This window comes from Lagopus muta, chromosome 1 (genome assembly GCF_023343835.1).
Source record: "Lagopus muta isolate bLagMut1 chromosome 1, bLagMut1 primary, whole genome shotgun sequence".
In the NCBI taxonomy this organism is placed as follows: Eukaryota; Metazoa; Chordata; class Aves; order Galliformes; family Phasianidae; genus Lagopus; species Lagopus muta.
Window position 1 is genome coordinate 72,651,879 of NC_064433.1, and position 144,179 is coordinate 72,796,057.

At 41.6% G+C, this 144,179-nt stretch overlaps 2 protein-coding genes across 8 annotated transcripts; both read right to left on the minus strand.

The window, feature by feature from the left end:
• Nucleotides 1-4,749: 4,749 nt before the first annotated feature.
• TIGAR (TP53 induced glycolysis regulatory phosphatase) lies at nt 4,750-22,560 on the minus strand. Its single transcript, XM_048933902.1, has 6 exons — nt 22,430-22,560; nt 16,914-16,951; nt 13,369-13,490; nt 9,159-9,236; nt 6,580-6,690; nt 4,750-6,154 (listed from the first exon to the last, which is right to left on the minus strand). The coding sequence occupies exons 1-6, from the start codon at nt 22,459-22,461 to the stop codon at nt 5,681-5,683; spliced, it is 855 nt and encodes a 284-aa protein (XP_048789859.1). The 5' UTR covers nt 22,462-22,560; the 3' UTR covers nt 4,750-5,680.
• An 8,126-nt stretch (nt 22,561-30,686) lies between these two features.
• On the minus strand, nt 30,687-70,280 carry CCND2 (cyclin D2). Of its 7 annotated transcripts, none has more exons than XM_048933892.1 (7): nt 68,942-69,190; nt 67,713-67,933; nt 66,141-66,356; nt 63,319-63,478; nt 62,093-62,149; nt 52,209-52,357; nt 30,687-35,368 (listed from the first exon to the last, which is right to left on the minus strand). In XM_048933892.1, the coding sequence occupies exons 2-7, from the start codon at nt 67,905-67,907 to the stop codon at nt 35,216-35,218; spliced, it is 930 nt and encodes a 309-aa protein (XP_048789849.1). In that variant the 5' UTR covers nt 67,908-67,933; nt 68,942-69,190; the 3' UTR covers nt 30,687-35,215. The 7 variants fall into 7 exon arrangements, with proteins under 7 accessions (XP_048789849.1, XP_048789850.1, XP_048789851.1 ...); XM_048933894.1 differs by lacking the exon at nt 30,687-35,368 and adding an exon at nt 35,375-49,372 and having other exon boundaries at nt 68,942-70,278; XM_048933895.1 differs by lacking the exon at nt 30,687-35,368 and adding an exon at nt 49,379-50,806 and having other exon boundaries at nt 68,942-70,277.
• Nucleotides 70,281-144,179: the final 73,899 nt, after the last annotated feature.

The window sequence follows — 144,179 nt, forward strand, 5'->3', positions numbered from 1 at the left end:
CGTGGGGGCGCTGTGTAAAGGATTTAAAGCAATGGTGTTACTCACAACCTACTGGCCAATAATCCATCTTGCACTTACGTGTGTTGGAATTGCATCCGTATATAGCTACCTAAGGGCACTGATGGAGACACCTATGTTTTACCTACTTGCAATGTGGTATGATTTGAATTTTGACATTTACATCCCGGAAGGAATGGCTGATTTCACAAACAACTACATCCCAGAAGGAATGGCTAATTTCACAAACAGCTACATCCCAAATGGAATAGCTAATTTTACAAACAACACGATGTTCAGACCAGTCTCCGGGTTTTCTTTTCGGTTTGTCAAACGTTTTTTGAATCCTGAATTAATAGTCATGTTGGTGTGCGTGTCATCAATTCTCCTGAATGTATTCCAATTCATTTGTAATAAGGGGAAGGAGTCTTCTCCAAAACTAGAGAATGATGACTGGCAGGGGAAATGGAGAGGTTTAGGAAAGGTCATAGAAGCATGGGGACCCGCAGTGTCATGGGATTTTACTCTTGAACACCTGTGGGATCCTGAGAAACTAAGCCAGTATTTGAATCAGGCACTATGCGGCTTACATAAATCTAGGGAGGTACAACTTATTTGGGGTTTGGCTTGTGCTTACCGTGCCCTATATAATACCATTTTGGAGAGAGAGAGTTTCCGAGCTGAGGTTCAAGCCAAAGGGGAAAATCCCCAAGTCAAATCTAATCAATCACAGGAGACACCAGTAACAATACCGGTTGCTCCTGTGGAGGGCAAGAAATGGAAACGAGTGTCTTCACGTCTTGAACGAAAAAGAGAAGAAGAGGAGAAGGAGGTGGAGGAAGATCCAGGCGAGGGGCCCTCCTCAGAACCACCACCATCGCGAAAGGCAAAAGGGAAAACTAAGAGACGTGCAGAAGAGAGTGATGAAGAGGAAGTCTCTATTACTACTCACCAGCCTCTGGTAAAATTGAACGATACAATGGATTGTTAAAAACGATGCTAAAAGCACTGGGTGGCGGAACATTTAAGCACTGGGAGAAGCATTTGGCAGAAGCCACCTGGTTGGTCAATACCAGAGGATCTATCAATCGTGATGGTCCTAACCAATCCAGTTCCCTACATACCATAGAGGGAGATAAAGTCCCCGTTGTACATGTAAAGAACATGTTAGGAAAGGCAGTTTGGGTTCTTCCAGCTTCTGGAAAGGGCAAACCTCTCCATGGTACAGTTTTTGCCCAGGGACCAGGATGCACTTGGTGGGTAATGCAAAAGAATGGGGATGTCCAGTGTGTACCACAGGGAAACTTGATGCCGGGGGAGTGCAGTTACTAACTCTATGTATATATATGTATATATATAGCCATGTGTGTGTAATGCATTGTAATCATTTTTTGTTTGTACATATGTATATATATTTTAAGCATGATGTAATCATGTAGAATAAGGGGTGGAATGTCATGGTTCTATGTTTCTTGTTTGTTTGTTTGTTTTTACTTTGGGTTTCAGTATTCCACATCAAAACATCATGTAGTGTACGGGGTATTAAAGTGTTAATGCCCAATCCCAGGTACCTATCCCTGTACATTACCGAAGTCACGGGGTCTGGCCCTTCCGGGTGGGGGGGCGCTCTCTTGCTGCCTGGCAGTGGGTGCTGGAGGGTGCTTTCCTAGCTGTTCCAAGCTTTTCAGGTTTGACTCGGTTCCAGGAACTCTCTCTCTCTCTCATCTTGTCTGATTTATTAATCTCAATTTCAATTAAATTGTATATATTGTGTTATCTTGTATTCCAATATTATAGTAAAATAAGTTTTCCTCCATAGATTGTTGCCGCTGCTCTTTTCCTCCCTTCCTTCCTCCCCATTTTTGTGGGACTGGAGTGGGGGGGGGAGGGCAGAGGCCTGACGCCCCTGTCACGGGCATAGATTGATCTGGTCAACTCTGTGACAGAGTGACTCAGCCTGGAGTTTCAGCTTCCCACACTCCCAGATAAACCTAATTCCTTACTTCCTCTGGAATGCCTATAAGTACCGATGTGGTTATTAAGGCCAGGCTAAGCAGCTCTATCCTTGGTTCTTCCTTTAAGCTTTATATTCCCTTCTTCAAATTTTTTTCTGCTTCTTCAAACTTATTTCTGCTCCCAACTGCTCCAGTAAGTCTCTTCCTAAGAGAGATTTCGGTGAATTTGGCATGTACAAGAATCTATGTATTCTCACCTGTTTTCTCAATTTGAACTTCAGTGGTTTAGAAAAATATGCCTGTTCTGGTTGACCTGTAGCGCCCCTTACCGTTAAATTTTCACTTAGTGGTATCAGAAATTCATTTAAAATCAAATAAGTACCCTTCATATCTACTAGAAACTCTATACTTCATTGCTTGTCCCCTAGCTTAACTCTAACAAAGGGTAGGGTAGATTCCCCAGGTCTCCATCATTCACTCTCCACAGTCGCTTGCATCCTAACCCAAGTGTCTCTTCTTCCTTGTCGATTTCTCTGTGGGCACTCACTCTTCCAGTGTCCCCTCTTCCTACAAATCATGCATTGGTTTCTCTCAAGAGGCTTCCCTAATGTTCTTAGCCCCGTCCCCTGTATAGCTGCTACCAACACCCTTCTCTCCTCTTCTTTTTCCCCTCCTCTCAGTTGCTAAACGCCCTCAATGCTTCTTCTAGCAAGCTTTCCAAATTTCATGCATCAAGATCCTTCATTTTTTGCAGCTTCCTTCTTATGTCCCCAGCTGACTGCCCAATAAATAATGATATGAGCTGTTGAACACCTAATTACAACCCCAGATCTAATGAAGTATGCTTTCTCATGGTGCCTCTTAATTTGTCCAGGAATTCTGAGGGAGCTTCCTTTTGTCCCTGCCTAATAGCATACAATACTGACCAGTTAACTGGTTTGGGGATTGCCCTTTCCATCCCTTTCACAACCCATTCCCTATATGTAATCAAACGATCCCTCTCTGCTCCCCTATCATGGTCCCACTCCTGCCTCATGAGACACTGGTTCTCAGAGGTGGCTTAGGCTGAAAATAAATCAATTGTGCTATGCGATTTAGGGATAGTACAAGGGAGGGTTGCTGTCCACAGCATTATCTTAATTTCACCAGTATAGTCTGAATCAATAATAGCAAGCAAAACAAAAATATGAATTCGAGCAATAGAAGCAAAAGTAATTTTGTTCCCCATAATACGCAATCGCCTACCTTTGTCCAGCGAGAGACAATCGAAGTAGCCAGGGACGATAAGACTTCTCTCAGTCTTGCACTTTCACCAGGATTGCGTCTCCTTCAGTTCATTTCTCGCTCGGGCTTCTTCCAGCCTGTTCTATGGCCCTCTGGCTTCTTTCAGCCCTTCTCTTCAGTCCAGGCTTATTGCAGCTCATTTTAAAGTTTCTTTCAGCTCTTCTCTTTGGCCACGGCTTCTTTCAACCCTCTCTTCAGCCGGGGCTTCTTGCAGCCGGTTTTAGAGCTTCTTTCAGTTCACCTCTTTTTAGGGCCTCTTAGCCCGGCGCTTTTCTCTGCCCGCTTCTGTCAGGTCTTCCTCTCTAGTCTCTGTTCGTTCTGGTGCCCCCCTGTTCTGATCCCTGTTCCGGCGCCTATCTCGCAGGGCTGCCCCGGGCTCTCTTGCTGGAAAGGCAAATGAGGTGCGGACTCCTTCGCTGGTGCAGAACAAAAGGCATTTATTGTAGGTGCTTACCACCTTTTATACCCGCGCAACACAACAGTTTTCCTGTTTACCTTTACAGATATTACCTCCCTAGATATCCTTGTACATTCATGAACTATCTCATATTGGAAAAGAGCAGCTATAAGGAAGGCTTTTGTCTGTATCTGTAAATAAATAAAAACAAAGTAGTTGACCGATCAATAATAAGATCTACCAATGCAGAAATCCTCCAATTTTAACTTGCTGATACAATTTTAAGAGAGTCCAGTCCTTCATGTTACTTAATGCCCTGCAAATTGAAAGATAAATCCTTGCTGACATGTTACTAGTATCCATATTTACACATCAGACAAACTACTTTCCTTTCCATGGACAAGTTTTCAGACACAGAAGCAGATGGCTTCCCCATAATTTATTCTGCAAACAAACCCCATTGCAAGTAAAAGCAATAGGCTGATTTCCACATTCTGGAGAATTCTGCCTTATAATATTACCTCTGATTACTACAAGGCTGAACACTTCACAATTACCCTCTACATTTTAGTATTAGTAACAGACAAACAACACAAAGAACAGAAGCAGACCCCCATTCAATGTTCACTTAAGAATCAAGAGGACTTACCTATTGAATCACTGTCACAGGACTGGAAGAAGCCAAGTACAGTCAGTATAGTCAGACTGAACAATTCTGCTGTCATTTAGTTGAGCAGCATTTAAGCATATGTACTTATCTATTCAACAAAACAACAGCAATCTCTTTTTCCTTCTCAAAATTCAAGTGTCTGCTTCAAGGCAAAGAAGCCAAATAGGGTAAAGTGCACATTAAGACAAAAAAATCTTCATTTGAATAGCTATTTTCATACAATTGCTAGCAGTTCATCCTTGATATTTTAACATTAGTGTGTTGTTTTTTTGTTTGTATGAGAATTAGAATAGCACTGATCTTCACGAATAAAAAAAGTGTAACATTTAGTTACTGAAGAATAGCCTGGAGTTTCCCAGGAAAAGCAACAACAAAAAACAGAAGCTGTGTTATCTGGGCAAGGCTTCATGGAGCATTATTAACAAGAATTATGATCTCAAAGGAAATGGAGTTATATTCAGGAGCCTTTATTTTTAAAGCTTAAAATATGCAAACGATGAAAAGGTATGCGGAGATGATAAAAAGGTTGGATAAGCTTACATAGTAACACTACAGACAATTCAGTGGGGAAGTAATGCAACACTAACAGCAGCTACAAGCAATCAATCATCAAGCAATCAAGCTTGCTTAACTCTAGGCCAAAATACTCATCTATTAAGTATATGACTGCGATTGACAACGGGATTCCAGTCAGGTACAGTTTACAGTATTGATAAAGTTACTTTTTAAAATACAGATTGGTGTTTCAATTATGTGCTCATTCTGCTTACAATCAAAAATAAATATGTTGTGTACAGCGCTCTTCAATAGAGGTCTCAACAACCCTAACATTTCTTACCAAAAACTCCTGCGAGGTAGGTATATCATCATCCCCACTTTACAAACGGAAAAGATTTGCCCAAAGTTTCACAGCTACTTAGTATCAGAGTCAAGAACACCTCACCTGGCTCTGCACCAAACTTGTTCCACTAGGCAACCCCCCTTTTTAAGTTACATTACTGCAGTCAAAAAAGTTACTTTAAAACAACATGTATATTAACATTACAATATAGCATTTTGTAATAAAACAAGAATACAGTATAGCTCATTTTTTTGGGTACCATTCCTCTCCTCCACCACTAATTCTTTCTGATGGAGGTAACCAAAATAATTATGGGCAAATAATAAGCAGCTTTTGAAAGTATGCACTGTAATAGCAAGTGCGTGGAAGACATGCAGGTGACTGGAAGAATGTTTCTCTTCATAAAGATATACATGGGAGGCATGTCTTCCATTATGCAGTACAGTGTCAATAACTCGTCAATCTCATTAATTACTATAGATATATTTTTCCAAGTGCGTATTGTAATTGAGAACTACTTCCCTCTATAAAAACTCTTAAAATATTTTTGAAGCTACACATTCAGCACCAACATCCACCAAGTGAGAATCCTGATTAAGACAAACACATATGATTTCAGGTTTTAACACCGATCTGTTTTCAAGTTTTATTATAAAGTGACTAACTCCTGTATTGGGACTGACAGAAGACAGTTGAGTCTTTGTTAAATCTGCTGGCAAAGTACACTTGAGATCTGAAACAAAATAACCAACCCAGCTCCTCATGTAGGCTCCATGACTCACCACTAAGATATTGGCATCTAATAACAATTTAGAAGTTCCATCATTATCAGAGCTAAATTCATGTACACCACAGTGATCTGTCCAAGGAAAAACTGACTCTTCTTCATGTGTTCCTGAGCTTCTGTTTGCTGCCCCATGCATCTCTTGATCTTTCTTCTCTCTGATCTGTCCCACTTCAGCAGCTAGCTGACACAGAAATTCAAAAAAATCCCTCGCACGTTCTCTTACCTACAGAGAGAAGTCAGAATAGTATGTTGTGAAGAATGTAAGAGACTCCAGGTTTCAAAAGCCTGAGATATTACTACTTCAGTCAAAAGGTTTATCACAGACAAGACTCAGAAATCAGTGCTTAAGTTACTGAATGCTGTTAAGAACTGCTCTGCACTTCAAAGACAAGGTTGAAAGCAATTGCCATCAGCCTCCTGCATACAACAGCTTCATGAAGAATCAATCTCAGAATCAATATTTTACCTCTAAAAAAATTTTCTAATGCCATTCTTCTAGCCATTGGGTCAAATGGTGTTTTTAACTTGGAAAAATAAATATTTTTTACTGGGCTAAACTTTCAGTAAGATGATCCTAAATAAGCAATAGCTGTATCTGCCCTAATGAAATGGCCTAGAAACTGGGGCCTAAATACATAAATGACATACTTCATCCAGTGTTTCTCCTCCAGAAGGTGTGAATGTAGGGCACTGCTGTCCAGCAGCCTTTGCCATAGCCTTGAGTTCTGTCAAAGGCCTTCCTTCTGCAACACCGTATTTCTGTAAGAGGCAAATTACAAAGAATTTAGCAAGATACAGCACTTCCAATGCAAACAACTCTCAAACAGACTTGTTTTCTAGATTCTCAAATATAACGTGCAAGCTTAACTACTCTTCACATTTCATCATAGTGTTGGGAGAGGAGGTGCCTTTAAATACACTTCGGACTCATATACTCTTGACACTCACTTTGACAACCCAAAATTCTTAGTATACAAAATTCAACTGAGGCTGCATTACAAGCACCTCACGAGCGGATAAACTCCATTTACTCTTCATCTGCAGAAATATTACAATAAATTCTTTCTCAAAAGAAACAAATATTTTCTCTAGAGACCTCTGTAACTTCTACAGGAGAGCAGGAATTCTATTCCCCCTTTTTTCAGGATGTACATTACTTCTATGAACAGAGTTATCAGAAAACAAAGAAGACAAAAGTGATCTTAAAAACAATACACAAATGAACTAATGGAATTAATGATTTTCAATGGCACATTCTTTCATAATTCCTCCAAACGAAACGTTTATATGAGAAACACCACAAACAACACATATATATTAACTAGTCATTATGGATCAACAGTAGTCACATTATAAATTAAGATTTATAATCTCTAATGTAGTTTAGAAGAGATTTAGTTGGATGTGTATTACCATTTCTTTATCTCGAACATATCTCCAAGGCACATCTCTTAAAAACAGCAATACAGATTAACATTTCTACCACTGAAGATTAATACTTCACTATCATTAACAGATGAAAAAAATGTATTCAAGTAGACAGCTTTGGTCCTTTCTTGGAAGGTCTGAAGCCACTGAAAAAACTATAGTTAAGAAGACTTTGACAAAAACAAGGACTTTTGCCATGGGATGCCTAAACTATATTACAACACCACATCCAGTGTGATTTACATTAGTAGTACCCAAGATCCCAAGTTTAATCCCAAGATTAAAAATTTCCAGCTAGTAGTGTCAAAATTGTATATATCGCCTGTGTGAGGTCATAAAAAGAGAAAATATGCAATTTTCTGAAAGACCTTTCTCAATTCAGTGTCCAGAACCATTGGAGACACTTAGTACTCACAACAGCAGTATAATTTAGTATGACAAATGCCACATTTCTTATTATGCATGCTGCCATTCACAAAGGTATGGCAGTAGAGGTCGAACCTCCCCATCAATATTCCATTTTATTGCTCTACTGTCAAAACCCTCAGCTGTGCACATTTCACAGACTGAGATGTTGATGACTGCGAAACAGACACATACTTATTGCTGAGACTTTTCTGATTTCTATGCTATGTACGTGCAGTTTGAGAAGAATTAAGAAAGATGTAAAGAAATAAATTCTCAGAAACTACTGAAAATTTTTAATCTTGAAGATTTTTCTGGATTTCTCGGATGAATGCAAGCCATAAGAGAATAAAGCTTTTTCAATAGAATTAATGACATATTTCTTTCAAAGAACGTAGCTTCTTTTCATGCTATTCAAACTTAATTTCAGTTATCTACAACACTGCCTTAAAACCCGTGGCCTGCAGAAACTTTAGTGGAATTTGTATATAGTGGAATTTCTATTACAGTACCAACACCAGGTAAGGAAAAAAAAGAAACAAGTTAAGATTATACCTTGTAAAACTCCGTACCACAGCCCAAAATATTTTTGAAAATACCAGGTGATTAAGCCATTAAAGAAGATTGGAAGGGATGTAACTTGCTGATTTAAGGGGGTGAACCAGAATTTGTGACAAAGGGATCACAATGGGAAATGCTGTGATCACATTCTGCTCTTTAAACACTTAGTTGCTTGCTGCTAATATGACATCCACTTCTGGTTTTGTAGCATTTCCTTATTTAAAATTCAGCTGATACTGTCAAGGCAGCATAGGAAGGGTGATTAATACTAGCAAAAAAATCCAACATCTCAATTTATCCAGATTAAAACAGTTAAAAACAGACAGGCGTTACTATTATGCCTGTAATGAAGCAAAGGAGCTAATCAGGAAAGAAGACTGTTCCATTTTGAGCAGAAAGTTTTCCATTAGTCTTCATTTAAATTGAATTAAATTAATTAATCTATTAATATAAATTCATTAATTTAATTTAATTAATTAAAAGGTAAAAACAAACAAAAAGTTAACATCAGGTTGTATTATCAGGCTAGAGAAGAGAGGCAGAGGGAACATCTTCAACTTCATACACAGGGCTAGGAAACAAAAATAATTCTCTCCACATGCAAGCCATACAGTACTTAATTCTGGCATCACAGTTACACCACTATCACTAAACTTTGGTTCTCCTTTGAAATCAGACAATTTTGAGTACCAAGTGTAAAAAATAAATTCTCAGTGACTAAAAACACATCATATAGCACTCTCCACTGCTAAATCTACCACTTACTAAATCAAGATCAGCAACAAATTGCATTTTCAATATTCAATATTTAAGCAAACTCTTATGGCACTTACTCTCTCTCGAAGTCTTGTATCACACTTGATTTCCAAACCTTTGCAGAACTTATTTTTTCCTATAATTGTGGCAGCAGTCTAAAAAGTGAATATACAGTTACATCAATTAACTGTTCTATTGTACCATGGAATGCCTGAACTATATTACAACACCACATCCAGTGTGATTTACATTAGTAGTACCTAAGATCCCAAGTACACAAGATTAAAAATTTCCAGCTAGTAGTGTCAAAATTGTATATATCACCTGTCATAAAAAGAGAAAAGATGCAATTTTCTGAAAGATCTTTCTCAATTCAATGTCCAGAACAATTGGAGACACTCAGTACCCACAACAGCAGTATGATTTATCAATGCTTGCTGAGTGTTTACAGAGCTAAGCAGTGGATGTTAGCACAGGTAGGCAGTAGCCAGTGCGTTTCATGCATCAGCAACAGCGATGTGAAAGACAAGTTAGCCATGCAGATTTTGATGAGAATGGCATGCAGGCTCTTGTTCATCACTGGAGAAAATACATAGCTAACAGGGGTGACCATGCTGAAAAACAGTGTTTCATAGCTCTGTTATTGTGCTCTTTGTATCTGTTGTAATTTATTTTTTTATATATTATATATACATATATATTATATTATATATTATTATTTATATTATATATCTTTTATTTTTTATTTTTATATATTTTATTTTATATATTTATATTATTTATATATTTTATTTTATATTTATATTTTATTTCATGGAAATAAATAGATCTTTCTGAAAGTAATGCCTTCTATGTTGTATGTGGGTTGTGCTTGCAATCAGTGCATTTCTAAAAACAGATAAGTTACTACAACTGACAAAAATACAGCATCTAACACATGAAATCAGTTTCTGGCAAGTAGCTTTTTAATACACCTAAAAAAAAAAAATAAAAAATCATAGCATCATAGAATCACCAAGGTTGGAAAAGACCTCTAAGATAATCCTGTCCAACCATCAATAGTATTTCCCACTGAATCATGTCCCTCAGTACAACATCTAAATGTTTTCTGAATACTTCCAGGGATGGTGACTCCACCATCTCCCTGGGCAGCCTGTTCCAGCACCTGACCACTCTCTTGGAGAAATATTTCCTAACATCCTATCTGAATCTCCTGTATACTACTGAAGCATTTAAAGAGGAAAAATAGTATCTGCGAACAATATACTGGCTGATAAACTTGGGGAAAAGAAAAAAAAAAAACACCACAAAAAACAGGTTATTGTATTCACTTATCATTTGATAACATTGCCAAAAAGAGACAGAAAAAGCCCAAAAGGGTTTTCTTTACTTTTAATAACAGACTGGATGTCCTGAGTTCTATGCTGTACATTTCTTTTCCAAAGAAGCATGTGATTTTGAGGATGCAAGGAGGGCTAATAAGGCTAATAAAGAAACCTGATCAAGAGGAAATTCTGATACCATTTTGTAAAAAGCATTGCTTAACATGGGCTCTAGTATGGTGGATGCTTCTGGCTGCATAGGCAGTAATGAGAACTAAAGGATGACTAACATGCTCCTGTTCTTATATGTACCACAAAATACGAAGGCAGTATGGATTCACACAGGCACTTACTAGTAATAACAGCCAGAAGTCTTTAGCAAATGTCCACATTTACTCAGACATCCAACGAACTTATTTTGAAAAGACTCCCTGGATTCTGTCAAATAATCAGCTTTGTTGTACTACTAAGATTATATGTACTATTCTACATACCACTTATGAAAGGCTTTATGCTTCAACTTTAAATTTCTGTCATACAACACTATCATAACAGACATGCTTGAATCAATTTCCTTGTATGTATGAATAGTATAGTTAATTTATGATTATATCCAGAAATTTCTCCAGAATGAAGATTTGTTCAATACCTAGAATAGACTACATTCATCTACTATGCACAAATTCATTCTGAACTGTAAATATTAAACATGAAGCCTCATGATCCATCTACTTCAATGAAAACCTGTTCTGAATACTAACTTTCTTTCACCTTTCTTACACCATCCATTCCTAAGCACTAGTCTGTTTCAGAAACATTTCTGAATTTTCACAGCATCACAGCAATAGCAGGGATAATAGCCCCATTTTATTACACATGAAAAGGACTCAAAATTTTTCTACTGTCCTTTTCAAGACCCAGCTTGTTCCACTCCTGAATCTACTTTCACTATTGCTGAGTTTTTGTCCCAGTGGCAAGATCATAACTATGAGCTCAATATTCTCCTGCAGACTTCTGCATTGCATTCTGCCAATCTTATATCTCTTCTGGAGATATGCTCTGTTCATACCAAATTCCAGTCTTTCTGATCAGTTCTTATTTTCACATTCCAGGTCTGTCAGCTCTCATCTATACTGCTAATTTCTGGAGCTAAGTCTTTGACTCCTCACTCTTGCTCTCTCAAACAGACCTCTCTGCAAAGCCACTCTCTCCATGTCCTGTACATGCTCACTTGCACATCTCTATTAGTTCCTAAAATTTCTGTCCAGCTACTATGCTTCTCTTTATATTTCCTACTTGCTTTTCTCCTGTCCTGCTCAAGCTTCAGTGTTCAGTTGCAGGCAGAAGCAGTATCCAGAGGACAGCATGCAACTCCTAGTTCCAGTGCATATCCTGACCCACAAATGATAAAGGAGACACTGCAAGACAAACTAAACTTCATCACTAACAGTGATGAACTCTCCCCCTTTTTTTAAGGCAAACTGCAAACTCCTCTCATATTTAAGCCGTGAAGTGACAGTGTAGTAAAGCACACTCTCCAGAGATCTGCAGCTGCCAAAGAATGAAGTTCCAAACAAATGGGAGCTACAGCTCTACGCATCATTGAAAAAGCTTCTACAAAGTCTGAATAGATGTTCTAAAGAATGGTAAAACATGTTCCCTTTACGCAAAGGACATTTTCTATATTAAAAGAGTGCAAATCCTTTTCAAGGAAAAGCTTTTCTCTAACTTAAGAGAAAAAAAAATTACAAAACTAACTCTCAAAAAGCTGAGCATTTCAAAAAGAACTTCCCTAAGGTGGGCACATAGCACACAATGTCTTACAAATATTAAAAACCACTATTAATATTTTAAAAAGTAATTAACACTATTCACATATTTAAAGGAAGTTACCTGTCAAGTAATCATTATTATGCAATTTAAAAATAGCTAATTATTTCACTTCTCTCCACCATTTCTAGCTTGTTTTCTGCTTATATTATGTTGCTACAAGTAGGACTGAGGTACAAAACAGATGAACAAGATAATCTAAGTTAAAAATAAAAGAGAACATAACCTAAATTTTGTTGCTCTCATTTACAACATGGCTTTATTGTTTACAACATGGCTTTACAGTCTCTTGAAGCAGCACAACTGAAGAAAAACAAAACAAAAAAAAAAGCAAGGAACCAATGCATTCAAGAATTTCTTAGTTTCAATCACATGAAGCCTTTCACATATCCTGAAATTAGAGAATCAGTAACAGGAGACAGAAAGAATGATAGGGCTTGCATTGCAAATATAATCTTCAAAGAACAGCTAGTTGATCAATGCCACTACAAACAAAACTTCTGTTCTCTTCCTTTTTTTTTTTTTTTTTTTTTTTCTCATATCTTATAACCTTGCACACAAAATTCCACCCAGTAACTGGAAGTGTTTCTTCTTTAATTTATTAAAATAGCATATCAAAGTGAGAGATATGATACTATGTTCTTTCCAAAATCTAATGTCTCTGCACATTTCATGGTACTTGTGCAGACTTTACCTCAAGACTTGATTTTTGCTTAATTCGTATGCATTCTTCTGAAAAACACAACAGCTGCAGTACATGAAACAGTACAAACTATATCCATGCCAATTTGCTTTATTCCATCAAAGCAAACAAACTGAATTTCGTCTATTACCTTTAAATCGCAATTACTCCTTTACCAAGAAGGCATATGCACATACAAAATAATGGCAAATCTATAAGAAAAACACAACATCCTGTGAATTGGCCTTCATCAGCTCTTAAATGTGCTGTATGACTGAAGTTTCCATATACACAGAGGCCTTATGAAATTCTATACAACTCAACCTTCAGTTCTAAATCCATTAAAAAAAAACTGTGCTTTCCTTCATGCTATTATTTCTGTATCAGCAATAGCAAATAAGCAGCAAAACGTGAAGCTTATAATTACATTCAGTTTACAGTAAAAGCACTTGCCTGCTTTGCTCGAAGGAGGTCACTTGAGAAGACATGAGTAAACTTTACATTACTAAGAAATAAACCAGCAGCATCGGCTTGTCTGAAACCAGTTGGAGAGAGTGGCTCATCTATTCCTTGACCTATAAAACAAAAAACAAACAAACAAAAAAAATCAACATTAAAACACACAAATTTCAAATAATTTATCAGTTTAGCAAGCAAAGTTGAGAGAATCTACTCAGGCATAATAAGAGGGCTGCTTCACAAGTAATGCCTCATATTTTGTTAAGTTGGCCCACAACATCAGAAGCAGATGTCACCGGTATGGCAGTAGAGGTTGAACCTTCCCAACAATATTCTGTTACACTTTGTTGCCTTGCAACAGACAGCAGCAGAGAAGAACAGCGTGTGATGTGGAAGCGTGTATAAAGAAAAGGCATGTAATAGAATTCTATTGTGTGGAAAAATGGTACCCACTGAGATTCATCAGTGCTTGCTGAACGTTTATGGAAACCAGAAAGAGGACGTTAACACACTGAGGTGGTGGATGGTGTGTTTCAGCAGTAGTGGGTCAGTGCACCTGTGCAGATTTTTCCGAGCACAGCATGCAGATTCTTGTTCATCGCTGGCAAAAATGCACAGTACATGGTGGTGACTATTTCAAAAAATGGAGTATTGTCATTGAGAACTTGCTCTATCAAATAGTGTTATTGTGCTCTTAGTATCTGTTATTGTTTCCATGAAAACGAGTCATTACTTTCAGACAAACCTACATAAAACACCTCTCATTCTGCAAGTGGAATGCAGTGACTATTCCTCTGGTCACGTAGTATAAAGAAAGGGAGTACAGGCTAGAAAGATAGAAGGACCATTTACTGATGATATTAATGTATATATATAAGAGAAATAGAAACATGAAAACTTAAACATGAATCAGATCTACATTTTCTAAACACAGGTAGTCATTTCAGATCACTTGTCCTTTCTAGCCTCTGCTAGGCTCCCTACTAGAGGAGTCCCAGCACTGAAAGTCTGAAAATGGTTGTTACTGCAAATAAGAAAAAGACAATACAACTGTGATACTGTTGTTGATACTAAAATACACACACGGAAAAACATGCACACCAGGAGAGGGAAGCCCTAACAAACATGATAGGCTATTTCCCCTGCATTCCCTAACTATGATAATGCCCTGAAGATGAGGAAACAAGAAGGGATTTTGTGTAATGTGGAAAGCAGCATGCTCTCTCTCTGCCAAAGACAGTTTCACAAGAATATTAGTGTTGATGTAAATACAAATTGTTGTCTGCTCTACTCCACCTTGCGTGTTGATGCTAATCCTCATGCAGTTGCACAGAAAGTATGTTGACATAACTGATCTAGCTGAAAAGTAACCCTTGCAGATATGGTTTTTAGCTAGCATAATTTATGAAATGAACTGTCCCAAATGCTCTAAGACAGTGCTGAGAGAATCAGAACTTTGGTAAGCCAACATTTCATAGAATGTCAGAACGGCTTGGGATGGAAGCAACCTCAAAGATCATCTAGTTGCAACACCTCTGGCCACAGGCACAGCTTGCCAATGGTTAGATTAGACACTAGATAACGTTGCTCAAGGATCCCTCCAGCCTGCCCTTGAACACTTTCAGAGATGGGGCATCCACAAACAAACATCCACAAACTATACTGAGAAGAGACAAACTACAGTTCTCCAAAATCTCCAGTACTCTCCATTCCAAGTGATAAGATAGAACTTTTTTCTTTCTGGACAGAGCAGACAGCAGCACTGTCTGAAATCCTTTCCTATTTGTATGTTACCATAATTCCCTTTCTACATCATTACATTATTTTACCATTTGTAGTAAATTAGTTAGCTCTCCTTATCTTAACTGGGTTGTTCCTTTTTTTTTCTCCCTGAAAAGGACAAGGGAGCATAAAAGAGGCCAGGAAGCCCCTGTCCAAACTGTGACGACGCAGTACTCATGCATCCACTTACGGGGCTTCACAAGGTCAAAGTACAGAGCAACAATCACTTCCTTTGCCCTGCTGGTCACCTGTCTTTTAATGCATCCCAGGGTACTGTTAGCCTCCCAGGCTGCAAGTACACACTGCCAATTCACATTCAGTTTTTCATCTATCAGGATCCCTAAGTCCTCCACTCAGCAGGCTGCTCTGAAAGAGTTCTTCTCCTAGCCCATACACAAATCTGGGATTGGCTGAAGCATAACGTCTCGCACTTGGCTTTGCTGAACTTCATCATAATTACATGGGCCCACCTAATGAGTTTGTCTAGGTCCCATTGGATGGTATCCCTTCCTTCTGTCATACTGACTGCCCACTAAGCTTGGTGCTGTCTGCAGCTTTGCTGAGGGTACACTTGACCTCACCATCTACATAACTGATAAGAATGTTAGAGAGAGGTCCCAAGATTGAACCCAGAGGTTCATGACTGGCCTCCACCTGGACATAGAGCTGTTGATCACAAATTTCTGTCTGTGACCATTCAACCTACTCCTCACCCACCAAACAGTCCACCCTTCAAACATCCATCTCCCCAAATTATAGATAAGGATGTGCTGCAGAACCACATCAAAAGCTTTGCTAAAGTCCAGGTAGATAACTTTTTTGAATAAAAACTGCGTTCTAGCTAGAACTGAACAATTCAAGTACATTTAAACAATCTTCACAACAGTGGTCTGGGATATCATGCCATTCTTACCTACAGATTTTTCTTATCTGATTACAGGTAAGTTATTTCTGCATTTTAGCAAAAGAACTGTGACACCCCTGTTAAAACCAGAAATGCACCACACTACACTGACATTCTGCAGAGACTGAATTAGAAACTTATCATTTTCCACAACTATCAAGCTAACATTTGGATCCATTAATAAAGGTATTTTTCTAGCCTAAAGTACACAATATTACTCTGTAACAATATGTAGGTTTGTCTGAAAGTAATACCTATTTATTTCCATGGAAATGACAACAGATACCAAGAACACAATAACACTATTTGATAGAGCAAGTTCTCAATGACAATACTCCATTTTTTGAAATAGTCACCACCATGTACTGTGCATTTTTGCCAGCGATGAACAAGAATCTGCATGCTGTGCTCGGAAAAATCTGCACAGGTGGACTGACCCACTACTGCTGAAACACACCATCCACCACCTCAGTGTGTTAATGTCCTCTTTCTGGTTTCCATAAACGTTCAGCAAGCACTGATGAATCTCAGTGGGTACCATTTTTCCACACAATAGAATTCTATTACATGCCTTTTCTTTATACACGCTTCCACATCACACGCTGTTCTTCTCTGCTGCTGTCTGTTGCAAGGCAACAAAGTGTAACAGAATATTGTTGGGAAGGTTCAACCTCTACTGCCATACCGGTGACATCTGCTTCTGATGTTGTGGGCCAACTTAACAAAATATGAGGCATTACTTGTGAAGCAGCCCTCTTATTTATCAGTTCAGTTGTTGATCATGGGATTTCTCATTTTGCAGGGAAGAATAATTTTCAATCTCACAGAAACTAATAGAACAGCTGATACTAACCTTGCAGTATCTTGTCTTTGTTGTATCTTGTTTCTCCACTGAAAAAGATTATATACAAAAAAAATTGTGACTTCATTTTCAATCATGGTTCACAAACACTGTAATACACGCCAAATGGAAAAAGTTTAAATATAAATAATGATGTACATTATAGCACAGCCTCCTTTTAGAAGGATGTATTTGAAGAGTTTAAAATAAAATCATTTCAAGTAGTCAATTCCAAACACACCATCAGTATTTACTAAGATATGGGACAAAAAAGGAAAGTAATATCTTAAATTTATCATAAATGCAGCATAATTTATCTACTAAAGTGACTTCTCCTCATTGGAGAGAGGGAAGAAGTAGGAAAACTCTGACTGGACTAGTCAGTGGGACTTCTGTGCATTAGAGGGAAGTCAACTCAAGAGATTAGCAAAGATAGTATCAGAGCAGGCAACACACCTTGAAGAAGCACAGCATAAGGCAGAGCTTCTCCACCACACCCATGACCATCTTTGTAGCCCTCCTTTGGATGCTCTCCAATAGTTTTATGTACTTTTTGTTCTGTTTTGTTCTGATTCCCAAACTGCACACAGGTGAGGCCACACCAGTAAAGCGTAAAGCAGGACAATCACTTCCTTCAACCAACTAGCAGTGCTGATGCATCCCAGCATATAGTTAGCTTTCCTGGCTGCCTGCACATACTGTTGACTCATATTCAACTTGTTGATCAAGATCCCCAGCATCTCATCCCCTAATCCGTATGCCTAGCCCAGGGTTGCCCCTTCCCAGGCACAGAATCCAGCACTTGCTCTTGTTAAACTTCGTATAGTTGGTGATTGCCTGCCCAGCTCTCTAATTGACTAAACCTCTCTGCTTCTCCATCCTCAATGGAGCCAACAGCTCCTACCAATTCAATATCGTCAGCACGCTTGCTCAAAACACCTTTTGGTCCTGCATCTGAGTTGTTTATGAAAGCTTCCTGAAGAGAACTTGCTCTGAAATGGGGATCCCCACTAGTGACTGGCTGCAAGTCAACTGTTTACTCTAACCCTTTGGACCCAAATCATCAGCCATTATGTTTTTGTTTAGCTGCATGCTGAACATCTTGTCCAGAAGGATACTGAGAGAAACAGTACTGGAAGCTTTAGTGAAAGCCAAAAAGATGGCTTTCCATCATCAACTGCCATCAACAACTTCCCAATGTCAGCTGGCTTCCCATGATCAACTACATGGATGACCCTGTCATAAAAGGAAACTTAGTTAAACAGGATGTTCCCCTCATGAACCTGTGTCAGCTGCAATCAATGACTGCACTGTCCTTCAGGCATTCTTCAATAGCTCTAGAACATTTTTCTTCATAATTTTACCAGCCACTGAAGTGAGACTGACAGGCCTATAATCATCAAGGTCTTTCTTGCCCTTCCTGAAAATTGGAATGTTTGCAGCTTCCAGTCAACTGGTACCTCTCCACATTCCCAAGACTATTGAAAAATAATTAAGGAAGTACCCAGGAATGAATCCCATCGGGCCCTGTGGACTTACATTCATTCAGGTGTAGCAGCAAATCCTGTATAAGCTCAGGGCTTTCTGGGAGTTGGCTGTTATTGCAGTCATAGTCTTTTGACTTGGGGCACTTGGGGAACTAGAACCTATCATCAGTGTTGAAGACAGAGGCAAAGAACGTCTTGGAAGTGTTTTCTTAGTCTGTGTTCCTGTTTGTAATGTGACCATTCTCACAGAATCACAGAATTGTAGGGGTTGGAAGGGACCTCCAGAGATCATCGAGTCCAACCCCCCTGCCAAAGCAGGCTCCCTACACCAGGTAGCACAGGTAGGCATCCAGGCAGGTCTTGAACGTCTCCAGAGAAGGAGACTCCACCACCTCCCTGGGCAGCCTGTTCCAGTGCTCCGATTTGGAAATTCTCACCAATATTCTTTCTGGCCCTCCTTTTGTTGCTAGCATATTTAAAAAAAAAAATCTTTTTATTTTCCCTCACAGTTTTGGCCAACTTCAACTCTGAGGTGGTACTTAAAAAATACCCTTTCAAAAGAAGTTTCCCAGGAGACCTTACTAACTAGTTCCCTGAGCAGCCTGAAATCTGCTCTCCTTGTATCAAGGGTTGAGGTTTTGGTGGCAGTTCTCCTATTACCACCAAGGATTTTAAATTTGATTATGGTCATTATGGCCAAGACAGTCACCAATTGCCATGTCAATCATGAGACCTTCTCTGTTCAGAAGCAACAGACCTAGGAGGGCAACCTTCCTCATTGGATCCCTTAGTACCTGTAGCATGAAGTTGTCATTGAGGTGTTTTAGGAATCTACTGGACCTGCCTGTATCAGCTATGCAGTGCTCCCAGTTAACATCTGGTAAGTTGAAGCCTCCCATAATGACAACAGGGGTTGATATAGGTGTCTCTCTTAGTTCCTCAAAGAATAATCAGTGTTGTCATCCTGGCTGAGGCTCTCAACTGTTTCACCACCAACTGACAGCTCCATACAGTTCGGCCCCTCTGTTAAATACAGTGCCACTTCCCTTCCTCTCCTGCTCTGCCTGTCTCTTCTAGAAAGTATGTAGTCATCCACTACAGCACAACAGTCAGAGGACTCTTCCCAGCAAGTTTCACTTACACCAATGATGTTGTAGCTCTGCAACTGAGCCCAAGGCTTATAGTTCTCCTCAGCTTGTTCTTTATGCAGTGTGCATTGGTGGAAAAACATTTCAGATTGTTTCATTGAACCAAGTAGAGCAGACTGAAGGATCTCACTAGCATGCAGCCCCTCTGATTGTGATGTGCCACCTTACAGTTTATTGCCAGCAGAGTAAGTGTACTTCAGGTGGGTTAACGGTCTCACCCCTCCAACCCTGACATGCTGCCCCTAGACTCATCTCTAGTGAGCCTGGTTTTATTCCCTTCCTCCTTTGACTCTTACTTAAAGCCCTCTCAATGTTCCTGTCGGGGTTTCATGTAATGGTTTTCTATCAGTATTCCACATCATAACATCATGCAGTGCACTGGGATTTAAAGAATAATGCTGCAGCTCCAAGGATTTTTTACATTTCCAATTTCCTGGTCTCAAAAGAGAAGCATGAACTACAACTTCCAGAAGAGCTCATTTTTCCATTTCCATTTTCCATTCAGAGGGAAATGTACAGCAGATAAAGTCATGAGACTTTCCTCTGTGCTCTCCGGCCACTTTGCCTACAGCTTTAAAGACTTTGGTTTTGGAAACTCTCCCTCTTTTACGTATTACTTTATTAGCTTCAATTTAAATCATACTGTATTATAACATATTATCTCACATTCTGCTACTACACTTAGTAAATTAAGGTGTTTTTTTTTTTTTTTTTTTTTTTTTTTTCCCTTTAGCTCATTGCTGCTGTTTTTTTCTCATTCAGGCCCATCTCCATACCTTTTCCCTTTCCTTCCCCATACCTTCCTGGGCTGTGGATCTTTGGGTCCCTTTGCCTCCTTGTCACAGAACCAGGCTGAACCATTACAGTTTCCCAACAACTCCTGGGCTAGTATCCCTTGAAACAGGTGAACTCCAAATGTCACCAGCAGGTATGGTGCTGAATAAACCACCCCATGATAAAAAACAAAACAAAATTCCTCCAATAGCACCAGCTGTTAGCCATACCTTGATTGGATGGATTTTCCTGTTCCTTTCAGTATTTTTCACTGCTACTGAAGGGACCGAGGAGACCACCTAGACTCCCACTCCTCCAACTAATTAGCCCCAGTGCCCTGAAGTACCTTCTGATAGTTCTCAGGCTTCTCCCATCAACTTCATTGCTGATAGCCTGAACTATAAAATCTGATAAATAATCGGAGTGCTTTGGAAATCAGAATATTTTGTCTTGAACATTTTAAATGATTTTTTTTTTTTTTCCAGGAGAAGAACAAGTAAAACTGCATACAGATTTAGAAGGAAAAACAAAGTCAAGCATGCTTTGTCAAGACATCTCACCTGAGTGAAATGTCAATTGCTTAAGTTTTTGCAGCACTGAGTGCCAAACATGCTGCTTGCTTTTCAAATATCTATCAGCACTGCTGGGCAAAACTCAAGATGAGCTTCAAATAGATAACCAAACACAGAAAGCAAGTACTTCTAAAGGACAACACTGCATTTTACAACACGTTTTAAACTCTTTCCAGCACACACGGCAGCAATTTAATCTTTCAAACTCTCCCCAGACTCTGGCAGCTACTTTTGGTCTGCTGAGGAAAATGCAGCAGGCAGGATAGAGTCCTTCCTGTTGGTCATCAATTAGGGGGTGGAGAAGAGCAATATTTGCTGTTTCCTAAGCAGCATAGCATACACAAGTGGAGTTTAACACATCTTCTGATGAGTTAATTAATTCCAGAGTGCCTGCTAGATCCTAGCTGAAGATCTCAAGTTTAACAAACTGTGTCAGGCCTTCATGCTTTCTAGCTGATGTAAAAGGCTGTAACTTGAACATCAAGTCTTTAGATACAGGTCTTTAAGGAAAGAGTAACTCTTAAAAGGAGGATGATTAGAGGAAAAAAAAAAAAAGTCATTGCTTCCTGCTCTAATCAAATATTAACCTGTATTATGATTAAGAGTAAAAACATGTTTAATAAAAATCTGAGAAAATTTGAGAGGCTTACTCTTGTTAACCACAGGTCTCTGGGAATATCCTGTTGAAGCTTGAAACTAACAATTCCAAAGAAGTCACCAATGCCATTTCACATAAGAAAGGTTAGACTACCAATCCTAAATGAACTCTTCACCCCAAGTGTGAAGAGTTCATCTGAGACCTTTTGGCAGGAGAAAGGGCTTATGACCAATCACCACAGAGTTCACAAACAGTGCTGACTAAATTTAGGTGTGATGCTGTACTCCTCTCAATACTGTTCTGACCCAGCTTGACTCAACAGTAAACTACAGCATACCAGACCAGATTCGTGCACGCAGTGAATGCTAATACCACCAGAGGCAAACGGCCCGTCTGGGTCAAGCGGTTCCCTGAGACACCGCAGCCAAGCAGGCACACCGGCAGAGCTCGGAGCACTGGTACCACACCTTCCTCACGAGCCAGGCACTAGCTCTGCTTTCTGGTGACACTGCTAAACTAGTGCAGCTCCACACCTTCGCAGCGTTCTAGCAGAGCGGCACTGCTGACAGCAGGCGGTTCAGCGCTGAAAGAGGGTCTCCAGCGCCCGCGCACAGCGCTTTGTCCCGGTGGGACCGTTCTTTACGTGAGGCAGCGCCGAAGAAGACAAGGGATGCCTGGCGTCCGGCCCCAACCCGGCGCGCTGCGACACCGGGCCACGCCGCCCCGTGGTCAGACAACGGCCCCAACCGGCACTCCACGGGGGAGCCCCGCCACAGGAAACGGACCGCCCGTGGGGAGAAGGGCGGAAGTCCGTTAACGTCACGGTGCGCGCTGGCACCAGCGGCGGATGGGTGAGGGTAGACAGCGCAAGGGCAAGGGAAGGGCAAGAGCGCTCGGTCGCTCCCATAGCGGAAGAACCCAAGGAGCACGGTACAGCGGCGGTACTCACTGGCGGACGACGGTCAGCCCGAAGCGAACCATGGCACAGCCACGCAGCTGGGCACAGGCCCCGCTGTCGACTCCTTCGGTCTGCGCTGCAACGCCCGCCCCGCGCCCGGCGGTGACGTCACAGGGCAGCTGCCGCCGCACCTCCCCTCAGCGGCCGGGAGCACGCGGCTCTGCCTGAACGTTGCAGGCTTCTGCGCGCCGCCGCGGTGCTAAGGTGTGCTGGGGGCATGCTGCTGCTTCTGGGAAGCAGGCAGTTTCTTTCACACACGCAAATAAAAGTAACTGTATTTTAAAAAGCCCCTCTACTTTGGCAACTGCCAGAACACTTTCTGTAGGAACATTTTTGACAGCTGAGTGCCTCCATTCCAAAAGCTCATTGCAAGGATAAGCACATGCTCAGGCAAGGAATCACCTGTCCTGCTTTCACAGTGGCCTTTTCCCACATGCTGGGATACACTGGAAGAAGTGCATGCTTTCAGTGTCAGAATATTTGGCAGAGGCTGTGGGTACCAGTGGAGGTTCACCCATTGTTTGGCAGAAGAAAGCATGCTGGGGGAGAAACTCCAGCTTATGTGGTGGTGGGTCCATCATATAATGGAGGTGTGGGCTGCACCACACCTTAGAAAAGGTGCTTAGAAAGCTCTTGGGGGCCCAGAACTGAACACAGTACTCTGATTCCTTAGAACTGAATAGAGAGGGAGAATGAGCTCCCTCCTGCTGGATGGTCCTGCTGGCCATCTGTTTTTACGCAATCCCAAGCCTTCATGCCTTTTCTGAAAAATGAGGCAGAATGTGATCTTCTTCTGATCCTATTTACCCAAATCTTTTCAGTACAGATGGAAGATTGGTGGGACTGCTGCAGATTGGAGGAAGACCAGCTTTGCTCTGCAGCCATCACCATTCTTGGATGAAGAGCAACTGGGGAGAGAAGCAGAGTGAAAAGGAAACTAAACTGAACAATCCCACTCACCTACTTACCGCCTGCAAGGAATGTCTCACACATGATGCATATCACAGTGATGTTTGGTAACTCAAGATTAAAGCTGGCATCTGAGCTACATAGAATAAATCAGCTCTGCTCCCTAGTATACTTTCTGGGCCAACTGTATCTTGGCAACCTGCAAGGTCTATAGAGAGGATGTATTCTTTAACACTGAACGATGACCTAACTGCTGGTAAAATGACAAAGTAACAGAAGAGGCAACCAAAGATAATCATTTTTCCTTCAGAAATCTGAAGTTTTATGGTTTACAGACAGTCTAATTAGCCGTAATATTAGTTGGTCAGACAGCTGAGTGTTTTGCAATAGAATTTCACAACATAGTAGAATAAATGAGTTTTGACAAATGATTCTGGGTTGCCAGAGATCTGACCTAACTTTGAAATTTTTTTAACACACACACACAAAAAGTATATAATTGAATATATACATGTATATAATTACATATATATATATATAATTGAAGGCTATAGTTTTCATTTTCTAACACCTTAAATCACCTGATAGATACTTAATACAGCAGCGGGTCTGTTTCACTTCCCTTTTATCTTTCCTTAGTACTGTGGCATAACCTGTGTCTCAGAACTGACATTTTCAGTGGGTGAAATTAGTGACATGTCTAGCCTCTGAATGATCCAATGCCAAATGACTCAGCTCTGACCTATTTCTGTTGTTTCACCATTATAAATAATTCAAGTTTTCTTTTCCATTGTTTAAACATCTTCTTTTTGTTGACATCTTCATCTTCACAGCATGTATATTTTTTACTTCTTGTTTTACCTTTCTTATTTTTTATTTTTTCCTCTTCAGTTGTTTCTCAAATCTGCTGTAGCACATCATGTCATTCTGTGATTATGGGCCTGTGTTCTAAATTGAACCAGTGAAACAAAATGTTTATAAAGCATAACTGCTAAAACAAGCAAAGTAGCTTATCAAATGAGGAATAGTATTTTGAGAAAATCATCTTAGGAAGAAAAATATTTTGTGGAGCTGTAATTTTTTTTTTTTTTTTAATGGGTAACTTAATAAATAAAAATAAAAAATAAATAAATTTCAACAGTGTTGACTATATACTTAAATCATTATCATGTGGATTGTATAACACTAACATTAGACAATATTGGCGATCCAGGGAAAGTTATCCCTCTGGAATAACAGCTTGCTACTAGAAATGCGAAACAGAAGTCATCAGCTGGGCTGTATTCTCTGTATTCCCTCTTCATTTTGGGTTCTGATCTTGCATCCTGATCTTATAAGGGCACCACCCATGCAGAAACCTCCGCTGATTTTATCCTCTTCTTTCCTACTAATCTTGCCAAGGATCTGCTGGTATGAAGAAGTTCGTGACTTGGTCAAGTCCTAGCAGAGAGACTACTGCTCTAGCCAGTTTTCAAAGTTGACAAGTTTAAGTACATGGTTGTGTAATACCTTTACAGTAACTACAGTAACCATTTATCTCCATGGAAATGCCAACCAAGAGTACAATAACAGTATTAATAGAGCTACAAAACACTACTTTTCAACATAGCTACCACCATTATCTATGCATTTTGATCAGCAGTGAACAAAAGCCTGTATGTTGCACTCACAAAAATCTGGACTAGAGGAGGTGACCAACTGCCACTGTTACCACTGCAGAAATGCACCACCCACCACCTCACTGTGCTAACATCCACTGTTCGGTTTCTGTAAACATTCAGTAAGCATCAGTGAATGTCAATGGATGCATTTCTTTCTGCATGGAGAAATTCAGTTACATTCTTTGATTTATACACAAATCCATGTTAGACGTAATAATATCAGGTTGCTCCTCTGCTGTCATCCATTACATGACAACAAAATTTAATGGAATACTGGTGGGAAGGTTCGGTCTCCACTGCTATCTCACCACCATCTGCCTCTGATGTAATGGGAGCAGCCCTCATATGTTAACTGCTTTTAGGAATGTGTTTGATTATTTTTACATGGCTTTAATTGTGATATACCAGCTGCAGGCCTGTGTGACTGTTCTGCTAAACAGAAAACCTTCAGCACTTCTTCAACAGCACTCCAGGCTAATTTGCATAGACCTTGAACTGTGGAAGCTCAGGCCATGGTTGCATGCTCTCTGTCTGATGAAAGTGTTCAGGTGAGCTCTAGGTTAAGAGATAGGTTTCAGGTAAACACTTTGCTTTCCAGAAGTCTGTTAAACCCCCATCATTTCCTCCAAGAGTAGTTGCAGCCATCAGTTACGTTACTGTCATCTAGTGGCCCTCAGGAAATATGCACCCTCAGGTTTCACAGTTCAAGTCAGGTTCCCATTTCAGTTCTGTGTGTTACTTGTGTTATATATTTAATCTTTTGCTCTGGTGCTGCTAGCTATCAAGGATAATCACATCCAAATTTTACAGATTTCTGTTGCAAATTTCTGTTTTGTAAGGCCAAGTCTTAATAACTAAACTTGGGAAAACACATAGTACTGTCAGGGCACTCCAGTACTTTGAATACCGTGTGTAAGAAGCAAACCCAGAGAAACTGAAATAGGAATCTTTTCAGTGAGGCAAAGAGGTTGACCATGAGGAAGCTGGGAAAACAGAGGGAAACTACTGTTTGGGTGTGCAGGATAACAAGTACCACATTCATTGCTTATCCTCCAGCAGATTTTGTCACAGAATCACAGAATCACAGAATTGTAGGGGTTGGAAGGGACCTCCAGGGATCATCGAGTCCAACCCCCCTGCCAAAGCAGGTTCCCTACAGTAGGTCGCAAATTGTCCTATTCACAATTCTGCTCAGCTGCTGAAAAACCTAATAATCAGAAAGGGCAATCTTTTGCTCTTCAGGTAATCTCTGATTCCAGCCAGAAAAACTACAGATCTTGCTCTAAGAAGCATTAGCAAATACTCTGAGCAACTCTAATCCCAAACATGGTCAGATGACCTTTCTCCTTCACTGGTCTGTCCTAATTCTTCAGTAGTTTTTGCATGTTACATTTTGAAAAAACTAAAATCACATCCCAGTTTATTTTTAGGGAAAAATCATTAGTAATACAGAGCTATCAGCACATCATTTCAGTAGGAGTTCAGACATTTAAGGATACATTTTCCCTTTTTTTCTTCTTATTTACTACACTGTGCATCAGCTCAATTCTGTAGTAGGCTGCAGCAGAACACAGAGCAGCTCCTCTTTGCCCTACATATTACATACACAGCTCTTAGTGAGAAGTTTCCCAGCTTTTACTTATTTTAACATCTTAATAGTTCTTAGCTTAATGTATCTGCTACCAACAGTTACCTTTCCTTAGACACTCAGCTCTGGGCAGGCAGTAGCCACAGTGCACCTGAAGCCCATACTGAGCTGTAACCTGACATTCTTCTTGGCATGTGCCTATAGTAAGATCTCACCAGTTTTCACCATTTCCCCCTGGCCAGTAGTGACAGTAAGAACACTTGCCCTTCACTCTGTAAAAATGTTGTGTACTTGTGCCCTTGCAGCTGCACATAGATGAAATGTAAATTCTCTCTGAAGATACTTTAAAATATATGATATTAAGAAACATTAAAATTTTGTGTGGGGGGGGGGATTATTTCTTTTAGTATTTCAAGGAGGTGCAGAATAAGCATGGTACAGCCAGCTTTCTCCAAAAAATGTAAAGGGACCACCAAGAATTTTTTAGAAGAAACTTTCATCTAACTGGAAGAAATGTGCTGTGGAAGTATGAGAGCCTAGTCTGTTTCCCTTAGTGCTAGTGGTCTGGCTGTGATGTGCAAAGTAGTACAGAGAAGGCTTTAATATAATGGTCTAAGTATTAAATGTGGAGGTTGGTGGCCCTGCATGTGGCAGGGGGGATTCATGATTCTTCAGGTCCCTTCCAACCCTGGCCATTCTGTGATTCTGTGATAATTTCTCTAGAAACTACTCTGTATTTATGGCTGCAAGTGACTGTAAACATGCAAACTATCAGCAAGTCAGATGCATAAACAAGACTATACTCTATCCTAACCTGTTTCTTCTCTATGCATGTTCTATCTTTCTATCTAGATTGTCATTGACAAAAGATGTAGTTCACAACTCTCAGAACTTAGATCCTAATGTTTTCTATTGAAAAAAATGACTTGGTGAGACTTACCAGAGATTCTAATTGCCTTCACAACAGTTTTGCATTTACTGATGTGACTGTTAATTTACAGTACAAGGCACAAATGAACTGAAGTTAGTGAGAAAATTATATACCTATTAAAATTCAACAGTGGAGTTCCCATAGCCTTTAGCAGGGATAGAATTTAGTTCTGCTAGTACTGGTTGCATTAGATTTGTAGAGTTTTCTACTTCTTTAGAGCAGTGTAGAATGAAGAGTCATAACATAATTCAATACATTTAGAAATAATAATTGCAACAGAAGTGTTTGAAAAGACTTCTGAAACAAGCATGAAGGGTATCTTTGAAACATGAAGCTAAACTCTGTATTTAGAAAGACATTACATTTGCAGTCCCTTTAGAAAGATTTCTGAAAAAAAATTTAACAATCTAATTCATATGCTGAGATTGGAAACACTGAGGAATTGCTTTGTTTTTTTTTCCCCTGAAATCTCAATACTAAATCTTTCTTTCCTTTGCCTTCGTAATTTTCTTAAACACAAAAGTCAGTCTAGCATGTAGTTGTTTTAGAGCATGATTTTGCTATGTTGCTGCTCCTTGAAGTCTTCAGGCTGCCCTCATGTAACATAGAATCATAGAATGGCCTGGGTTGGAAGGACCAAAATGATCATCGAGTTTCAACCCCCCTGCTATGTGCAGGATTGCCAACCAGCAGACCAGGCTGCCCAGAGCCACATCCAGCCTGGCTTTGTGCCTCCAGGGATGGGACATCCACAACCTCCTTGGGCAACCTGTTCAGTGTGTCACCAACCTCTTTGTGAAAAACTTCCTCCTAACATCTAACCTAAACCTTCTGTCTAAGTTTATTTGCCCTTGTCCTATCACTATCTACCCTCCTAAACAGCCGTTCCCCCTCCTATTTATAAGCTCCTTCAAGCACTGGAAGGCCATAGTGAGGTCTCCCCGGAGCCTTCTCTTCTCCAAGCTAAACAATCCCAGTTCCCTCAACCTTTCCTCATAGGAGAGCTGCTCCAGCCCTCTGGTCATCTTAGTGGCCCTCCTTTGGACCTGCTCCAAAAGCTCCACATCCTTCCTGTACTGGGGGCCCCAGGCCTGGACGCAGTACTGCAGATGGTACCTCACAAAAGCTGAGTAGAAGGGGACAATCACCTCCCTCTCCCTGCTGGCCACCCCTTTTTTAATGCAGCCCAGAACACAGCTGGCCTTCTGGGATGCAAGCGCATACTACCGGTTCATGTCCAGCTTCTCATCCACCAGGATCCCCAAATCCTTCTCTACAGGGCTGCTCTCAAGGAGATCTTCCCCCAGTTTGTATAAACACCTGGGATTGCCCTGAACAAAGTGCAGCACCCTGTGCTTGGCCTTACCGAACCTCATTAGGTTTTCATGGGCCCACTTCATGGACCCTCTGTATTGCTTCCCTTCCTTCCAATGTATCGACTGTACCTCTCAGCTTGGTTTCATCCGCAGACTTGCTGAGGGTGCGCTCGATGCCATCATCTATGTCACTGATGAAGATGCTGAAGATGACTGGTCCCAAGATCGACCCCTGAGGGACATTGCTTGTGACTGGCCTCCACCCTGACATATAGGATCATCATGTAAGAAATTGTTTACTGATGGTAAGAAGACTATGACACACACCAGGCATATAATGGAACTTAATCCTATCAGGTGTGGCTTCTTGGCATTCAGCCAGCTTTCTCTATAGAAAACAATTAAGCTTTTGTCCAATTAATTTGAGTTTTAAATTCTGCACACTATATCCAGTAGCTCATTTTCAACATGTTTATTTAAGCTACAACAGAAAATCTCTTTTCTGTTAAATCTAGATTTAGTAAAACTTCTTTAAAACACAAAACTGCAGAGCACATCACTGAAGCTTCAGTAGACTACTGAACAGTACAGAGGGAAAAGAATTGGATCTACAAGACCTGAAATTAGATCAGTGGGCATCTCTTGAGCTTTAAATTACAAATGGAAGTTGAAAGATCAATCCTTACGTATTTCAGTTGACTCTTAGTTATGTCTATGAAATGCTGTAGGTTGCTAATTACATTGAAGTGGTGACCAGAGGAAAACGATAACTCATTATGCTTTAAAAGCTCTATATTTGGTAACTGGTAAAATGAAAGGCTTAGAGTCACTTTCAGGAAATTTTCAGAAGACCTTGCCTGAATCCACAGCTCCAATTTTGCGTGATTTTTACTAGAAAAGTCTGTATCTCCTGACTCAGACATCATTATTTACATCATATTTCCCATCCCATCAATTATTTTTCTTCTATTTGTTCATGCATATTTTTTTAGTCCTATGTTTTTTCATTTTAGGAACGTGTTCTCTTCCTCTAAGTATTTTTTATTCTCCTTTTTCAATATATTTTGTTTTCTTCATTTTCTTTCACTTCACTTGTCTATTTTTACCTGTAGTATTATTCAGTTTATGATGGTATTACTTCTTCTTCCATGCCAAAACAGTTTCATTCTTCAGTGCCTCTTTGCTCTATCCAAGTGCATTCAAAAGCCTTAAATGCAGTAGAAAAGAGGCAGTGCCTTCTTACAGTGTTGTGAAGCAGGAGATACTGATTTCAAGCCACAAGCATCACGTGTGCATTTGCATGAAACACAGAACTGGGAGAGAGTTACTGTCCTGTCTCCTGATCACAGACTAAGCAAGAAGTCTGGATGCACAGAGGGTCATTTCTTCCCATTGGCTTCACCAGCTTCACCATAAAACCCTTTCCTTTCAATCACCATTTGCTCAAAGCTTATAGTAAGAAAAACTGCAGAATGTTACAGCCGACTTTTAAATACAACAGATAATTGGAGATTAAATAAAATTTAAATTGGTTGCAAAAATGCGCACTCACATGTACTTACAAGGACTTTTCTACCAGTTCATTTTCATTTCCAAGAAATATTTTAATCTAGAAGCTTATCATTTTTAGGACTTTGTTCTCCTTAAATCTCTCTGGATCTTTTCACAGAAGAAACACGTCAGAATTTGCCTATTAATGATAAATGATGTTCTAGAAGAAAACTTCTGTGACTGCAAAATTCAACAGTTCTCCTTTTATACATCTGGTAACGTGATCTATCTAGATAAAAAGCTGTAGAATCACACTGTCTTTTGCACACTGAATAAAAACAAGACACGCAAATTTAGGTCAAGGTGAGTTTATTGTCTATACAGCATACCTAATTCTGCCAGAACACTTTTCTTAAAACCATCTTTAAACTAGTCAAAACAACAGATTATTAATAAAAAGGACAACACTGAACAGAAAAGACCTTTTAAAAGGTAATCAAGACTATACTGTATCAGAGTCTTATCCATCCAAAATAATCTCATATACTTTCTAAATACTTTTGTTTACGCTGATCATGTCTACTACCACACTTCCTAGCATTCCCTGACCATATAAACATCCATATCTCTTAAAGAACATATTGTGAGAGAATAGCTGACTTGATATTTCATCACACTCATTAAAGCAAAAAAAGAAAAAAGAGCTTGAGAACAGGAACTGTGCAACTGAGAGTGATTTCTGAGGTACATGAGAAAATACTAATGAACATAGTGGAAAAAATCCAGTGGCCATGTGGTTCACTGAGTATTTAAGAGACATGCACATAAATCACTGAAATAAATATCTAATATACTATTTTTCTTTTTTATGAGCATGTTGGTAATACAAATAAATTGATTATGAGGTGCTCCTACTCTACATTCATTGGAGGGAGAAGATCAAAATGTCAACAACAAATAGCTGAGAGACAAATGCTTTACTCAGTTAGGCCAGTCATCTGGCACATCAACAGTAGTTGTTTTTTTTTAATTAACCCACAGGAAACTTTTATGATATCTGCAATTCAGAGAAAAAATCATACATCTCATTTGCAATAGCAGTATTTTTTGTTAACATCTTCTAAAAGGGGCACTACAGAATATTTTTGTTATGAATGCTCCTGTAAAACTATTCATGTTCTTTACAAGTATGTTGCATTCTTATAAAGAATGCCACGCAGTGGATGATGCTCCCAACACTCACAGGGGTTGCATGAGCCCGCTCTGCGGTGGACAAGTCTCCGCTGCACAAGAGCCTGCAAGGTGCTGCTGCTTCCAAACCAAATCTTGTGCCTACTACTTGCCCCTGCAGCTGCAGTGAGGTGTGAGAGCCACAACACTTACAAATATTTCTAGTGAAATCTATGAAACCATGAATGTACAGTCCATGCATGGGCAGACACAGCAGACAGAAGCCTCAATGGGGAGCCATGTGGTGGACAAGGACACTGCAGAACATGGGGCCAGCCTTCATTCCCTGCATGCAAGTACACCTGTCAGGGCAAAAAAGCATGCGCCTCAGTCCACTGACTTGGCTGTGTTTCCACTACAACAGCCTACAACATCCTGATGGCACATTAAAGATGGAAGAAAACTTCATGTAATTCTCAAGAGCAGGGCAGTTCTCACAGCTATTTCTCCTGTCTATACTCAGCCATGCTGCGCGGCAGAACTGAGAAGAGCAGAGCATGTAAGTGCAACGCTTACAGTGCTCTTATGCCCATGCTTTTTATGTGCAGCTGTGCTAAAAGGCAACATTTTGCCCACAGTCTGAATGCTTTTCCATTAAGCATTAGCACAAAAACTTGTGCATGCAAAAGCTGCCAGAGAGTGATCTGATCTGTCAGGGAATATTACCTCATGCGTGTGCTGCATGTGGCTTTGGAGTCTTGCTAATCACAATGCTTCCAAAAATCAACTATCTTTCATTTAAGAGTGATGCAGTTGCTGAATTTTATGTGCTTTCAGTGTGAAAAGCCACTGTCAGAACAAAACCATCCAGTTACCATTTTTCAGCAACACAGCTGTTTGAAACCTGCTCTTGCAGGCTGTGAGGTATTATGCCCATCCCTATAGCTGCTGTGGCCCTGAAGCCACTTGGGGGAAGAGCACTTGAGCCCTCAAGCCTCACTAAGAGCAGTTATTGTTGGCTCTTTACAAGATGGAGACTTCTGCACACAGAGCAGCAGTTTTGAGCACTATGGCTCAGGGCTCAGAGAGGATATGGAGAGTGCTGACACTTGACCACTGAGGCACAGCAGGCAGCTGGGCCAGGTTGTTCACATGGGCTGTGAGGCAGAGCTGGCCGTTCTGAACAGCAAGACTCTGAGTGCGGCCGTGCTGGTGGCCATCCTGCTGCTAAGCTGTTAAGCCTGTGGGAGTCAGGCATTACTTGTGCTTGTGTGGGCACCTCAAGGGGCTGGAGTGCCCAGAGGGAGACGTGTAGCTACCCCACACATCATCCACGCGTCCATGATTAGGGTCTGGAGGCACAAGAGGTGCTCCTGGATATGCCCTTGAACCAGTGTATTTTTTCCACTATGAAAGACCATAAGGGAGCCAATGCCCCTGCTTGCTGCAATTTTTCCCCAACACAGCTGGTGCAACTGTGTTCCACTGACCAAAGCACAGGCCCTAAGCAGCCACTTGCACCGATAGCTCTGCTGAGGCCATCAGCAGGGAATAAGTAACTGTCATGTTGTGAGGTATTGTGAAAATGGGAACCATTTTTATCTTGTCCAGTAAACCTGAGGTAAGTATACCATCTTTGAAGGATGTGATCAGGAAGGAAAAGAAAAAGAAAGAAAAAAAGGAAGTAAAAATAAAAATAAATCATGAAACACGCTATTAGGAAAAAAAAAACAAAACAACCCAACCTGTACAGGGCATTTCCAGTAAATCACAGAATTCATCATATCTCCACTTAACCATCTACTTCAGGATTTGAAATTTAAGCAGTAAAATAATATATTATAAAAACGTTTATAAAATAGCAGCACACTCAGTGAAACAATACAGCTAAGTACTGTTAATGTGAATAAGAATGAAACAAATCATAGCTTCTTAGCAGCGCACAAAAAAAAAAAACACCCAAACAAATAACCAAAACTTTACTCCATCTTCTACCCTCATCTAGCCAAATGCAGCTGAGTCCATTCATATAATATTCTTCAAAGTAGCATGTTCTTTCTGGACTTTGTCTGAACATTGCAACCATTAACATTGCAACCAACAACTTCATTCTGTATATTTGCAAACTGTTAATACAATCGTGCAAAAAAAAAAAAAAAAATTGCTCCAACTTCTTTGCCAACTAACTGCCTCTTCTTTACAGATGGAGCAGAAAAATAAATTCAAGTACACTGAATACACCTTTGTAATTAAAATCCAACTCTCAAACCTCAACGTTCACCACTTATATCTTTTGCACCAGCAAATTTTCTTTCATTGTCCATGGATAACATACTGGTGGTATTCAGATCCTTCTGTGACACTGAACAATACAAATCATGAGGCTTTTATCCGGAATGTCATGACGGGAATGTCACCTGAAGCAGGTGTTGGTATTTCCAGAAACACCACAACTAAAAAAAGTACACCAGATACTGGAGAATATTGACTATAAAAAGCTATATGCTTTGCTTTTGTGTCTTTTTCCTTTTCCTTTTTTTTTTTTTTCCTTGGCAAAAATGTCATAAACCATTTCATTTAATCCCTTACGAACAATTTTCAAAGTGCTTTTTGAATGAAATGATTTATAATAATGTTCACTGTGGATCAGTAAAGTTACTGAAATGCTCAAAAAGCATGACGGGGCAGTGGAGGAAGCTGGGTAGATAGGTCTCACACCAAATCTCACCTTCTTTAACACAGTGAGTATACGTTAAAGAGGAAAATGGACACAGCATCATCTAATTATCTTTACACGAAGCTGAAGAGCTGCCAAAAGTTAACATGGATGTGAAACAATATCTCTGTAAAGGAACATAATGCTTTTTCACAGATGATCCACTGCATCTTGATATCCAAAGTTCGGAGGCGATCTGATTAGCCGACTGTCAAAATTATTTGTTGCATTTCCCTCATTTACCGTGAGTACTCTATAACTTCAGCTTGGCCCACAGTTGGGTAGAAGGGATTGCCCTCATGCCAAAGATGCTGCTGTGTTTAGAATGAACCATTTCTGAAGGAGAAGTAGAAATAGTCATAGGGGAGAGGGGAATTTAAAGCAAAACAAAACAAAAAAACACCTTCTTTTCTAGCTGGCAAAATAGAACATCTTTCTTGAGTAGCAGCTACCACAGACAGCAAGAGTAAACAAAACTAACATACAAAGATCCAACAAACACTTCTGACTACTAACAGAGGTGACAGATCAGCAAATCTCTTCTGCATTGAAAATGGTTCAGTTGCTTCAGGGACCTTTTCCCACATTGCCCTAGCCCTTCTTCTACTGCTTTGAAATCTAGTCAAGCCATAAAATTGCACACACAGTTCCTTTCTTAAATCTAAAAAAGGGGTGTATGCAGGAAGTTGTAATACACAGACAAGTATACTCTCTTCCCACAAATGCAGGCTTACATTTATCTAGCTATTGTATGCTTTTATAAGCATTTAATATCAATGATACATAATCAAATAACAATTACCAAATACACTGCGGGATTCCCTTCTGTAGAACATCATGGGCACCAAATGTTTTTTTCATTATTCAGTTTTTTTCACCTAAAAGAGCTTTACATACGCTCTATGTGGGAGTAGATGAAAAAAAAAATAAATCTAAGAATAGTAACAAAAATAAAAGGGGTGGGAGAACAAGCCTGACTTTCTGTGCTGATGTCCTCACAGGTTGATATCTCTCACATCTGTGGGAGTGCTGGCCTGGTCCAGTTCCTCAACGGTCTTAGAAGGATTGCTTTGTTGTTGCTGCCGGACTTGCCTAAGGTTGCTTATTAGCACCGACTCAATCTGTTCTTGACAAGCTTTAAGGCAGTCCTAGGAGATAAAAAGCAAATTGATCAGTGTGTTAGATATATATTTTCCATACTGAACTTGTAACGTTTGAAGAGCAGGAAACGCGTATCTGCTGCAGCAGAAAATAACCTTGAATTCTCAGAGATTAGCACTATTTACAAACTCCCCTGGATTAAATCATGGTTGTCCAACCTTTTGGCTTGCATGGACCACACTCAGTGCAGAGGAATTGTCTTGGGCTGTAAATAAAATATGTAATATAGTTATATAAAAGTAACAAAATGTCTTGTATTTTTTTTCCACATTTTTTATTAAAACATCCGATGACCAGCACCCACCTAAGAATACAACTGTTTGCTGACCAACAGCCCAATTATTAACACAGTGTCTCACCAGCTCCTGACCAACACCCAACCAATTCCCATGCAGCAGCTGCCCTCAGTCAACTCCACACAACTTTACAGCCTTCTGCATGGTATCACGTTATATGCACTAAACCCTTTCCTAATTCAAGCCAGCCATCCTGGCTTCACTCAATACGCTGCCATGCCATAATGGTAGCAGCTCTTCCACCAAGCAGCCCAGCCCTGGGTACACTCCAGTCACTCAGAAACAACCAAAACATTGATGCTTTCTTAACACTGCCTCAGCTAAAACTGTGACATACACAAGTATTCCGGATATTTCTTCTGCAATTAATGTGTTACCTTATTATTTTTCAAAATAACACAAAGCCAAGTTTAATAATTAAATAATAAAACATCCACATCTGTTTAATAACAAAAAATGCATGTCTGTGGGAACTGTTGATCGTGGCCTGAACCTCTGATTGGCCACCTGAGGCAAGCAGTGAGTCCGCCACAGGAGTACAGGTAAAGGCAATTCACTTGTGGTACTGGAAGGGGTGGAGCCTGGCTCCACCTCTCTTAGATCCCATTTAAGTACTGACTATCACTGAGGAAGGATCTCTTTCTGGAGATTGCTCCTTGTGGAGTTTATTGTGAGCCTACAACATTGGTGAGCATTTTTCATTTATTGTTTTTCCACTGTGATAATCCTACTTAGCCTAACCTCTGTATGCTTACTGATTGTACAGCATGTCCTCACAGGCACACATGCATGTGTAGGTAATCTGAAATACTGTTATTGGTAATTGCTGTATTTTACTTGTCAACTGGCACAAGCATATGTAATGTGTAATACACACAGGCTTTGATTCAACTATGCACACTATGGTGGGTGTGAGAGGCAGAGTTGGCATTGCATTGCACCCTCCCCTCCACAGCATTTTCACCTTCTACACAGCCCATGGTAAAGCTGTGTGCAACTGACTCATAAAAAATATCTCCAAAATAATAATGTTATAAGTTTATGATCTTGTGGAGCTGCATTATTACTAACTGTCTAGGTGCACAAGTTAAACACATCTAAGCTGTACAACACTAACTCTACATTCATTAGAATTTCCAGATCTTAACATTTTACCTGCCCTTGCTCATTTGTGTAGTCTTGAGTAAGAACTCAAAGTGCTCCTCAGTGCTCCTGTAAAAAATGAAAAGTAGGGTATATCTGTACTTTCCTATGCAAAGTTCAGGGATTTGAGCAGTTTTTCACTTAAGAAATACTGAGGTTTTTCTCCTGACATTACCAACATGTGCTATACCAACAAAACACAGAGGCACGTGAGTTTTACACAAACTCAATTCACCACATAAAAGTGAAGGGTTTTGAGGTTCCCAAAAATGTGCAGTGCCCTGTCACTGTGTAGGTCATGTATTTGGCACCTCAAGACAAAGGCAAAAGAAAGGTGTGAAAATTCAAGCAAGAATGAAAGGTCCAGAACAAAAGAAACATCAAAATTTGAACAGTACAGCTTCCAAATTGCACACCATGACACGGAGTGGCACAGGCTATTGACTCATGCCGTTCTTGATTTTTCTTTTAAAAAGTCTTTATTGAAGAAGGAAGAACCAACTCTGAGTTAAGTCTCCAAACAAGAATCCCAAACTCTGAACAACACACTCAAACTTTAAACCCAGAAAAAATCACGCTGTTTCATAGCTGGGCACTGTGGAGGGAGATAAAGCATTGTTCACAACAAGGGAACTAATTATACAGCCCCGAGTACGCCAGCAGCACTGTTCTCTGAGCACATTCCACAGAAGGGATTTCAGCAGCACTGGAGGAAGAGGTGTAGGGTACCCTCTCCACGTCTTTACCTGCAAAATTGGACTATTTTAACAGCACCAACAGTCACTGATCATTGTTTCAGAGAATGCTGAAGAAAAGACAGCTACGAAAAAAAGTCATGAGCCAAAAATGCATAACCAAACCTCTGAGACCACTATACTACAAATTATACAACATAACTTAGCAGAAAGAGCAGCATACAGTGTAGCAACACAAATCTGGAAGCCCTGTACATTACACCTCCTGCAACCCTCACACAATATGAACAAATAAATAGGAAGGACTCATTGCACTTAAACCAAGACAGTGACAAAAAACAAGACTGTTAAAGTATTACCACACATTCCACGTCCTTGATAGTGTGTTGGATGGTCAAATAATGTGGTTACTGAAAAAAAAGAATGTGAGAAAAGGTAGATGAACTCTTAGTTATAGAACAAACTAAGAAATAAAACTTAGGCCACAACTATATCAACACAGTGCCACTAGTGTGTAATGTGCTGGGACTGAGACACTGTCAATACTGGCACTGATATCACACAGGCAGATCACAGGCACTATGTCAGCCCAGAAACAGAATACAGAATGCAAATGCAACTCTGGAGAGCAAGACTGACTGGAAACATCCACTTTCTCCATACAATATCAAGTTATTCAGGTGAGTTTGAAATACTAATGTACACAGTTTGTCATCCTGGTCAGACTTGCAAAAACACACCAAATGCAAAGTATCTGTTCCGCTAATGGCATTTACATTTATGATGCATGCAGTTAGCTTTGCTGTGCCACAAACATCCATTTTTCTTGGGTACTAGTCAACAACTGCTAGCTGTAAAATCACGTCCTCTCTTTTTTGTGAAGCTGTCCTATAATGACCTCTATTTGAAGATTCATCTGCTGAAGAGAGAATGTGAAAAATGGCTTTTCAAATTAGCCCAGGAAAAATGGGTTGATGGGATGCTGGCTGTATCGAAGACAAAAATATTCAGCGATGTGAATCACACCAGCTAAAGCCAACAACTAGAAACAGATGTTTTGAATCTGAGCATCTGGGATACCTGCATGTAATCAGAACCCACAAGTTTGTTCCCTCAGGAAAAATAATTATAGCGAGTAACACCATGGTGAAACAGAGTATGATGAGAAAAAAAACCTCTGCTATCACAGTACATGCACATGGACAGACCAAGTCTTCCCTGTGCTCCATTTGTCTTGAAACCAGGCAACTGTGGGACTGCTTATGAAAAATCTGACTAGTGGTCAAGTTCACTGTTTTGCAGGCATACTCTACCTACCCCAATAAAGCTCCACAATAAACAATACTTCTACTAGCAACTTTTCCTAAGTTTCGGTCACTGGAGCTAAACTTCATGCTTCATTCTTTGCCTCAGGCTGATAATTTTATTGAAGGTGAGAAACCATAACAAAAGAGATGTTGTTTCTGAGATGAAGGAAAGCAGGTAATTTTACTAAAATTAGCCATCCTTTAACAAAAATTTTCAATCATGGTGTGTTTTTAGCTCCATCACTTCCCTGTGCTCAGAATAGCTTAGGGAAGGCTTGGTGCTCACCTCTTGTAGCGTGAAACAATGAAACAGATACTTGTGAGCACACCTGTAACAGTTGTTGCCTCCTCAGTCTAGAGGACACCAAAGCCAAACAGGAGCCCAGGTCCTGGACAGCTGGAGTCTGGCAACACAGTCTCAAAAATCTTGCTACTCTAATACAGGTGTTAGCAAGTTTCATGAACTTCATTCAGAGACCTGAAGACTGAAAAGATCTGTGCTTTGGAGGAAGGCAAAAGTTATTACTCTCCTATTCTGAAGAGAGCATTTTGCAGGTAATCCACAGGGATGCACTGAATTCCCTACAAGGACCTGTATTTCCACCCTCTGGAATTATCCAGATTATAGTAAAAATCCACCATATCACTGACAAAGGATCGGAATACAATGTAACATGATGCTGAAGCTGGGAAGTTGGAACAAGGAGAGTTTGTTTAAAATTGTCTGGTCAGCAATGAACACTGAATTCAGGCATCTGGTTGTAGGCTGATCTCACAGAGCACAGCAGTTGCTCTTGCTTGTGCTAGTCATCATCTAAGCACTGGAAGTACTCCTGCATTAGCTGTGTTCCAGAGATCACCCTCTTCGTATTTGTCTTTGGGTCATGCCCTGATTTATGTCACACCTGTACCTCATCCCAGTGCTCAGATATGATGCTCTTGGAAGATCAGAGGTACTGCACAGGCACAATAACTGCACTGCCACAGCCAATCACAACCATTGTCACTGTCACCCAGTGGATAACTGTGGAGCCGAGAATCATAGAGCATCCAAAATGTCAAATTAATTCAGAGATGTGGAGATTCTCAGTATATGACAACTAAGGAAATGACAACTCATTAAAAAAGCAGTACCCAGTAATGTTAAAAAATGCTGATGTCAGTGTGCCTGCCCTTCACTACACTGGCAGTCACCTGATCACTGCCTCCCTTGCTCTGCAGCCAGGACACCAGTTTGTCCCAGTGCCAGCCCTGGGCTGCATGCCCACATGAGTTTCCGCTGCGCATTGCCTCTGCTCCTCACCAATGCCAGCTGCCCTTCCCAGCATTCCATGTTGCAAAACTCCTCACATGGCAACCATGTCAGCAGAAGGTTAATAAAAAAAAACATAGTTATCAAACACACACTTTAAGAATTTGCTTAATTAGATAAAAATGGGATTGAGGAAGGGATGCCTAACATCCAACATTCCAGAGCTTACCCCCAGAAGGGAGGGGACTGGGCTGCCTGTCTCTGCTTGCACTCACATTTATGTGTGGCTCTTACAGAAGGCAGAGAAGGGAAGCTTTAAGGGAAGTTTGCTCAGAGCAAGCAGGAAGTCTCAGCAGGGTGAAGACAAGTTGAATGTCTTTGAAGATGCAATAAAATGTTAGCACAGTGAATTCTGTGATAAGATACAAGACTGACAAGCAAGATTTTAGCATGGCTCACTTTCTCTCAGAAGGTAAGGAGAAAGATGTGCCAGCAGCTACAAAAAAGTGAAAAGAGGAGGAAGCCTATCTAGTTTTTTTTTTTAAGGTAAGAGCATGTACTTTTATTTAATCAGGTAAATGTTTTTCATAGGTGGGTCTTGCTCTTGCCTATTGGGAGCTCAGTGATTTCCTAGCATTGGAATCATTTTTTTAATGATGGGAACTGGATAAATTCCTTGGCCTTTTTTCAAAGTACTTTACTGCCAAAAGCGACTGAAAATTCAGATGAAGAAAATCCCCTGCTGCTTGGGTGGGTTTCAAGTCCATCGTAAGCATTTACCTGTTTGTTAGACTGCAAATCATTTTTCAGGAGCACAGAGCTGAGGAAGCTATGCTGACAAACAGCAGACTACGTGGCTGAAACAGCCATTTACTCAAAGAAAACGCTTCTTGCTTGTAGGAACAGATGCTGACATTTCCTGAACAGATTCTGAGAAAATGCCTGAGACCTAATCAATATTTTGAGAGCAGATTTCAAACCTGTCTGCATTTAAGTCAATGGTCAAACTGAGCAGGATCAGATCTATAAAAAGAAGAAAGAGCCACCTATTTGCAGATTTCTACAACAAACTATACTACCAATGTTCTCACCCATTTGTAGATTTCTACAACAAACTACACTACTATACTACCAATGTTCTTTTTGCATAAGAATCTCTTCTTCTAAAGCAGAGTGATGTAAAATTTCAAAGTAACATGTCCTTCTGAATTTTACTTTATTTTTTTACAAGCAGCTATAGACTACTGAACTTAATGAGGCAACTTCCTTACAGCCAGGCTTGGGGAAGAAAGGGTGGTGACATATGGAACACAAGGCCTGAGCACTTGGAGCCAATACTCTGTTTCTAAATATTCTTACATGTTATCATTTACACTGAAATTATAAAAACTTGTAAAAAGTATTTATTTAGTGCTTTATTTAATTTATTAAGAGGCTGAAGTCTCTTAATACTTTCATGCAGAAATGGGTCATGTTGTACATAAAACCAATAAAGCTGTCCAGACTGGAATTGTCACAGTTTGCATGAATTTTACCTTACATAGATATCTACAAGCCACCAATACATTTACTGTTAGCTCTGATAGGTTGGAAAAGACCTTACAGATCATTGAGTCGAACCACACAGGTATTCAGATAGCAAGATGGCTTTTCACAGACCACGCTATCTGCATGACAATAGGTGAAACCTGGCAAAACATAGAATGGTATGGATACCATAGAGCAACACATTTTGTACAAGATGAGATACTAATTAAACACGTCAGTGGCTCTTCTAATAAAATGGAAGTTGGCAGACAAAGTTCAGATCTCGTCAATATGACACATGATAAAAATTCTAGAATTCTTACATGATAAATCCTAAAACCACCTTTGCTGTGCCATAATCTGCAACTAACTTCAAGAATTATAATATATACCAGTTGGATGGTAGCGTTACATGCAGTAGGAGAAATAATGAACTTATGGTATCTAATCAGCCCAATGACCATAACGGGTGTAACATGAAGTGATGTATTTTGTAGATGGCATTACCACTCCAGTTTGTCTCACTGGAAGCATCAATACAAATTTAAGTGATACAATACAAACAAAGAAGGAAAAAGCAATCAGGGTAAACAATCTGGCTTTTCCCTGAGATGGTGGTATTAACCCCTACAAGTTTCATCCATGGTTTTGCTGAACATATACATATTTTACTAGTAGACTTTCATTTTGCAAGCTCTAGACAGTACTGACAAGAACAAATTAAAACTTTAAACATCATATAAAATAAGAAATATAAATGAATTACACTATTTTCAGCAGGTGTTCTTTGAAAGAGCAGTAAAATGTACTGAAGTAAGGGCTATAGATTTTGCCATACAGGGAATAGGCCATTTCTTCAGAATATATGTAATTCCTTTTGTTTTTTGTGTCACATGGACCAACTTCCTCATTCTTCTTTATAGTCCAGTAGATTTAATCATAAAAATAGTTCATGTACTTTCCACTCCATAGTTTTATTTTAACTTTAGCATATGCAGAACTGAAAAGCCAATTAACTTTATTGTTTCTTCTCTTTTTTCCCCGTTTGATTATGTTTTGGGAGAGTTCTTCATTCCTGGACAGTTTTACTAGAACAACTGAAAAGCAGCTGAAGGAATATAAATGTTTTTCTGTGTTCTATGATGAGCAACTTCGTAGCTATAACAGAAATGTTGATAGTAAAAATGATTGGTAGGAGCAATCACCAGTAAAATGGAAGAATCTAGTTATTCCTATCAACAATAATTGAGAATTTCCATTTCCATGCATGACAATCTTTAAAGAAAGCAAACAGACTAGTAAAGATCACACAGAATATCATATACAACTCATTTTCTTGAGCTTTTTAAGCAGCACTGATTGACCAATAAGAAACCACAAAGCTGTATCTCAGAACCCTACCAGGGAAGTATGGACATCCAGCTGTGAAAAGCGTAGCCTGGCTACTCCAGTGAAAACACAACTGCAGTTGGCAGGGTTCAGCAGGCCTGTCATTGCTACTGCTGTCCTAGGCCAATGACAAAGGAGATTAAATCCTCTGTAATGACAAGTATGAGGGCAAACACTCAAGTCATGGAGCAGATCATTTCTCAAGGATTTTCTAAACCCAAAAACTGCAGACCTTCACAACCAACAGCAGATGAACAACAATAGGACTGTTTATTGTTTAATTATTTAATGTGCATAAAATATGCACACAGGTGACTAAAAAACCACGTAGCCAGTATTTCTTTACACTCCCGCATTCCCTAACAAGATTTAGAAGCCTGGATCTAAACCCTGGATGTTTTGCCATGTGCTGAAATTCCCAAAGTTTAGAACCCTACAAAATTTTTCTGGCTTCGCAGTATTAAAGCATAGTCGACTTTCCACATACAGGTTAACAACTTCACAAATAATTGTTAACATTCCTGATGTCTGCTTTAAATATCTCCTCCTTAAAACTAATTGTACAAAGGAAAAAAGGACTTTCTTAGGTGCAAGACTTGATAGGATAAATGGAGAAGCTCAAGATACTTTAAATGACCATACTGCTCAGCTGTTGTGTAATCCTTGCTTGGATAACTTGAGATAACAGCGGTGAGACACGCACTGAAGAGCTGGGATTTACAGTAATTCTAGCGAGGAATGTATCATCTATACTCCTATACATATCTATCCAATATATCTATACAGAAGAGGGCTGGATTCCTCTGCTTCATTGTTGACATAAACAGGAGTTCCTTCTCCAACCAAGTCTTTCATTTGCAAAACACCGATCATCAGCACACCACCATACTTCCAAACATCCTGAAAAGCAGCTGTGGGAATATTATGCCCATTTACTGCATTTATTCTATCTCACTGCTCTCACATTTATTGGATGCAATTTAAAACCAGAAATATTTACCCTGCTAAACGCGACTATTTCTGCTACTGTGACAAATAGCATCAATTACAGATAAGCCTGACTGAATTCCATCTGAAAAAAAAAAAAAAAATTAATTAATTTACTGTTCCAAACATTTCAAAGAGATTATGTAATATGACTAGTATGAAGTATCTGAAAGTTGGCACATTTTTCTTGGAAATTTTTCAGCCTTTCTAGCACTTTGAGCAGTATATTTTGTAGATTTGGTTGGACTCTTTGCTTGAACAGTCAGTTTGTTGGTTTCCTGTTGCTCACGTGGGTACTTCTCATAGCAACAGGGAAGAACTGGAAAAAGTGACAGTAAAGCCAAAACACTATCAGGGTGATCCAGGGGGCAGATGCCATGCTTTAATTTACACTCCCTGCTTAATGCAGCTTGAGATTTCAAGTTGCTGATTTCTCTCCAACAAGTATACAAATATCTGAAACTGCTAGACAAAAGCTGTGAATTTATATTACCCTGCTTTACTAAATGCTGTGATTGCTTATCAAAATATTGGATTTTCTGAAATAACCTATTTGTCTGCCTTACACCAAGCCGCTTCATGGCAGAGAACGCCTGGAGGGGATCTCTGCTGGCTGCTATCAGCATCCCTTGTCAACTCAAGCAGGTCGCACATCTGCAGCAGCAAGGGTCAGGGCAAGGCTCCAACCAGATGACTGCAGTCTATCACCAGTCCCTGAGCTCTGACAGCTATGTTTGTGATGTGGAGCTCATTACTTGGGGGCCTCACTTCCTCTGTGCGCTGGCTGGCTCTCACAGCACTGCACTCTCCTCTGCATTTATGAATGGATTTGACGGAACTCAGCTATTAGCCTACAGTGTAACTGCATCACCCCATTGTTACTACACACGCACAGCACTCACTGGGGAACAAAAAGCTGAATGAACCTGAGCAGCTGCCAACTCAGGCAAAGACAACTTAGGAAACTATCTCATTCTTCCTTTCTTTGGAGGCTATTTCGTCTGTTGTTTCCTCGCATACAAAATGTGGTCTGCAACAAATAAAGCTGGATGAGATACAACAAGTCCTGATACTTGGTTCCAAAACCACAGGCTCTGAACACTGCAAACAGGAGAATAAATGGTGTATGTGCCTTAGGGACAATGTTTAAATGCTGCCTGTTCAAGGACAGTTTTCCATGATTTTATAGTGCAGCTCAACAGGAAACAAATTCTTGAATGTGATGGTACTAAATACCATTTTTGTACAGCAATTTGCAAGGATCTTTTTGAAGGGACTGTTCAGACCTCAGGAAAAAAAAAAAAAACAGCACTATCATATATAGTGCATTTAAATGCAGATATTTTAAATGCCATTTATTTTGGACCCCATTTTCAAAACAGCTTGAATCCACATTTTCAGCAGTTCACAAATAGTTGTTTTTTGACACAACATTAAGAAAAGTTTGGTTTCTTTTGCATCCTACCACAGGCCCTCAAGTATGTCTTGGATTTACAAATACTCTCAGAACACACCAGTCCCATGTAGGAATAGACTTGAAAGAGACTTGTGGAGTTGTATGCAGGCACGTGTGGTCTGCCTGAAAATCCTCTCCTTATGCAGATGCAGGGGAGAAGAACTTCTGTCATTCGACCACAATCCTGAAAGCTGTGTGCTACAGAATATGCTCCTACAGCAGACATAAACTTAATCATCACACAGAATGAACGAGGCCAGCTCTTCTGGATACTACCATTCAGTTTATTTCATAAGCAACCTGCTAACTAGTTTAACTTGAGATCTAGCCTTGCCTGTTCCATCTATGATTTTGGTTTGAGAGTATTTTAGTACGTGAACATCATTTCCCTGTTTCAGTGCTCTTCACATAACAGGAAAAGGTTGGGAAGGACCACTAGATATCATTTAGTTCAACCTTTTGCTCAGAGCAGAATTATCTTTAAAACATAGTTACATGCCTAATTTGCATATATTTTAGCCTCTAGAATTCTTCTCTAAGGTGCTTTGTAACAGAGAAGACCTTCATTTATCTAGCACTGCAGTAGTTTCTTAAGCTCGTCAGTCCTCTATGCTTCTCCTCCATTAGGAGATCTGGGGAACAAGAGAACATACAGACAGTTTTCCAGACTCAAGGGAAATGCAAGCAATAACTGGGTCAAATATGTTTGACAAGCACATGATTTATAAGAATGATCCCAGGCACAAAGAAAGAGGCAACTTCCAGACAAATGGCTAGTAAGCTGACATGCTAAACTGATGGCAACTCTTCTGGGAAGCGAAGAGAGAGACTCAACCAAGGCAGATGTGTGACAAAGCAGAATACTGAACTCAAGCTCTCAAGATGCCAGGCTTACCCCCTACCCATTCACAGTTATCCGTCCTCACATCCCATAGTTTTACACCACAGGAATACTTGTATCCTCTTCCGAAGCATCTGGCTCCACTGGGGACAGGATACTGCGTACACTGGAGTCCTTGTCTGAGATGCTATGAAAATTCTTGACTTGCCAAGCTGTTTATTTTTCCACTGCAATGATCCACCAAGTGATGCACAGGGAGCTCATGCATTTCCTGTAAGAAGTCTATTAACTATTTGCCTACCAGCCTCTTGATTCCTCTTCAAGAAATTGCAAAGGAAGTGTTCCCATTCTGGCAGCAAAACAGCTTGGACTGTGTCATCCCTATCTTGCAAAAACTGTGTAAAGCTGAGCTAGACTAGCTCTTATCGACTCTTTAGAACAATAATTATCAGAAAAGGCCCACTCAAATATAACCAGTAGAGCATATTTTTGCTACCCATAAGGCTGTGGAGTGTCCTGAAGTTTCTCCAAGAGTTGCTCTCTGACTATTATTTTGGTAGATGGAAGGAGTAATGAAAGATTTGCATGGGGTAGTCGTCACTGCCTTTTTAAGACTGTGATTCAACCTTCACCAAATAGCCAAGGACAGCTATTTATCAAAAACCACTGTTATCATTACAATGATACTGACAAGATGCCTCGTACCATTTCAGCTAAAGTCCAGAGCGCTGCTTTGGACTGATACACAGAAAAACAACATCAATGTGTTTTTGAAGGAAACACTCGTGCTGTTTGCTCATCCAGCAGCAGAGTTCTAAATTAAATGGTGTTTATTAATAACATCTTTTTGGTCTAATTCTTAATGAAACACCCAACACATTACAGCATTTAATGCCAAACTCCACTCAGCCACACCAGTGTCTGCCTAAAATAACTCCACCGATCTCAGCTTTTCAGTTCATGCTACTGTTTTGTTTCCTAAAAAACAGCACCCTCAACTATCTTCAAGAAATAGTAGAAGTTCAGAAAGTCTCTGCAGTTTAGTTACAACAGGATGTCATTATCATTCTCCTTTTTCATATGCTTGAAAATTTAAAGCTCAATTTTTTCATGCTTTAACTCAGACAGTGTCATTTTTTTGAAAGCTCATTAAAATGTTCCAGTTTCCAAGCTAAGCAATCTCTCCACCTCCTTCATGCAGCGATGGGGTTTTAAAACACTTCTTTGCTGCTGAGTATCTCAAAAACAGTTTCAAATACCAGTAGCATGCAGTGTGGCCAGTTCAGAAGGTGTCTTTACATTCCTCATAGTGCCTGGGTAGCATATCAGGAAAACTTATTTTATTTACTAGCTGAGGCCAACTGCAAAATGTCAAAACTCCCCAGCACTTCCCACATGCAGCAGAACCCTGCAGCTCTCTATTGCAAGCTGTACAGGTCAGGAAGGACTCTCTTCCAGCTGCCCACAGGTTTCTGCAGGCTATCAAGAGGCAGGAAGGGGCAAGATCATTTCCCTCTGCAGAACTGTGAACTCTGTAAGTTACCTTGCTTTTTTCACGCTGTGATGCTCTTGCAGCCTCCAAGCTCTAAATTCTTGGTATTCCCCAACCTACCTTTAGAAAACAACATCATTCACACAGCAATGATGAATTTATTGTGTCACTGCAAGAACAACTTCCAAGCAACAGAAATTAGGAAATCAGAGAACTGAAGCTTTTCACTCCATTTCAATTAAGACCCAGCATAAAGTATATTACAATAGTCTTTACTTTTCATTAACAAAGCCTTGAGCTAACTTTTACACAATCCAACCAGTACATTTTTCTCAACGATATATTTTACAGATAAGGCTGATGTTGCCACCTATCATTTAGAGTGCCTGATAACTCTAAGACCCTGTTTTCAGCTGCTTTTCCCTGTCTCCCAAGCTTTAACAGGTGAGATGATTTTTCAGTCCTGGCTCCTAATTCCAAAACAGAAGTCATGGGGAAACACATCCACCAAGTTATTTCTGCCATTTCTAAATATCTGGCTAATGAAAAATATACTATTCTGCACAAGTTAACAATTATGGCTCCTTTCAGCTGATCTGAGACTTTGAATCTTGCAGGAGACAGATCGAATTACAGCCAGCTCTCCAAAAATGAGCATCTTCCAAACTTGGCCACACGTGAATATCTTGAAAAATTACAGCATATCTAAGTTCTTTAAACGTTTAAATGTTTGAGCAGCAAAATTATCTAGAAATCCCCTTTGTACCAGGGGTGCTCTCACTTAAGTAAGCAGCTTTTTAGTAGTCTGTGCTGCTGTGGGCAATGATGAGATGCAAAGAGAAGAAAGCTTTTCTCAGTGCCAACAGATTCTTGGAGAGGATGTGACTAGTAACATCCTAAGAATTCTTTGATATTTGGGAAGATTTTTTTTTTTTTTTTTTTTTTTTTTCCCTTCAAAGATATATAAGCTCAGCCAAATTTGGGAAGATTTTTACTGGGACAGAGCAAAAAGCACATTTTTGACCAAAACATCAATAAAATTTCAAAGAAAAGGCATGATAAGTTTTTCAACAAGAAAAATTTTATCTTTTTTTTCTAACCATTTAGGAGATACTAGGCTGTTCTGACAGGTATTTTCTTTCAAACTGAATTGATCAGGTTAAAACATTCAGAATGAGAAAAAGTTGTACAACCTGCACGGTACTGCAAAAAGGCCTTACATTAAGAAGCACTGGGACGCCTGAGAAAGCTTCCAGTATCTCCTATAAGAAAGAACATGAGCTTAAATACATACCTATAAACATCAAATGAACAGAATCCAAAAACGCTCCTAAAAGAGCAAAAAAATAAAAGCCACATATATCTTCTCTGACATGACCTTGTACGATATGCCTGCAGCATTCTCTGAAAGTCAATTAACAAGGGTTCTGTTAGATGTAGAAGAAAGAAAATCCAAAGAGAAAGGCACCCTATTGTGACTTTTCATTTGTCCCTAAAAGCCTTCAAAAACAACCCTGGTATGCAAACAGAGCATGGGAAGAGCCAGGTTCTGCAACAGCTGGGATCCTCATTCAAGTACAGTCTTGAAGGTGGAACAGCAAGGCACCTGACAGTAACCAGAAAAAAAACACAAAAGGAGGTACAGTAGGTAAACCTGTGATTTTATCGCCTGTAGCTTTAATCACCACCAAAACAAGCAACTATGTAAGCAAACAGCTGTGTCCAGCCTTGCTTGAGTATATAAATGTTATCCAAAAAGAGTCCCATGCAGCATGAACTGCAATAGCCTAGTCTAAATGTGAGTAAGGAGCAGATTGCCACAGCAAAGACTACATCAGAAAGCAATGATCAGATGCTGCAAGGTAAGGATAGGAAATGCCCTTCCCCGTACTGTGGAGGAATCCAGGTAAATACAAGTGTTTTGCAAGATTCCAGTTATGTAGCCCGTGTGCCCCTTGTGTTGAGCCTGCTTACCCTCACCTAAAACTTGAGTATGATCAGCAGCATGTTGTCTCTGAAAGCCAGACTTGTCCACAATGAAGATGAGCTAGGAAAAAGATCCATGTGGCTGCATGGGGAAACTGAAGACTATCCTAAACAACTCCCTGACATCTCCAGAAAGACAGAACTCAATGGTTGATCAAAACCTACTAAATACAACAGAGAGAAACACGGACTACCCTAGCATCTCCCCTCTGACAAGTGAAAATAGTTTCAGACATTTATCTGGAGTGCACGGGTATGGAACATGGTCTAGTGATGGAAAAATTGCATCTTTAAAGTTCTCTGACTCAGACAACACTGGCTATTCTTAGAAGCCAAGCAACTCCCCATCACCAACTTCAAAACAAGAACAGATGGTCTTTCCCTCATATTTAAATTAGATGAGTCCCAGGATGGGGTTTGAAATACAAGGACATAAATGGTTGTGGGGCACACTTCAGTAAAAATGAGCATGAAAACAAGAAGCAGTCAAGGAGTCCATTTCACCTTGCTTTTCCATGTAACAAGCAAAATCAGGATAGTTCCAATCTTTCCAAAACTCCGAAACATTCAGACTACTGGTAGTTCCACAAGCTCTCAATGGACAGCAGCAACAGTTTTCCTTATTATTAGGATATCCACGAATATTACCAAAAGCAGCACTCATATTAACAAGTCTCAAGTCTTTTATAAATCTTAATCTTCCTTTATCCAATTTTCTCATGTCCACTCACATCTGTTAACTTGATATCTAGAGTCTAGAGTCCTTCCTGACATTTGCTGGATGCTGCATCCCAAGCTTACCACATTACATCCAATCAAACACCCAAGTAGAAAATTTCAGTCAGCCAATAACTGCCAATTTTAATAACTGGTAATTCTTGTTTTCTAAATATATTAAGTAAACTTTATAGATTTTCTTGCTCTAAATGGAACAACCATACAAATGAGTGCTATGCATTACTTGCATAGGGCCATGAAGTCTGAACTGTTATATAGGATTCTTCTTGCGTGCTTCTGCTGTTTACTGCAATGTACCACCACTGCTCCTCCATGCCTATAAAAATGGCACAAAAAGGCAAATCACCTATGCGAAATTTTCACTTGAAATGAGTGTATATTTAATTTCAAAAGCTACATGATTTACATTACAAGCATTCAGAATTGGTAATGTTTCTTTTCCTTTGCAAAACTCACTTTCAACCAGAAGAAAAGGGAAGACCTAGAAATGCACTTTAAAATTAGACTCAGCTCACCTAAAGAAAGAAAAAAACTGAAATTCTTCCCTTTCAGTTAAACTGGAATATTTTAGCCCAAATTTAGAACATTTGTTTAAAAAAAAAAACAAAAAAAAACCCACCAATTTTCTCTTCACAACGTTATTACAAATCTAATAATTGCACAGAATATCTACTCCACAAGCTGTAAGAGGATTTATGCTGAACACAGGTTAAGGATTAAGGGTTAAGGACACATTGGTAACTGATAATTTTATGGTAAGTATTTTATTTGTGACCTGCCTTCCATTAGGTCTCACTCGTTTTCTTTCAGGTGTATTTCAACATGGCAAAACTTGTCAGGCTATCAACAGATTAAACTCATGTTTTCCACAGACCAAGGAACATGGATTTGCAGTAGCACAGACTCTACCTCCCATGGCCCACTACCAACGTAGCAACGCAACTGGAGAGTTACCACTCCTAGTAAAGGTGATCTGAGCATTCCCTTTTAGTCCTCCCAGCTCAGTCTATCATGCAGACCTGCCTGGTTTGCATTTTTCATATGTACTCACTAAATCACTTTTCAGGCACTACTGAATCAATATCAGATTCACCTCCCTATTGACAAAAGGACTTCCTGACAATCTGAAGCATTGATTTCTTAAAATGAGTGCTTACAATGAGGTTAGAGACAGAAATCCAGACAGCTTGGGTCGTACCCACCTCCTGCTATGCTGGTGCTGGAGGATTAGCTCAGTATTCTCCTCCTTTATGCCAAAGATTTTTGGAAGGTATCCCAGTGAGGGTCAGAACAGCAGTTTCAAGACTGGGAGCGCAGGCCTGCTGTTCCTGTGCACATACTAGTTTACCTTAAGCTATAGGGAGATGCTGTCTGCTATTCTACATCAGAGCCCTACGGCACTAAAGGTGACTGCTCCCCTATAACAAGCCTCAGCATCAGTCACGGTGGATAGAGTAGGCCCAAGTACAAGATGAGGCAAAGCAGGCTTTACTCACAAAGCTGCTGAACAGAACATGATGATGAGGAGTGATTCCCATGAGGTCAAGGAGCTCTGGACATCCAGAGGTCTTCCAGCAAGGTGTCCACTTGCAGTAGAACTCCCCCCCCCTCCCCTTCACTCCACTGGGCTCTCAGGATCAGGCCCAGTTTGATGGACAGCTCAGTTTTTCCACAGGGTTCTCAGAAGTGAAACAAGAACAGGAATCCATGACACTCACCACATCTGTGCTTGTAATCTTGGCCAGAAAGTCTGTTAGGCTGTCACCAGAGAGCGATCTGTCCCCATCATCAAGCTGAAGGCCACAGATGGCTGCTCCCACACTTCCAGTTGCTATCATTGATGGTGGGTACATGGCAAAGTTAAAATCTGTAAGAACAGATCTGGGAATTAGTCCAAGCCCAGACCAGAAAAGCTGTAGAACAGAGGCATCAACATAAAAGCCACACCCAAGAGTAAAAACGTAGAAAAACTCCTGGGTCTGACTGAGCTCATTAGTCACACTACTCATCACAAGTAGTCAAAGGAGATGAAACAGATCTGCAAATTAAGATGGAAATGCAGTTTAGTCTTTTATTCTCATTGATGCATAAAGAAAATCTGGAAAATTTTCAACAGTCTTAGTTAAAAAAAAAAAAAAGGAAAGAAGAGAAAGGCTTTCTGTAATCAACATCAGAAATTTGGATCTTAGTCACATTAGAGCTCCATGTATAAATAGAAAACTAACTGGAATAAGGTTTCAAAAAACAATGAACTAAGATTTTAAATCACATCAAATTTAAAGACTTGATTAACTCAAGCATTTAAAGAGCTGTTTGGGAAAGAGATTTTAATTAACAGTTCATCTTTACTACTCTATGTTCAGTACCTTTGCAATTAGCAAATGAGAATACTTACAGCTATGCCATCAAAGAAAAAACAAATGCCACATTTGTTTCTTAAAAAATAATAATAATGACAAGTTGAAAGGCATTTCAAAACTTCTCACCTATCTGTGGAAATTAGGAGATAAATGAAAATTAAATTGAATGCTCTTGTGACCTTTATAAGGCAACCTTGTGTTTTATCCTGCTGTAGGCACTGGCTTACCTGTACTTCTTTCACCTAACATGATCCTCATTTTTTCTAGATTACAAATACCTTCCTAACATAAAACTTAGTTTGCAAGTTGTTTTAATCAGCAATAGCTCATTAATAGCTATTGCTGATTAATAGCTTCTCTACCAATTTTCCATTGGAGGAGGAGAAAGAAATCCAAGCAATATCTAGTACAAAAAAAAAAAAAAAAAAAAAAAAGCTCTTGATGCATTCAGTCTACTTATACAGTCACATGGATACTAAAAACTGCCCTTCTGCTTAGGACACGTGCCAAGTCTTCTCTATTTAGCTAGCATAAATACTGTAATTCTGATGATTTCTGTATGACTGCAGAAGTTTTAAACAGAGCTTTTTTCTCCCTCAGTCTCCCAAATGCTTAGGTGGCAGACAGTAGAACAGTTGTGGAGATGTCATACTGTTCTCCAGGCTAAAGTACGTCCCTGGCATCCACGAGAAACAGAGAAAACTGTGATTCTGGTGATAACATTTACCCACAGGGACAGGAGAATGGATGTCAGAACTAGGGAAATAAAGGAAAGAGCTGAAATCCTCACACAGACTTACCTGACTCATGAAGCCACTAAAAGACAACTACTTGCAGGTCACAGCTGCACAGAAATGACTCTTTCACACACAAAAACTGAGCTCAGAAGACATCACGCTCAGATACTTCTGAATGAGCAAATTCCCACTAACAGAACCAGTTAGTATGAACTATTATTATTACAAAAACAATAATTATACTGTAGTAGTGTATATACAGGAAAGCTGATGGACTTGACAATTTTTATATTGCCCTAATTAACAGTTAAGTCAGCAGGAGAGCCTTGACCCTTACTTGTCAGTACTGGACACAGTCCAGTGAGAGCTCATCTCAGTGCTCATCACAAATCACAACACTAATGTTCAGAGAATTACAATCCCACCGTCAAAATCAGCGCTTCATATTTGCCTCACATAAATTCATCCTGCAGAGGAACCGCTCAGTCTGTAAATATGTGGTGTAAACAAACAGTGCTGCCAGATACATATAGCACAAGCATTCCCAGAACATGCTATCCTCAGTGCTTCTGCCCATTACAGTTCTTTTTGAGCCATTCCCCAAGAATATGTAATAAATACAGTGAGATCTTAAGCAGAACTCACTACTTCTTCCGACAAGACATCTTGCTCAAAACAGCCTTGGCTTTTAAGACATCCTGTCTCTTTTCACTTTCTAGAGGGCCTAGGTCTTGAATCTGATGACTGTTGCAGCAGCTCATTCCTGCACAAACTCACCCACAGACTGGGCAGCTAGTGGCTCTGTGGAAGAAGCATGGGCCTCCAGTTTACAAAGTGCAACCGTGAAAATCAGGAATGATTCCAGGACTCCAATAAACAGGTATTTCTGTAAAGTACGTAAACATTTATATGTTTGAATGACTGTCCAGAAGGCTCTGGGAACTCCTAATTGGCAAGGCTGTACCTTGAATATTGTGTTCAGTTTTAGGACCCTCACTACAAGAAAGACATTGAGGCCCTGGAGCATGTTCAGAGAAGGGCAACAAAGCTGGTCTAGAGTGTGGAACACAAATATTACAAGGAGCAGCTGAGAGAACTGGGGTTGTTTAGTTTGGAGGAAGCTCAGGTCATTGTCTCAACAATCTGAAAGGAGGTTGTAGCGAGGTGAGGGTTGGTCCCATTCTGCCAAGTAACTAGTGATAGGACCAGAGGTAATGGTTTCAAGGCACGCCAGGGAAGTTTGAGGTTGGATGTTCAGAAAAAAAAAAAAAAAAAAAAAAAAAAAAAAGAAAAAACAACCAACATTCTCAGAAAGGGTAGTGAGGTATTGGAACAGGCTGCCCAGGAAGATGTTACAGTCACCATTTTTGGAGTTTTCCAAGAAAAGGGCAGATGCAACACTAACTACATAATTTAGTGGAATGGTGGTGATGTGTTGATGATTGGACTAGATGATTTAAGTAGTCTTTCCAACCTTCATGATTCTATGATCACGGCCTTCCAATACTAAGAGAAAGCTTGTAACAGGAGAAAATCCAACTGTTTTTTACACAGGTGGCTAGTGAGAGGACAAGGGGAAACGGTTTTAAACTAAAACAGGGGAGATTCACTGGGAGGGTGGTGAGGCACTAGAACACGCTTGCCAGAGAAGCTGAGGATGTCCCCCACCAGAGGTGTTCAAGGCCAGGTTGTACAGGGCCCTGGGAAAACTGACCTAGCAGCTGACAGTCCTGCCCACAGAAAAGTGGAGTGGAACTAGATGATTTTTAAGGTACCTTCCAAGCCATGCCATTCTGTAATTCATTCAGCCCCTGAAGCAAGTAAAAAGTGTTTATAAAATTGAAAAATATTCAAGCAACATTTATGGGTCCCAAGAACATTTTCCCACAGAGTGACTCATGAGTGAATCCACTAATTTATATAGAAAGGAATTAGGGAAGGAGATATCTTCACAGATCTGCTTCCACTCTTGTACATGCTGCAATTGCTTGGGTTTAGTGTCCCCAGGTTAAGCCCTCGACTGGGAACAATGAGTTCAGGCTCTTTGACTTCAGTACATTTCAAATCCAGACACAGCAAGTTGTCATGGGAGCTGATGGCATTACTGGCTGATAACATGCATAACAAAGTAGGCTGCGACACAATACCTGCTTAAGTACCTGTGAGAGTACTGACTTCTATTTGGCAAATCCTTTTGTTCATTAGCAGGAACAACGCCGTGCTTTACCAAGGAGGTGGTGGGATGCATCTCTAGTATTTGATTTTCAGACTTACCAAACTGCATTCTAATTATGCACAAGAACTAGGGAAATACCAGTGACAACAGATTTTCCACAATTTATTCCTCTTTCTTGCAATTTTCAGGTAAGACATTGTAAAAATAAATAAATAAATAAATAACTCTTACAGAGTTTGGATGGTCTGTACAGTAGCTACAATGCAGCAGGTAAGAATAAAATGCCTCCACTGCAACCCAACATTCATGCCAGCAACAGGGAAACAGATCCTCCTGAAGGCCCAGATGCCCACATCCTTGCGAGTACTTCCACAACACAGCATTACTCAAGGTGTCTGGCAGGGAAGAAAAGAGTAATGGGGGATGCTTATGCTGTGCACCCAATGAATCACAAAATGTCAGTGATTGGAAGAGACCTGAAAGATTACCTAGTCCAATCCCCCTGGAGGAACAACTAGATTAGGTCACACAGCAATACGTCCAGGTGGGTTTTGAATGTCTCCAGAGAAGGAGACTCCACAACTTTTCTGGGCAGCGTGTTCCAGTGTTCTGTTACCCTTACTCTGAAGAAATTTTTTCCTCATATTTATGTGGAACCTCCTATGTTCCACTTGCATCCACTGCTCCTTGTCCTATCACCAGATGTCAAATCAGTGCTCAGTACAGCTCAAGCCACATGTCCAGCACCCCCTTCGAACTTCCTTGGCTCCCAGAAGCTTACATTAGGATCTCCATATTACGTGAACACTGGTTTTTCTTTTATACCTAAAAGTTACACACTCCCAAAAACCGTCTTCTAGGAAGCCAAATAAAAGAGCCACAGTGCCCCTGCCAACTAGCACTGCTGTAGGTCGGCTTCCACGTGGGGTCACATGAGAACATTTCTATGCCCAGTAACCTTGTTAGTTCCCTTAATGTCATTCATAATGCAAATGAGACAGCAAGCAAATGGCCAGAGGCCCAGACTGACTAAAGCTCAGCATCCTGAAAGTCTTACATTGCCTCTAGCTCTAAACTAACTTCCCTCCATAACAAGCACCATAAACTTGGCTATCAAAGCTACACATGCCCAGCCTTTGTTGTACAACAGGCAGCGATTTGTATCACTCGCCCCTATTTTTAGCATATTAATTAACTAATGCAACTGGTGAGGCAAGTGTCTCCAAATGGAGAGTGTGGCACCATTGTCTGAAGTCATCACCTCATCTTACGCTATTGAAAATCATGACAGTGACCCTCCTGCTGATATGAATTTAACCTGACATGCCCATAAAGGGATGGGGGGGGTGGTGGACCAATTTTGTGCACATGGTTCTCCAGATCACCCTGGACCCTATTAGTGCAGAAAGAGCTCATTGAAAGAAAAGAAGCCACATTGTGCTAGGCCACCTAGAGGGTTGAATAGAAAAAGCTGAGGAAAAGAGCAGGCAGTGGAACAAAGGCATTAATTAACATATTTCCATATTCAAACAAAGTAATAACTACGTGAAATGTTTTTCAAGGTGCAATGAAAGCAGAAGTATTAAGCACCATATCTGATGGGATGCAAAAGCCCTCCCCAAGTCTCTTACATTTTATCAAGAAATTCCAAACAAGCTTTTTTTACATGTCATTTTAGATTATAATCCCCATACCCCAATTCCTCAGTTATAACTCAAATCTTGCCATCCTTACAGGTAAACCCACCCCCAGACTTACAGGACAAAAGCTGGTCCTGACATTTAAGAAAAAAAATAAAAATAAAAAATAAAATAAAAGGGAGGAGAGGATTTAAAATATTTGGCTTTTAGACATGTATTTTCACTTAAAACTCTTGCTGGTGCTGATAAAATCTGAATTAGAGAGAGAATCTTATAAAAAGAACTTCTTACAGGACACCCAAAATCAGGCTATGAGCTAGATCTCTCTTTCAGATGCACACATAACCCTGGCTAATGCAAACCCAGTGCCTGCTCTCAAGACATAGCACTGACTTTTAACTTTGCAACTCTACATCAAAATACAGAAGTCTTGCTGAAAGTAAGAGAGGTAGCACAACAATGTCTAGTCTAAGAAAATAGAAACATTCAAACACTTCAAGGAAAGAAATGGCTTTTTAGAAAGCAGGATTTGTTTTGCCTTCTATTATCCCCAGGTAATAAGCACAGTGAACCATCTTCATCTCCAACTGTATCTTTTTTTTCCTTGAAAGATAATAAAAATCTAGTCCAACCTTGCACAACCCTTTGACTTCTACAGGCAATTTCAGGGCTGGAAAGAAAAAAAAAAGTATAAGAAACAGCATCATTTGAAAGACAGCCAGCTATGGACCAGACAGCCAGAACAAATCAGGGTACCTAGACAGACATTCTTCTTTCAAACAGTATGCTCTACACCAACGTATGCACATGCCAAGAATGTTTTTTCCACACATGCAGCAAATGTGACAAATAGTCAGGTACCCTGCAAAGAACAGTTGAGCTATTTTGCTGGCTCACTCCTGCAAGCAGATCCAGTGAACTTCACTATGTATCTAAATCAGGAAAATCAGAAGTTGGCAGTCAGACTAAAGGATACAACCAGAGGCGGGAACTCAGAGTTGCCTGTGCAAGAAAACTGCTAGAAGGAAAAGTACATCAACAACACGCTGAACATCCTCAGTGTGCCAAGATCAGGTGCAAACTCCACCTTCTTACAATGACCTCTGTTACTGCTCTGGCTGCAGGCCATTATTTTAACAGCCAGCATTCATCCCTAGAATTTGACAGAGGCATTTGCAGCTCTGCAAACAAACAGCACAGGAAACTCCTGTCTTGAAAACAGTTCTTAAGGATGGGAGAAAAGAAAATTTAAAGAATGGCGTGTTAAGTCCATCAGGAGAACAGAATGATGACAACCAACAATATCCATCTATAAACTGCTATTTAAATGCTTACATCCCAATTTCACCTAGCCTTGAACTTTATCCAGCCAGTGATATTACCATGAGGAAAAGCATGAATTTTCATTTTAGGAGATAAGTTTAAAAACAAAAAAAATCATAGGAAAACAATATACGCAATGCTTTTGATTCTTGCCTGGTTTGATCCAAGTGCATGCACTTTCTATCAGCTGCTTTCAAAAAAAAGCACATGAACACTTGTTCACATGCTTTTTTGAATGCAGTTGGTAGATTCTTTTTTCCTCTTGCTTTTGTACTTCACAATGCACAGAATTTTTTTCCCCAGTGTTAACTATTACTGCTTTTAAAGGCATAATCAGCTGACTCCTTAGCACTTCAAAAAATGTTACACCAGTGCCAAGTATAACCAAAGAAAAGACTATTAAGTAAAATAGGATGCAGATGTAAGTGCTCCTTTCCTTCGAGGTAGGTGGGAGGGCAGACATTTAATTCTACTCATGGGCTATAGTAATGCTAAAAAGATTGGCCTTGGTATGAATGTAATTAAACCATCCTAGATGCTCATGCTATCTCACAACCCAAGTGAGATAGAGACTGGAAAACATGCTGAGCACTTTACATAAGCAAGTATATGAGCACTCAACACAACACGCTCATTAGTTGATGATAAACTATTTCTGAACAACTATTTTTTATGATTATTTTAATTTGTTCTACAAATTCAATATGATAACTTAATCAAGATCATGATTACATTTAGCACTTAAGCCATCAGAAGGTCAGAACTGCAACAGGTAGGAAGAACAGTAACTTATCTGACAGCACAGGAATTCTGCCAGCATGTCAGCAAAGGCTCTTTTCCTTCATCTTCTTCCGCCTCATCCTCCCCAGCCAGATGGTTCTGCAACTTAAGGAGTGGTTCTGCCCACTCAAGTACACCCCAGGCCCTGCCTACTTGCTGATGGACCAGTAATGGCTTTTGCAGCTTCACTCTGACAGAGAGCTTGATATACTAATATGAACTGACCTTCCCAGGAACAAGCAAACTGTCTTTTGCCTAGCAATAAAATCATGAGGATTATTCTTTCTTCTGACACGTGTCATGCAAGAACTATTTATGCAACTACTATTACTTCACAACACTTATTTTCCTTCTATGAGTCTGATCCACTTAAAGTCTCTGTGGACTTTTTTTTTTTTCCTCTCTCTGTGAAGAGCAGATCCCAACTAAAACATGTAGTGCATTTCACGTTCTGCAGGGACCGAACCTAAAATGTCTCACATTGGCTAAAAAGGAAAGAATGCACAGCACATTGCCCAGCAGGAGTCCTGAGAACCTCTTGGTGTTACACAGCATTCCATGTGGTTATCCTCCAGGTCACCAGGATTAGGGGAGTAATTGCAGTCTTTGCTCACACAACACTTCCATTGCATTGATTTTCACAGAACTTCTGTCTGATTTGGTCCAGAAGTAAACAAACAAACAAAGACCCACATACATGATGGGGAGGGAACAGCAAACAACACGTTTCACCCTTTTTAGCTTTCAAGCATAGATGGTTAAAGCCCCAGAAACAGTGGGCAGATATCTAGCACACACTACAAAACTGGCTTAAAACTGAAATACAAAAGCAAAAGTCCACACAAAAGAGATGAGTCTAGAGATCTATACAGTTGCCTTCTGTCTCTGAAAATCTGCAGTGCTTTCTGCTTTCAAGTTTTATATACCATTCACATAAAATGCCGAAAATCTGCTCACTGTTATTAGCTTCTCCATTGCTGCCTGTGCCCAGAAATGCACAGTTCCTCTTACTGGAAGCCTGGTTTGCCTCTCCTCCCTCAAAATCCATTCCTTCGCCAGTCCATAGACACAAAAAGCTATCCTCTGCCAAAACAGTGCCATGTACAGCCTCCATCGTGACAGCTTAGCACAGGGAAGCTGTCAGACATCTCTAATGCTGCACAACCTAAAAGAAGAAAGAATAAAAGGCAAGCTGAAGTGGTGGAGACGAGGAACAAACGGTCTTCCTCCTGTCTCCAATGTGGCAAGTCAGGTATATAGCTCTGCAGTCAGGACATTTCCTGATCCTCCAGGTACAACTCTGCAACTTGAAACACATGAAATGGGCCCATGGCATGAGCAATGAACGATAAAAAGTTACTAACAGATATAGCTAGGATAAGAGCGGTAAAGAGATGTGACTCTGGAGGTCAAAATAATGATTTCTCTTGGGCTTGCAAATAAGTAGGATCCTCTTAATCTGAAACAGAGGTAAGCATCTGGTTTTACTATACAGTAAATGCAGAGAGTCTGTTTGCAGCTCTCAGTGCCTTTAAGATTCACAAGATTCCTGAAGAAGATTTTAGCTTACAGCAGTAGCCACTAGCAGGGTAAGAAAATGAATGATGTTGTGAAAGACAAGCATGTGTCAGCACATCCTGACACATCTGAACGCTGTTACTGTGCAGTGAGTGAGTGAAGCAGCTTCAAGAAAGCTGTCCTATGTACAGTCAGTTCCCAGACAAAAGACTATGCTCTCCCTCACTCAGCAGTATCCTGCTGGCACAGATGCTGCTTTACAAACACAGGCAGACCTAGTCCAGGGGTGTTCTTCACTGCCAGACACTTCCAGAGGAGAACGAGGCTTCAGAAAGCACTGCAACAGTAGGGCAGGGGAAAGAGAAAACCTCTTGTTCAGAGAATATGCTTCTGTCTTGCCTAGAAGTAGTATGTTCAGATGGAACTAACAGCAAGGAGGGTCACGCTCCAGTTTAAGTCATGCTCATGTGAATCGTTACTCACTACAATGAATGGGCAGAGAGGCACAGAGAGAAAAATGCAGAGACTGAAAAACTACTGGAGAGCAGAAGTCGTCACACTGAGATGAATCAGGACGTAAAACGAGAGACACTACTGAGCTCAAGACTGAAGCCATTAGCCAACCATTGAGACCAGGTCTAGTAATGCTTAAGAATCAAAAACAGGCTCGACACATGCATGGAAGGAGCAAGGGAAGTCTGTCATGTCACGTCATATGTCAAAGGAGGTCATCTAGCTGAAAGAATGCAAATGGAGAAACGAAACAACAGGCTTAATCCAAGCTGGCAGAGAGCAGAAGCTCTCAGGGAGAAAGGGAAAGAAGAAATAGAGTGGCTGATGAAGAGAGCTTCATAACAAATAAGAGGAAAAAAAGGAAATAACAACTGGATCTGGAAATAAGATTGGTAAGAAGGGTCTTTTTTCCACATAGGAGAGTAAGAACAGTATTGAAAAGAGTAGGGTAGCATTAAGTGGGCAGGGAGAGAATGCAAAGCCAGTATGAAGCTGATGTAATCGATTAATTTTAAAGTAAAATGCTAATTAGGCCAGAGATATCTGATGGCTTACCAAGATTGATCCTGTAGATTTGGAGCAGTATTTCTAATGAGCTCCATGTCCTTCTGCCTGAAAGGGATCACACAACAGTGGGAAAAAAAGGGAAAGCTACAGCACTGCAGTAACTGAAATGTTAATCACCCTAAAGCAGTCCAAATTAGCATTCTTTAAAACATATCAGCTGAGGTAGCAAAAACTGGCCTACATTGCAAAAACAGTCTCTACATCTCAAACACCAAAAAGCAGGCATATTGGTAAGCAGTTATGCATCTGTATTACCCAAAAGCTGTAGCTGATCTTCCTTTTCCCTCTGTAAATACCCAGTGGGAAATGATTCTCTCATAACTGCACAACAAGTTCCCATCACAAAAGACTAAGCATATCAAACTGTAGAGAACCTACACATTAAGTCATGTACTACCCCGAAACACCCCTGTAAAACATAGCATGCTGCCCATCCGCTCCAGATTTAGCTCCTGTGAAAGTCTAATATGGTTAATCATTCCAATGAAAATTAGGGTACATTTAGCTTTTGTATACAAGAAAAAAAAAAAGAAAAAAAAAAAAACAGAAAAAAAACCCAGAATCTTACAGATAAATATCTAGTAATTGTTTCCATGGAATAGAGACTTTTGCTCTTACATAACACTTTAGAAACTATGTACAACCAAACACAAGAAAAAAGGAAAACATAGTGGTTCCTTACAAAAGGAGTAGTTTCACTGCTTACTTGAAAACAAGCTTGAGAAAGAATCCTTATGTTCTGGGTTGTTTTTTTTTTTAAATTACTTCTAACATTTGCATTCCCTGTGCTTCAGTAACGTAACAGGCACATTAACTGGACAGGGTCCAGTTAAAGTTATAAAACTTGTCATTAGCCCAAAATGAATGTTACGTCGTGACAGCTTCTACTACTTTGGCTATCCCGTATCTGTTTGTACAAACAACCTGTGGCCCTTTGAAAAGTGTAGTGAATCGGGCAAAACAGAAAATCACACTAATTCAGTCTTACTGGCACCATGCGTTAGTCAGCAGGCACAGAACTGCCGGCACTTTACAGCTCCCCGTTACAAGATCATCAATACACAGCACGAAGGCTTATTTGCAAACAGTCCCAAGAGCAAGAACAGCTCTTTCCACACCACAATAAGGATCCAGAGACGAAAAGTCTTTGTGCCACCAGCAACTCATCTTTCCATCACATCACATGCAGGCATACCCAGAGCACCTTAGCCTACCTGTGGCACAAAGGGCAATGAACGTTTGTGCATGCTTTCGGATCAAAACCAACTTGTCTTTAGGTAGAGGCAGCTTCCGTAGAATGTGCTCAATGAAATCATGCGGGGTGACAGCTGCAAGGTTCCACTTCAACTTCCCCAGTACCACGAGCTCCCATTCCTGCAGGGGGTTAGGGCGGAGAAGACAAGCCGTAAGCAACCTGCAGAAAACACTTTATTTCTCTGATTGTAATTATATCACTACTAAATTGGTTTTGCTCAAACTTTTTTTTTTTTTAGCATGCTCCTACTGCTTTGAAGCTGTTTACTTCATTCTCCACTCCCCATCCCCCCCCATCAACGCTGGAAAAGTTAAACTGTACTGGAAATAATGAGACCTGGCAGCTCCAACCAAGATTTTACTCTTTCTGTATTGTGTTGAATGCCCACCCAGAAAGTTTAGCCTGCAATTACATTCTGACAAGGTCACTGTGGTCCTTTCCTAGTAACTTCTTCTAAATGGCTATAGTTATTCCTTCTTATCATTTAAGGTCCTAGGGATAATGACACAAAAATAATTTACACTCCCTTTCAAAATGGGGGAAATACATTTGATGGCATTCTTTCCAAAAGTGTAGTAAAAAGTTCCTGCAGACAAACCTGGTGGTGCTTAAAGTTCTGCAGAAAGAAAACACTCATTAACACAATCAAGAAGTAGCCTATTTTTAGGGTAAATTATAAACCAATAAATAATGTAGGATCTAACCCCACATTATTTGCATGCCCCAAACTCCAAGTGAAATCAAAGGAAAACTTGGGTGGGTATGTAATTACTGGCCATTCACTACAATGTGACACAGAAGAGATACCTCATCAACAAATGTGATCCTCTTCGCAGGGCTTATATCTACATTTGTAAACGTTTAAAATAAAGTTTTGAATACCTTTCAGCGCCCCAGACTGTGAACAAAACTCAGGCCTCAGCCTTGTCCCTGTCTCACGCAACAACTATCAGTCATTAACTAAATTCCATGCCCTGATTCTTGAGTCTTAATAATGCGTTAGCCTGATGGAACCCAGCATAGCAGGGTGCCCCAGCTAAGTTTGTAGAGTTTCCAAGCCAAAAAAAAAACAAAAAAACAAAAAAACAAAAACACCCAAAAATAAAAGTCCTTTAATTTTGCAGTCGAGGAGACGTCAATAAGGGTTGCTGAGAAACCATAAACATGGACCCTACAATGCAATTTCTGCAGCCATTTCTCTGAATAGATGCCTGCTGTAACAGCAAGTTACTTTCCTATAGACATTCCTCCTGGATTATGGCAAAGCTCACCATAGCTTGGAAATCTCATGTTCATGTAGGTAACAGAGCCTATAAATGTTTTTGTTTTTCTTCTCTTTCTCAGCTTGTGAAACATTTGAACAAAATGGCAATTTATGTAAGCTGAGGACCAGTAATGGGTCCAAATACAACTAACGGGACAGATTCTGATAGGGAAAAGCATAGAAGGCTATGCAGGGAAGTTCTTAAAACAGGCTTCAGTCAATGTGACATAAGAAGAGGTACATTATCACTTCCTTCTCACATGGGACATGACATATTCTGGGGCAGCCAACACCATCTATGGGACATCTGTGACAGCTGTACCAGGGCTTGCAGCCCACAGCCCCTTATTCTACAGATGAGTGAGTTCCTGGCCCCTCCCTGGGGGAATTCTCACTGGCCTCACCAAGTGATTAATTCTGGTGAGATTCAGCTTGCTACACGTAACCAATAGTTCCATGACAAAAAATCTGAGCAATACATCTCACGTACTGGCCCAACACTCATCTAGTACTCTGTAAATGTTAGTTATTCCAACAAATGACTATGATTCTGCTTCCACCCTTCCTGATGTCTATTTTCACCTTGAAGTCTCCAACATCAGTACCAGACAGGCCTGTTAACTTATAGCGTTTAACCAAGCTCAATTTTCACCTCGGAGATAACTGGAAACCAGACCTGCAAGAACAAAGACACAACCTCCTCAACTGTAACAGCACTTGAGGCCAACCCCTATCAGCCACACAGTACCTGGCACCTCAACCTTCCTCGATGACATCCTGCAGCCAAAGTCCCCTCTTGCTGCAGAACGAGAGCAACCGCGCTGCCTCTAACCAGCGCCTCTAACCGCAACACCAGGTGGTACTTCTGCAAGACCCCGGAGGGCAGATGGCTGCGTCTCCCTGCACCGCGCAAGGCCGGCAGGCAGCAGTCGGGGAGCTGGGCGGCCTGGCAGCGCTTCAAGGGATGAAGTCATGCCCGGTTCCGCGTGTCTGCCACCAGGTGGCGAGGAAGCGCCACGCTGAACCGCGCAGCGCCGGTGGCCCCGCGGTGCACGTGTGCGCCCGCGGCCCCGGGGAAAAGGCCCCGCGGCGAGATCCCGGCGCCAGGGTGCAAGGCGTGCGCGCTCGGCAGCTCCGGCAGCCAGCGCGCCAGACAGCGGCACAGTAAAGGGGAGCTGGATACCGCGTGGCGTACAGCTGCGGAGCTAGAGGCGGTGACGGTGACCGCCCCCCCTGCAGTCCCGCCCCTCGGGCACAGCACGCCCGCAGTTTTGGGTCGATCCCTCTGAGTCACGTGGGGGCCTCTAGCACATTTGACAATTCGCAGAAGAGCGTGTGGGAAAAAAAAAAAAAAAAAAAATAGTGGAAAGCGTGATTTTCAAAGAGGGGTGGGCAACAGAGTGGCACGAGTGCCGACTTACTGGGGTGAGGGGGAAAGAAGGAGAAAAGCAGAGAAGGCTGTCAGCGAGTGCTGATGCAGAGAGCGGATGTGCTTGAGGCATAAGGGGGCTGCTTACCAGCAGCTCTTGGGGTTTGATGGAATTGTCCGTGTATATGCAAAGCTTCTCTGCTGTGAGGGGGATTGTCTCTTTTAGCTTGGAGGCCAGGAACATGCACACTGCCCCCAGTAGCTGCAGATGGCACTTTCGAGTGGGCACCACAGCTAAGAATCTGTCCAAGTAATTCATAGCCAGAGGGAAAACTTCTTCTTCACACTTCTGTTCTTCACAGACCTGCAGGCGAGTAGCACGGGTAGGGGGGAGAAAGAGACAAGTAAAAAAATAAACAAATGACTAATCCCACAAAACATACTAGTGCCTTGGCACTTCAGCCCCTCCTGATGTTCTTTACCGGGGAGCTAAATTCTGGGGGAGGGGGATACCTCTGGAGAGGCTGGGAAGGCTTGTCAATCGGCTTTCACATTCCTTTAGTCCATTGAATGAGAAATGAATTCAAGACACTGTGTGGGAGAGCCGAAAAGCCTCATCCAGCTGCAAGCTAGCAGCCTCCGAGATTTTTTTTTCAGTAATTTCGTCATATTTTCAAAAAATCGATAAAAATATCTGAGCCTCTCCAAGGGTCCTAGTTTTGGTGCTGGTGGCATCCCGGGGCGGTCCCCCATCGTTTCCGACAATTGCAAAAATTCCCCCGGGGGGCATCCTCCAGACCCACGCCCGTAAGTCGTCCCGGGGGGGGGAAGGAAGGCCGGGAGAAACGCAGCAAGGGCAAGCTGGGGTGGGGAGAGGCTGAGCAGCTAGAACGCAGAGGAGACAGAAAAAATTATTTCAAAAATTTACCAAAAATTGGAGCCGGCAAGAAAACGCGCCAAATTGCACATGAAAACAGAGCAGGGGGTCCGGTACTCAACCCAGGGAGGTGAGGGGGAAGTTCTGGTAAAAATCCACCCCCTAGAGATCAAAAGGGGCAAATCAGGACGGTGGGGCCAGGGCAAGGCAGTTAAATCCGCGGGGCTCCGGCCCACGATCGCCCTGCGCTCTTCCCAGCAGCCCCCGGCCACGTTGCGGTCCCGGGGCGTGGCGGCAGGGTGCTTCGGGGTGCCCCTTCTTTGGAAGGAATGGGAAGACGGGCTGAGCGCCTCCGAGCAGTTGCATGCAGCTCAATATGGCGAAAAAAAAGGCACGTCTTAACCAGTGCATACGTGGTCGTAAAATACTTGCCGAGCAAAACGTGGGGGGCACTCCTCACCCTCCGTCCCTTGCCCTACCCTGGCTCCCTTTTCCCAAAAGGTCCTCAATCCCAGGCGCTCGCAGCCGGAGACGGCTCATCTTTTTACTTGCAAATGACTTTTCCAACCTCCCCCCCATCCCTTCCTCCCCTCTCGGCACCCCGCTTTGAGCGGCGGCAGCCCCCGGCAGGGCCATTTCACTTCGAGGACTGGGGGATGCTCGAAGCCCCTGCCCCCACCTCAACCCGACGGGTGCTGGGCAGGCTCTGTAGGTGGAGTTAAAAGGCGAGAAAATAGAAACATACACAAAAAGTACAATCCACCGCTACCAGAGGGGTAAATGGGTGTGGGGGGAGAGGACGGGACAGACGTAGGTGCTGCTCGCGGGTCTGCCTGCACCAACCTCCAGCATCCAAGTGGCCACCATCCTCCTCATGAAGGGCTGGATGTCCTTCTGCACGCACTTGAAGTAGGAGCACTGGGGCAGATACCGCTCCTCTATCGTCAGTAAGTTGTGCAAAACACGGTCGTCGTAGAGCAAGCTCGGGTCCGGCAAAGCTCTTCTCATGGGATCCACCTCGCAGCACAGCAACTCCATGTTCCCAAAGCGATCTCCCTCTTACTCTGATGGAAAAGTTTTCACGGGGGGGGGAGAGGGGGGAGGTTGGAGGAGGGGGGGAGAAGGAAGGGGGTGGGGAAAGAAGAAGGATAAAGGAGGAGGGCGGCGGCGTTTCTAGCCCGTTCCTGCCTCCCTTGAAGTTCGTTTGTCCTTCTCTCTTGATTTCTAGCCTAAAGTTGAAGCGAAGTGACGCAAACCACTAGGGCAGGCAGCTCTCGTTATTATGGAGCACTGCAGCTGGTCAGGCGTAACATCAAACGCGGGTCGCTGTTGGTTTTTTTGTGTGTGTTTTTTTCTTTTCCACTCTATAAGCTAACAAGGAACCCGGAGGCCCTCGAACAGGGAGACACATTCACAAACGTCAGTTTCTCTCTCCTATTTTTTTTTTTTTTTTTTTCCAGCGGCCGAACCGAACTTGTTCCACACTTTCCTTCTCCAGGAGCCTGCCTGAATATCTGTACTCCCCTTTTCTGAGAAGCCATGGGCTCCCCCCGCACCCACAGACACTACATGGTTTGTACGCGAAATGCCCTGGTTTGGGTCAGCGCCAGATGCGCGTCCCGGCTCCCCAGGCGCCTTACCCACTCCTCCCCCTTGTACACCCTGACTACGCAGCCATGGGGGCAGAACCTGTTAACTGCAGCCTAACAGCAAATGCGGAAGAAGAGCTCCTTGAAGGGTGAGCGTTCGGCAGCGTTTTCAGGGCGAAATGTAGCGATAATCACACTGTTACTTTCGCCGCTCCATTTCTAGCAGGCGAGCTGCTTTAGCAGCGCACAGTCACAGCGATACAACTTTTAGGAAATGTCGCGGGTGGAGAAGGGAGGGCCGGATGGGGGCAGGGACAGTCCCGCACCGTGCGATTTCACCCCTCCTCACGCCAGCCATGCTCGCCGCTGCCGCCGAGTGCAGCCCACCACGCGCGTCCGCGGCACGGGGCCGACCGCTCACGCTTCATGTCCGCTTTCTGCACGAACCACCTGCCCCAGCCCGCACCTCGCTGCCTCGCCTACCTCTCGGCCGGCGCAAAGCAGCCGCCTGGAAAATGTGTCAACTTTGTGAAGCCTGTGCTGCAGCCCGCTGCGAGGCTGAGGCTCCCGAGGGAGAAGGAGCCGCCCACCGCCGGAGCCGAGCTCCTGGGGCGCGGAGGCGGCCCCGAGGTGCGTGCGGATAGCACGCTGCCGGCAACCGCCCCCACTCCCCGGCGTTGGCTGCTGGTAGGGAAATACCGCCTTAAAAGTGCGAGTGTGGAGTTTAGGGCGCCGCTTCCCCTCCCTCTATTTGCATAGCCAATGGCTCTGGGGCTCTCGCTGCTGCGCGCTCATTGTTACCGGGCAGATTGGATCTTAAGGACGCGTGCTGCCCGATATGGAAAGCAGCCCGAGTGGGCTGGGGGCGAGGTGCAGCTCTTTACCTGGCCGTGCCGGCGGCCCTGGAGCTGCAAGTGGTCGAGGGGGCCCTTTCCAGCTCTCGCTCCTCCGCAGTGGACCAGGAGGAAGAGAGGGAGGGAGGGATGGCATCCCTGGGTTGCATTTCTTCGGGGTGCAGTCACCGAGGCTCCTCTGCAACACCGGTAGGGACGGCCCCGTAGACAGCTTTCTCTTTTGCTCCCATAAAACAAGCGGGGCTCCCATCCCGCGACCCTTCACCTAACGGTAGGCAGCCGGGCCCTCCGTGCGCTGCTGCCGGCATTTTCCCCACGAAATAATTTGCGCGTCTCCCTCTCCTCGTCCCGTCCATGAAGTGAGGGGAGCTTTCAGGCACAGGAGGAACACGGCGGCTGCGGGCATCGTGTGCGGCTCCTTTATTCTTCAAGACGAGTACTCACCGCGCGCTTGGGCAGGGATTCGCCTGCCCGAGGTTGCGTTGTACGACGGTGAGGGGTCCCCCTGTACGTCGGGAGTGGCCAGCAGCGATGTGCTGCGGCGCGTTGAGCTCCGCAGTGAAAGGCTGTTTAACTTCCACCATTCATTTCCCCTTCCTGACTACTCCTGTGAACAGGGAGCGTGTTGTGTCAGCCTAAGTTTTCCTTCTCCAAACTTAAATTCCTAAGTGCTCCCGTCTGACTTTGTAGCCCGACAGTGCAGCGTTTGTGATTTATGCAGGTTTCGAGGGGCAGGATGACGAGTATTCTAACTGTTCGGCACCGACTTCTGAACTGGAGTGATGTCCGGGGTACGGAGAGGACCTGGGGAGCCTTGGGAACCATGCGCCTCACTACAGGGAGGCCGTCACGACCCGCCAGAGAGTCCTGCCTCCCCACCGTTTTGGTTGGGGGAGGGCCCAATTAAAAGAAATATAAATCGCTAAGTCAGTCCACGGAAGCATTTCAGCCCCACACGTGGAGGTGTCGCAGATCTGCAGCCACGTCGGGGTATTAAAAAAAAAAAAAAAAAAAAAAAAAATCACCCACCCCCCCCAAAAAAAAACCTCGGTGCCACGGCTTTTAAGGTCACTAACCGTTCGCAAACGGAAAACGCTGGTCCACTGAAATGAGACCGCACTGCAGGAAGCCGGGGCGATGGCGGGGAGCCCCAGTGGGCCGGGGCGATGCCCAACCGGCGCCGCTGGCTGCGGTATACGCGACGCCGCCGCTTAGCCTTGTCCCCGCGTCCACGTGTGCTGCCGAGCGCATTTGGAGACAACAGATGTTTTTACATGGAGAGATTACCGAGTGCCGTATGTTAAATACCGCTCGCCCTTCAGGAAAAAAAAGAAAAGAAAAGAAAAGAAAAAAAAGAAAAAAACCAAACAAACAAACAAGAAACCCATACACAAACTTTTCTCCTTTTGCCGAGCTACTCCGGCCACTTAAAGGTATACGTCAGCGAAGTGAACCCAGCCGGCGTGTTCTCGGTGCGGTGCAGCAGTGTGTCAGATCCGCGGGACGGGACGAACAGACCCCAGCTCGTCGCTTCAGGTGATTGGTTCGGTGTTACGGCTACCGATTACCCGATTCCTGATCAGTTTTCATGAAGTCAGTAACACATAACTGCGTTTTATCAATGTCACCCTAAGAGCGCTGTAAAACACTCTGACTCTTTCATTATTATTATTATTATTGTAGATATACCCTTATTTCGTCATTAATTCCACTTATTTTATTTGTTTTCTTTGGAAAATCCAAAAAAAAAAAAAAAAAAAAAAACCCTCTTGAAAACGCTTCAGAGGATGGATGGTATTGTATCAAGTTTTGTTCTTGAGCCACAGATTAGTAGGAGCAGTGCATGCATGCTGGGTGGACACAAGATTTTTGTTTGTTTATTGGAAATAAGTATTCCCTTGCAGTGCTTGAAACCTGAAGACTGGAGTGTGAAACATGAGAATCTGAAAGTGAAACCGACTGGAAGGCAGGAAAAAAAAAGAAGAAAAAAAAAAAAAAACACAACCAAAAACAGAAACAGATGAATGTATTTCCACTTTCCATGCTGAGGAAAGCCCCAGAAGCAAACACCATATATAATAAAGTATGCTTTAGATTTGAAAGAAAATTATTCCAGCTGCGGTCACTGGATACAGCCTATCTTGGTATTTTCTTTTTTTTTTTTCTTCCCCCTTTTTCTTTAATATCTGATTATTATCTGCTTAATTGTAAAATTCATGTTGTGCATTCAGTGGGAACAAAGTGATATAATTCACTCTTTCCTTTGGTTTCTGATTAAAGGTTGGAAAGGGATTTGTATCCCGCAGGAACTGCTGCACGTTGCCTATGTATTTTCAAGGAGTCATTTCCAACTGTAAGTGCAAATTGAATCACTGTAGATCTGTCTAGTTGGAGCTTTATCATTAATTGCCCCTTCAAACAGCATAATTGCCAAGCAGGTGAAATATGTCCTGTAATAATACTTGCTTTTAGATTGTCGTTTTATGCAGACAAAACAGTTACAGCTTTAATAGGTTCTGAGTGATGATTGACATATTTTTAATTCCCTTCTTTTTTATGCAGTTTCTTCATTATCCTTTCTTATTCCTTAATTTTAACTTTTTCAGAGTAGTAATTATAAAACGTGTTTGTGCAGTGCAGAATACAAGCAGCTCTCAACTCCATTTTTAAATGTCGTTAATAGCTGAGATTGGAAAGGATTCAAAAAAACAAAAGCAAAAATAAAAACAAAAACAAAAACACCTCAAAGAATGATCACACGCCTGGAAATGATGTTTTAATCTTGAATGCTGTAAATTCGTCGCTGTTAGCCCAAGGACGTTCCCAGGTCTGACATGAACATGAGCTGAGAGAAAAGTAGGAAAAAAATAGGAAAGTCAAGGATATGGTAGCACATTTAGGCTAACAAGAGAGTGAACTCTGCAAGTTTAATTCTTCTATTTTTAATTTAGGGTTGTATCATTAATGTTAAGTGGCGTTAAAGTCCAGAAAGTGTATTCTACAATAAATAGCAACCAGAGTGGAAGCAGGCTTTACTACATGACCAGTATTACAGAAGAAAATCAGATACATAATCCCCATGATGTATTCTGGCCATATAATTATCAGATCTGTGACTCTGTATAGAACTTATCTCTGGTAAGACAGGTACGCACATAACTGGGGCAGAATCTTTCAGTTTTTCCTGGAGGAAGGGAAATGTCTGCTTCAACTAGGGGTCTAGAATTATGATTTTTCTCACTATGTGGGATACTGTGGGAAATTTTTGTACTCCTTAACTCTCCTGGTGACACAGCCTTACCTTGCAGGAATGTCACACACTTTCCAGTGAATGCTGCAGACTTGATCTGCTTTATGATGAACTCAGTTATAAGGCTGTCATTCTTTTACAGGGAGCAGGAACATGTAACAGGTACTTCCTACGTGCCAGGAAATCAATTGAAATACAGAGCACTTGACATTTGTACAGGATCAGGCCCCTGGTATGCAGAAACTTACATAAACTCTATTTTGTTTTTGTTAAGTACTGTGGGGAAAATGTTAGATTTGGAGGTGAGACTTCAAAGAGCAAGAATAGTTCTGATGAATTACAGGTATGGACAATTGATGTCTTTTTCATCATTAACAATAGTATGAAAGGTACTAACTACAACATAACGTTTTTTTCTTTTTTTCTTGGTCTGCTTTTGAATAAGTTTGCATTTTCTTGCTTAAAATTTACTTTACTGTTATTAACCTTTTGCATCCCATTGTGTGATTTCTATGCTTCCGGGTTGTTTTTATCAGTTCATAGTTCAAAGATGGCTTCAAGATTAAATGCATAATCTTATTTTCTTTCCAGACTGGAAGGAGAGCTTAATAAAAGATTCTCTGCCCCCTAGTCTTCAGCTGATCCCTAATTTTGAAGCATCTTGCTATCACAGAATTTCCTTCAAAAGTAATTATATGACTGACCACATCAGTATGAAATTTTGTTTTGGAAGCCACATGAATAATTGTGTTAACAGACAGTGGGATAAGTAGGGCTTCTCATTTTGTTCAGAAATAGAGAGAGCTTCTGAGTTGTGAAAATAGGTCAATTTTTTTTTTTTAAGTGGAAGAGAAACTAGGTTTTCTCTCAGAACACGACTTATTTCATCTATAAAAACACCAAAAATTATCTGTAAGGAAATACTGTTTTTACCACTGTTCTGGTTTAAACAGCCATTGATACAGTACTTTGGATGTCCCCTTTGCGTTCCAGGAACTATGAAATACTACTACATCTTTAGATACTAGACTTTAGTCTTCTTAACATGGTCATACGCTGAATGTTATGAAGGCAATTTAAGCTTAAGTAAGTGGTAAATGTCCTTTGTTGAAGAAAACAATTTTACTTATCAATTTTCTATTGTAAAACTGTTGCATTATAAGTTATTCTCACAGACAAATAGTTTAGGTGTTTTACTACTTGGATCTGCATCAATTATATCCACATCTGGGAAAATTATTTAGTTTAAGAATATGTTAGGCTAAAATATTATGTTGCATATAGTGTTAATGACCATCTGAATGCAATTCTATTAGTTGCTTTTTCCCTTGCCTTCTCTTTTTGAATTCAGTATTTTACTCCTGCAATGCAGTATCTTGGCACCAGCATGCCACAAATGAAAATGTGTGTATATTTCAATATTAGAAATGATATAAAACCTTTTAAAAGTCTCCACCCCTGACTCCAATTACAGCTGGAGTCTTCAGTATCTTGCCAGGAGGTTCATGGCTTTTGACAACACAAGAATCTGCAGATGGTGTGAAACCCTCTTCACCCATGAGCTCCTTACCACCCTTGGTAACCTGACTGCTGAGGGGCTGTTGCCAAGGTTGAGGCTTTGCTAGGCTTTTACATGTGTAGTAATGACCAAAGACCTCAGGGACCAGCGCCTTGTCTTTGTGCAATGAGGCAGTGAATATTTTTCAAGAGCTACCTGCAATCCTTTTGGGTTTAAACCCCTACCACTCTCATACAGATAGCTTTTGTCTGATGAGGTTGCCTTGATAGACATGGTAAAAGTCACATCTGCTGTGTCAGTTTCAGCTAGGACAAAACTCCTGTTGGTGTGGGAGGGAAGGTTTCTTAGGCAGAGATTGAGACAAGAAGGCAGCTGAACTGAAAGTTGTTCTTTTGAAGTGGCAAGCAGTTCTCACAGACCTCTGTGAAATTCACTGCTTCTATTCCTGAAGGATTCCCAAAGCACCTCCAGCTCCTAAAAGTGGCAAAACACTTGGGCAGTAGCTAGGTAGTGGTGAGTGATTTCTGACAAGCAACCTCTTTCCATACTCATCAGGAGTCTCCTCTCCACAGCTCACTTCTACAGTATTTTTACAGCATGTTGGTTTGTTCCTGGCTAGGAAGCTTTTTCTTCTTCTTTTGTTCTTTTTTTTTTTTTTTTTCTCTCCCCCATTCTCAAGTGTTGTTTTCTGGTTCTGAAATTGGTCTTCAGGAACCTATATGCTTTGTATGTATGACCTGATGTCTCTAATCGAATGTAAATACACACAGTTCTGAGGGAAACATCAGACTTGTATGTAGACTTGTTTATGTCTTAGGCTGGAAGGGGCCTTTGGAAGTCATCTAGGGCCATCTTCCAAGCTACATCAGATTTTCTCAGGGTTTCATCCAGCCAAGTTTTGAGAAGATGAAGATCCTACAGCCAATCTGGACAATCTGGCCTAGTGCACACCAATTTCAGAGAGGAATAAGCTTTTCCTTGTGTCCTGCCAGTCCTGCCTGGCTGCAACTTTTGTCTGTTGCCTTGAAGTTTCATGAGTATTCAAAAAAGGCGAGAAACTGATAGGTCCTTGCTGTCCATTAACATAACCCCACATGCATAGTTCAGAATATGGTGCAGAGGATGTGGATTTTACTAGCAAATGTAACTAAATTGGCTTATTAACTAAGAAAATCACTAGTGTATGTTCCATTTTGCTCTCCTTCCTCAGAACCTCTGGATCATCTCTACTTTCTTCTCCGTTGCTTCTGTTCTTTGTTGTGAGTTCTTCTCATTCCTCATCCCTGAAGCTGCAAATTTGTACCTCCAGAAAACACTGCTATGTTACTGTTTCTTTATGCTGAAACTCTCACCTGGGTATTCACTTCTTCTTGATATGTTCATAGCAACTTTGAACAGGAAGTTCCAGAGCAATGTTGTTATCTCCTCATTGTTTTACGTGGTTCTGTAGGTTCTGCCCAGTGGACTAGGGGACCGCTTTCCTGAGAAGCTGAGGTGATGTCCAGACATACAGTGTTTTTGATGTTGTTGTTTGTGGGTTGGTTGTTTTTTTTTCAACTTTTTTTTCTTTGGATGGGGGTATTCAAATTTTTATTTTTAGGACTCGTTGGTAGAAATCATCATTTTGGAACAGGTGTTTCACAGTGACCTGTGGGTTAGGAAAACATAATTTCTATTTACTAATTGAAGCAGAGGCTATACGAAGTAAAACAATGTGTGGGATTTCATGACAGAACCTGGAGTAGCACTGCCTTTCCAGCATTAGAACAGTACCTGAAAAGAAATATTTGCCTCAGAAGAGCGGATGTCTAGAAGAGCATCAGATGAAGTTAAAGAAGAGAATCAGAGCATCAGAAAAAGTTAGAAGGAGAAATAACTTATCTTCTGAACTGAATCACAATTCTAATGTTTGCTGACAACTTCTTTCTGATGCTTAATGTAACTGAAACTTTTTTTCCCCTTACACTACAGAAACAGCATATTCTTGTCGTGCAGCTGTTGCTCACTGTGTTTTCCTCCTGCTTTGGGTGGATTTTCCCATGTTCGTATCCACAGCTTTTGACTCCTGTCATTGAACAGCTGCAGGGTGATACTAGTTAAAGTTGATTTTTTTTTCTGTGTTTGCACACAAGCAGGCTTGTGAACAAAAAATTTTTAAGAAAGTTGATAAGTGAACAAGGTCTTTTGGACAATGCAATGTTGCTAGCATTGCAGACAATAAAAATCCTTGTACTCATTTGAAGCAAAGGAAGACATAACTCAACATGTTTTACCTGTGAGCCTCCAAGCTTCTCCCTGTAGGCTTGAGAGAGGATGTTCTACAATAAACTAATCTTTCATGTGACAGAAAGAGAAATACTATCTCTCAGCCCAATGCTTGTGTTTCTATCTGCCATGTAACTTGAATGTTCCCTTCTAATGAGAGCTTTGTTTCTTATGGTCAGAGCTCAAGAATGGATCAGGAGTTCCCAGGTGGTTTCAACTCAGTGCTTATTATGGAACTTCCTTCTCTCTCTGCAGAGAAAGCAGATATAGCTATCTCTAGATATGTCCATCTCAAGCATATTAGGAGGTTTGATTCAGTAAAGTTTGTCAGCTTTTTGGCAAACATAGGACAGTGAATGCACCCAGGCACACTGATTGCCATTGTGTCCTCAGTAGGGCAGTAACAGGAGCATATGTGGAGAAAAATCACATACACTTGTTCTTACATCAAATAGATGCTTCCTTGCAGTCAGTGGGCTTTGGCTTTTGCCTGTGGACCCTGAGGACATCAGTGTTATTTGTTTTTTTTGATGTTTTTTTTTTTTGTATGTTTGTTTGTTTTTCTTCACCTTTTTCCTTGAGTGTCCTCCCCCCCCCCCTCCCTCCCCTTATTCTTTAAGTAATTCTTCCACACATGGGAAAAAAAGATACAAACAGCAAAATGTTAGCAACTGACCCATTTAACTGTCCATTCACTGTCCATTCTTGTACAAATGAACACAAGGATCCTGGTGCCCAGAAAGGGGACACCACATGTAATATCCAGGCCAGCCCACCCTGAACAAAGTGCAGAATGTTTTTCTGAGGAGGGAGGAGGAAGGCCAGAATGTACAGAACTGGCCACCCTTTGTCCCATTTGCCAACGGGCTTTGCCAACACAGACATTTGTGTGTGAAGGGAAGAGCAGCATGGGCTCACAATGGGGGGAGTAACATTCAGATAGATGGACAGAGGAGGGTAGCAGGGTTACGTCCAACTCTGCTCAGCCTCATGAAAACAGTCCTGTGTCACAACTGCTTGGGACACTGCATATGTGGGCTTTGGAGTTAGCATACTGAGAACAGGGAGAAACACCAAACTTAGGCCTGATGCTGGGAGAGCAAAAGGGGGCAAAAAAAAATAAAAGAAAGCAAATCATAACTGTAGACAGCATACCAGTCTTTGGTGTGAACTGGCTTGACTATGTCCCACTGTTGTCCCGCTCTGCTTTATCTGCCTCGTCTGTGATATTTCAAGGTTGCTGGGGAAAAGATTATTGCCCGGATTTGTGTTTGTGCAGCAGTTTAGACAATGGGCACTTCTGTGAGTCTGATGTGTGGGTCCTCATGCCCGTGTGCCAGCAAGAAGACCTGGGTTATGCTCTATATTCTGTTAAGGAAGACTTGCACTCCATCTTCCCAGTAACATGAGAGATGCAAGGAGAAATATGTTAAGGCTTCCACTGCATTTACCTGTTGTATGAAGTGCTTACGGCAGACAGAAGACCAGAGGGAACATATTACTTGATTTTAACAGCTTTAGACAGTGAAGCCAGCCTTGGGTGGATGTCAGCCTGCCAAGGCATGTCACTCTCTTTATATAGATCTATGTGCATTACGGCCTTCTGGAAAATAGTTAGACTTGAGAAACATTTATCTTGCAGTATACTGAAAAAGAAATGCAACACTGTGACTAAGGTAGCTCTTAGACAAATACAGAGCCAGTGAGACAGCTTCTGCTCTGGAAGAGTTTTTCTGCTGTTTTTATTTTGTCAGTGAGATGAAGAGATGTGAATGAAAGGGGTGAGGAAAAGAAGGGTAAAGAAGTTGGTGGAATATGGGACATGGCAAGTCCATTGTGGGCACTTTCCAACAAATGTGCACTTTCTCTTCCACTTCTTATACAGGCAAAATGCAATAAATTAATAAAGCATAGCAGAGCTTCATCACTCATCAGACCCTCCCATGCTGTTCTTCTCATCCTCTACTCCTACAGAGACTTTTCAGTGATGATGTATCTGGTGTCCTGTGATTTCTGCTCAGCATGCTGAATGGTAACATCTAATTTCTTCTCTGGACCCCCTGCCCCAGTTTAGATCCACCTGCTGCATCTCATTATAATGCCATACGTGTGTCCAGTACTCTAATGGGAGCCTGGGATGTGGTACCAACCCTACTTGGCACAGTGCTCCCAAGCCAGTGTTGATGAAGTGTCATCCTAAGAGTACAATCTAATGCTAGGAGAAGTTGCTGCTAGCTGTATCTTACTGAAAATATTTGCCATCTGACGCTCATAACTTAGGAAAAAATTCTTCTGAATCTTTTTGTTTTCTCCTCCTAATAATAAAGGCTTAATATAGGAGGCTGTTGAGGTGAAAGCAATGTGTATGGCAATGTATGTGAGTGTAGATGATTTCCTGGAACCTTAAGTGAAGAGAGAACAGAACCACAGGAGAAAAGTTAGAGGAGCAAAAGAAAACTCAATGTTTGTAGGTTGTTGTTTTGTTTTGTTTTGTTTTTTTCTTTGGGAGGGGGAGGAGGGGAAGGAAATGAGTGGAGTTAAAAGTGTAAGTTCTGTGAAAAGTGGAGACCTTCAGCAAAAAACACAGTTAAAAAAAAAAACTCTGTACAGGGTACTGTGCCAACAGGAGCTAAGCTACATCAGTGGGCACTGATGGAAAATGACAGCTGCAGTTTAAGTCGAGGAAAGACTCAGGGCCATCTTCCATCACAGTTTGACAGGCTGCAGCATGGTACTAGCCCAGAGATACTGCATCAGCTCAGTAGGCATGAGAGAGAATTAAGAAATCTGGCAGTAATCTGAGTGAGCTAAGGAGATTAGGTGAAGGAACACAGTATCAGAGACCACCCGAACATCATAAAATGCTCTTATCTAAAGACTTAAGGAAAACAAAGTGTGTTGAGGGAAGTGCTTACAAAGTGACTGTTGCGAAAACATTTTGCACTGAAGAAGTCTCACAGCCTACAGAGCCTTATTAAGAGGGATGGTACTTTGTAAGCAGGCAGGAAAATTGCTCTAAAATAGCATAGGATTGGGAGGAATAGCTGGCATCACTAAGGAAATCACAAGCCATTGAAATGAAGTCATGAACTTGAAACGGTTCACAACCCATTTGTTCCCACTGATTCTGCCATAGCTCAAAAGGTTTTTCAGGACTCCAAAGAAAAGCCTTAAGCAAATACATGGGAAGAGGGTATTAGAGAAGAGAGGGAGAGATCAAGGACTTTGCCTGAATAGTTAGCTCCCACTAACTAACAGGAAATTCTACTACCCCATTGATCTTAGAAGTTGGGTCTTCGTCATTGTAAGGGAACTTTTAGGTCACAGCCTGAATGAATGAGCACCCAGTGAAGGGGCAAGCTTGACCCAGGAAACACGGGTGCAAACAATTTACCTGTGCTTCCTACATGACCAGAAGGGGTGGACCCAGGGTCTACCCTCTCCACCCACCCTCTGGGCTCATTTAAGGGTTAGCTTCTGAAAGGAGAATATCTTCTGCGAGAATGTCCTTTTCTAGGAAGAAGTGCTCTACAGCCAGAGACCTTCATCACCAGCTACGTGAGTCAGTTTTTTTTTCTTGTAGATGACTATACTTTCCCTTGTATTAAAAAGATCTTTACAGAAGCAGTTCTGTTACTTCACAGGACATTTTCTAGCCAGTTTGCAGCCCATGTGTTAGTAATTCTTTTTTCAAGCTAATTTGAACTAATTTATCCTCTAATAGTTTCATGGAACACGCCATCAAATAGTTTACTGAAATCTAAACACATATCTTTTGTATTTCCTTCACCCACTAATGGTGTAATCCATCCAAAAATTAATCAAATATACCTGACAAAACCCAGACTTCAGACCTCTTGCTGTCTATTGCTGTTCTGTTACCTTGGATGTATCTCATGATACATCTCTGCTTTCCCCTTCAGTCCACCAGTTGTTTCCATACTGCATTTTTGGATAGAAATTCCACATGTGGGATAAGAGTGTTACAGTCATCCTGCATTGCAGAGGGCTGGAAGTCCTTATGGGAAGGAGTACCAGCTGGAAGGGTGGATGCATCACTAGATGAAAGACTACCTGGCCAAGTAACCAGAGATGCAGTGTGTGTTAGCAGACTGTCCTCCTTACTCCATTTTTCAAGGGGCACTTTCAACAGGGTAGGCATCAAACTGAGTGGTCAAATGGAACACACACAGAATTGCTTGTTGCTTTCAGATGCTTTTGTCACTTAATCATTGTTTGAAATGACCCAGTGATGAGAGGTGGGCAGGCTAGCAGTATGTTGTTTAAGTTCTTACACCAAAAACCATCTTGAAAAAGCTTTTGCTGCCTTAGCTATGACTTCAAGAAGTAATTGAAAATGACCGCATGAGGCTATGAATAATCCTCAATTTAATATGGCTATCCAGGAAAAGAGCTACTGTAGAGAAGAGAGAAATCTTTGAATTAGGAGTCCATCTAATCTGCAAAATCTGCCAGCCTGCAAGTGATGAGGAAAAGGAGCAACTACATGAAAAGTGAGAATGAACTTCAATGGCTATATGGTCCAGCAAAATGCCCATGATGTAGTGCAGTCTTCCCTCTGAGTACCTCATTTGGCAGGAGAGTCTGGAAGCAGCACTCTTGCACCATTGGAAGATGCTGCTGAATGCTGAAAAAAAAAATTAAAATAAACATGAGATAAGTTCAACACAGTAAGTCAAAGCATATCAGTTAAGGGATGCTGGAATTCTTGTCATATAGAGCGATGAAAATAAAAATACTGCATGGAAACTACAGAACTCTTAATATTCAATGGATATCTCTGCAGGCAAGGAGGACAACAAGGATGTTTTTGTGACTGTGAAACTTTCTAGTTCTGCTCATCTCAGGTTCTGGATAATTGGATTTTCCAGCATGCAGATGCTTGCATCTTTGCTATTTGGAGAGAGAAGGTATGCAAAACTCAGTTCTACTTCTCTACAAAGTGCTATGTTAGGCAACTCCAGGCCTTGAAAGAAAATTAGAATGTTTATTCCAAGTGTAGGGAGGGTTGTTTTAAACTTTAAACCAAGGTTGTCCAGCCTTCTGGCTTGACTGGGCCACCCTGAGAGAAGAGGAATTGTCTTGGGCCACATATAAAATATAGTTAATGTACACAAGTAGCTAAAATTCTTTTTTTAAACTAAAATATTTTCTAAAAGGGCAACAAAGACATGAAACTAGGGGGACATTTAATCTTGCTTTTGTGAAATTAATGCATCAATGCCTGGTTCAGGACCCCTGGGGAACGCCACTTGTGACAGGTCGCCAGCTGGATTTAGCTCCATTCACCACCACTCTCTGGGCCCGGCCTTCCAGCCAGTTCCTTATCCAGCCAAGAGCGTACCTGTCCAAGCCACGGGATGTCAGCTTCTGCAGGAGAATGCTGTGGGAGACAGTGTCAAAGACCTTGCTGAAATCTAGGTAGACTACATCAACAGCCTTTCCCTTGTCTACCAGACAGGTCACTAGATCATAGAAGGAGATCAGGTTGGTCAAACAGGACCTGCCCTTTGTGAACCCATGCTGGCTAGGCCTGATCCCCTGGTTGTCCCGCACATGTCGCGTGACCTCCCTTGAGACAATCCGCTCCATAACCTTCCCTGGCAACAACGTCAGGCTAAAGGCTTGTCGTTTCCCAGATCCTCCTTACAACCCTTCTTATAGATGGGAGTCACATTGGCAAGCCTCCAGTCTTCTGGGACCTCACCAGTCAACAAGGAGCGCTGATAGATAGTGGTAAGCAACTCGGCTATCCCCTCCACCAGTTCCCTCAGCACTTTCAAGTGAAGCCCATCTGGCCCCGTGGACTTGTGACAGTCCAGCTGGAGTAGTAAGTCTTTGACTGCGTCCTCCCTAATCACAGGGAGTTCTGTCCGCACTCCAGTTGAGACTACTTGGTCAGAGAGTGAAGTACCCTGAGGATAACTAATCTGACCTTTAAAAACAGAGGTAGAGAAGGCATTCAGAACCTCTGCTTTTTCCTTATCCTCAGTGATCATACTCCCAGCCTCATCCAGTAAAGAATGAAGGTTCTCCTGAGTCCTCCTCTTACTGTTGATGTATTTGTAAAAGGGTTTCTTGTTGCTTTTAACCCCAGCAGCCAGGTTGAGTTCAAGCTGGACTTTTGCCATTCTGAATTTTCTCTCTACACATCTTAACAACTTCTCTGTGCTCTTTCTGAGTTGCCGTCCCTTCTTCCACAGGAGGTAGATTCTCTTTTTCTCCTGGAGCCTCAAGAATAGTTCCTGTTCGTCCACACTGGTCTTCTTTCCCCTTGATTCATTTTGCAGCTCAGGGGGACAGCCAGCTCCTGCACCTTTAAGACTTCCTTCTTGAAGAGCTGTCATAAAAGGAAACTTAGTTAAACAGGACCTTCCTCTCATGAACCTGTGTTGGCTTTGATCGATTGGTTGGACAGTCAGATGGACCTGAAAGATGAGAAGGGTTGGATGAGAGTCCTGACTTGGCGTCATGAGAGTCCCCCCTGCCTGCCTACCCTGCTTCCCCAGATCTCACTAAGCAACAATGTGTGTGGCATCTAGGGGTACAGGCCCAGTCAGCATGGGTTCATGAAAGGCAGGTCATTCTTTTTCAACCTCATCTCCTTCTACAACTGGATGACCAGACTGGTAAATGAGGGAAAGGCTGTTGATGACCTAGACTTCAACAAAGCCTTTGACGTGGTCTCTCACAGTATTCTCCTCCGGAAACTGGCTGCCTGTGGTCTAGACAGGTAAGGAACTGGCATTCAGCAGTTAGTAGTTAATGGAGTTAAGATCAGCTGGTGACCTGTTACAAGTGGTGTCCCCTATGGGTCAGTACTGGGACCCATCTTGTTTAATATCTTTATTGATGACCCAGATGAAGGGATTGAGTGTACCCTCAGTAAGTTTACAGATGACATCAAGCTGGGAGGGGGTGTCGATCTGCCTGAGGGTGGGAAGTTGTATCAGAGGAGATTTAAATTAGACATAAGGAAAAACTTCTTTCAGAATGGTCAGGCACTGGAATGGCTGCCCAGGGAGGTGGTGGAGTTGCTGTCTCTGGCAGTGTTCAAGAGGCATCTGGATGAGGAGCTACAAGATATGGTTTAGTAGCCTGTGGTAGCAGTGGTAATGGAAGCATGGTTAGACTAGATGATCTTGTGGGTCCTTTCCAACCTTGTGATTCTGTGATTCAGTGACTACGCTGTTCTTCAATAGCTCTAGAACACTTTTCTCTGACAGGCCTGTAATTCTCAAGTTTTCTTTCTTGCCTTTCCTGAAATTGGAACAGTGTTGGCAGCTTCCAGTCAACTGGGACCTCTCCACATTCCCAAGACTATTGAAAAATAACTAAGGGAGTTCTTGTGATGACATCAGCCATTGAGTACCCAGGAATGAATCCCATCAGGCTCTGTGAACTTGTATTTATCCAGGTGTAGCAGCAAATCCTGCTCAGGGCTGTCTGGGAGTTGGCTGTTATTGCAGTCATAGTCTTCTGACTTGGGGCACTTGGGGAGCTAGAACCTATCATCAGTGTTGAAGACAGAGGCAAAGAACGTCTTGGAAGTTTTTCCTTAGTCTATACCCTTGTTTGTAAGGTGACCATTCTCATCAAGTAATGAACCAATGTCCTCTCTGGCCCTCCTTTTGTTAGCATATTTAAAAAACAAAACAAAACAACAACAAAAAAACCCATCTTTATTGTTCTCCATTATATTGGCCAGCTTCAATTCTAACTGCGCTTTGGCCACATGACTTTTTTCCCTAGAAAGGTGAAGACCATCTCTGTAGTCTTTGCATGTTGCCTGCCCTTGCTGCCAGAACTTTCTTTTTGCACCTAAGATCTCAGAGATCCCCATTCACTCACACCAGCCTCCTGCCCCATGTGCTTGGCTTCTGATGCTTTGGATTGCCTGTCCTTGTACTTTCAGGAGGTGGTACTTTTTTTTATAAAAGTAAATATATAAAGCATTCATACTTCAGAGGAACTCTTGGTATTGGCAGAAACACTAATCAAATACATTATGATACTAAAATTTTGCAATCCTGTGGGGCTGCGCTACTAGCTGTCCAGGGCAGCACTGGGCTGTATGTTGAACGTGCCCACTTTAAACTTTGGGTTAAATCTCAGACGTTACTTTGTTTTATTTAGTTTTTTTTATCCAGTAATGTCATGTTTGATTAAATGGGTGTGTGTGTAAATGTAACATTGTGCCTATGTTGCTGAGCACTCTAGGCAATGAGTTAAAGCTCTGTATTTGGCACTTACTCTGGCTTTCTGTGCATATATTATTATATCAGTAGAGTTGAGACTGAACTGGTAAATGGCAGTAGCTTGATTTTTTTTTTTTTTTTAATTATTATTATTTTCTTTTATTTTTTTCCCCTAAGAAGGTGGTCCACTACTTTGTATTGTTTTGTTTTCTAGCTCCATTCCCAAGCATCTAGGCTGATACACTGTACATTACTATGTAAACTCTCATACAAAATGAATACTTTGTAGTATAATGCTCATGTCATGGTTACACCAGTGGACTTTCGGTTAAGTAGTATGTATATGATCCTTTACATGGAAAAATGTACTACCATTATAAACATAGCTGTACTTCTCTCTCTTTGGGGTTGCCTCTTTCATTTAAAAATAATCACAAATGTTCTCAGTTTTCTGTAGAAAATTTATACTAGACTTTTCCATCATTTTAGCTGGGTTTTTTTTGTTTTTTGTTTTTGTAAATTGAGATAACTAATCTGACTGTGCTACTCAGATATAGACCTAATATACCTAATGTGTTTCCCACCTGATTCCACCTAGCTTAATGCATTTAAAAAGACTTTCAGAGTCTTCAGTTTGCTTGTTTTCCCACTATTGCCTGGTTGTTTCTCTAATAGCAATCCTAAATATGCTTGGCTACAAATTTATGCCCAGAGGTGAGGCATCTGAGAGCTTAAAATATGCTCCTAAATTCCCCCACCAAACTGGAGTGAGGTTTCACGACTTTCAGAGATGAAATGTTTACTTTGCTGAAACAGGAAGAGTTGGCCAAATTGAGTGAGGTGCCTGCCATACAAAGGCAGTTTAATGCTGCGTCAGAGCTGGGAGCATGCAGGCTCCTGAGCTGTGGCGAGGTGGAGTGCCCAGGAGGTGGCAAAGCAGATAGATGTGCTTCCTTTACACGCTGAAGAAAAGATGAAAGCATATAATAATGTTTTCCAATATACTTTACCAACAGGTACCTGGGGCATCAGTGGGCTAATTATAAAGAGTAAGTGCAGGCTCTGCACTCACCTGTATCTGTGGATGATGTATCTGCTCTGCATCAACACGTATCTGTAGGTGATGTTCACAACTGGAAAAAGACTAAAAATCATCCTTCCTATCAGAAGAAGGCAGAATTAGTGTACCTGAGGGTATAGTATGCTTTGAGCTGATGCCTCATGGGGTGGACCAGCCTCCTTTGTATCATCCACACTGCCTCTCTTGTTCCAGTTATGAAGTTTTACTGGGCAGGTGGCAAGCTAGCACAGGGATATGATGCAGCAGACAGCTGCTTTGATGTTTCTGCTGCACAAGTTTCCCACCACCTACTCTGCACCCTAGATGAGTTCAGCAGGAGGTAAGTTGAACTCTGCAGCTTATAAGCTCCAGAGATCTGGAGGAGAGGAGGAAGATTGCCTTATCTCTGTCACAAGTTGTAATGAAACCAGTATGAGCACTATACCTACAAAATAAAACTATTTTTTGAATTAATCTGTCACTCACAGAAAATCTTTGTAGAATTGCTGCTCAATTAAAAAGTAACAGATCTCACTAAGTTCACTTTTTTTATGTTGTATTGTAGTGATCAAAAATTACCATGTAATGGTGTAATTAAAGGCTGGACCTCATACACAGAGGAGAAAAATATGTTGGTAAGTAAGTCTTTACTCCAGTTTTTTGATCACTGCACATAAATGCAGGAGAGATACCTAAATGGTCAAGATTCCAAAGTTCAGAAGACCTTGGCAGGCAGGTAGGGGAAGCTCTTAGACACATCCAACCTATTGTCACACCTACTGTCATGCACTTCTGCTAGTTTTCCTGGGACAGAGTAACATAGGGACTTTATTTTTTTAAAGCACCTTTATATGTGGGCTGTGAAGTTGTATCTGGCGTGGCCTCAATCAAAGAGATTATCTGCGATGGTCCCAATCTTCTATGTATGTCTTAAGCTAGAGAAAGGCTGGAGTGTTGGAGAAATTCTCCCTAGACCTCTGCCTGGCTGCACGCTTGCAAGAGCTTTTCTTGTGGCCCACTGCTTTGCTTGAGTCAGCCCAAGTAAAACAGCCCCTGCAGAAAATCTTGAAACTTCTGACCAATTCACTATTTGTATACCTTAGGGTATTTATTTGTGTTTGAGCATGCAGTTCAAGAGCTGGCAAGGAGGTAGTGCAAATCAGGCCACAGAGCTGGGGTCTGCTTGTGTATGACTGAACATACCTTAGGTGCCTTTCTTTCTCAAAGCCAAAGACTGGGTTAATTGTCTTTCTATTGTACAGTGGTTGCTGAAGGCAACAAAATACAAGAGTGTTAAAAATACAAATAAAGTGAAGCCTATCCTGTGTTTTACACTCAGGAATATTTTTCAAGGGCTAGGTTCAGAGCTGTTGTTGTCATGAGGACCTGTAGAACAACATATGTTCTTGTTCACACACTGCAGAATGGCTTTGATTGGAAGGGACCTCAAAGATTATCTAGTTACAACCCCAAGCCCAGGGCCCCATCCAACCTGGCCTTAACACCTCTAGGAATGGGTTACCAGAACTTTTCTGGGCAGCCTGTTCCAGTGCCTATTGCACTTTCAGAGAAAAAATTCCTCCTCGCAACTGACACTGGCATTTGAAGATCATTCACCCCTTGTCCTGTTGCTTTCTACCAATGCAAAAAGTTGTTTTTCCTTTTGCCTATAAGCTCCATTTACTGGAGTACAGTACTGGAAGTCTGCTATGAGGTCTCCCCAGAGCCTACTTGTCTCCAAGCTGAATAAGCTTGGAATGCATCTGCTCAAGTGCAGAGTAACTTTTTGGTGAGATACTCGGTTCTGGAGCAGGCATTCTATGCCGAAGCAGCTGCCTCGGCTGACTGAGGGGTTGCCCTGTTAGAGAGCAGCAGCTAGGCGCCATTGCCTTCTGCATGATAGTAGTGCTCCGACGTTTTGAGGGTGGAGCCAGGAGCAGAGGCCGGGTCACCCGTTGCGTGTATAAAACCTTTCCACTAGGGAGCGCAGCAACCCAGGAGTGGCGTAAACGGGATGGGGAAACACAGCATGGTGTGTGGAAAAAGGTATGGTGTGGTAGTTTGTGTGGGCAGTTTGCACAGGCTGGGCAAGGAGGGCAGAGTATCTCTGTTCACTCAGAAGACCAGCTCACCTATCGGCTGCCTCCCTGACAACAGATGCCATGGTCTCTGTTAGGTAGGAAGCTCTGGCAGGAAAGAATGTGACAACTCAGACAGCATGTCCACCTAAAAATGCTGTGGTTCAAGTCTCTGGCTGTGAGGAGTGCTTGAGCCTGTTGCTGCTGGTGAATGGCAGCAGGGATTTCCTTTGTATGATGTGTGAGCAGGTGGGTGATTTGCTCAGTATGGTGGCACAGCTCAAGGAGAAGGTGGAGAGATTGAGCATGAAAGAGTGCAAGCAGGAGATAAATTGGTGGAGTAACTGCTGAAATTGTGAGGAACATGCCAGGGTGATATCCCCCAAACAGTGGTGGGCCCCCTGCTCTGACATCATTGAGCAGAAGTAAGGGTTTTAAGAGGAGAAGTGGAAACAAGGCCCAGCTTGGTGTCACAGGCAACCCCCATCCCAACCTACCTTAGTTCCCCAGGTCCCCTTTCATAATAGGTTTGAGGTTCTGGAACTTGTAGGAGAGGTGAGTGAGGAGGATGCAGTGAGATGTTCACAAACTAGGCTCTCTGGGGTGCAGTGTTCAACTCCACACATTAAGACTGCCTCCACTAAGAAAGAAAGAAAGAAAGGTGATTGTCATAGACAACTCCCTTCTAAGAACAATGGAAGGCCCTATATGTTGGCCCATCCTTATCCATAGGGAGGTGTGCTGCCTCCCTTGGACCCAGGTCAGGGATGTTTCTAGGAAACTTCCCAGTCTGATTCTCCCCTCTGATTATTATCCTTTATTGATAATTCAGGTCAGCAGCAATGAAGTTGCTGAAAAAAATTCAAGGACTATCAAAAAGGACTTCACGGAACTGGGGCGGTGAATGGATGGAGCAGGTGTACAAGTTGTATTTTCCTCTAGTGGCAGGGAAGGATACTGAGAGGAGAGGGAAAACCCATCTCATAAATTCATGGCTGAGAGGCTAGTACAATTGCAAGAATTTTATTGTTTTTGACCATGGGGTGGTTTACTTGTTGCCTGGCCTGATATTTGCTGATGGGTCTGACCAGTCTCAGGTGGTCAGGAGGAAATGAATCCTAGTCCAGGAGCTGGCAGGGCTTTTTGAGGGGACTTTAAACAATGTATAAAGGGGATAAAACCAGGCCCACTAGAGATGAGCCTAGGGGAATGATGACAGCATTGGGGATGAGGCAAGGAGCTCAGTTGAAGTGTATCTACACCAATGCATGGGAATAATATAAACAGCAGGAGCTGGAAGCCATTGTGCAGCATGCAAACTGTGATTTAGTTGCCATTACAGAAACATGGTGGGATTGCTCCTACAACTGGCGTGCTAAAAGGAATGGCTACAAGATCTTCAGAAGGGATAGGTAAGGAAGGAGAAGTGATGGTGTGGCTCTCTATTTAGAGTGTTTTGATGTAGTTGAGTTTAGGACTGGGAATGGCAAACTTGAATCTCTATTGGTAAGGATCCAAGGGGAGGACCAACAAGGTAGACATTCTGGTGGGGGTCTGTTACAGACTGTCTAACCAGGATAAAGAGACAGATGAGAGGTTTTACAAACAGCTGGCAGAAATTATGCAGTTGCCAGCCCTTGTTCTCATGGGGGACTTCAACTTCCCTGATATATGCTGGAAATACAACACAGCACAGAAGAAGCAGTCTAGGATATTTGTAGTGTGTGGAAGATCTCTCTGTGATGCAACTGGTAAGAGAGTCTACCAGGGAATTTTCTCTACTAAACCTGCTTTTCACGAACAGAGAAGGACAGAAGGAAGATTTGAAGGTCAGGAGCTGTCTTGGACAGAATGACCACAAAATGGCTCAGGCGAAAAAGAGAATCTACCTCCTGGGGAAAAGGGACCAGCAACTCAAGGAGAAAATTAGAAGGTGTTAGGATGTGCAGGGAGAAAATTAGAATGGCAACAGCCCAGCCTGAACTCAACATGACTGCTGGGTTAAAAGAGAACAAAAAAATTTTTACAAACATATTAATGGTAAAAGAAAGGGCTAAGGAACTTCTCCAAGCTTCTCCATGCTTCTCCCATGAAACTTGACTAGAGGGGATAAGGAAGAGGCTGAGGTTCTCAATGCCTTCTTTACGTATATCTTTAAAAGTCACACTGACTCAGGGTACTTCCAGCTGTAACCTGGAAGTCTGCTCCCATGGTTCAGGTGGAAACAGAGGTCTGTTACTCCACCTGGACTGTTGCAAGTCCATGGGGTCAGATGCGATCCAGATGAGGGTGCTGATGGAGATGGTAGAGCTGATTGCCAAGCTGCTTTCTAGTGCTCCTCAGGAATTGGTATTGGAGCCTGTCCTGTTCAATATCTTTATTGATGACCTCTCTTAATCTTTGTGGTCTTCCTCTAGAGGACATCTTTCCTGGACTCAGTGCTCCAGGTGAGACCTCCCAAGGACAGAATAGAGGGGTTCTATTACCTCCCTTGCTCAGTTGGTTACCCTTCTTCTGATGCAGCCCAGTATATCATTAGCTTTCCAGGCTGCAAGTGCACACTGCTAGTTTTGATGAAGTTTTTCATCCAACAGGAGCTATTTCATCAAGTCATTTTCTGCAGGGCTGTTCTCAAGGAATTCTTCTTGCAGTCTGTACATATATTATACATATATATTTATTGTAACAACCCAAGATTATTGTACTGTGGGAAAGCATTGGAGATGGAAGGCTGCTGTAGGAAACCTGCTTCAGCACTTTCTATAACTTGTTGTACGAGAAGTTGAATCAAGCCAATTTGCAGAAGGGCATTCAGCTGGCTTTTAGATATTGCTGAATAAAGTAATTGGCCAGGGCTCCATCTTTATACTGATTCATGGATGGTGGCAAATGCCCTACTGTGGGAAGTGGTTACAGCAATGGAAATAGAACAACTGACAGTGCAAAGGGCATCTCATCAGGGTCATTGAATTGTGCAAAGATATTGTAACCCTGATAGAGAACAGTACTATGAAAGCATGTCATGTAGATGCCCACATACCCAAAAGCTGTGCCACAAAACACAGCTCAGAACAACCAGCAAGTAGATTGGGCTGCCAGGGTTGACACTGCTCTGGTAGATCTGAACTGGCAACATAAGGGTTAGTTATTTCTAGTGTAGTGGGCCCATCAAGGTGATAGCCCCTCAGGACATCAGGGAAGAGACAGAACATACAGACAGACTTGGGATCAAGAGTGGTCTTGATCATGGACTCTTGCACAGGTTATCTCTTAATGTGAAGATAGAGGATAAAGCTTCTTCGGCATGGAGAACAATGGCTGAAATATAAATATGGGGAGGTCTGACAACTTGATTATATCATATTCCCACAAATGCAGCATAGCAAGTGTCATGAGCTTTCAATGGTGGGAGCAACCACCACATGGTTGGAAACATGCTGTACAATCAGTAAGCGTACAGAAGTGTAAAATCAATTGGTCTACAGAGGTTAGGCTAACTAGGATTATTGTGGTGGATAATAAATGAAAATTGTTTACTAATGTAACAGACTCACAATAAGCTCCACAAGGAGTAATCTCCAGGAAAAGATCATGTGGCAGTGGCAGTCAGCACTTAAATGGGATCTAGGAGAGGTGGAGCCAGGCTCCATCCCTTCTGGTAGCACAGGTAAATTACCTTCACCTGTGCTCCCATGGCTGACTCACTGCTTGCCTCAGGTGGTCAATCAGAGGTTCAGGCTGTGATTCAGCAGTTCCCATACACATGCTACCACCCAAAATACTATCCTGAGCCTTGAAAAGCAAGTCTTGTGGCAACTTGGCACTGGAGAAAAAATTGATTCAGGTAATGGGACTCATTTCCAGAACAAACTGATAAGCATGTGGACAAATGAGTGGATATATCACATCCTGTCATGTGTGAGCTGCTGGAAAAATTGAATAATACAATGGGCTGTTAAAGACTATTCTGAGAACAACAAGTCTTGGTTCATTCAAATATTGGGGTGCACATCTAGCAAAAGCCACTTAGTCAATACTTGAGGATCTGCTAGTCTAGCTGGTTCTGCCCAATTAAACCTCTTACATACTGCAGAAAGAGGTAAAGTCTCTATAGTGCACATGAAAAAGCTGAGCAGCAGAGGTTGGGGTGAAGCCAGGAAGGGTGGCCTGGATTAGGCAAGGGGTTATTCTATTCCACCTTCCATGTGGAAGGCTTTAAAACTCTGGGGAGGTGGCTGGGTATTTGGGCTTCTGCTTGGGGATTGTCTTCATCACATTTTTGTTCCTATTTTCCTTTTCTGTCTTAGTTTGTATCTCAACCCACAAGGTCTATTTTGCTTCCACCCTTATCCTTCTTGGGGATCGGTGCAGTGAGTGAATGGCTGTGTGATGCTGAGCTGCTGCTGGATAAAACTACAAAACTAACCATGCTTCTGAAAGAGCTCAGGTTTTCTTCAGGCCTTAGTCTGAAAAATGTGATTTGAAGAAGTCACAGATTTCAAAAGTTGTCCAAAGTGTTCCTGGGGAGTAAAAAACCTTTCACCCTGTTATTCCTTACCAGCATTTTCTACTGTAACAACTAAGAAATAATTTCTGGTGAAGTCTATTTTTAATCCAGTATGTCATGACTGAAATGCAGCTCCTTTGCAACAGGATGTTCTTGAGAAAGCATGCATGAAGTGAGATGGGGAATCTCCACTGGGAACCCTTGCCAGATCTGTGATGGAAGAGAAGTCTGTCAGTGAAGTCAGAAGGAGAAAGCATGTTTGAAAATGAAGTTAAAGAAAGAAGTTAAGTTAAATCCTGGACACAATTACCCAGGGAGAAAGACATTATGTGGGGGCACATTTTGGGGATTAATCTCTCTTCTGTCATGGAGAGGTCCAGCATCAAGCCTGCATGCTTGGAGCATGGGATTTCTCCCTGTCTCAGTGCTTTGAAACTGCTTTGGGACTGTGGCTTTCTTAAAAGTTGTTGACTGACATCCTTTTGGAAACGAGTACAGGATATCCTCAGAAACTTGCACAGTGCTGTCTGTTCTAAAATTTTCACACCCCTCTCCCAGAAAAAGAGATAATAAGAGTGGAGGAAAAATAATATTGCCACCTGGAGAAGCAATAAGGAGTGTGCTTTTCTGCGGACAAACGTAATTCCTTCTGTTTTAGTACATTAAATGAGTATCTTGAAATTACTTGGAAGGTAGAATGATGCCATTAAATAGTTTTAAAATGCAGTGTATATTCTTCAGTTAATATTTGTGGCTAATTGGTATGAAATTATGTATAAGTTTAGTTTTAATGTTCTCTGACATTTGTTTTGCAGCTTGGATTTTTTTTTTTTTTTTTTTTTGAGATTTTTCTTCTCTATGCCATTAACTCTGGCATAACTAAGAAACGCCATGTTCATGTTATTAATATGTCTGAGCACATACAGATCTTGCTGACTGGGATATCCATTGGTATACTCCTATTTAACAAGTAAATCTTGGATTTCAACAACAACACCTTTCTGCAAGTGCTGGTGGATCTACTGGCACAGAATCACTGTTGTGGAGTTTCTTAGATGTGTATTCTTCAGCGCAAGGCTCTTTTATCTACATCGAGCTGTATGCAGTTCTCATTCTTCAATGGTTAAAAAGTCACAGAAATTGTTAGGTAAAGTCTGAGTGGAGGTAATCGGGCTTATGACATCATTCAGTTTAGACTTGAAAATTTGGGGAAATTGGATGAATTCTCCTCTCTTTTTTCATTAGGAGCACACTGCATCTTTCCTGCCATGCTTTTATGTCATTGTCCATATTCTTCATTTTTATTTCTGGCCTTCTGACAACATTATTTTTCTCCCTTTAATGTTTTTTCTTCAAACACACCTGTTTTCAAACCAGCATTTCTAAGTATGACACATTCGTGCACCAGCTGTAACAAAGTAAGAGGGAAAAAAAAACAACCTAACAAAAGCTTGCATCTTGAATGAGGCAGAATTTACATGATAAGATGATGCAGCATATGTAGTCCCAGAACAGGCATAAACATGTCTCAGCTGAGTTATTTATCACAAAGTACTGAAGTGGGTGAATCCCACTGGCTGCTCTGCTCATATTCTGGGCGTAATTCTCCTGGAAATAGAGGTGCTGGGGTTTTGGAAGGAGCCAGGTGGATCCACGGAGGCTTATCATCATAAGCTTCAGTGCTGGATCTGTGGCATAGGTGTGGGGCATACAGGATTGCTTTTGGAAAGATGGGATGGGAAGGAGTGGATGATGCTTCAAAGTGAGAGAGTTGAGGCTTCACCAAGTGAGGCACTGAGCACTATTGTCTTTCTAAGCATGGCTCCAGTACTCACAGTAGACTGTGGGAGATGTATTGTGTTGTGTTAGTACTGTGAGAGGAGAAGGCAGGAGAAAGTGTTGTATGCAAGAATGCAAGTTGATGACTTGAAGATGTACTTCTCTGTATCTTTTGTGGATTGTTTTTTTTCTTTTTTTCCTAGAGTTGTCATGCTCTACTGTTGTCCACCTCAACAGAGTGCTTGGCGGGTTGATTAAAAAATTAATTCTGAAGGCTGCAGAGGGATGTCAATCAAAGTGGTATAGAAAAGCAAGAGAACCTCTTTCTTACAGTGAGGAATGGTGACCTGAGGATTATTGACTGAAGCACAAACGCTTGATGTTGCAAGAGTTTGAGGGTTTCTCATCGGTTAAGGGCACTTAGTTAACTTTAAGTGTGTAACTGCTTGTACTGGAGTCAGTAGTAGCATTCACAAGCTTAAAACTCATCAGATGCTTGTGTACTGTGGTATATCTCAAAGTCATCTCCTAGGATCTGCATTAAAAATGAGAGGGATGCAGACAATCTTCTAAGTATCCGTGGGATCTGCAGAAGAAGTCAAGCTAAGACAGAATACATTCCCAAGATAAGGTCTGTCTAAAACTTCTGACTTGAGTTTTCTAAGCCCAGTTAAGAGTTTATTCTCTGAGGCAAAGTTCTGTGCTAAATGGATCCCAGTTAATTTTCTGCTATGAAAGCATTTCAATTTTAACAATAGCTGTCATTCCCAATGTTATACAGAAATAGTTTAGTAATATAGGCCTTAAAACACCAGTCTGATAAATATTTATATTACATATTTTAAGTTAAAAGCTTGCTTATGGATTGTTTTCATTCCAGCAGTGTAAACATCCTTCTAGAGTATGCAATGTAATGTTGAGATTGAAGTCACCCACCCTTTTTGCCTAGTCCTGTTTTATCATTGCTAAAATATTCTTTAGTCGATGCTGATAAAAATATTTTTACCACGTTAAGTGTACAAATACTCATATTTTCTATTCAACACAGAGGTAAAAATGTCTCCATATTACAAATTAACATTTGGTCAGCAAAAAACTTTGGTTCTTTATTTATCATGCATTTCTCTAGTTTAAGTAGTAATGTGAATAAATGAACACAAAACAAGCCTTCTATGCAAAGTGGATATTGCTTATTGTTCAGCTAAGGCTTATTTGGTAAAGAAAACTCAGCTTTATAAAATGGAAAATGTATTTGAGGTGTGTGAAATGAGGTACCCTTATAAATACCTTCTGCTCTGAATTGATGATCAGTAGTAGATAAATAATTGTACAAGTTTTTTGGACTGGAATCTCAGCTGTATTTATGAAGTGAAATGGAAAGATTTGAAGGATGCAAATCTCCCCAGTATTATCAAACTCTGAAGTGGCTGCAGAAATTCAGTCAGTAATTTAATAAATACTCCTCTTTTTATGCAAGCCTGTCAAGTTACAGCTCTGCCTTTGTGCTCAACATAATTGCAATGTTCTCAGTCCGTAATTTAGAAGAGAATTAAAGTTCCCAGAAGCTCTGCTGTTTTACAATAATTTGGTGATAGTGAGATTATCTCAACCTCCTTCTCTCATATGAAAATTCTCACATGTGAGAATGAGTGGTGTCCTGCACTGCTGATGCCTCATTATCTGTGGATATTAAAGACGTGCAACAATATATGGATTTGTTTCGTGTATGTACTGATACATCTTTAAGGTTATGCCAGTAAGGTTTCCATTTATTAAAAATAAACTTTAAAAAAAAAAAGTTTAGAAAAGTCTTTCAAAGGTTACAGAGCTTTTAGATGACTATTTTTTGAAAAGCTAAGTTTCCTTATTTACTGAGTCTCTGACAGAATAAACCTCAGACAGCTAAAAAACATTATGACTAGTGTATGTCAGAAAGCTATTATAAAGTGCTAAAAGAGATTTTTCTACCTAAAATAACATTGTGTACTTAAAAGCCTACTGCCAATGGATGTTCTAGAGATAGAAGAAAATGATACATGCTCTGCTGTTGATCTGGAAATTTCTTATTTTCAACATTAGGAATTTCTAACTTCTGTCGTCATTTGCCTCAGCATATTAAGTATTCATTCTGCAACTGGACTTAGATTGCTTTCTTTCTTCTTCTGCAGTACTGGATGCTGTAGTTCTTAAGGTGTGTGAGTATCTTGTTTTCAGAGAAAGTGAAAAAATATTCCCCTGACAAGTGTTTTTTTTTTTTTTTAATGATAATAATTATTATTATTTTAGGAGACACTGTGAAGCAGTACCAAGATTAGGAATAACTCTTGTGGAGGACAGATTTGACTGCAAAAGTACTGGGGTGTTGGAAAAAGATACATGAAAGACAAAATTTGTCATATACTACTTCAGTATTTCAATGGTTATCTCTACTGCATACCAGACAAACTTAGGTTTTAATTTCCAAGCAAAAACTTGTGTTAATACCTTTTACTTGGATTATTTAAGAAAAGAAATTTTATCAGAAGTTATTAAAACTCCAGTTCGCAGCTACAGTTAGAGCTTACAGTCTGTCTTAAATAGGAAAAACAGGGCCACTAGAAAAACATGAAACAATTTGTTTTCCTAAGATCCAGGACCAGACAGCTCCCCTAGAGCTGTCTCCCCTAGAGCTGTCCCCTATTATTTCTGCTGTCCTCTGTAACAATGGCCCCAGAAAGCAATTCAGTCAAGAAGTCTCAACTGTTGTCCATGAACATCTTGATCACGTCTCTTTTTCCATATATCCTGCTGCTGGGAGGAGAATCTAAACAATTCAGCCACCTCTAATGCTCAAGACTCTCTCCAGGCTGAATGAAAGGCACTTTCCTTCTGTACGTTGCAGATAACTGATATCACTGGGCCATTGTTATATGTTACTTTGCCTTGAGAAGCCACAGTCCACGTCTCTGGTGCAGAACAGCCGGTTCTCAAGAGTTGTGCAATTACCTAATTTCTGTCCTGATTGCCGTTTACATGCTTATCCTCTGCAAGTACAGATAAAAATCTAACTGCAGCAGCACTGAATTTTGCATTTGACCGTGATGGAATTGAATGAGATGGAAAGCCTGCCACTTGGAAAATTCCTTGGGGAGGCAAAGAAGCCTATGTTAGCAGAGCTTAATGTGGTGTTCCTGCTAAGACAGTCCCCCTGAAGTCAATGGGAGATTTATTGGAATAAGGAGACTCTTTTTGTCATTAAATGTACCAGAAATTTACCTATCTCTGTAGCTGGGAAACTGGGCATGGCTGTAGAAAGAGAGACCTGGCAAGAAAATAGGAGTGGACTGCACTTGGCATGGAGCAGAAACGCATCCTTTCTCTTCAGCCTCTGGGTAAACTGTAGATCCCTTTCTGGACCATAAGGCCAGGGCACTGAACTGGCGTCCACCTTTCTGCCTTCCCTCTTTCCTCCCTGCATGCCTGTGTGCATTTCATCTGAAGCCAGATCAGGCTTGCTTTGAAAGTCAATACAGTAGTAAGCTCATGAACAAGAATGTGGGCTACTCCAGCCTGCCAAGGGTAGTTTTTGTTGACAGATGATAGAAAAGCCCATAAAATCACTTCCTTACTCTCACTGAAGCTAACAAGCTTCTATTACGCCATGCTGCAGTCACACCTCATCATTTCCCTGCAATGTGACTGCTTATTTCTTCTTCTGGAAGAAAGACATGTTCCACTGTTGCATGTGTCCATCTGATAGAAAGAACAAGATGTCTGACAAACTAGTGCAAGTCCTTCAAAGGGCCTCTGGGATGGTCAAGTGGCTGCAGCACATGGTGCATGAGGTGAGGCTCAGAACATTAGGTTTGATCAGCCCAGAGAAGAATTAGATCGGTCTAGATGCAGTCCTCCACTGGCAAAATGAGAGTTATAGAAAATGCAGAGCTAGATTCATCATGGAACTGCACAAAGAAAAGGACAAAACGCACACATTGCAACAAAAAATTTATGATTTTTTATTTGGAAAAATTGTTCTCTCTGAACAGTACTGTACAGGATCTGGAGTCTAGGGAAACTGTGGTTTACCCACCCTGGAACGCTGTCTAAGGCTGACTGTACAAAGCCCCGTGAGATCTAATCTAGCTTTGAAATTAGCCCTGCTGTGAGCAAGGGGTTGGAGTAGTGATATTCAGAACACTCTCTCCATCTGAATTATTCAGAGACTTTCAACTGGTGGAAGTTCTTCTAGCTCCTGCAGAGTTGTTTTCTATTCTATATCACCGCTCCTGGCAAAGCCTGCTTTGGGCTTACTTGGTCAGTTAGAGTTTACAGCTATTGCTGTGGAGTCTTCAACACACTGTGCCTTGTTGAAAAGAAGATGTCCCTTGTTCTCCTTTACCATTCTTGTGGTAAAGTGTTTTTCTAAGCCATAAACTAGGAAAATACAAAATCAGCTCAATTTTGTAAATATCCTTGTCATTCCTTTCCTCCTCCTGCTTCCCTTCCCCAAAATCTCAAAAGCTTTGTTCAGTCAGCCTCAGATTTCTTAAAAAGACATTCTACCCCAGGATACTACCATGCCAATAAAAGTTTAGACTGAATGTTTTTCATCTAGAGAAAGTGTCAAAATTGAGTTCAACATGGAAAACTTGTTTCCACAAATTTAGCAATTACTGAATCATAGAATTGCTCAGGTTGGAAAAGACCTTAAAGATCATCGAGTCCAACCACAACCTAACCATACTACCCTAACTAGCAACCCTCTGCTAAATCATGTCCCTGACACCACATCCAATGTGGTGTTCATAATGTGATACCTCAACAGAGTGACTCGATTTTCTGTGCACTGCATGTTCACAGCTGAAACTGAATTTCTTTTGACTATGGAGCTCCTTTGAAATAATTCGACTTTAGGTTCTGAAAATAAAATCCAAAACTACTAGCTGAATTACTTGGAAGTTGAATATAGAAGATTAACATTTTTGAAATAATCTTCACTTTCAATTTGTATTTTTTTTCATATTCTTTTAAAATGATTCTTATTAATTGTCATGTGGTTTAAAAAAAAAAAAAAAAAAAAAAGCCAAGAATGGGGCCAGTTCACATCATGAGATTTCAAAGAAAATGTTTTAAAAGTATTTTTTGAAAATTACAAACCATTGACAAAATTACAGGTCTTAGAAAAGGTGTTTGTGTTTTTGTGATAGTAAATTCCCATAAATTCTGAAACACTATAATCTGCACCCAACAGTTTAAAGCATGATTTTAAGAAATATTGTCAGTGCCAAAAGTTCAAGCTGCAAGTATTTACAGGAGTGGCTGAAAAATTAGATTCAGAAAGTAGTTCAAGTTCTGCTCACATTTTTCAATTATCATTCATCGCCTGTTACATTTTTGAGCTTTCTTGTCAACAAAGTCTGAGGATTCACCTAAAAAGATAGTAGTGAGTTGCTTGAATCACTACATATATTCAGGAGCTCAAAATTTTAACAGAAGAGTAAGTATCATGAAGTCATGATAAATCTCATACATTCGCTAAATTATCTTCACTGTAATATGCAAATATTTCTAATGTTATAAATCAGTGCTATACGTAGGTGGTCCTGTACCTGCTGACAAAAAATATGGTCTTCTCACTTTCTTGTGCAAAAGCAAATGGGGAATATTTCAGGTATGTTTTTCTGGAAAAAAATGCCCCCCATTTAGTTACTAGTTCAAGATTTGAAAGATTTTGTCTGTACTTTGCATTCACACAAGCTTGCTGTCTTTGAAGGTGCCAGTGTGACACTGGGCCTGTGCATCTGCACAGCACCTTTGCAAGGAGCGGAGGAGATAAAGCTCTGTGGAATTTCTCCAAACCCTGAGTTCTGGTGGTTATGAGTGATGGTGGGACCAATGGTGGAATGGGGCAGGGTTTGGGAAGAAACCTACTTCTACTCCCCTTGAGAGTGGCCCAGCTTGCATGAATAAAGAATAGCGTGGGTTTGCTCAGTTCTTGCTTCAGTACTGTGAAACTGAGTGATGTTAGAGTATCCCCTCTGAGATACCATCAGCCCCCTTCAGCTTGACTGTCCCTGTCTGCCAGCCAACTGCAGATTACACCACCTTCTTTCTTCTACCCTCTGCAGCTTCTGTTCCTCTGCATTCCCAAGTTTTGAGTGTCCTAACTGACAGGACTGCTCTGAGCCTCTCTGGCACTAAAGGTGCTGGAGGCTGTTGAAATAATTTTGTCTGAGCCCTTTGATCACAGTGAAAATGATGCCTTGACTAGCAGTCCCTGTGTCAAGTCCTCAAATCCAGAGGCTGAACTTGTCTATGCCTGGAGGGGGAAGTAAGTCACTGGGATTCAGAGACATCATATTATACTGCACCCACTTCACACCTGGTGGATAACTCTCCTTGGAGTGGACCCCTAGTCTAAATGTCTCTGCCTTCACCTTGAAGTAACACACAGTTTGCTGTGTGTTCGTTCCAAGCACATAGAAACCTTTGTCTGGCCACATCTTTCAGACAAAGTAAATAGTCTGATGTTGTACCAGTGTTTTGCAAGGTCTAGTTCTGGGGACCTTGGTACTGTATGTGGAGATTAGCTTTCTCAGCACTGGTGTGGAGTCAGAGGTGGATGTTTTTGTATGGGGAAGAGTTGAAGGTGGGCCAGAAAGGTAGGAGAAATGTGTGTCCCAGTACATGTGTGTCTGTGTGATATGCCCTTCTCCCATGGAATAGTAGCCACAGCCAGCCTGGCCATGGCCTGGATGAGCATTGCTAGTGTGACCAGTTGGGGCTATGCTGTGGTGGTAACTGCCTGCCCTGCCTGTGGTGGCACAGTCAGCTCTCCTCTCACTGCAGGTTCTGAGGAACATTGCAGATCCTTTCTGAACCATTCCCAGCTTTTTAATGTTCTCTGTTTTAATAAGCCTTAAGTAGTAACACAGCTTTCAGTGGCAACAGCTTTCTCCCTGTTCTTCCTTTCTGCTCTTCCACCTAAATCTTGTTTATGAATTACTTGAGTGTTATACTTTCCAGATGAAACCCTGCTAGAAAACCTTTCTCTCCCAGTTACTCTCATACTTGTGTGCACGCCGAGTCACATGCCTACAACATGAGTTACTCATCGCTCTCAATTTCAGCCCAGACCTGCAAAGCATACCACAGAGGCTGATCCCTCTGATTTGAGTGCTGTGCCAGTTCCAGGGCCTTTTTCCCAGGGAACAGGATTACAGGTTTGATACAACATCTAGAGCCTTGATAATTTTCACAGTCAGCAATTGCCAAGCCAATAATCTATTTGCTTCTTTATCAAAGAGATTAGTAAACAGTGTGCTGTTGCTAAATCTATCTAGAGGGGGAAAATGGCCTTTATTCTCATTCAGTATCTTATAATTACATCAGCTTACCTTGACCCAGCCAATTATATTTACATGAAATAATTGAATGAGCTTTTCAAATTTCTTTCTGCCTTTCTAATTTTAAATGACAGTTTGCCAGGTTCATTTCCTCTCCTGTCTGAGCACCTTTCTAAAATACATTATCCCACTTTTTAAAGTGAATGTAATTTGCTTTTATTCTACCCTATCAGAAGAAGGGAAGTGTAGGGCGATGCCTGGATTAATTTGGGCACCCCAGAGCTGGTATTCTTTATGAATGAGCTCACATTCTTTCTCTGCATGATAAGAGATGCATGATTTGCATCTCAGCACTGACTACATAAATATACACACAGGACAGTGAGAATTTAGCCTGATCAAAAACTGCAATTTCCAAACAATAACCTGCCAGCCCTCTGCATGGTAAGACCACAGTGAATGCTTGGTGGGAATGGTCTGTTCCTTTCCAGTGAAATCTGTCCCTTCTGTGAGGAAGGGAGAGGGGAGATGACAGATCACTGTTTGCATTCTTTGAAGAGAGCAACAGCAATTTTTTTACTACACTATGTCAATTGGAATTGACAGTATGGAATTGTGATAAATCAGACAGGGTTGTACTTGCAGATGAAAACAATAAGGAGGAAGCAGAGCAGAGGAAAGTGCCTTTGAAAATATAATAGAACAGAAGACTGAAGGTATGCATAATAGAAGGGACATGCTCTTAGCTTTCAGGTTGGTTTAAATCTTCTCTAAGGTGCTTCTCGTCCTTCTCCTCCTCCTGTTTTGAGTACATTCCATAGGAACCTTTAAAAAGTTAATCTGTGAATAACTGGGAGGTCCGGTCTGTCGCATTTTCCTATGATCCCACAAAACCAGCTCCAAAATTTTACCTACAAAATTTCATATGGAATGTATTGAGTTGGAATCAGATGTTCAGCTCAAAAAAAAATTTGATCATGTCTGTTTACTTGATTTTTGTAAGACCTATCTTACCAGAGAAAAGTATCCCTCACTTTACAAGCATACCTTATTTATTCATGTCATTGTTTTTTGGCACTATGTACATTTGTGAACAACTGTTTTGAAGAATGAAGCACAGGAATAGTAAAATTCCATCAAAAATCTCTGGCTAAGAACTTGAGAACTCATTAAGAATTGCAGCTACTTTCATTGAACCAGACTGATGTATTAGTTTCACAAAAACAAGGTCAACTATCCCACTAGTTTTATTTTTACATGGCCCTCTTTTTTTTTGTTTTGTTTGAATAAAAAATATTAAAGATTAAAATACTTTGTTAGTTATATATATATATGAATTAATTTTATATCTTATGAAGGCTGCTCTGAAATTAGTGCCTGCTATTTTATTATGTTTGCCCTCAACATCAAAGACAGCTGTTGGTGGTATGTCCATGGAGGTTGAACCTTTCTGACAATATTCCGTTACATTTTGTTGCCAAGCAACAGGTGGCAGCAGAGGGACAATCTGTCAAAATGGCATCTGATGTTCAAGTGCACATGAAGCAAAGGTGCGTCATTGAATTTCTCCATGTAGAAAAAATAGCACCTAATGACATTCATCAGTGTTTGCTGAATGCTTGAGGAGATCAAACTGGATGTGAGCACAGTAGGGTGGTGGGTGATTGTCTTACAGCAGTGGCGTCAGCAGTGTAAAAGACAAAGCCGCAGTCTGATCAGACATGAAGATTTTCATGAGCAAAGCATACAAGCTCTTGTTCATTGTTGGTGAAAATGAATAGTTAATGGAGACTATGTTTTTCACTATGATGAAAAACAGTGTTTTGTAGCTGAGAATCTGCTCTATCAAACAGTGTAATTGTGTTCTCTGTATCGTTTGTAGTTTCCATGAAAATAAATAGAAGGCATTACTTTAGGTGTAACCTATGTGTATGTGGTCCAAGACAATTCCTCTTCACTTAGTGTGGCCCAGGCAAGCCAAAAGGCTGGATGTCAATGCCCTAAAGCATCTAACAGTAACACTTTTGTCTCCTTCTGTGTAGTCTGTGTTGTTGCACTCCTTATTTTTGCTGGCTTTTATTATTATTGAGCCAGCCTTGGTCTTCTCTGCTCTTTGCTGGAGTGGCAGACCACCCTAGAAAACCCCAGAGAAGCAGTCTGATCCCCCTTGATTTGTCTTAGGCTGGTCAGGAGAGAAAAGCTGTGGTTCATTTCACAGGGAAAGTTTTGGTTCGTTCCTATTTTCCTGGTGAGGCCTGAGGGTACCTTCTGCTCCCTTTGGTCTGTGCATACACAGACAGGTCACAGATGAGGGTTGGGAGAAGCTGGAATATAGTAAGAATGTACTCTTTGAAAATTTAAACTCAAAAATCACTATATACATATTTATTTTTCAGACATGGCAAGACAATCTGGCTTGATGCTTCCTTGTTATTACAAATAACTAAAATTTTTTTCACTATTGTCTAGGAAATAGAGAACAGTTAAACTCCAAGATATCCCTCTCCACTATATCCAGAGGTCTTGCACAGCTAAAACTTGAACTTCGGAGGCAAAGGGATAAGTCACTAAAACCAAGTTCTTGTCTGCTAGCAGCACTTAAAACAATTGCTCAGTGGCTGACTACAGGTGACTCCCTTCTGAGGGCAACGGGAGGCCTGATGAGCTGCCCAGACCCTACTCACAGGGAAGTCTGCTGCCTCTCTGGGTACCCAATTAGTGACATTACTGGGAAGTTCCCTGATCTGGTACAGCCCTCCAATTATTCCCCACTTTTGGTTGTTAAGTTTTGCAGTGATAAAGTAGTGGGAAGAAGCCTGAGGGCTATCCAAAGGGAATTCAGGGCGCTGGGACAGTTAGTTAAAGAAGCAAGAGCTCAGGACTTATTTTCCTTGATTCCTTCAGTACTGGAAAAATACTGAGAGAAACAGGAAAACACACCTGGTGAACACACAGCAAAGGCTGATGCCATTGGAGGAATTTTGGTGATTTTTTTTTTTTTTTTTTTTTTTTTTTTTTTACCATGGGGTATTTTATTCAGCATTAGAGCTACTGGTAACAGATGGGGTCTATCTGTCTCAAAGGGGGAAAAGGAACCTAGCCCAGGATTTGGCACAGCTAATTTAGAAGCTTTTAAACTAGATTTAATGATGAATAAAAAGGAGGATAAAACCAGTTTTGGTAGAGATGAGCTTAATGGGAGCAATGCAGGACAGGGGGTGAGACCAGTAGCCCAGCTGAAATGCATCTACACCAATGCACACAGCATGGACAACAAACAAGAGTAGGTAGAAGCCATTATGAAGCAGGAAAATTATGACACAGTCACCACCACTGAAACATGGTGGGATCATTCTCAGGAGTAGAGTGCTGCAGCGGAGGCCTCTAAGCTCTTTAGAAGGGATAGGCAAGAAAGGAGAGGCAGTGGGATTGTTCTTTATGTTGTTAAGAGTGTTTTGATATTGTAGGGCTCAATGCTGGGAATGATAAGGTCGAGTCATTATGGGTTAGGATCAAGTGTAAGGCCAACAAGGCTGACATCTTGGTGGGTGTCTATTATAGACTGCCCAGTCAGGATGAAGAGAGCTGATGAAGCGCTCTACAAGCAGAGAGCAGAAGTCACACAGTCGCTAGCCCTTGTTCTTGTGAGGGACTTGAACTTACTAACAAATACAATGCAGCAGAGAGGAAGCAGTATAAGATGTTGCTGAAATGTGTGAAAGATGATTTCCTGACATGCTAGTAAGAGAGCCTACAGGGGGAGGCTAGACCTGCTGTTTACAAACAGAGAAGGACTGGTAGAGATATAGTAGTTGGAAGCCATCATAGTAAGGGCATAGTATAGGGCATAGTAATAAATGAGAGTTCTTGGTTCTTGGTAAAGTCAGGATAGGGATCAGAAAAAGTGGACTTCCAGAAGCCAGACTTTGGACTGTTGAGATAATCTCTTTGGAAACAGTCCTAAAGGGTAAAAACATCCTGGTAGGCTAGACATTTCTCAGGATGGAAATCTCGAAGGCACAGGAGCAGGTCATCCCTGTTTGCCGTAAGATGAGCTGCAGGGGAGAAGACTGACTTGGCCTAACAGGGAGATTTTTCTGAGACTCCAAGGATAAAAAGAATTTACCATCCTTGGAAGAAGGATCAGGCAACTCAGGAAGAGTACAAAGGATGTTGAAGGATATGTAGGGAGAAAATCAGAAAGGCAAAAGCCTAGGAAGAGCTTAATTTGGCCACCATTATTAAAGATGAAAATGTAGTAAATGTAAGAGGTGAGCCAAGGAGAGTCTCCATCCCTTATTGGATGTGACTGGGAACATTACCACTGTGGATGAGAAAAAGTGCCTTCCTTACTTCTGTCTTTAACAGTCACACCAGTTATCCTCAGGATACTCAAAACCCTGAGCTGTAAGCTGGGGATAGAGAGCAGAATAAACCCCCTACAGTTCAGGAGGAGATAGTTAACAACCTGCTACTCCACCTCTATCACAAGTCCATGGGCCCTGATGGTATCCACCTGCACTAAGGGAGCTGACTAGCAGAAGTGCTTCCCAAACCACTTTCTGCCATTTATAAACAGTCCTGGTCAACTGGGGAGGTTCCAGATGACTGGACACCCATCTACAGTTGTTGGAAGGAGGATCTGAGGAACTGCAGACATGTCAGCCTGACCTATCAGGTATCAGGGAAGGTAATGGAGCAGACTGTCTTGAGTGCAATCACATAGCATATGCGAGACAGCCAGGGGATCAGGCCTAGCAATCATAGGTTCATATAAAGCAAATCCTTCTTGACCAACTTGATCTCCTGAGACCAAGTGACCCAACTAGTGGATGAGGGAAAGGTGGGTGTAGTATTCCTAGACTTTACTAAAGCCTTTGACTGTGGACAAGGGAATTGACTGTACCCTCAGTAAGTTTACAGATGACTTCAAGTTAGAAAGAAGTGTCAATCTGCTTGAGTGTAAGAAGGCTCTGCAGAAGGATCTGGATAGGTTGGATCTATGGGCTGAGGCCAATGTTATGATCTTCATCAAGACCAAACACTGAGTCCTGCACTTTTGTCACAACAACCCCATGCAATACTGCAGGTTTGGAAGCAGAGTGGATGAGCAGCCGCATGGAGGAAAAGGATCTAGGTATGTTAGCTGACAGCCTGCTGAACATGAGCCAGCAGTGTGACTGCTAGACATGTCCATCCAGAGCATGGTTTGTTTTTCATGTTGCTGTTATCTCTGCTAAAGTGCACCATACACAGTGTCACTGTGCTAACATCCACCATAATGATCTCTATAAATGTTTAGCAAATGATACTGAATGTCAATGGGTACAAATTTTCTGCATGGAGGAATTCAATTCCACCCCTTTGCTTCATACGCACTTTCATGTCAAACACCATTTTGTCGGACTGCCTCTCTGGTGCCACCTGTCAGATGGCAACAAAGTGTAGCAGAATATTAGTGGGAAGATGCAACCTCTACTTCCATCCCACCAGCATCCACCTTTGATGTAATGGGCCAGCATTATTAAACTGGAGGCATTACTTTTGGAGCAGATCTTGCACTTTGTGTCTCCATTGATCTGTACTAAGGGCAGCTTGCTTGACACACTGAGGTAGGTCTATCAGCTTTGACAAAAGCAGAAGTTGGTCCTCCTGGTTTTCTTTCATTCTTCCCAGACGGCTGTGATATTACTTCTAAGAAAAAAAAAATAGTAGTATGAGTGAATAAGAAGATGTGGAAGGAATGTTCTTCAGTAAAAGAAAAGCAGAATTGCTTCTTATTTTCCTGAATGAATGGCAAAATTAGCTTGTTTCTTCACCATTCTAGAAGGCTAGAAAGATTTGCAATCACTGTTTACAATGTACAGTGTAGTAGAGATACCAGGGACTTTGGGAGAAAGCACTGCTTTTTTTTTTTTTTTTCTTTTTTTCCCTAGTTCAACAGTGTTATGTGGTGGATGGATTTAATTTCACTGAGTTTTGCATGGCCTTCTTTCTAATCATCAGCCCTTTGAGAAGCATGGAGGAGGGAACAGTCCCTTCTCAGCAGTTATAGGAAATGAATACCAATTAGATTATGGGCTTTGTCCTATCAGTATAAAGATGTAAAGATATCAAAATTGAAAAAAGAAAAAAAAAAGAAAAAAAAAGAAAAAAAAAAAAAAAACAAAGTATTTCTGTATCAGATTATGTGTTGGATTTTTTTGTTTGTTTGTTTGTTTTCACAGCAAAAATTCCTCTTTCAGTACAACATAGCACAAATTCAAGCACATTTTTGCACCATGTCTGTAATAACAAATATCCCAGCCCTGACATCCCACTCTCATTTTTAGTTGATTTTCTAGTGAAGTTCCCTCTAGTGTCTTTAGGAGAGTCTTCAAGGTTGGACCAATGAAGATATGCTTCTTGTTCCATTTGCATTTGTACACCTTGAGCTTCATCAGAGTACCCTCTGCCTGAAATTTGTTCCATTAATGTTCCACTCAGTGTGAGCGAGGAAAGCCCCAGTTACTCCACTCTAGAGCAGCTCATCTCTTCTCTGTTACAGCAGCTTTTCTTGGTGGAATGCCACATTACCAACCCAATCCTACCACCCTTCTTGCCAGACAGCCAAAGGAGTCATGCCTCTCACTGCAAAAAATCCAGTCCACTTACTGTGCTATACACTGACTTCATTAGCCTTAAATGTCTGAATAAGATCTGAAAAGGGCACGACAATGTCTCTCCCATATCTTCATCCTCCAAAAAATTAAAAGTCTGCTCATACAAATTGTTGAGGGAAGTCCCTAATGCAGTGGAAGAGATGCGGATGCATCTCCAGAGTCAGGCCATCCTATAGAACGCATTTGAGATAGACAGTAGGAATTCACCTCTGGAGAGAGTAGTTCCATTTCACTGTCTGTTGAAAGTGGCCAAAAACCCACTTTGAGCATGCTGTTTGATGTTAGATGGCTAAGAGTAGGAGAGAGATCAATTTTCACTGAGTTGGAGACCTTACCAGTGAAAATATGTATTACATATAGGATATACTTCTAGAATATAGAATATAACATAAATATAACATATAACATTAAAAACCACTGCTTTATAAACAGGATTCTGGCGTGGGAGTAGGGATGACACTGGACTGAACTGAAGAGACTTCAACCAGCTAGATCATTTTCCATATGTTAGACCAGAAGCTGCCAGCTTTGTTCAAGCTGAATGATACTCTTCCCCATGATTAGTCTCATTGATTTTATCGGCTCTGCTCACAGAGAACTTGATCAGCCCATGGTGCTTTGGCCCCAGAAAGGGAGCCACACACTGCTGTCTCCCTGCTGCTCTGGGAAGGAACAAAATCATGATGGGTCGGTAGCTGACAGCACATACTTCCTGCTGTTAGATGCCTTGGGAAAGGAAATTAAGGATCCATCAAATTCTCCTTCTTCCCTCCTGAGCTAATAAAATGGCACAGTCAGCAGAGGCTATTATTCCCCTGTGTGTGAGAAGCAAGCAAGACACAGGATGGCAATGGCCCTCTACGTCTTGCATTGGCATGCTGGCCATTATCTGGTCCCAAGTGATGTTCTACTCTGCATGAAAAAGGGGCAGTAACCAGAGGCTTCACATGGCCTAGAGTATGAGGTCAGTACAAAACCCTTGAAAAAAAATGTAGCAACAGTGCATCCAGTGCATTTACTGGTGAACACAAAAGCCACTTACAGGCTGAGGAGAGGAGAAGAGAAGGAAAAGAAAAAGGCATGAGCTTATTTTCAGTGCAGAAAACATGCCATTGAGCACCTAGTCAAAGGCAGAGAATTGGTCTGTCACAACACACCATTTGCTGGAGATTTCTAATCCACTGTGATATTATGGCTGATGGCTCAGAGACCTTGCCTTTACTGCCAATGTAATTGGCATGGATGGACGTTTTTGATTGAGTTTGAGCTGCTCCTCATGAATCTGCTGAATGGTTCTGCAGGACTTCAATGTAGGTGAAGCCCCATATTACTTACTGATCTATCCCTCTGATTTTCTTGTCACGTGATTTACAATAACTAGCACTGTTTTTGCACCTCTAAGGTAATTAGTAAAAATGCTTTTTTCCCCTAATTGTTCTACTGGTTTTACAGTTACCAAGCTGTAAAGCACCTTATCGCTTTCGTTAATTCTTTCTTCCTTTTGAGCTGCCAGTTAGTAATCAATTATTATCCTTGTCATTCATACTGCAGCACAGCAGCTGGTCACAAGAAGCCTCTGTTTCATTGGGCTGGAGCCAATCAAGTCCCTCCAGCTGTCCCTTGCTGCTCTGAATCATAATGGGCAGTACTTGTTGCTTTACAAGTTCCTTTACTAGACTTCCTTTAAATATTTGAAAAATAAAATTCAGCTTTATCTCCCAGTTCTACCTAATCTCATAGCACATCTGGCTCTGAGAGATTAAAGTAAACTCCCTAATGCTACATTTTTATTGGGGGTGGGGACATACTCTGTGTCAGCACAACAGATATTTTGGTCATATTTTCCATTTTACGATATGACTGCATTGATATAAAGACTGCTGACAGATCAAAGGTTTTACTGGTAAAATGATATGAAAGGCAGAGACATTAGCATCCATCAAAGTCCTGTCAGGATTTGCAGAAAAAGGGTTCTGGGCCTCCAAACTAAAATCTGGCAGGAAGGTCTGTGAGCCCGCATAGCAAATGAAAAGAAAATAAGAGAAGGTACAAAGAATATTGGAGGACGTAGTGACCCACAAAATAGTGGCAATTCAAGCTCCAAGGCACCCTGATTGAATTGCAGCAGAGGCAAACACTTTTAGGCTTTCTGTTCTTGTACGGAGTGATAAGCAGTTCAGCAATGTGCTCTAAGCCATCAGCAAGGCTTTTGGATGACTTTAATTCAGAGTGAGAAACGTCAGTATCATCACATTCCCGGTTGTCTTTGTTCCCAGTATCCACCGATTAATAAAGCTCCTGAGATACGAAATCTTGAAGAATACTCAACCAACACAAAATATCAGGGGGAAATAGATGGCTTTGGAGAATTGATACAATCATCTCGTAGGATATGTTCCTCTCCATCTAATTTAATCACAAGGAAGAAAAAGATTTCAGAACTCTGCTACTGATGTATTTTCATTAGCTTCAGAGGAGCAAGTCACAGGGATAAAAGTCTGGCAAATATCTTCTGCAGCAACTTCTTTTGCTCTCTGATGTGCCCCAAACAATCAATTTCATGGGAGTATTAAGAGACAAATTTAAATGTGGTCTAACCCTTTACATCCTGTTACAAGAATTTCAGTCCCTGGTGTTAAGGAACCCAATCAGTGTTAACTACACAGTGGCCACCACTGATATTATTTTAAAATGTCTGATTTTATTGCTGTTGCAGCTCATACCAATAAAATAATCTCTGCTAAACTGTGCACACACACACACAAAGTTTTACAATAGCACTACACGCTTCATAGAGTGCATGCTTGCTGTGGAGCTTGTAATAGCTTTCCCAAATAGGGCATTATTATCTACAGCATTAGAGAAAACAAGATAAATGAAGTGCGGTTGCACTTCAGACATTGAAAAACCTGAGGTGCTCAATAAGTTTGCCTCAGTGTTCACTGGTGGTCAGGCTTCCCATGTCTATCAGGACTCTGAAGCTTTAGGTATGGGTGAGAGGAGCAGATTCTGTCCCACTGTAACAGTGGAACAAATTCAAGACCTCCTTATGAAACTGAATGTATATACATCTATGTGGCCTGATGATATGCATCCCAGGGTTCTGAGAGAGATGGCTGATTTGGTTGCCAAACCATTCTTCACTGTATTAGAAAAATCATGGCTGTCGGGTGAAATCCCTGGTGACTGCAAAAAGGGAAACATTACTCCTGTTTTTAAGAAAGGAAGAAAGGATGACCTGGGGAACTACATGCTTGTGAGCGTCATCTCTGTGCCTGGGAAGATCATGGAGCAAACATTCCTGATTACCATGTTAAGGTACATATAAGACGAAGAGGTGATCTGAGACAGCCGGCATGGCTTCATCAAGGGCAGATCTTGCCTGACCAGTCTGGTGGCCTTCTATAATGGAGTGACAGCACCAGTGGACGGGGGAAGGGTGACACATCATCTACCTGGAATTCTGCAAAGCCTTTGACATGGTCCCTCACCACATTCTTCTCTCTAAATTGGAGAGGCATGGGTTTGAAAGATGGACTGTTCAGTGCATTAAGAGATGGTTGGCAGGACGCAGACAAAGGGTTGTGATCAGTGGTTCTATGTCTGGGTGGAGGCCGGTCACAAGTGGTGTCCCTTAAGGGTTGGTCTTGGGACCAGAGCTCTTCAACGTCTTTATCAATGACATAGACAATGGAATTGAGTGTACCCTCAGCAAGTTTGCAGACAACACCAAGCTAAACATTAGAGTTTATACACTGGAGGGAAGGGAAGTCATCCAGAGGTTCCTGGACAGGCTGAAGAAGTGGACCCATGAGAACATAATGAAGTTCAACAAGGCCAAATGCAAAGTGCTGCACTCGGACCAGGTCAATTCCAGGTATTTATGCAAACTGGAGGAAGATCTCCTTGAGTGCAGCCCTGCGGAGAAGGGCTTGGGGGTCTTGGTAGATGAGAAGCTGGACACGAGGCAGCAGTGTGTGCTTGCAGCCATTCCCAGTCAGCATCTTTGTTAATGATCTTGATGAGAGGATTGAGTGAACCCTCAGTAACTCTAAGGGAAACACCAAGTTGTGAGGGAGTGTTGATCTGCCAAAGGGGAGAAAGACACTACAGAGGGAGTTTCAATAGGGCCAAGTGTCATGTCCTGCATTTCAGTCACAGCAACCCCAGGCAACCCTACAGGCTTGGGGAGGAGTGGCTGGAAAGCTGCCTGCTGGAAAGGGACCTTGGTGTACTGATGGACTTCCTGTTGAATATGAGCCAGCAGTGTGCCCAGGTGGCCGAGGAGGCCAATGGCATCCTGGCTTGTATCAGGAATGGTGTGGTGAGAAGGACTACGGAAGTCATCCTGCACCTGTACTCAGCATTGGTGAGGCCTCACCTCAAGTACTGTGTTCAGTTTTGGGCACTTCAATTCCAAAAGGACATCGAGGTGCAGAAGCAGGTTCAAAGGGCAACAAGGCTTGTGAAGGGCTTAGAGAATATGCCCTATGAGGGGAGACTGAAGTCTGAAGAAGAGGAGGCTGAGGGGAGACTTTATTGCTCACTTAAATACCTAAGAGGTAATTGCAGTGAGGGCAGGATTGATCTCTTCTCACTGAGACAGGTGACAGGACTAGGGGAAATGGCCTCAAGTTGCACCAGGGGAGGTTTACATTGGATATTAGGAAAATCTTTACAGGTTGTTAAGCACTGGAATAGGCTCCCCAGGGAGATGGTTGAGTCACCATCCCTGAATCCCTTCTGGATGTAGTAATTTAGTGGTTTGTTGTTAGAGTTAGGGTAGTATGGTTAGGTTGTGGTTGGACTTGATGATCTTTAAGGTCTTTTCCAGTCTGAGCAATTCTATGATTCTATGATTCCATTTGTCAGCATCTGTGCCCTAGTTCAAGGGTGGTGAGGATGCCTCAGTATTCTTTGTACTGAGGTACAACTCTCAGAGAGGCTACAATCACAAGATACAGTGAAGTTTGGATGTATCCCACAACTTAAATAAATTAGCATGTTTGTCAGGCCTGGCAGAGATGTATGTGTTACCCTCCTCTTGAGTTTTATCAGTTCTGTTCAGAGGACTGAATTTCTTCGATATGAATGTTGCGTTAACCCAGACAGAGCACAGCACTATGGCAGATAGATTGCTTTGGATACCTTACTAGCCTTTCAAGTTGGTTTGACTATCTCCAAATGGCCTGCTACAGTGCTGTGTAGATGGCTTTTTTGAAATGCAGTGTGTTTTGTCATTGCACACTTCAGGGGTAGAATTATGTTTTGGTAAAGTACTAGCACCAAAGCATGCTCTGCTGCTGTCTTCCGTGTTTATAATCCGCACTCTGCTTTGGTGCAGAGATCTGCTGTTGCGTGGTGCTAATTAGCAGACTTGCAGCTGTGAAGCCTCTTGATTCTCAAGGAAAAGAGGACTCAGATTGAGTGAGCTGTGCCTTTCAAAAAGCAAGAGTTTTCAAATAAAGGGCAATTTCTGAAGTGTGAAATCACAGGATCACAGAATCACAGGGGTTGGAAGGGACCTCTAGAGGTCATCTAGTCCAACTTCCCTGCTAAAGCAGTTTCCCTACAGTAGGTTGCACTTGGAAGTGTCCAGGTGAGTTTTGAATATCCCCAGACAAGAAGACTCCACAACCTTTCTGGTCAGGTTGTTTCAGTGCTCTGTCACCATCACAGTAAAGAAGTTACTCCTGTACTTTGTTGATTTTTATAATAAATTTTTATCCTATCACTCTCAGTCTTCTCCATGCTAAATAGTTCAGGGTCTCTCAGCCTTTCCTTGTACAGGAGATCCCCTAATCTTTGTGGCACTTTGCTGGACTCTCTCGTCCTCTTTGAACTGAGAAGCCCAGAAATGGATGCAGTATTCCAGTATTCCACTCACCAGTGCAGAGTAGAGGAAGAGGAGAACCTCTTTCGGCATGCTGGGCACACTCTCTTTAATGTGCCCCAGAGTACCGTTGCTATTCTAGGCCAGAAGGGCACACTTCTGGCACATGGTCAACTTGTTGTCCACCAGGGCATCTAGGTCCTCCTCTGCGGAGTTCCTTTCCAGCAGGTCAGCCCCTAATCTGTACTGAAATGACCTCATGAAGAGGTCTCAAAAGGTCTGGTAGAAAAAAGAGATTTGCAGAACTGTCACACAGACTCTTTGCAAAGAGCTCAATTCCACCCCAGTCAGTGACCTTTTCCACATGAATAGTGGGAGTCTTATGCCATTGAAATCCTCTAGGCACAGAACTCACTCATATTTTCACTGACAGTAGGTTCCAAGAACATCCAACATCTTCTCTGAGGCTCTCATGACAGAACTAATCTATGAAGAACAGCGAGAGAATAAAGGGAGAGGTTTATGGTTCTGTCTCTCCATTTTGTCTTAGAAGACCTGTTGGTAAAACCCATAACATCCATCATTTGAGACATGCAGATTAGCATTGTGTATTTATTTGACTTATCTCGCATCTATCAAGCAAACAGAGAAATCGTAAAAATATATTTTGAAGTTACACGAACATTGAAGGATTTAAGGATTGAAGGATGAGAGCATTTACTTTTGTTTTTTATTTCTTTAAATTAAAAAAAAAAAAATTTAAAGGAAAAAATAGTTTGTGTTTCCATATATCTTATTAAAATACTTCTTTTAATCCTCCAAGGGTTTTGACATGGCAACATTGTCAAAACTGGCAAGTTTCAACAGAAAGTTTAAAGTATGATGAATTTTGCACACTTTGAGACAAAAAAATACACTGTTGGAATTTTTTATTTATTTATTTATTTTTTCCTCTGCTCAGAAGATAGACCTTTGCTTTGGGCCTTTCTACAGATGTCTTGCAGATTTGTTGGAATACATTTAGAATAACTAAGAAAAAACTTTGGTGTTTTGGTACTTATCTGAACATAGAAATGGGATCTTCAAAATCTAGGTAGCCTCTGGAATACGGTGCCATACCACTAGTCTCAGCAGGAGATGGGCTGGTATAGCACAGCAATTCTGCTGCAACTTTTCCCAGTGCAGTACTGAAATTTGCTGTCTCTAGAACCAGGGACACTGGTGTAGAAAGATGACACAACTTCACATAATTCTGGCTCTTCCCCCTTCCTTCACTGTGTGGGACAGAACTTTGCCTCATGAGGGAATTCGTTTCAGCAAAATGGCAGTTTAATTCCCTTGTGTTTTGTATCAAACTTTTGCCAACATCTTCCCAGGAGTTACTCCAGATACATTGGAAAGGAGAAAAAAAGGGATAAACGAAACTAAACTTCCAGGCAGATTTTGGTTTACCGACTCCTACAAACATTTATCCTACTTTTTCACCATTTTCAATTTTCTCCCTCAGCATATCTGATGAATAATACTTTTCCTTGTAATGTCACTATACTCTCATCCTGCTTTGTCTCAGGTATCCCAAAGAAAGTAAAAGCCTTTCAGTTAGATCATAGTACACATGCTGAAATGGACCACAACAATTGGGCTGCATCAAAAGAGGGTTGCCAGCAGGGAGAGGGAGGTGACCGTTCCACTCTATTCCACCCTTGTGAGGCCCCATCTGGAATACTGGAGGAATACATCTGGAAGTGGAGGCCTGAGGCCTCCAATACAAGAAAGATGAGGAGCTGTTGGAGCAGGTCCAGAGGAGGACCACAAGATAATCAGAGAGCTGGAGCACCTCTCCTACAAATACTGAGTAGTTGAGCTGAGGTAGTTGGGCTTGTTTAGTTTGGAGAAAGCTCAGGGGAGACCTCCAATACTTAAAGGGAGCTAATAAACAGGAGGGAAAATAGCTTTTCACATGAGTAATTAGTGATAGGACAAGGAGGAATGATTTTATACTAAAAGAGGGAAGATTTAGATTAGATGTGAAATTTTTCACTCAGAGAATGGAAGCACTGGAACAGCTTGCCTGGAGAAGTTGTAAATGTCACATCCCTGGAGGTGTTCAAGGCCAGGTTGGATGGTGCCTTCAGCAATTAATCTAGTGCCTGATGTAGAGGCAACCCTGCAGGCAGCAGGAGGATTGATTTTTGATGATTTTTGAGGTTCCTTCCAACTTAGGCCATTCTGTGATTCCTTGATTCTACGAATTCATCTCTTATCATCCAAGCAATTCAAATCCTGCTGCAGCAGTGGGAAGCTGTAAAACACCCTCCAGGAAGATGCACAGTAAATAAGTGTCATGGGAGTTTGGAACTTGTCTTTAGCTTCAAAAGATGAAGATCCAAAATAAGATCTTTTCCAAAAATGTGATACTGCTGTTATCACTGAGCTCTACAAATGAACAAACTGAACAGCAGTTGGCTCATGTGAGAAAGGTGAAAATACCATTGTAAGAAGTCTATCACTTTGCACTGTATTTAACATTCTTCCATTGTTGTGCACTTGTGCACATGTGCATTTGTTTAACTACTTTAACTGATGAGTAATCACTTTTCTATACAGTATTAATGTACTATACTATAATATACAATAATATAATATAGACTTAAATGTAGCACATGTTTATTTAATGTTATCTAAATGAACATTAGAGTGTCTGCTGGAATAAAAACATTGTATAGAACTTGGTTTGCAGAGAAGAGGAGAAAAAAACCCGTGAGGCACCCTTTCCAGATCACCTCATGCACAGAACCAGACAAAACCATAAATTTGGTTTGCCTTCTCTGTCCTCTAAGGTGAGCTTTAGATCTAGTTTACATTTAGTTTCCAGGATATGCAGCAGGCAATGGCCATTGTATCAGATGCTTTGTGCCACTCTGGAATATCTCTATCCTAAGCTCTGTGGTCAACAGAAAAACCTTCCAGGAACCAAAGTTTATGTGATGTCCTATAAAATGCTATATTTCTCTAAGTCAAGATTCAGCTTACCTACCTTTAAGTATTCAGGTGAGTCTAGATATGTGGTATAGCTGACTAAAGACAGTAATAAAGGCAGTCATATTCCCTCTTTCTAGGCGTTTCCGTCTGAAATAGCTGTAGGCTTACTTTGGAGTCAATGGAGAGAAATGTGGGCTTCTAGAGTACTTTAGTGTTCTGACTTGTCTTAAGACACACCTATTCTGAAAAAGAAGCTTATCTCATTCATTCAGCTTATCTGAAACTATATATCTCTGGATGTAGTTTGACATTACAATGAACTTTAAGATTTACAATATCAGACCGTGAATGCTACATCCACTATACACCAAAACAAGCATTGCATCATGTCACTGTGTCAGTTCAAATGCATTGGAAGTGGTTGAGAGCTTAATTTTGGATAAGCAGGATCTATGCCAGATAAAGTATTGTGTGCTGTTGCTGTTTAGCTTTGTGCTATTATCACTTAAGTGTGACAAATCCAAAGACTCAAACTTGCTTTTAGATCAAGACTAAAGGCAAGACACTTCTTAAAACAGTGATCACACCAGGAATAGCAGTAATAAAAGTGGCATTAGATTTTACTACTTTGGGACTTAACTCTACACCTGTAACTATGTAGATCAACTTATTTTCTTCGTGTGAATATTACTTTGCTGATACTAGGCGCATATCACAGGTATGATTACCTTAAGAGAGTAATTTTGTGAGACACACTGAAAATGAACTTCCACATTCCAAGTTTTCTCCCTTTCATTGTGTTTCATATGACAATGTTTTCTGCTTTGTTCAATTCTATATCTACACCATCTTTTTCTAAATCTCAATTTCCAATAATTTTGCCCTCCCTCCTCTTCCTCCAGAATCTGAGGTTTGTAGTTCGTAATTTCCTGAATATACAAGTTGCCTCTTAACATCCAACCAAAAAATTAAGTCTAATAAAAATGTAAAACAGACTGCAGGATAGATCAACATCCACATGTGGGTTAGTGGATGAAATTCTCCATGTCTTCGTTGGAATCTGTACTGTGGAAATCATAGTGCTGAAGGGTGTTCATGGGAAAAGTGGTACTGGGTTTTCTTGTCATAATAAACAAGTCATTTCAGTATCGTCTGGTGGCTCATTCTTTACAGCTACAGTTGTCTATTCAGTTTGATCAGCCACTTGGAATTCCCAAGTCTCAGCTGCATTTTAAAAACTGCTTTCCAAAGACAATTATGCAGCCCTATTTTAAGATTCTTAAGTACCTGCTCTTAGAAGCAAAGTGTGGATTTAGGCATCCATGTTAAAAATTTAGCCCACAGCAGAGCATTACCATCCAGACTCCAAACCTGGGCAGTGAACTAGAGGTTTGATGCTCTACACTTGTCCTGTTGCAGTGTCTGCCCGTGGCTTGCTTATTGCCAAAAAGACAAGAGTTTACTGCCTTCATAAGAAAATGCCTTCACAAGAACTAACACAAGGTAATACCAGTCCTCAAAATGATGTTGGTGGCTTGATGAGAAATCTGTCCACTGCCTTCAAATTTCCATCCTGATTTGGATCATTGTTGCCCAAGATTATTTATTGTCTGTATTTAGTAGATCAACTGTTATGAAATTATATCAGTATTAATAACTACTTTGGCTTTACCAGATCTTCTTGCGTAACTACCAAATCTAGAAGGAACAGTGAAGTCATAGAATCATAGAATGGCTTTGGTTGGAGGGGACTTCAAAGCTCATCTAGTCCCAACCCCCCTGTCATGGGCAGGGTTGCCAACCACTAGATCAGGCTGCCCAGGATCCCATTCAACATGGCCTTGGATGGCTCCAGGGATGGGGTATCCACAGCTCTGGGCAGCCTGTTCCACTGTCTCACCACTCTCTGAGTAAAAAATTTCTGCCTAACATGTAACATAAATCTCCCCTCTTTTAGTTTGAAATCATATCCCCTTTCTCTTCTCCAAGCTAAAGAAACCCAGCTCACTCAGTCTTTCTTCATAGGAGAGATGATCATACTTCTGATCATCTTCATGGCCATCCTCTGGACCTGATCCAACAGCTCTGTATCCTTCCCCTGCTGGAGGCCTCAGTCTTGGACACAGTACTCCAGATGAGGCCTAACAAGGGCATGGTAAAGGGAGACAATCACATCCCTTCCCCTGCTGGCCACCCCTCTTTTGATGCAGCCCAGGATACTGTTAGCCTTCTGAGCTTCATCAGTCCTAGGAGCATCCTTACCTATAATCCATTTGAAGGTATCCTCAACTTTTAACTAGCCTACTGGACTTTCTGAATCTGTTCTTCAGCTATAAGATCTTTGCAGCAGGGGCAGATTCATGCCACAAATAGTAGAAGGGTTTCACTACTCTGCTTTTAAAGCATTTTTAATTGTTCAATTCTGGTAGCCAACAGTTTCAGAAAGGTCAGTGAGGACACAACTGCTGCTTTGAGTGTAACCCTTCCTTTGTTTTTCCAGACATTGTCTGGAAAATATTGCCCTTTCCATACATTTATACATGTTTACCATACTGCTCTAAGAAGAAAGATTTGGGGCTGCACAGATTTATCCCATGGCTAAGAGAATTTTATTTCATGCACAGTAGTTTCTGGTGCAAGATAAGAAGGGTTCCATGTAAGAGTCCTGCAGAAGGAGAATCATATAAGAACAGAGATTTTTCTTTTCTTCCAGAATGGAAAACTTTTTTTTCTCTCCCCAAACACATCCTAATAATTTAGCATATTATTAATAAAAACTCAACAGATATTTTAGTCTAAAACCCAAACATACATTCATTAAACCTTCATAGCAAAATTCTCTGATAAAATCACTGCTTCCTTTGGAGGACATTCATCTTGACTGGAAAACCATTTGCAAGTCTTGTTTTCCAAACCACAACTGACACTTGGGTAACAGTTGTAAGTGGATGATTTTTAGGGTTTTTTTTTTTTTTTCATTCTGTATTTGTTGAATATAATACTGATTGAAGATATGGTCAAAACATCAGTGCAACAGCAGCTCTATTTCTGCCCTGGTTAGAAGCCTTGTGGGATTCTCACTGCTGTGGTAACTTCTGGTTCCCTATTGAAAGAGTATGCAAATTGCACAAATAATATTATCACAGAATTATAGAATTATCACACTATTATCACAGAATCAAAGTTGAAAAAGACTAGATCATCCATTCCATCCGTCTATCTACCAACACCATTTCCCCACTAAACCATGGTATTTAGTACAACATTGAAACGTTTCTTGAACATCTCAAGGGATGGTGACTGAATTACCTCCTTGGGCAGTCCATTCCAGTGCCTGATCACTCTTTTGGAGCATAAATTTTTCCTAATCTGAATCTCCTCTGGCACAACTTGAGGCCATTCCCTCTTGTCCTATCTCCAGTTACTCAGGAGAAGAAGCCCATCCCCTCCTTGCCATAATCTCCTTTCAAGTAGCTGTAGAGAGTAATAAGGTCTCTCCTGAGCCTCCACTTCTCCAGATGAAACAAACTCAACTGTTCCTCATAAGACTTGTGCTACAGATCCCTCACCAGCTCTGCTGCTCTTCTCTGGACATGCTCCAGGGCCTTGATGTTTTTCTTGCACTGAGGGGCCCAAAACTGAACACAGTTGGGGCAGCCTCACCAAGACTGAGCACAGAATGATGATAACTTCCTTGCCCCTACTGGCAACACTGCTACTCATACAAGCCAGAATGCCATTGGTCTTCTTGGCTACTTGAGCACACTACTGTGTTACGTTTGTTACGTTCAGCTAAGTGTTCACTAGCACCTCCAAGTTCATTTCTTCTACACAGTCTTCCAGTCCCTCTGCCTGAATCCTATAGTGTTGCCTGGGGTTATTGTGGCAAATGTGCCGGACCCAGCATTTGATCTTCTTAAATTTCATCCTGTTGCCCTCTGCCCAGCTATCCAGCCTGTTCAGATTCCTCTGTAGGACCTTCCTACTCCCAGGCAGATCAACACTTCCTGCCAACTTGATGTCATCTGCAAACTTACTGAGGGTGCATTCGATGCCATCATCCAGGTCACCAGTAAAGATATTTAACAGGACAGGCTCCAATACCAACCCGTAGGAAACACTGCTTGTGATCAGTCACCAGCTGGATTTAGCTCCATTCACCATTACTCTCTGGTCCCGGTCCTCCAGCCAGTTCTGAGGAATGTATCTGGCCAAGCCACAGGCTGCCAGCTTCTCTAGTAGAATGCTTTCGGAGACAGTGTCAAATGCTTTGCTGAAGTCTTAGTATCAACAACCTTTCCCTTATCCACCAGTCTGGTCATTCAATCATAGAAAGAGATCAGGTTGGTCAAGCAGGGCCTGTCTCTTATGAATTCATGCTGATTGGGCCTGATCCCCTGGTATTGTTGCACATACCGTGTGATCTCCCTCAAAATGATCTGCTCCATTACCTTTCCTGGCACCGAGGCCAGGCTGACAGGCACGTAGTTGCCTGGATCCTCCTTACATACCTTCTTATTGATGGGAGTCACAATGACCAGCCTCCAATTTCTGGGAGCTCACCAGTTGACTGGGAATGCTGACAGATGGTGGAAAGCTTGACAGTCAGCTCTACCATTTCCCTCAGCACCCTCTCCTGGATCCCATCTGACCATATGGACTTGTGATAGTCCAGGTGGAGTAGCAGGTCTCTAAGCGTTTCCACCTGAATTGTGTTTATTCTGCTTCCCATCCAAGACTTTCAGGTCACAGGTAGAGTATCCCGAGAATAACTGATCTGAATTTTAAAGACAAATGTAAAGAAGGCATTTAGAACCTCAGCCTTTTCCTTATCCTCAATGGTCAAGTTCCGTGTCACATCCATTAAAGAATGGAGACTCTCCTTAGCCCGTCCTCTTACTGTTAATATATCTGTAAAAAGATTTTGTTTATTTTTACACCAGTGAACAAGTTAAGTGGAAGCTGGGCTTTTGCCTTTCTAGTTTTCTCCCAGCAAATTTTCGTGCTGCCTGGTTGTTCCAAATCTGATGTTACTTTGTTGTGTTTTTCCTACAGCATCCCCTATATTAGATGTTGTAAAACCAGATGTTTCCTTTTATGTTCCTACCAATCACAGTAAAAAAAAAAACACAATAAAACAAAAAAACCCCACACTTTAATATGAAAAAAAATAATAATAATTAAAAAAAAATTGACAAATAAGAGTATGAGTACAGTATTTGGTAATGCCAAGAGCCTCGTAATAGTTCCAAAACAGGATGCTGCCGTGCATGTCTAATATTCCTTTTTTACTACAACAACCAAAACAATTTATGTTGCTTTCAGAGCTATAAATTGCATGAAAAATCAGCAGTCATATTGCACAGAGCAAAATTGCATCCGCTTCAACAAACAGCAGACACAGGTTTTATTAGTTTTTCTTCAAGAGATGAATACAAAGGTGTTCTACTTGAACATAGTACACAGCAAGATCTCTTACCACTGCTACTAGCTCTGATGTGTCACTGCAGTGACACAACTTTGTTAGTTATATCTCAGACTAACCTTTGCTAATTCCTTGTCCTTTCATCTGAATAGAGCTAGTATAAAAATCATACCTTATCCTGGTCAGTCATAAGGCAATTCATGCCATCTTTGATTACAAGTGTTCACACCTCATATGTGCATATGCCATACTTTGTTCCACAACAAACTCAGACAATCTCAATTTTAGGATACAGTTATCAGTAAAATTTCAAGGGGCTTATTAACGCTGTCTCTTGATCTGTGGAAGGTAACAATTTATGTAACTTGGGAAAATGCACCCAAAAAAATCCATAGCCTGCACTTTTTCTAACAACAGGCTGCCATTTATTATTGGCAGAAACAGAGCACAGGCTTTAAAATTTAAGGAGAAAAAAAAAAAAAAAAAAAAAAAAAGAAGACCTCTGGCAATGAGGAAATGAGCCTAGACATTTTTTATGAATGGGATAGAGCTGCTTAACTCTGACTGGCTCGCTTTCTTTTCTTCCTATTCACATCACTCAAGTCCCACCTTATTGCCTTAAATGGCATCTTGTTCCCTGGCAGCAGGACAAGTATCTGTTTGATGTCAGCACCCTTTTATTTTCTTAAAAGCATCTTTTTTTCAAGCCAGTAAATTGAAAATGACTACCGCGTCGAGAACTAGCCAATTTCCAGCATTCTCTGCAGAACTGGTCTGCTTTCACATTTAAGAGATATCATTAATTTTCTAATGAATAATGAGATCAGAGAGCTTGCATGCTGTATTATGTGTAGCAAAATGCTTATGTAAATCAGTATGACTGTGGTAGCTTCCCAGGGAACTTTAAAGCTTATCATATCATTAAATCTGATAGCAATTCTTTTTTCTTTTTTCTTTTTTCTTTTTTCTTTTTTCTTTTTTCTTTTTTCTTTTTTCTTTTTTCTTTTTTTTTCGTAAGGAGAAAGAAAGTCTGTCTATTCACCACCTATTTGTAGTAATACATTTATAATAGGAAATACATGCTTATAATATGAAAGAGAAAATAAGGCTACTAGATCATATATGAGATAGTGCAACCAGAAATTACTTACTGTTTGCAAGCTGCACCCTGTATTGAGTGAAAAAGCAGCCCATATTTTTACATAATTTAACCTTGTGAAATACACTGAATACAGTGAAATCCTTGTTAAAGCTCAATGTTACCTTTTGATGATGATTTCATTTTTCTAGGCTCCCTGCAGAAGATATAAAAGCTCTTCTAACACTTCATTTTCAGTGACCTTAAGAATACCTTCCCCTTATTTCCCTTCTTTCTCATGTTAAAGGATGGTCTCAATGAAATTAAAGGAAAGTGTCCAACTTCCTTGTAATTAAGTTTTAGCGTCTTAGTGACAGAGATGTTTCTGATTTATACCAAGGCTACAAGCATGAGGATAACATCTTTCCAGTGTCCGTGTAGAATGGACCACGGTTTACAGAATGCAACAAGGACCACAGCAAAATCTTGCACTTGAGAAAGAATAACTTCTAGCAACTGTGCAGGCTTGGAACTGGCTGGCCTGAAGGCAGCTCTGCTGAAAATGACCTGGTTATCTAGGTAGGCAGCAACCTAAACACAAACCAGCAGTGTACTCTGGCAAGACAATAAGTCAACAGTATCCTGGACAGTATTTGCAGAATAACTGGATTGAGGAAGTGATTATTTTGCTCTAGTCAGTACTCATTAGACCATAACAAGCATGTGCTACTAAGTGCAACTAAGATACGAACACAGTAGAGGGAGTTCAGTGAAGTGACACCAAGATGATAAGGAGGCTATAGCATGTACCCTACGTGGAGGTGCAGTGAATGGGGATTGTTCAGCTTTGAGATGTAAAGGCTCTGGTTTTTTAACAGATGGAGTTAGGTTTTTCACAGTGGTGCAATGGCAAGAGAAAAAAAGTAGACAAGGAGCATAACTGAAACAAGAGTGATTCTCATTGGTTATAGGAATAACTTTTTCACCTAAAAGTCAATAAAAATTTGGAACAAGTTGCCCAGAAAAGCTTGTGCACTCTCCACCTGGGGAATTTTTCAAGACCTTAACATGGACATAAAGGAAAGAGTTGAAAGAGTTCAGCAAAGAGCTGCTAGGATGATAAGGAACTGCAGCATCTCTCCTGTGAGGGAGGTGCAACTGTGCTAGGGCGAGACTCTTTTCAGTGGCATGCAGCAGTAGAAGAAGAACAAGGGGCAATGAGCAGAAACTGGAATGTAGAAGTTCTATACAAACACAAGAAAGAACTTCTTTACTGTGAGATTGACAGAGCACTGTAACAGGCTGCTCAAAGAGATTGTGGAGTTGTCTTTCTGGAGGCATTCAAGTCCCATCTGGAAACTTTATCATGCAACCTACCGTAGGGAACCTTCTTTAGCAGGGCAGCTGGAATCAGTCATCTCTAGAGGTCCCTTCCAACTCCTACAATTCTGTGATTCTGTTTAGACTGGAGAAGACTCGGGAATCTTATCAGTGAGTGTAGATATGTAAAGAGTGGGTGCAAAGAGGATGATCCTTGCTATTTTTAGCGGCACCCATTGCCAGGACAAGAGGGAACAAGCGCAAGCTGGAAACACAAGAATTTCCTCCAGCTCAGGTGCCCTTACACTAATGCATGCAGCATGGGTAATAAGCAGGAGAAGCTGGAGGCCATTGTGTGGTCAGAAAGCTATGATATAGTCACCATCATGGAAACATGGTAGAATGACTCGCACAGCTGGAGTGCTTTGATGCATGGCTACTGACTGTTCAAAAGAGATGGGCAAGGCAGGAAAGGCGGTGGTGTAGCCCTCTATGTTAAGAGAGAATGTGAATGTATGGCAATTACTGATGGCGATGATAGGATTGAGAGCTTATGGGTCAGAATAAAAGTGAAGGCCAACAAGACTGATATTATTGTGGGAATCTGCTACAGGCCACCCAACCAAGATGAAGAGGTAGACAAGACACTTTATAGACAATCGGGTGCTGTCTCAAGGTCTCTCCCCCTTGTTCTTGGGAGGGGGTCTTCAATTTTGCAGAGATCTTCTGGATTTATAATACAGCAGATAGGGAACAGTCCCAGAGGATTCTAGAGTGTTGGGAGATAACTTCCTGACACAGTTGGTGAAAGAGACAATAAGGGAAGCAAAATCCTGGACCTGGTGTTTGTTAACAGAAAAGGTTCTGTGGGGGATGTTAAGGTCGGAGGCCATCTGGGGCATAGTGATCCTGAGATGCTAGTTTTCTCAATCCTGGTTGAACCACAGAGGGGAGTCAGCAGAACTGCCACGTTGGACTTTCAGAGGGCAGACTAACCTCTTTAGGACCATGGTTAAGAGGGTTCCTTGGGAGGTAGTTTTGGAGAACATGGGATACCAGGAAGGCTGGAAATACTTTAAGGAAGTAATTTGAAAGGTGCAGGAGCTGACCATCCTCAAGTCACAGAAGACAAGCTGACGGGCAAGGAGTCTGGACTGGCTGAATAGAGAACCTTTGTCTGGAACTGAAGAACAAAAGGAATGTTTATGGGCTCTAGAAGAGTGGGCAAGCTACTTATAATGATTACAGGTACGTAGTGAAGCGGTACAGGAAGAAAATTAGAAAAGCCAAAGCCCAGCTAGAACTGAATTTGGCCAGTAAGATAAAGAACAATAATAAATACTTCCTGGACTCCAAGGGCAACTTGGAGACCAAGGATCAGGATAAGGCTGAGATGTTTAATGCCTTCTTTGCCTCGGTCTTTAACAGTAAGAATTGTTACTGCTTGGGAACACACCCCTGTGCTGGCAGATAGGGATGGGGAACAGAATAGACCCTGCATGATCCATGATGAGATAATTTTGGACCTGCTCCAAAAGCTGGATGCTCACAAGTCCATGGGGCTGGATGGATCGCACCTGGAGTACTGAGGGAGCTGGTGGATGTGGCTGCCAAGCCACTTTCCATCATTCTTTGTCAGTCCTGGCTAACTGTGGATGTCCCGGCAAATTGGAAACTGGCAAATGAGATGCCTATCTTCAAAAAGGGCCTGAAAGATGGTCCTGTAGCTACAAACCTATCATTCTCACCTAGGTGCCTGGGAAGGTTATGGAATGGATAATCTTAGGAGCCATCATGGATCAGTTAAAGGTCAACCAGGGTATCAGGCTCAGTTTACCATGGGTTCATGAATGGTAGACCCTGTTTGACAAACCTGATTTCATTTTATGATGAAGTGACCCACTTAATGGATGAAGGTAAGGCTGTCAATGTGGTCTACCTGGATGACAAGACAGACTTTGACACTGCCCCCACAGCATTCTTGTGGAGAAGCAGGCTGCCCATGGTTTGGATGGGCATACGCTCTGCTGGGCGAAACACAGGTGGGATGGCCAGGCCCAGAGTTACAATCAATGGAGTTAAATCCAGTTGGCTGCCAGTCATGAGCGCTGTACCCAGCATTCGGTACTGGGGTCGCTTTTATTCAATATCTTCATTCATGATCTTGATGAGGGGACTGAGTGCACCCTCAGTAGGTTTGTAGATGACACAAAGTTGGGAGGGAGTGTTAATCTGCCTGAGGGGAGAAGGGCACTACAGAGGGACCTGAATAGACAGGATCGATGGGCCAAGGCAAACTGCATGAGATTCAATAGGGCCAAGTGTCATGTCCTGCATTTTGGTCACAGCAACCCCAGGCAACCCTACAGGCTTGGGGAGGAGTGGCTGGAAAGCTGCCTGCTGGAAAGGGACCTTGGTGTACTGATGGACAGCCTGTTGAATATGAGCCAGCAGTGTACCCAGGTGGCCAAGAAGGCCAATGGCATCCTGGCTTGTATCAGGAATGGTGTGGTGAGCAGGACTAGTACTCAGCATTGGTGTACTCAGCATTGGTGAGGCCTCACCTCAAGTACTGTGTTCAGTTTTGGGCACCTCAGTACAGAAAGGACATTGAGACATTGAGGTGCCTTGGAGCAGGTCCAAGGAAGGGCAACAAGGCTTGTGAAGTGCTTGGAGAATATGCCCTACAAGGAGAGACTGAAGGAACTGGGGCTGTTCAGTCTGGGGAAAAGGAGGTTGAGGGGAGACATTATTGCTCTCTTCAATATCTGAAAGGTACTTACAGGGAGAGTGGGGCTGGTCTCTTCTTGCTGGTGACAAGATGAGGGGAAATGGCCTCATGTTACACCAGGGTAAATTTAGGTTGGATATCAGGAGACACTTCTTTACAGAATGGGTTGTTAGGCACTGGAATAGGCTCCCCAGGGAGGTGGTTGAGTCACCATCCCTGGATGTGTTTAAAAACCGTTTGGATGTGGTGCTCAGGGACATGATTTAGTGGAGGGTTGTTAGTTAGGTAGGGTAGTATGGTTAGGTCATGGCTGGACTCAATGATCTTTATGGTCTTATCCAACCTCAGTGATTCTACGGTTCTATGATTCCTATAAGCATCTCTTCACCACTTGGACTCATAGAGCAATTCCTTCTCTGAACCCCATATTCTTGCATAGGTTTGTCATGAGTTTGAAAAGTACTTCATTTTTTTGTGCTATCATAATAAAAAAATTCTGTAAGAGCTACTGGACTGAACTGCTTTTACTGTCACAAAACACATGGCAGAAAAATTATGCTAGTATGACAGAAGAACAAAAAGAATGGGAATATGAAGTACAATTAGATGAAATTTTTTTGTGGCAATACATTTGAATTGGACACGAGAACTACGCAACACAAAGAAAATCAGGTTAAGAACTTCACCAGTATTTGGATTTCAATTTTGCATCATGAATACTGAAAATAAAACTCTATCTTCTTGGAATTAAGCCCATCTTTCATTTAGAAGGGGATTTACTGTCACAGTCAGAAATCACCACTTATCAAGATAAATTTTTTTTGGTGGATTTGACAAAAATACTCAAACTAGTGACTGCTTTGTTGAAGGAGGTTACTGTGCCTCTACACTGCAGATTTTAAAGTTTTCAAAGGGGAATGATCTTGGGATAGTAGTTATTCTTATAACAGTGAAAACAGAAAGAAAAATGAGCTCTTAATTTCATACCTCTGTAATATGTGTTATGACAGAACAAGATTTCTTCAATTTTGTTTTTTATTGCTCAGATTTCTGAATGTAACATGCCACTTCTAATGTTACTTGAAGTACCAGGTTCTGCTCTTCATAGAATTACATGATCGCAAGGTTGGAAATGACCTGCAAGATCATCTAGTCCAACCGCCCTCCACTACCATTGCTACCACAAGCTACTAAACCATATCTCATAGCTTGTCATCCAGATACCTCTTGAATACTGCCAGGGACAGCAACTTCACCACCTCCCTGCACAGGCCATTCCGGTGTCAAACCACTCAGAGAAAAAGTTCTTCCTTATGTCTAACCTAAACCTCCTCTGGTACAACTTGTGGCCATTTCCTCGGGTCCTGTTTGTTGCCTGGGAGAAGAAGCCAAGCCCCTCCTCATCACAACCTCCCTTCAGGGCGTTGTAGAATGCATTAAGGTCTCCCCTGAGCCCCCTCAAGACTAAATAATCCCAGCTCCCTCAGCCACTTCTCATAAGACTTGTGCTCCAGACCCCTCACCAGTATTGTTGCCCTTCTTTGGGTGTGTTCCAGGGCCTCAATGTCTTTCTTGTAGTGAGGGGCCCAACACTGAACACAGTACTTGGGGTGCAGTCTCACCAGTGCTGAGTACAGGGGGATGATCACCTCCCTGCTCCTGCTGGACACACTATTTCTAATGCAGGCCAGGATGCCATTGGCCTTCTTGGCCACCTGGGCACACTGTTGGCTCATGCTCAGCTGAGCATCAAACAACACCCCCAGGTCCCTTTCCTCTTTTCACAGTCATCCAGCCATTCAGCCCCAAGCCTATAGCGCTGCATGGGGTTGTTGTGCCCAAAGTGCAGGACCCGGCACTTGGCCTTGTTGAACCTCATCCCATTCACCTCAGCCCAGCGATCCAGCTTATCTAGATCCTTCTGAAGAGCCTCCCTACCCTCAGGCAGATCAACACCACCTACCAGTTTGGTGTCATCTGCAAACTTACTGAGGGTGTACTCAGTCCCCTCATCTAAATCATCAATAAAGATATTAAACAAAAAGGGGCCCCAGTACCAACCCCTGGGGGACATCATTTGTAATGGGTTGCCAGCTGGACTTAACTCCATTAACCACTACCTATTGGGCACAGCCCTCTAGCCAGTTCCTTACCCAAAGAAGGATATACCTGTCCAGACCACGGGCTGCCAGTTTTCCCAGAAGAATACTGTGGGAGACTGTGTCAAAGGCTTTGCTGAAGTCTAGGTAGACTACATCAACAGCCTTTCCCTCATCTACCAGTCTGGTTACCCAGTTGTAAAAGGAGACCAGATTGGTCATGCACAGCCTGCCTTTTACAAACCTGTTCTGGGTGGGCCTGATCCCCTGGACACCACACATGTGCTGTGTGATCTCACCCAAGATGATTTGCTACATAACTTTCCCTGGTAGCAAGGTCAGGCTGAAAGGCCTGTAGTTCCCTGGATCTTCCTTACAGCCCTTCTTGTAGATGGGAGTCACATCTGCAAGCCTCCAATCCTCTAGGACTTCTCCAGGTAACCAGGAGCGCTAATAGACAGTGGAGAGCAGCTTGGCAATCACCCCCACCAGCTCCCTGGGACGGAGCCCATCTGGTCCCATGAACTTGCGACAGCCCAGATGGAGGAGAAGCTCTCTAATTGTCTTCATCTGAATCGCTGGGAGCATATTCTGTGTAGCATTCCAGGTTTCCAGATCAGTGCATAGAGTGCCCTGAGGATAACTGATCTGTCTATTAAAGGCAGGGGTAAAGAAGGCATTGAGGACCTCAGCCTTCTCCTTATCCTCAGTGGTCACATTCCCCACTGCATCAAGTAATAGATGGAAATGCTCCCTGGTTCTTCTCTTACCACTGATATATTTATAAAAGGATTTCTTATTCTCTTTTACTGCAGTGGCCAATCTGAGTTCAAGTTGGGCTTTTGCCTTCCTAACTTCCTCCCTGCATACCTTGGCAACTTCCTTGTAATCTCGCCAGCTACCCTGTCCTTCTTCCAGAGGACGTAGACTCTTTCTCTTTTGGAGTCTCAGCAGTAGTTCCTGGTTCATCCACACCGGTCTTCTTCCCCTACAGCTCACCTTATGGCTTTCAGGGACAGCCTGTTCTTGTGCCTTTAAGACTCTCATCTTGAGGAGCATCCAGGCTTCCTGGACCCTTTTACCCTTAAGGAGCAAGTCCCAAGGGACCCATGCTATAAGCATCCTGAACAGGTCAAAGTCCATCCTCTTGAAGTTCAAGATAGCAGTTTTGCTGGTCACCCTTCTGACATCTCCAAGAATAGAGAATTCTACAATTCCATGGTTGCTCTGCTCAAAACAGTTCCCAACCTTCACATCTCCCACCAGTCCTTCCCTGTTAGTGAAGAACAAGTTTAGCAGGGCACCCCACTGGTAGTCTCTCCTACCAGCTGCATGAGGAAGCTGTCGTCCACACACTCTAGAAGCCTCCTAGACTGCTTACTCTGTGCTGTATTATATTTCCAACATACATCAGGGAAATTGAAGCCTCTCACAAGAATGAGTTCTGGTGATCACACGACTTCCACAAGCTGCTCATAGAACATCTCATCCATCACTTCATCCTGATTAGGTGGTCTATAACAGACCCCCACCAACATGTCACCCCTACAGGCCTTCCCCCTGATCCTTACCCATAGACACTCAACTTTATCATTCCCAACCCCACACTCTTCAACATCAAAACAGCCTTTAATATAAAGGACCACCACCCAATCCTTCCCCATCTGTCCCTTCTTCCAAATAGAGCTTATAGCCATCCATCAGTCATAGGAGTGGTCCCACCATGTTTTGGGAATAGCAACTAGGTCATGGTTAGCCTGCCACAAAATCACTTCTCACTCCTCCTGCTTGTTGCCCATGCTGCGTGCATTGGTGTAGACACACTTCAGCCGAGTAAGTCACCTGCCTCACCCCCCGCTGAAGTATCGTTCCCCTGGGCTCATCTCTTCTGGGGCCTATTTTGTCTCTTCCCCCCACCGTAGCTAGTTTAAAGCCCTTTCAATAAGCCCCACTAGCTCCTGTGCTAGGATTCGTCATCCCCTTTGAGATAGGTGGATTCCATGGATGCGAAACAGGCCACGGGCCGAGAAACTACCCCATGATCAAAGAACCCAAAGTCTCTGCCTCAACACCAGCCTCTGAGCCAATTATTCATTGCTTGTGCTTTCCAAGCCTGCTCTGTGTCCCTCACTGCCCCTAAAGGTATAGAGCAGAAAATCACTTGAGCTCCCGCTCCTTGAACTTGTGGGAATCAAATGTTGTTTCTGCATTACAATTGGATAATATTTTTTTATTTCATGGTCTACACTCATAGCTCTTTTTGGGAGCCTTTCTACTTTACTTGGGGAGGGAAAAACTCTGATGGTTTGCATCACTTTTCCTCTAGACAAACCTTCCCTAGGAATGCACACTCAGAATATAGATATATTTATGTATATTTTATCATACACTTTGTGAGAATATCCTGCACGAGATTGATCAAACCGAAGAACAAGTTATGGCATGCCCAAGGAAGCGCCTGAAGAGACATCAGGAAGGCCTGGCATCACCCCTGCCCTTGGTGCTCTTTGTTTAACAAAGACTTTGAAGAAAATCACTGTATCAATACGACAAGCAGAGCACTGAGACATCTTGGAAACAACAGGATGGCTACTGACTGACACCAGGTAACACACCAATTAGCAAATGTAAACTTTGATAAGATCGTGAACCTGGAGTACCCAGCAATGGGGAAATGGGAGGGGGATAGGCAAAGGGGGAAAAAAGGTACAAAAAGCTACTATTGTGTACTTAGGGATGCTCCTGCTTCTGGGATGCCCACCATTGCAATCACGAATAAAATCTGCTTTTATCAGAGACAAAAATTATTTAGATATTTCCAACAAACTAAACACCCTAAACACCCGAAATCTCTTTTCATAGTTTGTAGGCTTCTCTGAGCAATTTCATCACTGCCCACCAGAACTATGAGTAAAGGAAATAATCCCAAACAGTTTAGGGAGTTTCCTGGTTATGTCCCTGACCCAGGCCCCAGGAAAGCACACCGCTTCACGACAGTTCGGGTCTGGTCCGCATATGGGGCCCTCCATTCCTTTGAGAAAAGAGTCACCCACCACAGTCATCCTTCTTTCTTTCCTGACAGAGGCAGTCTTAAGTCATGGGAGTGACCACCTGATCTCCCCTTCAATTTCTAGCATCTGAAACTTATTGCTTAGTGGGACCTGGGGAGGCAGGGTAGGCAGACAAGGAGGGCTCCCATGACACTGAGTCAGGACTGTTTCAACCCTTCTCATCAGTCAGGTCTGTATGACTTGGACAGAGCAGGGAATCCACCTATTTTCTGGGCATGTCTCCCTAGCACCCTTCCCTCTGGCATGCTAGCAAGTCACTCTACCAGTCAAACTCCCACTCATACTCCCTGATGGTCCTTAGTCTCTGGTCTTCCTCCTTGAGCTCCACCACCAGGCTGAGCAGCTCATCCACCAGCACCCACCTCACACAGGTGGAATTCCCCCCACCCTCCCCTGCCAGTACAGTTCAGGCACTCCCTGTAGCAACAACAGTTACTTCCCCCCAGTATGCTCTATGGATGAAAGCTAGCTTCTACCCTCTTCAAAGCTATTTAAAGCTTATTGTCAGGTGTGTGAACATTAAGGGCAGGTGTTTAAATTGTGCCACTAATGTGCTAGCTCTACCCTTGCTGACTCATGAGCCTGCCCACAACCTGCTAGCTCCCCTGCACAGTGCAGCACTGTTACTAGCTTCAAAAAAAAGCCTTAAAAAAAGAGCTTTTTTTTTTTTTTTTTTTTTTTTTTTTTTTTTTACTCTAGAGCCCTTGCCCAGTGCAGTCTTACCTGCTCTGAAGCTACTCTTTGCAGTAAGTGAACTCTTGAACTCTTGTTGAGCAGCACCTTGCCCTATAAACAGTCTCACTATAGGTCTATGTGTAGAGAAATGTCTTGTTCATTGCTGCGGAAAAATAGTTAAAGACAAAGCTATATTTGACTAATGCCGTAAAATCACATCCTCTATGGATTTCAAGACTATTGAGTTATGCAGTGCGTAAATCCTGTGAATGAATTCCTGTTTCCATTGGAGAAATGAATGTTATGTGTTGAATTATGATGTTATTCTTTCTGACACTTTCTTATTACTCCAAAGAATGTCTGCTTTTAAATCACCCTTCATGTCCAAGAAACAATTACGAGTTTCACACAAGTGTTTGAATATATAAAATATCTAGAAATCCGTAACATTCCACTTACATGGTGTTACAAACCAACTGATGTTCATGTGAAGGCCAGCTCAAATTGCTGGGAGATTACGAATAAATAAATAATAATAATAAAAAATATATGTATATATATACTGGTTTTTAATATCAGTATTGCATTTTCACATTTAAGAAATGACATAAGCTTCAGTGGACTAGTGCTTTAATCAAATGCTAACATTATTTATTCATTAAACTGGACACTCACGCCCTCCTTTATGAGCAGGAGCAAGGCTGAGAAATACTGACAAATACTGCCACGAAAGTAACTACTTAATCTTGTGTGGTGCTTTTTTCGTGGCATGGGGAATTTACCTGCTGCACTGGTATTTATTGATGGAATGTACCCAGAATTAGCAATGTGTTTTGTGCATGGTCTCTAATGAAGTAAAATATACATTCCAATCTCTTTTAAAGAGTATTTAAAGGCTTATTATTTGTGTGTTTGTGGTAGATTTTGTATTTATTTGATGCCTTTACACTTTTTTTTTTAAATGTACTTTTATTGCTTTGAAGAAGGATGAACATAAGTGATGAGTCTAGTGGCTTATTACCAAATCTGCAGAAGTCATCAGGACTCATCCAGAGTCTGTAAACAAAAGAGGTGATGATGGGAAATCAGGGATGTGGCACTGAATGTAAAGCTGGTAAAAATGCCTATTTGGGCTGTGGGGATAAGGTTTGAATTCCAGTTTGGCCAGAATTATTATAAAGATGTTAAACTGCTTCTTCCATGGCCAGTGGAAATATTCCAACAGACCACAGCAGAACTTTTCTCAAGGTCTTCTTTCTCAGAGTTGCTGTTTCTTCTCGTAAGAAGATGAAAATCTCTCAGGGAAGAAAATGAGAAATTTCCTAGCACATGGCACAGGACACTCACCTTATTGTTATGGTCAGTCTTTCCCTCCCTTGTTGACTTCACATGAGTGCACTTCCTTGGATATGTTTGGTTTTGATGAAGTGTCATTCTTATGCTGTTAAAATTCCCAAATACTTCTAAGCAGACAAAACCCCAATCAGTGGGAAGCTACATGAAAGCAGGAGGAGCCATGCAGAGGCAGCAGCTTGGGAGATGCTTGTGCAGGAAGGCTGGAGAACAGTGGAGAAGTGAGAGTAGAGGGCTGTGAAAGGGAGACAGGCCCTCCCTATAGCTAGCAGGGGACCAGGAATAGCAGCAGCAGTAGAACAGGGTCCTGGCCTGACGTCAAGATGCTGCGATGGAAAGATCCCACTCAATGCTTGTTTTATCACTGCTGTATGGTCTATGCTCAGGGGCAGATCCTGGGAAGGGCTGTTTTGTTCCTTCTCTGTAACCACTACAGAAATTATGCCTAGGATATTTGTAGCATTTTGTTCTGGCTTCTCTAGCAAAGCCACCTGTTACTGACTCACTGAAAACTATGACTCTTTATTCAGACCCAGTGAGGGCTGCAGCCTGTAAAGTACTTCTGGAACTCTCAGTACTTGGTTTTCAGATGTCTCCTCAAATCCGCATGGATGGCAAAGGACTGGTGTGCCACAATACACAGCACATTCTAATGGGACAGGCTGTATGAACAAGATTCTGGATGCATGTGGGAGACTGACAGAGGTTGCCCGTGCACTTCTTCCGGTGTCTGAGAATCTTTCCCCAAATCCACTGTACTCTCATTTGGCATTCTTACTGCCTTTTTATTTTTTGCAAGAATTGTCTTCATTGAGTTTACATTTTCAAACATTTCTCTGCAGCTGATGGATGGAAGAATATTATTTTTAAATGTAAAAACTGAAATTCTTACCGCTTTAAAATGTTCTAGTGGCTCAAGGTAAAAATTCATTTAACATTACTATAAGATTTGCAAGATTACAGAGCTGCAGTACTCTGTGCTCTTATACTGGATGTTAAACTAAGGACCTTTATATGTAGATGCTATACCTAGTAGGTATGCATTTCTGTTCCCATAGACATAGAAACTGAAAGCATCCAACTTTTCCCAAAAGGCAGTCAGCATATCCTAGTAGCAAGCTCTAAGTTTTTATCTACTATAAGCTACTTTTTCCTTCTACTATAGCGTGTTTAGGTATTTATATCTTTAGCTGTAGGTGGTTAAATGGTTGTTTAATATTCTAAGTGTACAGAAGTCTTAATTAGGCCATACAATTGTGTTGCTAGTTACTGTCCAGATTTGTAGCAACTGCCTTTAAGATGTTTCTGTCTGAAAAGCCAACCCTCTGGAGGTTCCCTAGCCAAGAGTGACAAACTCCTCTGCCTGGTAATTCTAGGACTTTTTAGTTAAAAGCATTACTACATTATTACAAAGCATGATCATTATCTGTGCTGTTTCATTCTCGGATTTTCCAGAATAAATGGGAAGGCTGTACTGTTGTATCTTGCCCATAATGCACACTGGGAACAAAAGTCAAGTAGCTGTCTGGAGCAGACAGTTAAGAACATCTGGATAGTGACTGAGAATAACATTTTAATTTTTCCTGTGCGAGAAGCATGGGAAATAGCTAATCCTGGCTCTGTCTGCTCCTGCAGCAACTCCACTAACATAAATAGTTGTGAGATATTATATTAAAGCATTACATCATTGGGACAGATTCTAAATTGCTTATTTATGGGCAAGGTAAAGTGAGATAGAGCTAGAATCCAATCTCTGTTTACCTGGTGTAAACTGTAAGTAACTGCAGAGATAAATGGGCAAAACCAAGATTAGAGTCCAGCCCCCTTTTTTTTGTGGCTGTTTTTGGAAGCAGCTGGCTTTTAGAAAATAAGGATGTCACATAAATCACTGGTAACAAAGTAGTTTTGGACTTCAGCTGCTAGCAGCTTCTGACCATCCATCTCTGTAAAAGGGAAGGTTGTCCATGCAGCTGTTTTCTGTCCAGAGGCTTTCAGTCAAATTGGATGGACATTTCTACATCTCCCAGGGCCTCAAGGAAGCAATGACATTTGTGTAGTGTAGGAAATCAGAAAGACGCATCTTGTGAAATGCCATCTGATTGGAGATGGGATTCCAATAATGGAAGTCTGCTAAAAACGAAGCAATCATATCTCATCTGCTGAGCTCTGGAGGAAAAACAATGTTGGGCAACAAATAGCCAGGATAACAAAGTACATCCTTCAGTGAGATATAGTCTGTTCATGACTGTAGGCAGAATTTACTGAGTACAACAAAGGTAGAGAAGAGTACATGAATGGATGTGAATAGATATATCTCACCCATACTTTGAAACTTTGAGGGAAGGAACTTAGAAAATTTGTTGATCTCTTATATTAAATGCAGCTTTTACTCAGAAAGACCAAGGTATTCAACATACAAAATAACCTGAGACTGTATTGATTTTGGATGTGTACATTCCAGGATGATGACTATGGGATTCTATCTCCTGCTTTTTTTTTTTTCCTTCCTGGTACTTGTTGTAATTTTATACTTGATTGTTTACTTTGATGCTTTTTCATGTATTGCCAGTCCACAGAGATGACTGCTACCTTTTGGGTTTTAGAAAGGCTTTTTTTCACATATATAAATCATTTCATCTGAAAATAAGCTGCAAAGATACACGCTATCAGTAATGAGTGCAAACGCAGCAGCTTGAGAGCCTATGTGGTGAGGATGCTCACATTTGCAGAAGTAAAAACTAAAACTCTGAGTAAGCGAGGTCATCAACAGTCTTTTTTACAGGTTGCAGAAAGGTTCTTTATTCCCTCAGCTCAAGGATGGGTTAAACATAGTCATGGACAGAAAACTCCACCTTCGTGATGTGCAAGTATGTTTCCTTTCACTTGTCTGTTTTCTTTGGAAATGTCTCTCAAATATTGGGAGATCTGGATACTGCTCTTTTCATTAACCAGATAGAAACACAGGAGATGAGACAGGTCTGCCTAAAGAAATGTTGGGGATTTTTGTCACAAGTGAGAACCTGACAGGTACTTTTACAGAAGATAACAACACCAGGCTCCTTCCTAATGTTAGAGGACTAGGAGCCAAGAATGCTGGTCTAAAGCAGTGCCGCTGCAACACAGTGAAGAATTTGCTGACACTCAAAGAAACTAGAAAGGGTGTGATAGGAAAGAAAAATATTTTGAAAAAATTTTGTTTGCAAGTAGGGGGTGGGTGGCTGTTAGAAAACTGGGGCATTAAAAATTATTTCTCTAAGAAAATCATTTCCAAAGGGTGGAGCTGTAAAATACCACAACATTGTAATTAGCATTTCAGTAAAATATTGTTGTAGGACAGAGGTTTCCACACATGAAATCTCTCCTAATTCTGTATCTCTCATGGACCTTTGGGGATTTCTTCATTAAAGGCACCAAACTCCAGCCTAGAGTAGACACCAGCTACAGCTTGAGCTGCTGAATACTGCCAGTTTTATACAAGACTTGCAAATTTTCTCAGGGAAGAAAGGGACTACGAAACTTCTTGTGGTCTGCAGGAGTGTGCAAAGGAGTTCTGTTTCTCTCATGCCTAAGAGCAGCTATGTGACGGATATGGTGTCTGTCCAAGGATTGCAGGGAGTCAGTGCTGCTTACCACCATCCCAGGGGAAAGATGTCCTGGAACAGGGTTCCTGCTGCAGTCAGAAGAGGGAGGCCAGTTCTGCAGTGTGGGCTGGGGGAACCTGGCTGGGCCTTCTGCAGGGCTTGGCTAGCACTCCAAATAATCTTTGGCATTTGCTACCGTGCCAAGCTCCCTGCTCCACAGGATGTGACTATCCCCAGCTCTGTGCTTCCAGCCACATCTGCAGAAAGCATGAACACACAGCCATCCATGCCTTCAGGGTGGGGGCTGCTTCCGGCACAAGGAAACCCCCATCTTGCTGAGCCTCTGAACATTGCTGTAAACACAGATAGTAAATAAGGGCACTGGCATGATTATTTTTTAAAGCGGCAGCTTGGCAGATGACAGAAGAAATACGTACAGATAAGATGACCTCGTGGTTTTGAAAGTGAGCCCCATTATTTGTTTTGAAATGCATTGCCTCAGTGACCCTGTTAGTTCTGCAAGGCATGTCCTGTCTGGGAATGCCAAAACAGGTTGTGCACTATATTTTTAACCAAGTTAAGGTTTTGTTGAAATAAAGAGTATCAATCAAGGGCTGTTAGGTCAGACGGCCACATTCCTTCAGTTGTTGATTTCCCTGGTATCTTTTGTCTGATATCCTTTGCTAAGAAGTTGTTGGAGGAGAACTCCTGGGGTGGGTGAGGATGAACTAAGGGGAGCCACATTTATCTGTGTCGCTGTTCAATGAGTGCCATCAGGGATCAAGTTCTCAAGCTCCAGAGGAGACCTTCCAGTGCCCAGTGATTACTCAAGGAGAGATGCAGACACTCTTAGCAGAACAGAAACAACATTGTGCAGTGTGACAATGAGAAATGGAACATAATACATGGGAGTGTTCAAGGTGCTTCTTATGGCTCCAGCAAGACAGGAGGGGTCATGATGGTGTCCTGTCCCCAGATCTTCGTCTTTCTTGCAGGAAATATTCTAAACAAAATTTGTTATTTGGGACTTTCTGACAACTGAGCTGAGGTCCCTCGTGTAAGTACTGATAATGATTAATTGCAAGACGTTTTGGGGCTAAGACTAGATGGCTTTCAAGCTAGAGTTTGAGATCATGTGAAATCCTAGACTGTGTGCAGTAACACTGATACAGGTGATTTTTCTTTCTTTTTCTCAGTAAATGAGAATTTTGCTGAAAAAAAATGCAGTTTTGATTGTTCAGAAACTGCTCACAAATTTTAATTGTACCTGCTTACATGTTGTGAAAAAAACTACTACAACACCAAAGGAAAAAAAAAAAAGATGTACTCCTTTTTATCTATTAGCATTCAAAACGTGGAAGAGTTCAAATCTCCTTTTTTCCTGAGGGGATGTTACTCTAAATCATCTTCTACAGGGATTTCATATTTGGGGTATCTTGGTTTGTGTTGTTGACTGCCATTCCTACAAGAACCATTCTGCTTTCTGAGGAATACTTTAATGTTTACCAAGCTGAGGGACAGAGGCAGGGAAGGAGAGTTGGGACTGAGTAAAAGCCTGTCCTGAGGACACTTGCCAATGGGAGGGTGCATCTGAGACACAGGGTCTGATCTTTTGAATATTTGTTTAGGCAAAGAAGACTCAAATCAGCAAAGGAATTGAGAGTAGCTTTCATTCCTCCTGTGCCTGTGAAAGTATTGAGGTGGTAATGGCAATGCTACCTCATGTGAGAGCCCCATGCAAACCTTCTAGGGAAAAAAGAAGGGCCTGAGCCTGAGACTCATAGAGCTTTGCTGGGCAGCCCTACCACATAGTACTGGAAAAAATGGAACACAACTACTTTCTCTCCGTGATCAATGTTTTCAGCCTTTCATTTTATCTATTTTGATTGGGAAGTGAGCATATCTTGTTTCAAGTCTAGCATGAATTATTTAATGCAGACTGAAATGTTTTGCTTTGGACTGCAAGACAGCAAGTAATAAATCATCATCTGATCTAAAATCATCCTACTTCTTGTCTTGACTAGCAGGATGGAAGGAATCTGAAGTCACAGTTTTTCAAACAGCCACGTAGCTTCTTCAGCCTGTAAGTACAAGTGGAGATAGTTCAGCTAAATTTTAGTATGATGGCTCAGGAAACAAGACCTGCTAGAGATAGGTGTGATTTTACAGATCCCTGGGAAGGGAGCTATGGTGCACAATGGCTGTGCTGATGTTCTTCTCACACTGGCAAACTTGTGTGTGGTGAGGTGTCCTCATCAACCAGCTCTCTAGGACAGCAGATGTATTTTAGTAAACGGGCAAGGAAGGATTAAAATGGGAGTGAGAAGAGCTTTGAGTCCAGTTGTTCATGCAATAATTTAGTGTTGGTTCAAAATAAAACTTTCACTTTATGAGGAATTTGGACACTTTTCTAAACTGGGATGAGAAGGATCAGCCACTCATAGATTTTTTGCCAAATAGAGAAATTTCTTTTTTTTTTTTTTTTTTCTTTCAGTCAGGAGTGTGAAAAAAAGTGTTTTCAACTGAAATGAAGTTTGCAATAGCAAAAGGGAAAATTCTTCAAATTGATGCTCTGAAACAGAAACTATTTTTGTTTTAGATCTTGCTACTTCTTACGTCTGTAGCATTTGAATAATAAATAATGACTGTAAAAACATTTGATTAAGCATTAATAAAAATGAATGGATCTTTTATGTAATAGATTTATCTGTGTAATTTTATTATGATGGTATAAATGGTGAACAAGTAAATCTGAGTTCATGGGCAAATCTCAGGCTCTTACATATGCAGACAAGTAATATACTCAAGTATTTGTAAGTATAGCATATTGAGGATGCCAAAGTTAGTCTGGCAGGCCTCTATATACATATACAGGTTTCTTCTGCAGTCAGTGTTTGGAAGCTGCAAATAGCCTTGGGCTCAAGTAGGAAGAACATTAATATGGAGGTGCTCAAGGCCAGGTTGGACGGAGACCTGAGCCAACCCTAGTGGTTGGCAACCCTGCCCACAGCAAGGAATTGGAGCTCAATGATCTTTAAGTTCCTTTCCAACCAAATCCATTTTATGAATCTATGATATATGTAAGATTTTCATTTCTAGCCTTCCTGTAAAGCCAAGTTTTCTGATAAAAAAGGATGTGAAAACTCTCAAATTCTCCAGTAATCATTTCTGCATTAATTCTTATAGCAGATCATGTGAGAGAACAAAGCAGGCAAATGTCAGTAAGTGTTACTGGAAAAATTTTCTAGCATTTCGTAATCAGAGATTTAAGATGTTCCTTCCATTAACACAGATAAAAACAATACCTTCTTAATTCTTCTCTAAGCACAGCAGACACAGTCTAGACGAATTAGTAGCGCTAACATGAAGGAAGTCTCACTCAGGAGGCCCAACAGAGCTGCAACTTCTACACTGACACATGAGCAACATACCTGGGATCTAAGAAACTCTTCCCAGTGTTGTTCTCAAATTTTTGACATTTTCATAAAAACGTTTGGGTTTGAGGTATTGGCATGCTCAAACAAACAAACAAACAAAAACACCTTAAAAGTATTATCATATTATTTTAATAATTTTAAAGAATATGAGGCAGAATTTATATACCATTCACTGTTGCAGAGGCACCATTGACAGAGACATAGATAAAAGCCAGCATCAGCTACATCTTGTTCTGATTTACTGCACAATAGATTAACATTAAGGCAAAAGTTTTGCATTAGCAGCTGAGAAGCTCTTCATTTTGTGATCATTTTGTGATTTTTTTATTTTTTTTTGTGATCTTTGTGATTTTTTTTAACTGCAGAGTTATCCATGGCTTTTCACATTTCCTTGTTATTCATGGAACTGTGCAGATGTCACATGTTAAAGCACTTTTGTGAAACAGCTTTTCATTTGATGGAGACTTGAAAAATTTGGAAATAAACATGTCAAAATTCAGAAATATATATATAGGTCACTCTGAAAGCAATTCCTCCTATTTATTACCATGGGAACTACAACAGATACAAATAGCTCAATAACACCATACAATAGAGCAAATTCTCAGTTACAAAACACTATTTTTCAACATAGTCACCACCGTTAGCTATACATTTTAAACAGCGATTAACAAGAGCCTGAACACTATCCTTGTAAACCTCTGCACCAGCTGAGGTGATCCACTGTGACTGTCGCCAAAACTGCTGAAACTGCTGAAACAAGCCACCTACAACCTCGCTCTGCTCACATCCACTGTTCGGTTTCCATCAACATTCAGCAAGTGTCAGTGAATGTCAATGGGTGCAATTGTTTCCACATTCACTTACGTATCTTTGCTTCATATGCACTTGCATGTCAGATGCCAATTTGTCAGACTGCTCCTCTGTCATCTGCTGCATGACAACAAATTGTAATGAAATATTGCTGTAAAGGTTCAACCTCTACTGCCACACCAATATATGCCTCTGACACCATGGGTCAACATAATAAAACATGAGGCATTATTTTTGGAGCAGCCCCTACACATCATCTCTCTTACTACACACAGAAACAATGAAAGCTGAAGTTTTTTTCTGTATGAATGAAAATCCTTTTTTCATGTGCCGTTGTCCCCTTGTGGAAGCTTTTCCTGATAGCCTCCACTTTGCTCCATTCTGGTCCTTGCTATCCTCTTTTCCTTTGACTTTCCATTTTGTCAGTGTCACTGGGGAAGACTAAAATCTACACCAAGAAGCTAGTGAACTTTTGTGTCCTTTTCCTGCCAGCTCTCCATTCTCCTTATCATGTCATCTGCCCTGCCTCACCTGTATATCTATACCGCCTGGCTGCTTTCTGCAACTGAAGCTGCCTCTTGCCTGGGATCTGTGCAGCACCTAATGCAGGACAATTCTGCTTATCACAACTCCTTAGTGTCAGTTTGCAGGTTTGCAGGCTAATTCAACCCATTTCCACGACAAATGGGGTGAGGGAACCCACGGACCCATGCCCCAGGAAATGGTAAAGGGGGAAAAGCGGAAAAGGAGAAGAGTAGGGAGATGGGCCTAAAAATGAAACAGCAACGATCTGAGGAGGAAAGCTAGTTTACTAAATAAAATAGCAGAATGCAGGATAACACAAAATAATAAAATATAATTGGAACTGAGGCTAATAAATCAAATAACATGAGAGAGCGTCCAAAACCTGAAGGCCTTACTCTAATGCTTCTTACTCTGAAGGCAAAATGGCTAGGGAGCACACACTACAGAGATGAGCAGAAAGGAAAAAAATGGGATGTCTCATGACCTGCAAAGTTTTATCGTTCCCTCTGAAAACAAGAAACAGAACAGTGAAAAGTCCTCTGTTATATGTAGTTCTTCTGAGACAGGTATAGCTGGAACTATTGACAATCCACGGAACTGGAGTATTAGCTCTTTAACTCCCAATGCTCTACATGATGTTGTACATATATGGTGTGGAATACTGATTAAAAAAAAAAAAATCATAATACTATGACACTTGTGTTGCTGGAAGGGGAAAGAAAAGCATCACCACATATAATAAAGAAAATTTTTCCCCTGATTTGGGGAGCTGAAAAAAACATTTTATTCATTCTCATTTTTACCCCAACACGTGGTGTGTTGGCTGAGCCTGGAAACAAAGGCACCAGCAGATAATGGGAGATGGGCACTGTGCTACTGTGAAGGGCCATTTGGAAAGAACAGAGTGCAGCTGCATGACAGCCACCTCCACTTCATAATTTAATAGTTGTCCCTGAATGCTGACAACTGAGTGCATGCTCTCAGCCTGGGGCAAACATGAGGTAAACCAGGTTACATTAAACCTCAGACGAAAGCCACAAAAGTTAAACACTGTTCAGCTCATGCTGGACAGGGATTAAGCACACACATATAACCAGCTACCTTAGCTCAGTACTTTAATCTGCCAGGCTCTGGTGACTGGTGTTGTTTGAGCTCTGCATCCTGTCAATGAATAATCTAAAAAGAACCCCAACAACTGCTGATGAATGCTGCTACGCTGTGTCTGCAACATCAATGTTAGCAGTTCCAAAGCAAGTGACTTATGAGAAAAAATTCAGTTT

Bases quoted from the DNA above. Each gene is read 5' to 3' on its own strand.
- TIGAR (XM_048933902.1), bottom strand. From the start codon at position 22,461: ATGGTTCGCTTCGGGCTGACCGTCGTCCGCCA. The intron at 16,952-22,429 runs GTGAGTACCGCC...AATCTTTTTCAG, and splicing joins GGGCTGACCGTCGTCCGCCA to TGGAGAAACAAGATACAACA. The intron at 6,691-9,158 runs GTAAGTGCCATA...TGCCTCTTACAG, and splicing joins ATACAAGACTTCGAGAGAGA to AAATACGGTGTTGCAGAAGG.
- CCND2 (XM_048933892.1), bottom strand. From the start codon at position 67,907: ATGGAGTTGCTGTGCTGCGAGGTGGATCCCATGAGAAGAGCTTTGCCG. The intron at 52,358-62,092 runs GTAAGCCATCAG...CTGTTCTTACAG, and splicing joins AATCTACAGGATCAATCTTG to ATTTTAACTTTGCCATGTAC. The intron at 35,369-52,208 runs GTGAGTGTCATG...TTTATCTCCTAG, and splicing joins AGATTACAAGCACAGATGTG to GACTGCCTTAAAGCTTGTCA.